Source organism: Argentina silus, assembly GCF_951799395.1.
Source record: "Argentina silus genome assembly, chromosome: Y".
In the NCBI taxonomy this organism is placed as follows: domain Eukaryota; kingdom Metazoa; phylum Chordata; class Actinopteri; order Argentiniformes; family Argentinidae; genus Argentina; species Argentina silus.
Window position 1 is genome coordinate 40541177 of NC_139654.1, and position 144179 is coordinate 40685355.

The 144179-nt window shown below is 43.0% G+C and overlaps 1 protein-coding gene and 2 pseudogenes across 3 annotated transcripts; all 3 read left to right on the top strand.

Moving 5' to 3' along the window:
• Nucleotides 1-24367: 24367 nt before the first annotated feature.
• LOC310824118 (cytochrome P450 3A40-like) lies at nt 24368-46280 on the top strand (the record flags this gene model as incomplete). The annotated part of the gene is made up of 6 exons (XM_083696968.1): nt 24368-24394; nt 44605-44703; nt 44834-44947; nt 45466-45554; nt 45665-45813; nt 46135-46280. The coding sequence occupies 6 exons, from the start codon at nt 24368-24370 to the stop codon at nt 46278-46280; spliced, it is 624 nt and encodes a 207-aa protein (XP_083553094.1).
• Nucleotides 46281-46656: 376 nt separating this feature from the next.
• LOC310824119 lies at nt 46657-109499 on the top strand (annotated as a pseudogene). The gene is made up of 15 exons: nt 46657-46728; nt 49175-49263; nt 49556-49732; nt 73642-73691; nt 79275-79374; nt 79508-79621; nt 80100-80188; nt 80299-80447; nt 80769-80896; nt 81019-81094; nt 81307-81467; nt 84210-84429; nt 84633-84795; nt 106766-107556; nt 109211-109499. The product of its transcript is annotated as an uncharacterized misc_RNA (transcript).
• Nucleotides 109500-110490: 991 nt separating this feature from the next.
• LOC310824120 (polyadenylate-binding protein 1A-like) lies at nt 110491-112685 on the top strand (annotated as a pseudogene). Its single transcript has 4 exons — nt 110491-111366; nt 111500-112073; nt 112174-112401; nt 112477-112685. The product of its transcript is annotated as a polyadenylate-binding protein 1A-like (transcript).
• Nucleotides 112686-144179: the final 31494 nt, after the last annotated feature.

Here is a 144179-nt window from a genome sequence, read left to right on the forward strand (position 1 = left end):
CGGTTTTTATTTGGTGATGATGAGGGAAGGGTGGTGGGTGTGGGATTTGAGCACCAAGCAATTGCATATACACTGTACACTATTTATGCTCCAAACGAGGAGGTGGAGAGGAACGTTTTTTTTGAGACCATTAAGCAACACTGTGTGGGGAATTGCATTATGTTGGGTGATTACAATGTTAAGCTAGATAGATTAGACGTGTCAAGGGGGATGAATTTTAGGGCGGATACATCCAGGACAGAACTGATGGACTTGATGGATAGTAGTGGAATGGTGGACGTGTGGAGGGAGGGGAATCCAGGGGTTCAAGGGTTCTCCAGACGGCAGAGTGTGATGGGGGTGTTAAAACAGTCACGGATTGATCTATGTTTGGTGAAGAGGGAGGTAGTGCACCTGGTGGGAGAGGCGGGATATCGTTTGGTGGCATTTAGCGACCATGATGCGCTGTCTTTCCGGCTGGGGGCAGTACAGACAGGGGGAAGAGGGGGGTCATGGTGTTTTAATGCGAGTTTACTTAAGGAGGAGGGGTTTGGGGAGGGGGTGAGGGAATGTGTGAGGTTGGCAATGTTAGATAGGGCATATGAGAGTGATGTGTGTGAGTGGTGGGAGGGACTGAAGGATAAATTGAAATTGGTTGCTGTGGCCTATGCAAAGCGGTTGGGGAGAGAGAGGGTGAGGGTGCAGAGGGAGTTGAGGATGAGGTTGGGGAGGGAACAGGAAAAGATTGATAACATACCTGGGCATGATATTTCTGAGTATCTGGGGGTGAGGGAGGAGTTCAGGGGTTTGGAGGGGGAAAGGTGTGAGGGGGCTGCGGTAAGGAGTAGAGCATGGTATGTGGTGGAGGGGGAAAGGAACACAACATATTTTTTGGGGTTAGAGAAGAGAAGGAAGGAGAAAAGTAGAATTGGGGAATTGATAAATGAGGAAGGGGTAATGGTGAATGATTTGGTGGGGATTATGGAAACGATGGAATCGTTTTATAGGGATTTATATACTTCAGAGGGAGTGGATCGGGACTGCATGGACCAGGTGTTGGGTGTGTTGGAAGCCAGGGTGTCAGCAGAAGATGCAGAGATGTGTAACTCAGGCTTGAGGGTGGAGGAGATAAAGATAGCGATAATGGGGCTGAATTTAGATAAGAGTCCAGGTTCGGATGGGCTGACAGCTGAGTTTTACAGGGGTTTTGTTGACATCCTGGCTCCAATACTGTATAAGGTTTATGTATGTATGGAGAGCACGAGGGTGATGCCGGATTCTATGGGCCTGGGGGTGCTTACGTTGCTATATAAAGGTAAGGGAGAGAAAACCAGGTTACAGAATTATAGGGCACTGTCTGTGATGAACAGTGATTATAAGGTATTAGCAAAAGTTTTGGCAAATAGATTGAATAAGGTTATGGCGAGCATAATAGCACCTACACAGGCCGATGGAGTCCCGGGGAGGGATGTGGTGGATACATTGGCTACACTGAGAGATGTGTTAAAGGATATGAGGGGGAGGGGGGGAGTGGTGTTATGTTTAGACTTTAATAAAGCCTTTGATAGGGTGGAGCATTCTTTTTTGTTGAGAGCAATGGAGAGGTTTGGGATTGGGGTTGGTATGAGGGAATGGATACGTCTGTTATATGGAAATGCTAGGAGCAGGGTAAAATGTGGGGGGTTGCTCACTGACTCCTTCCCCCTGGGCAGATCTATACGGCAGGGTTGTCCTTTATCAGCTCTGTTGTACAGTATGTCAGTGGAACCCTTGTCGGCTTATATCAAGGCACAGAAGGATATTAGGGGTGTGGATATGCCGGGGGGAGGAGTCAGTGTAATTCACCAGTATGCGGATGATACAACTTGTACGGTGCTTGATATGGGGAGTGTAAATGGAATTATGGGGTGTGTGAATGTGTTTGGGAGGGCCTCAGGGGCCAAGGTAAATGTGGAAAAGTCGGAAATGATGGTGTTGGGTCGGGTGGAGGTTGGGAATTGCACTTTTGATTTGAAAACTGTCAACGACAGGATGAAGGTTTTGGGGGTTTATTTTGGGAGGGATGAGCGGGAGGCGTGTGTGTTTACATGGGCTGAGGTGATGAATAAAATCAAAACCACTTTGAATTTTTGGAAGATGAGAGCTTTGAAACTGAGGGGAAAAGTGGTGGTGGTGAATGCTTTGTTGATGTCAAAGTTTGTGTATGTGTTAAGTGTTTTGAATGTGCCAGAGTGGGTATTAAAGGAATGTAGGAGGTTAGTGTGAGCTAGCCTGATATAAGTCATGTTCATGACGATGCAAATGTAACAAGATTTCGAACTGTTCTGTTGCACACGTTGGGACTCATTTTATTTTTCTACAAAAAAAATTTGCCATGACGGGAATCGAACGCGGGCCGCCCTGCGTTACAAGGCAGATTCCTATCCGCTAGACCATTTGGGAAGACGTGATATGTGCACCCTAAGATATCTAAGTGTCATTTCGGTGAGGTCTGTAGCAGAGGCCATAGAGCACACCAAACAAATAATCATGTGTTTAAATATCCTTGTCGTTTTGAAAAAAACCCATCGTCACCTGCACAGGAATGCCATGCGGCCAACATTGAAGAAATGTGCTTCTCAAATCTGTCATTAACACTGTTTTCCACACGCTTTTTTCATTGCATTGCCATATAATCAATTGGTCATTGATGCGTCACGAATAACGACAATGCGTCGAAAATTAAAGAAATGTAAACATGAATTATGTTATTACTGTCTAAGCATCGCAAAGCTGTATGCGTAAAGGCGTCTGACGTCACTGTGGCTTGCCTGAAACAAAGGAATTAGAGAAACATGTGCTTACAGGGGCATCGAACCGGCTTCTCCCCATGATGGAGCAAAGTTGCTACAGTGACAAAGACAAGCTCCGCGCTCATGGGCAATTTATATGGGGCAACTGTGCTGCGAGTATCTAAGCAGTCGTCGTGCATGGATAAAATGCAATGTTTCAAACAGATCTGATGAATTCACCTACTTTGAAAAAGTGTGCGTTAGGGAGTCCTTTTGACACAAAGCGAAAATCTACAGTCAAGCGTCAATCAGCAGACAGCCGTGTGTTCTTTAGTCATGAGCCTGTTGTCAAAACGGCAGAAAAAAATGGTCACAAACGAAATATTGTTTCTACACTTAAAATGAACAAAGAAAAAATGAGTTAGCCTGATGTAAGTCATGTTCATGACGATGCAAATGTAACGAGATTTCAAACTGTTCTGTTGCACACGTCGGGACTCATTTTATTTTTCTACAAAAATCATTTGCCATGACGGGAATCGAACCCGGGCCGCCCTGCGTTACAAAGCAGATGCCTATCCGCTAGACCATTTGGGAAGACTTGATATGTACACCCTAAGATATCTAAGTGTCATTTCGATGAGGTCTGTCGCAGAGGCCAAACAAATAATCATGTGTTTAAATATCCTTGTCGTTTTGAAAAATTACCATTGTCACCTGCACAGGAATGCCATGCGGCCAACATTGAATTTACAAGAAGGGACAGAGCCTGCTGTACTTCCTGAGGAGGCTGCGGTCCTTCAATGTCTGCAGCAAACTCCTAGGGATGTTTTACCAGTCTGTGGTCGCCAGCGTTCTCTTCTATGCAGTGGTGTGCTGGGGAGGAAGCACTAAGAAGAGGGATGCCGAGCGACTGGACAGGCTGGTAAGGAAAGCTGGCTCTGTTGTGGGAGCTGAACTGGAGAGCATCACTTCAGTAATGGAAAAAAGAACTCTGAGCAAACTGCTCACCATCATGGACAATGAAGGTCACCCACTGTACCACACCATCATCCAGCAGAAGAGCTTGATCAGCTGGAGGCTACGAGCACTGACAAGCAAAACTGACAGACTGACTAAATCATTTGTCCCCAGAGCCATACAACTCTACAATAGGTCAATCAAGGGCAAAGAGATGGACTTCTCTGCATAACCTCCACCCTCTGTATCATATCACTATCATGTCACTGTTTCACCTCATTATCTACAATGTTTACTAGCTATGCTAGGTCTCATACACAGCCCCTACCTCCCTCCACCAGCCTGGACTAAATGCACTTTAAAATAGTCCATATTTATGTAGCCCGTATTTAGTTTTTAGTATTTAATGCTATAATTGCACTGTCTGCCTTACCTTTTTGCACCTCACCTAACTGCAAAGACATTTACAACTGCACCTCGCCTGTATAAAATGCTGCTAATGTTGTATGTTGTATGTGTATATTATGTGTGATACCCCTATGTCTGTATGCTACTTGGAACCTGAATTTCCCATTGGGATAAATAAAGTTTCTATCTATCTATCTATCTATCTATCAATGTGTCCCGGCTGTAAACACATGCGACACACTTTCACTTGTCTGTCATGTGTCACCCGAAAATATTCGGCACCCTTCTCTGTTTCAAATCTCGTTGAATACGGTAAGGACTTAACAGTTTCCGTGAACTTTACCTTGACAAAACGAGTGCCTTCACACATCCTCCTCTAAATAGGCGAAATTGCCTTCACTCCCCAGTCCAAAAGTTTTTTAAAAATGTCCCAGTCCGTGATATAAACCGGCAGTCCCAAGAACGAAACCACCATCTCATCAGTGGTTAAATCTTTCGCCATAATCCTTGTGTTCTTCATTTTGAAACCATCCATCAGTCTCTTATTCCCGTTGGGGTGACTCCTCGTCAGTTCATATTTATTAACTCCGGTAAATCGACATCCCAAGACCAGTCCACAGATATCTTTAGTCGTTTTCAGTAATTCCATCATCGTTATCCTGTCCTCTCCCACCAGCTCGACTGACACTGTCAAGTCTTTGCTGTAGCTCGGCCCCTCCGTCGCTGTCTCCTTCTCTCCACCTGTCTCGTCTTCCTCCGCATTCACTGCTTATTTTCCGCTCTCCCCTCCAAACGCACACCCTCCTTCAATTGACCATTTTCCGTGCCTTATTGTCAGCCGTTCCGTGTTCAAAAACCATGTCATCCGCCCGTGAAACAAAACCGTCGACAAATACCCCCCCAAACAGCACAAGCTGTTGGAATACACAAAAAACTGAACTAACTTTCACTCAAACAAACAAACTCCAATGCTTCCGCTCGCTGCAGGCTTCCCGGACTCCTTTGCACTAAGGGCGTGTTCAGGGTGGTTTGGCCGTAAATAAAGTTCGCAGCGGACCGTACTGCATATAAAGTTAAGGAAAGGAGGCATCCGCCACTTTACAATAAAAACAATACAATAGTTGATACACAGAAGGCAGGGAATTATCTCGGAAAACTGCAATTAAGATTGCTTTACCGCTATACAGCTGAAAAAGATTCATCTTACAGAAGACAATTGCTTGCAAACATTTGATTCTAAACTGAGAAGTGGGTGTGCCGTCAAGACATCATGCACCACTTTACTAAAAGGAGATCAATAGTATATACACTATCTTTAAACACAGTATTTGTCGACGGTTTTGTTTCACGGGCGGATGACATGGTTTTTGAACACGGAACGGCAGATCATTATAAAAAATAAAAAAAGCATCAAAATGCAATCACTCAATCTCCCCCTTGCACATAGGCCTAACCTATAATTGCCGTAATCACATAGAATTAGACAAAGATCTATCTTTCAGTGTCTTAAAAGAGCTGACAGACATTTTCTTGATCACCAGACCAAACATGTGGGGTAGATGGTAGGATGATTCATTGTTGTCAGTCTAGAATCTAGATCAAGAGAAGGCTGAGTGAGTCTCCAATTCTTATTCAGAATTATTAGCAGGTGGTTTTGGAGCAAATTTGGAGCAAACCAGAGTTTGCGAATTAGTGGTTATTTGCTTGTTTATGTCAAGTATTCTCGCTAAAAACAGTTTAGCGTACATATCATACAGCCGACGAGAACTTTTGGACATCGGTTCCTGCATTCCAGACATCTTTATCAACGTAATACCTGAGATTGCCAAAACAGCGGGAGCAGCTACCTCCGCTACACCGACCGGGAGTAACCCCAGACCGGCTAGGAAACGTAAACACAGGCGTGGTAGCCGAGGTGTGCTGAGAGCTAGGCTCAAGCTAACTCCACATCGACTCTCACTACCAAGGCTTTTCCTCGGCGAACAAAATGGATTAACTGCGGCTGCGGATCACCACACACAAATAGATTATGGACTGTAACATGATGGTTTTCACGGAAACCTGGCTCAACAGCGAGGTACCCGACAATGCTATTAAGCTAGCAGGGTGCTACGTCCTCCGAGCAGACAGAACAGCGGGGGACTCCGGTCAGACCAGAGGTGGAGGTTTGTGCATTGATGTGAACAAGACGTGGTGCACGGTCACTACCATCACCGAGAGTCACTGCTCAGCTAACCTCGAGTTTCTCATGGTTCAGTGGAGACCTTTCTATCTGCCCAGAGAGTTCACATCCACTGTTATCACGGCAGCCTATATCCCCCCGGATGCTAATGCTAAGATTGCCATGAAAGAACTGCATACTGCCACTATTGACAGGGCCTACACACACCTGTATAACTATTGACAGGGCCTACACACATCTGTATAACTATTGCGAGATATACTGTATTGTATGGATTGTGAGTTAAATAAATATCTACTATTAATAGCTTCTATAGCGTATTTTATTTTCTAAATGAAATGAAATGATTTCTCCAACATAAGCCTCCACATGTTTCCATTAACATTGACACCAAAACCCTTGTGATGCATCTGATCCCCGTCATTTGCAGCTACGACAGGTCTAAACTACAACAGGCAAGTCTAAACTACAACAGGCCTTATGGGTAGTGAAGTCTCAACTACGACAGGCCTTATGGGTAGTGAAGTCGAAACTACGACAGGCCTTATGGGTATTAAAGTCTAAACTACAACCGGCCTTATGGGTAATGAAGTGGCGTCGTCAGTGGATCTGTTTTGCCTGTAGGCAAATTGGTGAGGATCCAGGGTGCAAGGGAGCATGCTGCAGATCTGGGCCTTGACATGCCTCTCAAAGCAATTGCTCACGATGGGAGTGAGAGCGACAGGGCGCCAGTCGTTTAGGCATGCTACCTTGTTCTTCTTCGGCACTGCGACAATGGTGGATGACTTGGAGGGGACTGTTCCTGTAAAGAGGGAGAGGTTGAATATGTCCGTGAACACACCAACCAGTTGCGCTGCGCACACAATGATCACCCGGTCTAGGAAGCCGTCTTGTCCGGCCGCTTTGCGGATGTTGACGCGCCCGAACTGCCTGCGCACCTCTGCTTCGGTGATGACCAGAGCGCTGGCAGCGCTGACCGCGGTGTGTGTCCTCTCTGGTGGAATGGCGTTGGAGTTCTCGAAGCGGGCGTAGAAGCTATTCAGCTCGTCCGGGAGAGAGCTTTGAAGTCCGATGGTGTGTAGCCCTTACCACATGCTGCATGAGTTGTTGCTGCATAGTTGTGACTCTATCCTTTTGCTGTATTCCCGTTTGGGTACCTTGATCACTCTGCAGAGGTCGTAGCGGGCTTTCTTGTCGCTGGTGATGTCACCGGATCCACGGTTTCTGATTTGGAAACAGCTGGACAGTCTTTGTGGGGACAACTTCCTGAATTCCATGTTGTATGAATCCCATGACTCCTTGCGCGTACTCGTGGATGTCATCATTCATCTTGCGGTAGATGTCCCAGTCCGCGTCGTCCAGGTAGTGTTGTAGCCTCGGACTCCTTGGACCAAATCTGGATCGTTCTCATGGTGGATGTCGGGAGTTTCAGCTTGTGTCTGTAGGCGGGCAGGAGCAGGATGGAGGAGTGGTCTGATTTGCCGAACGGAGGTCGAAGGAGGGGTTTGTAGGCATGACGGAAGGGGGTGTAGCAGTGATCAAGAATACTTCCGGCATGCGTGTTTACGTCAATGGTGTTTGGGGAAGTTTGACTCTTTCCAGACATACATTGATACATCAAGTGCACTCCATGTAAACATTTATCCATTGAAGTTACATAATTGAATATTTCACCACTGGGGGTGCTCTTGAGCCAAAAGGGGTCCCCTAAATAGTCTGAACATATCCAAAGATTACCTCATTGGACAGAAAGGGGTGCCCGTCTCCATGTCTATGGGCATCAGCGAAGGATTGTCTGGTTCAATCAGGCAAGAAATTGATTGATAATCAGAGCAGTATGATAACTACACACTCAACACTCAAAACAAAACATGAGGTAAAGAATTTGTAATTAAAACTTCCATAGTGTACCTTTAAATAAGACACATTGTTAAATAAGACAGATTAAAGAAGTGACAGATGAACAGGTTTAAGTACAAGGCTTAGGAAGCTTTAGAGACGAACACTTTTTTTGGGCCATCCAAATAGAATAGGGGAATGGGCTGGGCCCTGTCTGGTTTGGGCCCTGTTTGGGCTGGGCCCTGTCTGGTTTGGGCCATGTCTGGTTTGAGCTGGGCCCTGTCTGGTTTGAGCCCTCTGGTTTGTGCCCTGTCTGGTTTGAGCTGGGCCCTGTCTGGTTTGAGCCATGTCTGGTTTGGGCCATGTCTGGTTTGAGCTGGGCCCTGTCTGGTTTGAGCCCTCTGGTTTGTGCCCTGTCTGGTTTGGGCTGGGCCCTGTCTGGTTTGGGCCATGTCTGGTTTGGGCCATGTCTGGTTTGAGCTGGGCCCTGTCTGGTTTGAGCCCTCTGGTTTGTGCCCTGTCTGGTTTGGGCTGGGCCTTGTCTGGTATGAGCTGGGCCCTGTCTGGTTTGGGCCCTGTCTGGTTTGGGCTGGGCCTTGTCTGGTTTGGGCCCTGTCTGGTTTGAGCCCTCTGGTTTGGGCCCTGTCTGATAGCTGATGGCATATCACAGATGGCATATTACTGGAGTGCTGCACATTTTCAAGAGTGTGGGCAGAACAAGTTTCACCCTTCCCCTCTTACTTTAGGGTTAAGTTTTGCAAACCCTCCTCTTGTATTAACACTGATCAAAGTTATACATCGAGATAATGATGAACTCACCTTCTTCAGTAGTCCTGTCTTCTAGTATCCTGTCTTCTGAAACTGAGCTGTGTATCCTTAAAATCAATGATATTCATTGAATACAACAATGTGCCTGTGTTGATTGAGCAAAGTCAACTGAGTAAACTTTATGTCTGCGTCCATAGCGTCCATAGCGTGCTTATGTCAGTGTTTGAATAATTCATCACACCCAGGGACGGACTGGGGGGCGATATGCTGCACGAAGCTCACATATCGCGTCGCTCACCGGCCCCGCAGTCCACAGGTAGACCAGCACATCCACCGACCCCAAACTTTTCAAGAAGAAGAAAAGTAACAAGAAGAGCAAGAGATGGGAATTAAATACTTGTGATGAAAGGTTTACTGCTGTCACTGTAGCTAAATCAAACATTAAACTGAAAGCTCATTGTCTACTGCGCTGCAGATTGTGCTGATCGTATGCGAAAGACCTAGCTCCAGTGAGTGCCTTACTGTAGTGAGAAGTAGTCTTTACTATCTACAGAACTATGAGTAGGAGGTATACATTCATTGCAGTACCCAAACAATAAAACATGAACATCTGCCTTTTAACTTACAGGTAATATTCACATCTACCTAAAGGAGGCATGTCCAAAGTCCGGCCCGCGGGCCAATCACGGCCCGCCGTCAGATTTCACACGGCCCGCAGCTTCGGTTTTATAATGTATTCTTTATGGCCCGCTAGGACTGTCAAACTGAATAAATAAATCATAAAAGGTTCAAAATGCAATTTCTCCTTTCACCGCATGGTGAACTCTAACTCTATATGGCTCTGTGACCTTGCTGTGAACACTTCTCGCTAGTTTCTGCCATGGCGCCTGTAAATAAAAAGAGGAAAGTTAACAGTGAGGGCCGACGCTTCCAGGAGAGATGGGAATTACAATATTTTTTCACTGAAAATCGGAGCAATTGTGTTTGTCTAATTTGTCAAGAGACTGTTACCATGTTTAAGGAATTCAATGTAAAGAGACACTACCAGACAAAACATGCTAACGCATACGACAAGGTAACAGGGAGTTAGCGCGCTGAAAAAGTGAAGCAACTCCAAGCTGCTTTGGCCTCACAACAGCGACTCTTCACGCGGGCCTGTGAGTCAAATGAAAACGTCACCAAAGCAAGCTACGAAGTGGCCATGTTAATCGCCAAATATGGCAAACCTTTCACAGAGGGTACGTTTATCAAAGACTGTCATGAAAATGGTGGAGAACATTTGCCCCGAGAAGAAGCAAGAATTTGCTAATGTTTGCCTGGCTCGTAACACTGTGGCACAGAGAATAGAGGACCTATCATCAGATATTCAGAGACAACAGGGGAGTGACTTTTGATTATTTTTCATTAGCCTGCGATGAAAGCACAGATGCATCTGACACTGCGCAGCTACTGATTTTTTTGAGAGGAGTTGACGATGACATGAACATAAAAGGAACGGATTTATTCGTTTCTGTTTGTACAGCTGTTGACGATATGGAACTACCATGGAGTAAAGTTAGTGGGATTATTACCGATGGTGCGCCTGCCATGGTTGGTGAACGAAGTGGATTGTCTACATTGATCTGCAACAAAGTCAGCGAAGAAGGAGGTAACGCTATTATACTCCACTGTATAATTCACCAGCAGGCTCTCTGCGCAAAACATCTCAAATTTGATCATGTTATGAAACCCGTGGTAAAGGCAATCAATTCTATTCGCTCTAAAGCCCTATACATATACATATTTGTGTGAGCAGACGTTATGTCATGAACTTAAACAAGAACTGCTTGAGGTCAAGACTAAGTGACTTCCACCTACGTGACTGTAACAAAGTCCGTTTATACACAGAGGCAGACGCAGTATCACGATAAGGGAATTGGTCCCGTTTATTCATAAAGTATTCCGTTGGAAGTGTTTGGGCTTTCCAGCCTCGTCAAAAAGTCTCTCGCTCTCGGCTCTCCTCGATCGCCTCGCCTTCTCCAGCTTAGCTCGCCTACTGAAATGGCAGAAGCACACACATCTTAAACATTCGCCGACGAGACTTAATTCGCAGCAGGTGTGCAACAAAAGTCTCGCCGACACAACCCCGGCCACGGTCCTGTAGCTCCCTCTACAGGCCGAACGCTGCATGTCCCCCCACAGTGACATTTTACACATCTCAACCACTGCCCTCAAACCAGACCTGGCCTGTCTACTGAAATCCAGATCTCATTGTCACCCTTCTCATTAGTGTCAGTAAGTTACCTGTTTCTTGGTCAATCTGAAATTCTGAGTGTTTTGAATGGTAACATCTGCCACTATTAACAGTGAAAAGCCAAAAGCACAGTTATAAATATATGCACTTGGACTTATAGTGCCATAAGTCCAAGTGCATATATTTATAACTGTATTAAACTTTTGAATAGGTTTGCCTGCTGATGTTATGTACCTGTAAAAATATTACTTTCTGAATGATCTTGTGAAAGACAAGAGCAAGTCATATGTTTTAAACTTAAATGTTAACAGACTTTGCATTACTCATAATAAGTCATGTTTAAAATGAACATGAGGTTAAGATTTTTATCAACTAAATGGAAGTTTAAGGTATTCCATACAGTTTGTTCTGTTATCTGACTCCAGATGTGAAAGAAAGGCAGAATTTTTTATTTCTTTTTTAGATTTGTTCACGCCTTGAGTGGCTTACATTTGGTTCCATTGCAATTTAAAAAAATGATAATTGTGACAATGAAAATAAAATAGTTATAGAACAGTGCATTTGTATGTAACTTTTATTGTTAAAAAAAATGTCAGAAGGGACCATTGGCCCCCGAGCATCTTCACATTATCAAATCTGGCCCTCTTTAAAAAAAGTTTGGACACCCCTGACCTAAAGGGAATAATGCTCAACCATCATCAGTGTTTCCAGCAAGCTTCTTTAATGATATTTCAACATTTTCAGTTTTGTGGTTTTGGCCAATATTCCCCAACTAATTTCAACACATTTTTAATCTTTCCCTTCATTTTAAACAGTAGATCAATCAAATTTAAATCTCTCATCTAAAAGAACTATCCATGTTTTCAACAGAGCCATATTTTCCTCTTAATAATATAATACAAATATAATGTCTAGACAAAAATAATAAAAATACAGATTACATAAATATTTTAGGGATACCTTGCAGTCTTTTATTTTTTCGTAGTTTCTGTTAATACATGATTGTATGATGTAGAAAGCAGGAGAAAAAAAACAAGGAAATGTGAAGATTGCTCTTACTTTAAGATGCAGTGTTGGTCATAATTGTACACATTTTTACATTTAAAATTGTCCATAGAAGTCCTTTTAAAAATAAATAAATACAAAAAACAATTATTTTCAGCTTTTGTTTTGTAGTTTACTTCTTTTTCCATCCAAGAATCCAAGCCACAACTTCATATGTGCACACAATCTTCTGGCTGGGCTAACGGAATAAAAGTAATATATTTTTTGTGCCTTGCAGTCTCTTCTCAATCCAACCATGAAATTGCTTATTTGTGAGTGAAGAGTTCCTCAGTAGCTTGTATCCATGTACAGTAACGTAGAGAGTTTGAGATCTAAAAACAGTAAAAAGGAAGGTTGGTACAGTTTACAGCAACTGGGCACAGAGCTGAGGGGACATGCCCCAGTGTAGGGGGGAGAGGAGGAGGGGGGTGTCCCTGTCATTAGGAATGAAATGAATACGACATGACTTCGGGGAAAGTTAATACCAGGAATGATACTGTCCTCTTGTAGTCTGCTATGTCACGCCACGTAGTCCCCAAGGACCACTAATGCAAGTCTGAGAAGATACAGTCACACCAAAAGGTGAAAAAATAGATCTCTTATCACCTCACCACTAGCAGCATATCACTGAAATATCTCTAGAGCCAAAAGGGATTTTATTTTCATATAGCGTCTTGTGGTCTCTCTCTCCTCTCATGGACATGTCAAAAAACATCAATGATCTCAACAGTAGCCCCCTTTTCCCTATCTGCTGTGAGCCAGACTCCACTTGGTAAATGGAGCTCATGCAAACACATGAGGATCAAACTCCTCCATGGATAGATATGGGGTGGATGAGTGGTAGGGGCATGGGGATGACTAGGACAGGAGGCTGTGTCTCCCCTCCTCCTCTGTCACTCCTCTGTCCTTTTGATGTGGAGGTGAAGGAGGACCTGTGTCATCATTAACTCTTATCTGGAGGAAAAGAGCAAGAGAGGGGGGGGGGGTCTTTGAGATTAGTGTATGTTGAAAGACTACTTTTTGAATTGTTGAGTGCATAGGAGAGAGCAAAATCAACAGCACTTGAAGTTGTTGACACCAATTTAGCTCTAGTTGAACAGATGAACGTACAGATGGATGGATGGGTAAAATTCGATGATGCATTCAATGGGTAAATGGCAGAAAATATGCAATGGATAAATGGACAGCCTTACAACCAGATGTCTTGATACCTTGTGTGAGACTTGATGAGGACAATTATTAGAGCTTTATTTACAGAGCGTAAGTAATGGGACAGTGAAGCATTGTTTTCCTTTCAGTTCCACACTCCAAAAGTTTGTATTTGAAATCAAACAATTACTGTGAGGTTAAAGTAGAGATTCTAGCTTTTATTTGATGGTATTTCTGTACATATTGTTTTTCGCCATTCAGAAATTACAACACATGCATAGTCACCCTATTTTAGGGTAACCTATATAGCTCATTGCAATGCATTTCATTCAAAATGTTTACAGACCTTCAGTTCCTGCAGGTTAGCCTGTTGGAGTCGTAGGTGGGTCATGATCTGCTGGCTGAGGTTGGGGCTGGCGCCCCCTGTCTGTGAGGAAGAGGACAGCAGCTTCTTCAGGTCGATGCCAGAGTCAGTCACATGATGAAAAGCAGAACTAGCCAATTGAGCATTCAGCAGTCAGCACGGCTTGCCAAAATAAATCTCTTACCATGAAGTATCAACTCAGTTAGTTTGCGATGAATAACTGAAATGAAATTTCACGAGTAACAATATATATTTAGTGTTAAAAATGTCCCAGCCCACTCACCGTACTCCTCTGATGTCTCGAAGAAACCCGTGTCACCAGAGGGCAGTTCGGGGGTGCCTTCCTCCCTCCTTCCCGCCTCTCCTGGCCTCTCTGGGCCGCCGTTCTCGGAGGAGACTGTAGAGGGCGCTGTGGTCCTGGAGCCAGAGTCACCGCTGTCCTCCGGGAACTGTAGGGAGGTAGTCCTCAGCAGGCGGCCCCCGGGGGCTCGGCCCTTCCTCTGCTCCTTCTCTCCCTCCTCTTCGGTCACCATGTGGTTGAGGAGGATCTGCCTCAGGGCTGCCACTGGGAGATGGGGGAGACATGGCTGTTACAGTGGAGATACAATCTCTAGCAGGGTTGAGGGTCGTCAGTTCACATTTTAAATTAACTTGGCTCACAAAGTGAATTGAAATTCAGTTTCTGAATTCACAATTCCTTGTGTAAATCAATGGGCCCAAGAATGGGTCGGTCTTGGACCAGGTCTCTCTTGAAAAATCGATTTTATCTCAATGAGACTCACCTGGATGAATAAAGGTTAACTCACCAACTGCCAAAGAGTTCCGGAACAGTCACCACCTAGACTGCCAAGTGTTTTATGTGGTATCTACCTATCAACAACACTTTGATTGGCCACAAAATGAAGCATCATACACGTTATTGCATTTTTGGTGAATAAAGTCACCCTGGGTAAATGAGTTAAATTAAAAAATCTAATTATGGATTGAATTTCAATTCACTGCTAATATGTAGTCATTAGTGTGGTGGGAATAACACAATTGAGGCAATGACAGCTGTCAAAATAGGTATGCACAGTCCTGTATGCAGAAGGTGTACAATGTAAGTGTTCTGCTTAACTCATTTAGTGCCGAGGATGAATAAAGTTGCCAAAATTGTCAACATTACAAGTGCCAAGAATGACTTTATTCACAAAAAATGCATAAATTATAATGCTTAATATTGTAGCCAATCAAAGTGTTGTTGCTCGGTAAAATACCACATAGAACACTTGGCACTCTAGGTGGTGAGTGTTCCGGAACTCTTTGGCAGTTGCTGTGGTTAAACCCTGCCGCTGGCCATGTCATACAACACTGGGTTTAATCGTATCATGATAATTCATTTATTAGATACACTGCAACACTCACAGTAAACAGAGGGTGTGAACGTATTCTGCTTAAAGGGATAGTTCACCCAAATTACAAAATCACAATCGGTTGGTCAAGGACAAACTTCAATCCAAAAAAAAAATGTCTCAGGGCCTCCTCGGCTTTAGACGGGGAGGATCCCAAAGGCGTCAGGTTCCTGGTGGTCGACGGCGATGCCCTGACGTGACCTCTCCTGGAGGAAGGGTAGTCTGTCTGCCAGCTCGCCCTCTAGGACGGCTCCTTCTTCCACCTCCTCCTCCTCCTCTTCCTCCACCACCACTTCCATCACCTCTTCCTCCTCTCCCCTATCTGGCAACGGCGACTCTTCCTCCTCCTCCTCCTCCGATTTGACACCCTCAAATGGATTGGACCCTGTGGGCGGGGCTTGCAGACCCGGGGAGGAAGTGACTTCTTTTTCTAGGGGACACAAAGATGTTGGTGGAATCTATGTTCTTTCAGTCAGGTTTCAGGTTCACAACTTTAAAAAAATGTCAAATTTAAAAATCAAAATGAGAAGTGAATGAATTAACTCAAATGCAGTATTCTCTCTTTGCGCTAAAACACATTTCATTCATGTCAACGTACTGATTGTCTTGTCTTTGTTGACCTTCCAGGAGAGAGGTCCCTCATGCACCATCTTCCTCTTGGTGAGATCCACATTCTACAGGAGAATGTGAATGTGAAGACAGGTCTAACCGTCTCTGGTAGTCCTCTCGTCTCTGTAAGGATAGGAACGCGCACACACACACACACACACACACACACACATTTATGAGCACTAAACAATCACACATGTTGTCCTGTGGTAAATTATTAATCATTATATTACGAACCAAAACAATGAACATACCACATAAGTAATGACACGTGCTTGCTAATATGCGTTCTGACCAACTTGCGCAGCTCAGTGGCATTCTAAACGACCTGCTCCATCATTTTAAGTATTTAAATCGCACTCCTGGTTGTCTGATCACAAATATCATCCGATTACCAGTATCAAGTCCGAATTTACAGAAACAAGTAATATGAGATCGGCACACCCCTCATCAGCATGTGACCACCAATGTTGGGTCTAATCAATGGCGTCTATTCACACGGTCCTTCTTACCTGTTTGTTCTCTGCCTCTTTGACGGCCTGGTTGACATAGTTGAGTATCTTCCTGCAGCAGTCTCCTGTCCTCTTCACCTTGTCCCTCTCCTCCATCTCCTCTAGGGGTCAAAAACAACAACCAAACGTCAACCGGTCATCCATCATCAACTCACCATCTCATTGTTAATGTGGGCCGATAAGTGCACTACACCAGAAAGTGAACAAGAGTTTTGAGCTGGAGGGGGTGGGTTGGGGGGTGTTAGGTAAAGGGGGCGGGGGTGCAAAAAAGAGAGGTGAAAGACAAAGCAGTTTTAAAAAGACAAGGTTTAAAAAGTGTGCAGGTGAGGCTAAAAACACGTAGGCTTGATACTATAAACCCAGACATTAAATATTAGTGAGGGGTGCTCAGTGGCGTAGCACACTAACGCGCATACCATATCATCGCAAGGTCCCTGGTTCGATTCCGGCCATCGACATATCCTGCATGTCATCCCTCCTCTCTCTCACCCATCCTTCCTGTCAATCTCTACTATCTCTATCCCAATAAAGCAGAAATGCCCTAAAACATATATTAAAAAAATATTTGTGAGAGAAGACATGAGAAGAAGGCCCTAAACAAGTGAGCAACCATGTTACTGCCGGGGGTGAAACAAGCAGAACAGTGTAACACATTTTAAATGGCTTTTTCAAGCTGTATTGCGTTGAAATATTTAAGAGATTTGTCAAGCTAGGCTTATTCAAAATGCCAAATGAGACAAGGTATTTGCAGTACGAAACGGCTCTATTGATGCTAATTTGTAACTGCGTGTGTGTGCGCGCACACGTACATGCCTGCGAGTGTGCGTGTGTGTGCATGTTTCAACGCATATGTGTTCTTATGTGCATCCATGTGTGTGTTCAGTGCTGAACCATGCCTTCATCTTGGGCAGGAAGTTGATGGGGACTCGTTTGGGTTCAAGGCTGCGAGGCTCCTTGACCTTCACCCCCAGGTGCTTCACATAGGTCAGGATCACATACTGCATGGTGGTGCTGAGACACAACATGTTACACAGCCAGTTAACCAGTAGCTAGTTAGCATACGGTACGGCTTGTTAACAGCAACTTGGGCATATTATTAGTTATACAGTATATCAATCAATGATATACCCTATTCCCAAAATAGCCTACCCTACCTTCTGTCTTGACCATCTCAAGTCTCCAAACATGCACTCACACACTCACACACACACATGTACACACACGCACACACGCCATCTGTCCTAGCACACTGTCTCTTAGCCTGCATGACGCTGCTGTAACCATATGGGTTATGGTCTATCATCATACCTACGATGACTCCACTCTATTATTCTGTAACTTCATAAATCTCTCCATTGGGCATACCAGTTCTAATCCATCTAATCTAACCCACATACGCACAGTACAGTATCCGCAACTGCTGCTTGAAAGTTAATTAACTTACTCTGTCATTAGCTTGGTCGTCCTGGCCTAGTTGGACTTTCTGCTTCTTTTTATTCCTCTTGGGAAGCTGAAATGTGAGATCAAATGAAACATAATATCTATCAATAGTCCCAGGTGAGAAAACATCAAGTCATTGAATTGTTAGAAATTATATCGGTGTGCTGCACAGAAGTTCAAACCGAGCATCAGAATGGGGAAGAAAGGTGATTTAAGTGACTTTGAACGTGGCATGGTTGTTGGTGCCAGACGGGCTGGTCTGAGTATTTCAGAAACTGCTGATCCACTGGGATTTTCACGCACAACCATCTCTAGGGTTTACAGAGAATGGTCCGAAAAAAAGAGAAAATATCCAGTGAGCGGCAGTTCTCTGGGCAAAAATGCCTTGTTGATGCCCGAGGTCAGAGGAGAATGGCCAGACTGGTTCGAGATGATAGACAGGCAACAGTAACTGAACTAACCACTCATTACAACCAAGGTATGCAGAAGACCATCTCTGAATGCACAACACTTCGAACCTTGAAGCAGATGGGCTACAGCAGAAGACCACACCGGGTGCCACTCCTGTCAGCTAAGAACAAGAAACTGAGGCGACAATCCGGACAGGCTCAGAAGAAGATTGGAATAGAAGATTGGAAAAACGTTGCCTGGTCTGATGAGTCTCGATTTCTGCTGCAACATTCAGATGGTACGCTCAGAATTTGGCGTAAACAACATGAAAGCATGGATCCATCCTGCCTTGTATCAACGGTTCAGACTGGTGGTGGTGGTGTAATGGTGTGGGGGATATTGTCTTGGCACACTTTGGGTCCCTTAGTAACAATTGAGCATTGTTTAAACGCCACAGCCTAGCTGAGTATTGTTGCTGACCATTGTCTCCCGGCAAAAGTTGAGTTCCAGTTTAAAATATAAAATTCACAAACCAGAACTCATAGCCCAGTACAGGGCTCCGGTACCAACCCTCTAGTAACAGGTTTGGACCATAGGGGTCCGGGGTAGGTTGGTGGTGGTGGTTAGATTAACTCCGCTGTTAACAGCCTAAAAATCCCATAGTTTCCCCAAATCTTCCTTCACTCCCTTCCAAATGCACTGAAAAGTCACCCCTATAAAACCGTGCATCGAAGCAAATGACCTCTATGGTTGACGGCTGCTCTAACCTTAATGAGTCCCCGCAGGGCTTCAGCCTTGCCCCTGACAGGCAAAATCCAGAAAAACTACTAAAATTATTTTCTTTTGGTATTGATTGAAGAATCCTGAATTCTAGACGATCCTGAACTCCCAATGATCCGGAACTCCAATTGATCCTGAAATCCAAATGATTCTGAAATCCTGTGTCCAATATTATCGGTGAAACTGATGAGAGCTCCTGTAACAATACTATATCCAAGGGGGTTCCTCTTAAAACAATAATACTTAGAAAACAACAAAACTGTAATAATTGTTCCTTCGTGTGAAAACCTATGATAAATGCTCCTCAGAGTGAAAACCTATGATAAATGCTCCTCAGAGTGAAAACCTGTGATAATAGTTCCTTGGTATTACCTAAAGCCACAGCCCCAACAGCTAAGGGTTAAGCCCCGTGCTGAAAGAGAAGCTGTGGAGTTCTCAAATTTTGGTCTATTCCCTAAACTGAATTCCAAATACTTATCAAGAAAACTCGTCTCCAAAAGTTGTTCAGCGGTGGCAATCCGTAAGTCAGAATATAATCAGAGTATGAGCTCCGGGCTTGGTCTCCAACACACTCAATCCTGCTCCAATGCCTCAAGTATTACGCTCTGCAGCGGGGGTGCGCGCGCCCAGCGAAATGCCCCAAGAAGCATGTTTTATACCCCGGCTAAGGTACCTCCCTGTCTGGGACATTGTCTGGGACATTGTATTCGTATCATAGATGTGCAGCCGACAAATCTGCAGCAACTGCGTGATGCTATCATGTCAATATGGACCAAAATCTCTGAGGAATGTTTCCAGCACCTTGTTGAATCTATGCCACAAAGAATTAAGGCAGTTCTGAAGGCAAAAGGGGGTCCAACCCGGTACTAGCAAGATGTACCTAATAAAGTGGCCGGTGAGTGTATATATATCTTTAAAAATGGATGAGGGTGGAGGATTAGACTGAGGATTTAACCCGTTAGACGGAGGGCTGGACCGGGACTCCTGTATAGGGTCTAATACCGGGAGACATAAGGCATATATGTTGGTGATGTTAACCATTGAATGTTATTGCTGAATTGAAAACACTGACTCACCAAGGGAAATATTTCCAAGGTTACAGCAGCTTGGAATAGGAACTGTGGAAGGGTGATTCGGAGATTGTGGGTTCGTGGAAGGCTCGTATGTCTTTGAAAACTGAACAACGCCATAGATAACTTTGTTCTGCTAGCAGAACTATGCTACTCCACACTCAAGTTCACTCGAGGCTTGTCAAAGTAACCCTTGTCTTTTATATTCGCAATAATGGAAATAAGCAATTCTAAGCAGATCTTTCAAAGGAAAATTACTTTTAAAGCATTTCTTCACACGTGGCAGGAATCTTCAGCGCATAGTACATACAGGTCTGATCAGTACGAGCTAACACGGAAAAGACAGAGCGCTATGATTTTTCCTTGATCCAAAGAAGCGTAGGGCGGATCTACACTTCTGATTGGTTAACTCACAACGAGACTAGGGTTCTCATTGGTTGATTGAATAGTTTCTCAATTATGCAAAAAGTAATGAAATATTGTGAAATAATAATGATGTCATCCACAAATCACCTTTCCAAGTTCATGAAATACCATTTCCAGTTTTTAACCATGAATATATCCCATATCAACTTATCTTTTATACATTTCCTGTGCACAGGTTAAGCGGTTTAGAATGTGTACGCGGTATAGGATTTCATTTATTCTATTTTTTATGCTCAATGAGTAAAAATGGTATGAAAAAGAGAGAAGGTTATGTTTGTATGGGTTAGAAGGTTAGTTAGAATGTTGTATGGATGGGTAGTTCAGTGGAGTGTGTAGAGGTTGGTTAACCGGATGAGATCTTACAAAAAGCTTAATAGTTTTAAAAGTTTAATAGATATCAGAAAGCTTTGGTTGGTTGGTTGGATGCATGGATAAATGAAAGCGGATGGATAAATGAGAGAGGGGACATATAGATAGATCAATACAATTAAGAAGTTAATCAGTATGGATTATACTGAGTGAAGCAGTAGTGACTGGTGAAAGGAAAAAAAGGATGATGTTAGGTTAGAGAGACTTACGGTTGGAAAGATAGAAGGTTAGATATATAGTATGTTAGAAGATCATAGATAGATAAATAGATTGAGCTTGGGGTAGTTCAGTGGAGTCGGTAGAGGATGGTTGAGTGGTTGAGAGTGGTAGAGTTGGTTGGTTAAGTGGTTGCGAGTGGTTTCAGCGGGGTAGAATTTCTAGCCAAGAGCTAGTGCATTGTTGTGTAATAATTCTAAGAATATTTACATTTACATTGATGGCATTTAGCAGACGCCAAAGCGACTTAAAACAAATACATTTGTCTAAGTAAGTGAATCATCTCTCCATCAGCCATCAAAAGAAAAAGTAATCTATGGTAGGACCAGGGGCTATTGGCAGTTACGATGCTAGAAGAAGGAAGAATTACTTATTTTCTTTTTTCTTTTTTTACAGGAGAGAAACTTGTAAAGGGGGTAGTGGGGATGAAGAGGTCTTTAGGAGGGACAGTTCAGATGCAGCCTGAAGAGATGGGTCTTGTGGTGGAAGTCTAGGATTTACCACTCTGTACTTCAGCTCTTCGGAGGTAAGTATCAAGAAACAAGTCCTGAGTAGCCACAATATCTGAGTCCGGTATTTATTGCTTGCAAACAAGAGACAAGAGCGTAACAGCAGCCCAGCGTAGATCCGGGGGCCTGTTCAGCACGAGTCTGAAGATGCGATTATCAAGGTTGTCTTTTATACAGTTTAAACATAATGGTAGGCGCCGCCAAGGCTATCGGCTGATGGGCCTGTGCTTACGCAGGGAGGGGTCGAGAGAGCAAAAACAATGGGGAGACTGTCTCACTGATCAATCGGCGTTCAACATTTCACAACTATCGGCAAGATATATCTGTTCTCCCATTACTGCGCTCCCTCACCACTCACTCCGAAATCACCGCTGTTCATATGGTAAATTATACAGTGCTTCTCAGAACAATGGCTATAGAACTTTAGAGGCGTGGCAAGAGAAAATGTAATCACAGTATTTACACAAGTTGTATCAGTCATATGAAAGTGTATAACCTGAAAACAGTTCTATCAATGTATTTTCCATAACAGTCTTCAATCTACGGCGGAAGATTGGTAGTGACTCTGCAGTCATGACAGCAGTGGGAAGCTCATTCCACCAGCGGGGTGCCAGGACAGTGAAAAGCCGTGACTGAGTAGCACGGCTGCTGCATCCACGTAGAGGCGGCGGTGTCAGGCGGCCAGCCGAGGTGGAAGAGCGGAGTGATTGGGCAGGGGTTTGGGGGCTAACCATTGCTTGCAAATAGAGAGGGGCTGTTCTGCTTGCCACCCGGTAGGTGAGCATCAGGGTCTTGAATCTGATGCAAGCTGCTACTGAGAGCCAATGAAGGATGCGAAGGAGGGGAGTGACATGGGAGAATTTGGGGAGATTGAACACCAGACGGGTGGCAGCATTCTGGATGAGCTGCAAAGGCCTAATGGTGGAGGCGGGGAGACCGGCCAAGAATGTGTTGCAGTAGTCGAGCCGAGAAATCACAAGTGTTTGGGCCAAAAGTTATGCTGCTTCTCTGGTGAGGAATGGATGTATCCTTCTGATGTTGTAGAGGAAGAATCTACAGGAGCGTGCTGTTGCTGTGATGTTCGCCACACAGGATAAGTGGTTGTCAAGGATCACCCCAAGGTTCTTGGCTGTATGGGAGGAGGTCACATTAGAGTCTTGTTAAGGTTGAGCTTGAGGTGGTGGGCTGACATCCAAGCAGAAATGTCTGCGAGACACGCAGAGACATGTGTTGCCACCTGTGGGTCAGAAGGGGGGAAAGAGAGAAAGAGTTGAGTGTCATCTGCTTAGCAGTGGCAGGAGAAACCATGTGAGGAAATTACCGAGCCAAGAGATTTGGAATAGAGGGAGGACAGTAAGGGCCCAAGGACAAAGCCCTGGAGGACCCCAGTGGTGAGGGCTCGTAGAGAGGACAGTGATTCTCTCCACGTCACCTGGTAAGAGCGATTGGCTAGGTAGGCTGCAAACCAGGAGAGGGCAGAGCTGATGCCTAATTCTGAGAGGGTGGAGAGAAGGATCGGGTGGTTTACTGTGTCGGATGAAGCAGACAGGTCCAGAAGAATGAGAACAGAAGAGAGGAAGGAAGCTCAAGAAGGGTGGAGGGCCTCCGTGACAGCAAGGAGAGCAGTCTCAGTAGTAGCCTTAAAATACCCAGTGGTGAGCGTCAAGGAGGTTGTTCTGAAGGAGGTAGTGATACAGTCGGTTAGAGGCAGCACGTTCAAGGGTTTTAGATAAGAAGGAGAGAAGGGATACCGGTCTGTAGTTATGGACAGCAGACGGGTCAAGAGTTGGTTTCTTGAGAAGAGGTTTGACTCTGGCTGTCTTGAAGGCCCCTGGGACAGATCCTGTGGATAGAGAAGAATTGATTAAGGTGGTAAGGAACAGAAGGAAGTCTTTGGAGATGGATTGGAGAAAGGGGGAGGGGATAGGATCAAGGGGGCAGGTGGTTGCCCGCTTGGATGTGACCAGTTTTAGAATATCTTCAGGGGAAAGGGGGGGAAAAGCTGAAAAACCAGAGACTGCGTGTAGCGCAGTGGGTTTGGGAGGAGAGGTAGCAGTGTTGGTGAGAGGTAGAGAGAAAGGGCTGCTAATGTCATCAACCTTCTTTTCAAAGTAGGTGACAAAGTCATCCGCAGACAGGGAGGAGGGGGAGGAGGTGGTTTGAGGAGTGAGGAAAATGTGGAGAACAGTTTCCTTGGGTCAGAGGCAGAAGATTGAATTTTGGAATGGTAGTAAGAAGCTTTAGCAGCTGATGCAGATGAGGTGTCGTTGAGGAGGAGAGAGATAAAGTTCTAGGTCATCAGGGAGGCCAGTTTTTCTCCATTTCCTCTCAGCTGCCCGGAGCCTTATTCTACAAGCTTGCAGGGTTTCAGACAGCCAAGGAGCGCGTGGAGAGGATCGTGCCGGCCTTGAGGTCTGTGGACAGAGAGATTCTAAGGATGAGGAAAGAGTGGACATGAGGGTGGAGGAGGCTGCATCAGTGGATAGAAGGGAGAAGGATTCAACAGAGGGTAGGGAAGATAACACGGAGGAAGAGAGAGCGGTGAGTGAGAGGGTACGCAGGTTGCGACGAGAGGATACAGTGTGGGTAGAAACTGACTGAGAGGAGGAGGATTTGAGAGGAACGGAGAAGGATACAAAATGATGATCAGAAACCAAAAGGGGGGTAACAGTAAGGTTGGAGGTATGGGAGGATCTGGTGAAGACAAGGTCAAGCTGACTGCCTGCCTTATGAGTCGGAGGACAGTGGGACAGGGCGAAGAAGAGTAAGGTCAAGTACTCCAGACGAGTGAAGCTTCTCTGACTGGATGTTGAAGTCACCCAGTAGTGTGAGCGGTGTGCCGTCCTCAGGGAAGAAGCCGAGAAGGACATCCATCTCATCTAAGAAGTGGCCAAGCTGACCTGGTGGACGATAAATAACGACAATGTGAAGTTTGACAGGGGAGGTGACAGAAACAGCATGGAATACAAAGGTGGATATGTACAGGTGTGACAGGGGAAGGACATTATGTGACCACTTTGGTGAGATGAGGAGTCCTGTTCCTCCCCCTCAACCAGAGAGTCGAGGGGAATGAGAAAACAAGGAGGCATCAGACAGGGCTGCAGGTTTCCTGTTGTTTTTATTCAAGAGTTCTGACAGTTCCATAGCAGTTGTAGAAACAATGGTGGCTCTCAGAATGTTGGCCGAAATCAACATTTCATCATGTTAACTGGATGAGAGTTTTTGGAGTTACAAAAAGCTTAATAGTTCAAAAAGTTTAATAGGTATCAGAAAGCTTTTATCAGGGTTGATGAATATGTTTTCGGTAGTTGAAAGAAAGTGAGATAGGTTGGTTGGTTGATTGGAAGGATGAATAGATAGATGAAAGAGAATGAATAGATGAGAGAGAGTATAGGTAAATCTAACAATTAAGAGGGTAATCAGTATGGGGTATACTCAGTGAAGCAGTAGTGACCAGTGAAAGGAAGAAAGGATGATGCCAGGTAGTTGAAAGCTTAGATAGATATAAGGTTGGAAAGACAGATAGCAGTTTAAAAGGTCATAGAGTCACAGATAGACAGGATGAGCCTGGGGTAGTTCAGCGGAGTGGGTAGAGGGTTAGTTGGTTGGTTAAATAGTGGTTTTAGTGGGGTAGAACTGGTAGCCAAGAGAGTGCATTGTTGCGTAATCATTCTAAGAATGTGTTTTGCATAACAGTTGCAGTAACAATGGGGATCTCAGAATGTTCGCCTACATCAACACCATGATGTACGTTAAAAAACCACCATGTTAAAAAAATAGGACTTTTTGAGTTACAAAGAGCTGAATAAATATAATGAGTTTAAAATATATTAATCAAGTTAGACCTCTCTGCACGTTTTAAAGTTTGATTAGTGTAAACAGCCTAAAAGCTGGAAGAGGAGTAGCATACCAAAAAATCGGAAGAATTGGAATAATAATGATAAGAAAAAGAAGTATGAGCAATAACAATTAGACTCTCTCTGAACGACAGTTAGAGAACCACTCAATATTTGTTGTGAAACAACACACCACAAACCCAAAATGTAGGTGACTAGCAAGCTAGCTAGTTCAAGCTAAAGCTAACAATGCTACCATTGCTACCAACTGACAAAGTGTCATGCCATTACCCAGATACATTTGTTGACTGTGTCTACTACTGTAAAATGTAATTAAACGTCACATACCCGCTTCGCTGTCCTCACAACTGGAGCCCTGCAAAAAAGAAAACAAGAACAACAACCTGTCATAGAAACGGCTGCCCCCAGTCCACGCACAGCCAATCCTGAAAAACACGAAGGCATTTTTCAGTCCTTCTTTGCTAATGCTAATGGCTGAGTAATGCTCGCTGTCAGAAAACCAGCTGGGTCTCAATGTAAACATCAATATCAAGTGTATTGCTGTGTAGCGCTGGATGAAACATTCCATAGAATGCTGTTCAAGTCTTTATGATACATGTCATCTATGATTATTATGAATTGTTTTCAAAATTGTGTGTTGCTATGTAACCTTTCAATATAGAACATTAGCAACATTCTATGGAATGTTCAATCCGCTCCAGATAACAACAAACTTCAGTTGATGTTTACATCGACACAAACCAGCTGATTTTCGGAGCAAAACGGGCTGAAAAATGCCTCAGTGTTTTTCAGGTTTTGACTGCGGCCTGCCGTTTTTACTTCCGTGTTTTCTTTTTTGCTGGGTCCGCGATCGTGAAGAGGGAAGCGACGGCAGCGACTTCGGAGAGGGTATGTGACGATAGTTAGACAACCACTCGATACGTGTTGCTAAAACAACACGGCACAAGTCGAACATGCATGTTGGTGACGAGCAAGCGAGCTAGTTCAAGCTAAAGCTAACAATGCTACCACCGTTGCTACTGACGGACTAACAGTCATGCCATTACACAGATGCATTTGTTTACCACGTGTCTACTGTAAAATGTAATTAAACGTGACATACCTGCTTCGAAGTCGCTGTACTCTCAAAAAGAAAACAGGAACAACAACCTGTCGTAGAAATGGCAGTCCGCTATCCATGCACTCCCGCAGCCAAACCTGCGTTTCTCAGTACCTTTCGTTGCTAATGCTAGTGGCGTAGTAATGCTAGCGCTCAGAAGACTAGCTGGGTCTCGTCAATGTCAACATCATCAGAGGTGTGTTGCTGCGTAGCGCTGGATCAAACATAGAAGGCTGCTCATGTTCTATTTCTAGAGGTCACATGGTAACGCATTTTTGAAAAGTGTTGATGATACATGTCATGCATCATTATTACTCATTATTTTCAAAACGGTGTGTTGCTATGCAACCTTTCAATATAGAACATTAGCAACATTCTATGGAATGTTCAGTCCGCTCCAGATAACAACAGACTTCAGTTGATGTTCACATCGACACAAACCTGCTGATTTTCTGAGCAAAACGGACTGAAAAATGCCTCGGTGATATTCAGGATTGGCTGCGCGAGTGCGTGGACTGCGGTCTGCCGTCTCTACGACGGGTTGTTCGTGTTTTCTTTTTTGCAAGGTTCGCGATCGTGAAGAGGAAAGCGACAGCGACTTTGAAGAGGGTATGTGACATTTAATTACATTTTACAGGAGACACATATCTCACAAATTGTGTGTGCAATGATTATTTTGCCAGTTAGAAGCAATGATAGCATTGTTAGCTGCTAGGTGGCTAAGTAACCCGTTGACAGTGTCTAAGGGCGTTGCTAAGAGTTACCTTTAGCTTGAACTAGCTAGCTTGCTAGCCACCTCCATGCATTTTAGCTAAAGAGATGTGTGTATGTGTGTGTGTTGTGAGTAGCAGACAGACATCTCTGTGGTGAATACCGTCCTGCGTATGGGACCGGATGGGCAGCTGTCCTCCACTGCGTGGTCGGGGGCTGACTCTTTCTCCACACCCGCTCAGCAGCAGTACACTGATCCTGAGCCACAGGGCCAGAACTGCTATGAGGTCAAACTTAACACTTAAGCCTTTACCATATTATCAAGCCTTTACCATATTATCACTTAGTAACTCCACCGGTTTACATGCGTCATTCTCTCCCATAGCCTCTATTTGACCACCAAGAGGACTGAGGACATTGCCCTGAGGGTCACCACCCTACGCCAGGCCTTCACAGTGAGTCAACCACCCTTTCTCTGTGCTTTCTCTCTTCTGTCTTCTGTCAGATGGTGTCTCACTATTTTTTCCCCCTTTACCAGACCCTGCGCAGTTCCACCCAGAGCAAGAACCAGCTGTACGTGGCTGGGAAGGTCCTGCTGGGAGCACTGGTTCAGGCCAATCACAAGGTAAGACATTGGCTTCCTCCAACAGAGTGAATTATCAAGAGAAAATGTAACAACCGTTTACTGACATTGTCTCTCTTGTTCTGTATAGGACGAGGCACAGTTCATCCGTGCCTATGATGACCTTGTTGGGTACCTGAGTGATCCCTCCAAACAGGGTGACATTGAGATGGAGCTGGCAGAACATCAGGTTAGTTCATTCACTTCAGTAGTCTCACATTGATTACCTGTGCCTGTATTGGGTCCTTCTTTTTAATATCATTGCTATTTTGTTGTAAACGTTTTTGTCTTTTGTTAGATTAGCCATGTCAACCTCATAGGCATCCTCTATGAGCTGGTTCTGTTTGGGGTGATGGTGGGGAGGCCCCTGGTGGTGGTGAGTACTGTTCTTATACTGAAGACTGTTACAGGGTGACTTTGTTGACAAGTTCATATGACTCTCTGCTCTCTCCTCCTATGTTTGCTGTTAGCAACCTGGTGGTTTTGTGGAGCGTCTGTACTCTCTCCTACACTCCTGCCTGCCTGCCAGCAACATGAAACCAGAGGCTGAGCGATGCCTGCTGCACCTGAAGGTACAGACAAGTTCTGATGTTGTTACTGTTCCTTCTCTCTAGTATTTAGCATCCAATCTATTGTTCAGTTTAAATGAGTACTGTGAACTAGCAGTAACTCAGAGCCTTACCTCAGGGCGGGCTGATGATGCTTCTGGACGACATGTTTGGTCAGGAGGTTCCCAGGTACTTCAACACGGAGTCTCTGGTCGTTGGAGTCTCGAGCCTCCTGGAGCACCACCTTCAGCTTCTCATGGCGTCCTTCTGAGGGGGCACGCACACACACACACACACACACACACACACACACACACACACACACACTTGCTATTAAGTAATCGGAATAAGTCATTTTAAATGATTGGAAGTAATTTTATTCTTACCACTAAAGTTGCACTCCCCCTCCCCCTCTCTTTCTCTTTTTTTCTTTCTTTCTTTTTTAGGAATTCCACAGGGTCAGACTCATTGTCTTTACTTACAGACACTTATTACATATATTTGCAAATAAATGAGTGATAGAGTATCTCAAATTGATTTAATGTCTATGTGTTTTCTTTTCTTTTGGTGACACTTAACACTAAGGTTTCCTTTTATAATGGGTTTATAATTCAGTTTGCACATTATAAGCATGTGTTGCATTTATAGCATTAGTAACAGTGCAGCCACATATTTTCAAATTATTTGAATTGTCACTATCTATGAATGAATCATTAAAGAGAAGCTACGGGATATGGCAATAACTATTTCTGTATTATTTAACCTCTTATTTTGTGTCTGAATTATCAATGCATAGTTTGTACAAATATAATCAATTGAATCACTGTTTTATCTCATTCAGCCACAGACTCCCTAGTTTATCATCGCCAACTTTAGAAGCAGCATTACTGTTAAGTGTGTCGATGTCATTGGTCTACGTGGAATCCACACACATACGCACCACACTGAGGGCATGTAACAGGGACCCGTTTCCAACTCATTAGCGCTACGTTGAGAACTGTAGGCTGAGATTATAGAAATTATCTCGTAGAATCACTTTAATAGTCAAGAAACTACTCAGAAATCATACCACAATTAAACTTGAAAAAGTTCCAGAAGAAACATTGTTTCTCTTTAACAGAGCAATATCCAAGACTGCGTAAAGAGGGAGAAAAATATCTTTCTTAAAGATCAGATTTTAGTAAATAGATATTATTGCACAAAATTGGGCTATAAGAATCTCAAAGACAGAATCAAACATTTCACTCTCTATAGTAGTGATTTTGGTGTCTAGTGTCAGAGGAACATATTTCATCCCCACATTAAGTAAACACAAATAAACTAATTCATATGTAATGTCCTCCAACTTTCCATCAAGAATAAAGACACACTGTGTACTGTGTACCAGTATAGTAACACTACTACTAGAATATATAGACTTGCAATGGAATTTGGCCTTGGAGGGCTACAGGTCCTAGGCCCCCCATTCCCCAGCATCTGATTTCATGTCTCTGCATTGTGTACTGGTTATGGCATGGTACCACTAGGTGAAAGGTCGAGAGGCACATAGAATATTGTACAATTCCAACAGTCCCCTCTTTGATTATTTTAAACAAAGTATAATAATCAAGAATTACCAAAATGAATAATAAAAACATGAAAAAATATAAAAGTAACAACAGGAAATATAAAAGAACCACTTTCCTCATCTTACTAGTGAGTGAGATCTGCTTGTCCTATTTCACACATACAATACGTTGAGTTGACACCATGAGCATGCATGATGTACAGGACTGAGTGAGCGCTGCAAAACATGTTTGTCTACTGATGCTGTATCTTGAACCGTCATCTGCGTTTAACTCACTCACCGCCAAAGAATTCCGGTACACTCACCACCTGGAGTGCCAAGTGTTTTATGTGGTATAGGGAAGCCAATAGGGAAAGCCCTTATTAATACATTGGAAACACAAAGTTGTAATAATGCCAATACATTACATTACCCCATTCCCTAGCATAAGATTTCATGTCTCTGCATTGTGTACTGGTTATGGCATGGTACCACTAGGACCTGGTGGTAGAGATCAGTGTGTCTGTCCTTACCCCAGACGGACTGTGTCTAAGTGGGATGAGCTCTGTGCTGTGTCCCTCTGCTCCTATGCTGACAGGTCCACAAAGGAGGAGCAGGAAAAATCCAGCCTGTGCTGCAGAGCCCTGAGCTGCTCTGCTGCTGCCCCCTGCTGGATGTGTGAGGCAGTGCAGCAGTGGAGGAACCTCAGCAGCAGCCTCCTGTCAACACTGCAGCAAGGGATACAGGGTCAGCTGTACCTGGTGGAAGACCTCGTTGATGAAGATGATGTTGTCCCGCCAGCCGGACAGCGTGCTGCTGTTGGAGTGGCTCTTCTCTGGCTCGGCAGGCCCGTTGGGCTCCCCCTCCTCTCCAGTCCTTCTCCTTCCCCTGGAGAATTGCACAACTTTTTTTATAGATTGGTGTTACAAATTCTTTAGCTGAGTAGTTTTACTGAGTTAATACCTATGTCTGATCTAAATTTCATGTGAATGGCTGCAATGGAAATATGTTGAATTAAACATTTGTTGATGTGTTGAATACTTATTTTCCCCCACTGTATATACACACTCACTGAGCACGTTATTAGGAACACTATACTATACTCGGTAGGGCCTCCCTTTGCTCTGAAAACAGCCTCAATTCTTTGTGGCATTGATTCCACAAGATGTTTATAACATTTCTTTGACTTTCTGGTCCATGATGACATGATTGCATCACGCGATTGCTGTAGATTTTTCAGGTGCACTTCCAAGCTGTGAATCTCCCGTTCTACCACATCCCAAAGGTGTTCTATTTGATTCAGATCTGGTGGCTGGGAAGGCCGCTGAAGAACACAGAACTCATTGTTATGTTTCTGAAACCAGTTTGAGACGACTTTTGCTTTGCGACATGGTGCATTATCATGCTGGAAGTAGCCATTAGAAGATGGGTAAATTGTGGGCATGAAGGCATGCACATGGTCAGCAACAATACTCAAATAACCTTTACTAATCTTTACTTTGCTACAGCCATCGCTGGCTGACATTGTCATTCACTGCCATCAACGGAAATCAATGTTTCCCACATTATATTTCATGCCAACGTCAATCAAAAGTAACCTCAAACCAAGTACTGTAACAAAGTGATGAAGGCTTATCAAAGGTTACAGATGCATAGTCTTGAACCAAAATAAGAAAAACATACAATAATGATTGAATGGGTGGACTATGGCTTTAAAAGACCCAGAAAACAACCAAAATATCGTATGATGAAAAGAAAGAGATTCCCCAGACTGATGAAGAATAATGGACAGATGCCAAAAATAGAAATGAGACATTTTTTTTAATATACTGTGAAGAGGAGGTGAAAGTAATAAAGGGAGTGGAGAAAACAAGGGAACAAAGCTTTAGTCATAGTGAAAAGGTAATTAGTGAACAGGAGAGAAGTGCCATCACACTTACTTGAGATTTTTTGATCATTTTGAGTTATAATTGTAGTGTTTCTTTTTTGTTCATCTGGTTCACTTTCTTACCTCTGTATCTATCTACAGTTTTCCCGTCTTTTCCAAGGGTAAACAGACCCGAGTTCAATACCCAACAGCCACACTTGGCAGAGTAGACAGCGAACACAATGCAAAGGTGGGCTAATGGAAAACTGTTTTGATAGATTCAACAGTTTAGATTGTAGATTCATTGATAGGTTGGTTGATTGATTTACATTGAGCAGGACCTCTCTCTTTATGTTCCTTCCTCAGATGTCTATCCACAGCTGGACAATGGTAATTTGCTGAAATGAACTGTGTATTAACAGTCAGGAGAATTCAAAAGGTAAGAGGAGACTAACAGCAAAAATATGTATAAAAAGTAGCTTGAGTAGAAAAAATGTGAAACAATAAGCCTACAACAAAAACCAAGTCACCAGCGTGGCTGAAGCCATATTTATTTTGAATGGCCATACCTGAATAAAGTATTCATGCAGTAAGTTATGGTTTATAATGTTTGTAGAGCGCACACATACACTCACCGGCTTCTTTATTAGGTACACCTTGCTAGTACCGGGTTGGAATCCCTTTTGCCTTCAGAACTGCCTTAATTCTTTGTGGTATAGATTCAACAAGGTGCTGGAAACATTCCTCAGAGATTTTGGTCCATATTGACATGATAGCATCACGCAGTTGCTGCAGATTTGTAGGCTGCACCTCCATGATGTGAATCTCCCGTTTCACCACATCCCAAAGGTGCTCGATTGAATTGAGATCTGGTGGCTGTGGAGGCCATTGGAGTACAGTGTCACTCATTGTCATGTTCAAGAAACCAGTTTGAGATGATTTGAGCTTTGTGACATGGCACGTTATCCTGCTGGAAGTAGCCATCAGAAGATGGGTACACTGTGGTCATAAAGGGATGGACATGGTCAGCAGCAATACTCAGGTAGGCTGTGGCGACAAAGAAAGAAACAAACTTGTTCTGTCCTCATACATAGCTGAACACCTCTAAACACCTCCCAAGAGTCTGGAGACAGAATGTCAGTCTGACTTCAGGTTTATTGACTTAGAAAGAGTGAAACTGAGAAAGAGAAACAATAATCAATGATATGGTTTCACATCCACACATTGCCTTGCCATACATCACAGAGATGATCTAACAAAGAAATAGCGACATATAGCTACAATGTGTTGTATTAACATTGAAATATAGTATCCTCTCTTAGCTAACATAACCAAGAATACCCAATGTGTTCTTATATAATGCTAGTATGGTCTCACATGAAGAAATAAAAGGTAAGTTTACATAATCACCATGAAAGCCAATAGTACAAGCTAAACTAGCATCTTCCACAACACAAACACTTGTCTACAGTGGGATATTACTGATAGTCCTTTCGGTCCCTGCACTGATGGACACTATAAAGAATTATGGAGAACTCTCTGGTTATCAAATCAACCAATCAAAATCAGAGGCAATGATGTTAGTTGGACAATGGCCAATTCAAATGTCAGGAAGGCTTGATTTCCACTGGTCTCAAGGATTTAGATACTTGGGAATTACTATAACAACTGACCTATCAAAATTGTTTAAAGCCAACTATGGGAAATTGATGGGCCACATAAAAGGGGACCTTACAAGATGGGAAATTCTACCACTCAAGAATAGAAACGATAAGAATGAAGATTTTGCCAAGATTGCTTTTTCTCTTCCAATCACTACCTATCTATGTTCCTGCTTCCACCTTTACTATATTGGATAAATGGCTGTCCAAGTTTATTTGGCAAAGCAAGCGACCCAGACTTAAATTTAAAAGACTACTCTGCCCAAAAGACAGGGGAGGCCTGGACTTACCTAGCCTGAAAAAATATTATTGGGCAGCCCAACTCAGATCAATGATTGCTTGGATATCCCAAGACACTGACACTATATGGGTGGGAATGGAACAGAGTGAATGCCCAAATTTGCCTTTAGATTCAAAACCATTCTTAAACCAAGACATATGGGGGAAAAAGAAAATTGCTAATGTATGGAGCAAGAACACCTTAAAAATATGGTCAATCTTGAGGAAAAAACTACAACTTCCCATGACCATTTCCAGAGCTATAATGATAGCAAACAACTGTGAGTTCTCTCCATCTAGGCTGGACAAGGGATTCCTAAAATGGAAGGAAAGGGGTTTAGTGGTTTTGGACCAGCTGTTTGACGGAGCAGTCCTAAAATCATTTGAACAGCTCAAAGAGGAATATGATTTACCAAACCAAGACTTCTTTAGGTACTTACAAATTAGACACTATCTACAAAGTCATAAAGAATGGGAACAGCTCTGTTCCTTACCAACAAAATTGGAACACCTCTTCATATCAACAACTAAAGGAATAGTGAAGACAAAGTTCATATCACATATTTACAAGATATTGCAGGAAGAGTTAAAAGAAGATAACTTAGATATTAAAGAAAAATGGGAACTAGAAATGAACACAATAATCCCAGATGAGCAATGGGAGACTTCATGCAGACAGGGACATAGGATATCCAGTAGTCCAAACTGGAAGGAATTTGGATGGAAAATGAAAATGAGATACTTTAGAACTCCACTTATAACATCAAAATGGAGCAACACCTCAGATCATTGCTGGAGGGGTTGTGACTTGGTGGGAGATCACACACATATATTTTGGGACTGCCCAAAGATATCAGAATACTGGCAAAATGTACAAAAAGAAATAAAAAAATGTCTCCATATAGATTTACCTCTTAAACCATTACACTTTATACTAGGGGTACTGCCAACTGATCTTGAAGAGAACAGTCAAACATACTTGCTGAGAATCCTCTTTTTAATAGCGAATAAGGTAATCACAGCCTCCTGGCTGAGGCCACACCCTCCAACAATTACACAATGGAGGGAAAGAATCCAAAACGTTTACAACATGGAATATACAACAGCATTATTACAACTGAAAGTAGATGTATTCCTAAATAAATGGTCATCCATTGCCCTACATTTTCATTTGATATGATTGAAATGCAGATTATTATAATATTTTTTTTTAAAGATTATTGTTACTGTTATTATTATTGTTGTTATTGTTATTATTATTGTTGTTGTTATTGTTATTGTTGATGATGATAATGGTGATAATGTTGTTGAACATTACCTTATAATTTACCAAATGTAATCTATACTGTATGTATGTGGTATTGCTGAGATAATGATCATACCTCACATATATATTGGTTAAGATGAAAGATATCCATGGACTGTTAACCTTTCTGTGGACTTACCCGCGGCACCTTACTGTACCATCAAAAAGATTTGTTGTGACATACTGTATGACTGCAATTTATAAAAGGAAATGATAATAAAAAGTTTAAAAAAAAAAGAAAAAAAGAAAAGTGTACTGTAGTAGTATTGTTGTAGTTGGCTACACCTCAGCCAATGATTCTCATGGGGCGTTAGATTGTCTCTGATAGAATCCTACGGTTCAGCTCGACATTCAACGACGATTTTCACCTTCTGAGCTAGCAGGCTAACCTGTGAGCTCTCAATTCTTTGTTATTGTTGAACCCTAGCTCAACAATAATTCCTCAGGTTATTATTATAACTTGCTAGGTCACATGTGTAGGCTACAGCTAGCACTTGGGACAGTCGGCTAACTAAGTTACTTGTTGTTTCCGGACAGCTGAGAACCTTGGCTAGCTTTGACAAGCTAATATTGAGAAATATTAGCACCCTGTTTGCAGGAGGGTTGGCCACCTTGTGTTTGTAGCCCTAGGACTACTGAGCACTTTCTAGTTTGACATAATTCCTAGCTAGTTACCTCGTATAATGATCTAGAACATGCCAGTTCTCTCTAGTGTGGGACCAGTGCCATATCTAACTATGCGGGTACCAGTTCCCTGTGGTAGCACGATGGTATAGCAATGCTGAGGTGTATTGTAACTGCTTGTTGCATCGTGCGCTGTATCTAAACTAACCCCACAACTAAGTCAACTAATAAACATGGGCTACGCATATCTTAAACATGCCTGTGTGTGTGTGTGTTTGTGTGTGTGTGTGTGTGTGTGTGTGTTTGCATACATGTGTTTTTTCGGGGATGCAGAGAAAGTCTTCCAGCTGTTCCAATGAGAACATCCATCCATCCATCCATACATAGACCTATGCATTTAATTCTGGTTTGTTTATAACTAAGAGGAAGACACAGTTATCATCAAAAACCACTAGTTATCATCAAAAATGATGGTCACAGTTTGCTAAAAAAAGTACCTAAAAAGCCTGCAGAGGTCTGCCTAAGTTTGGGGGAAAAAGGATCTGCCCAAGATTTACAGCATACCACCTCATCTGTGAAACATGGTGCAGGGGGTGTTAGGTTTGGGCATGTATAGTTGCCATTAGAACTTGTTAACTTGTCTTAATTGATGATTGTACCTGCTGACGGCAGCAGCAGAATGTATTCTGTCTACTTGAGTGCAAGCAAATGCGTCCAAATGCATTGGATGGCGCCACACCATACAATAAAACAATGCCATAGCCAAAACACTGCCATAGCAACGAGTGGAAAGATCTTGATTGGCCAAGTCAATCTTCAGATTAAAATTCAATTGAACATGCATAACATTTCCCTAATGATAAGAATTTAGGCAAAAAGACCTCAAAACAAACAACAACTGAAGATGGCTGCAGTACAGGCCTAGCAGAGCATCACCAAAGAAGATGCTCAGCGTCTGGTAGGGTTAGTGGGTTGCAGACTTCAGGCAGTTATTGTCCACTAAATACTAGTGGATTGTCCACTAAATACTAAACATGACTGCTTCATTTGGACATTTGATAAGTCTGTACCATTACTTTTGGGTACACTGAAATAGGGGGACTATGCATAAAAAGTGAGGTAATTTTTGAATGGTGAAACCAATGTGTACACAAATACCATCAAATAAAAGCTAAAAATCTCTACTTTAACCTTGTAGTAATTGTTTAATTTCAAATCCAAACGTTTGGAGTATAGAGCCGAAAGAAAAAAAAAAAATTTGTTGTCTCATTACTTACACAGGCAGGGGTTTGGGAAAGTGAACAACATTTGACGGTGAATACATACTGTATGTCAAACCCCAGCCTGACCACTCCGTTCTTCCACCTCGGCTGGCCGCCTCTAAGAGGATGCAGTGGTCGCGCTCGTTGGTCACGGCTTTTCACTGTCTTGGCGCCCCGGTGGTGGAACGAGCTTCCCAGTGCGGTCAGGACTGCAGAGTCACTACCTATCTTCTGCCGTAGATAGAAGACCCATCTCTTCAGGCTACATCTGGACTGTCCCTCCTAAAGACCTCTTCACCTTCCACTACCCACCTGTACAGTTCCTCTACTGTAAAGCATTTTTAAAAAGCATTGTGACTGCCAATGGCCCCTGGTCCTAGCATAGTTTTGTTTTTCTTATTGTAGTGGTGTCCGTGTACACAGAGGCAGACGCAGCGGTGTAGTGAGGGAAAGGTCCCGTTTATTCATACAGTCAGTAATCGTTCAATCAGAGTTCGTCATAGCGTCTCTCTCTCTCCACTGTCCGCTCTCCTCGCCTTTCTCGCCGTTTCCAGCCTAGCTACCGAAATGGCAGAAGCACACACATCTTAAACATTCGCAGACGAGACTTAATTCGCAGCAGGTGTGCAACAAAAGTCTCGCCGACACAACCCCGGCCACGGTCCTGTAGCTCCCTCTACAGGCCGAACGCTGCATGTCCCCCCACATACCCCCACCGCCCGACACAGGCCGACGACCCGACGGCCGACGACCTACTCCCCCCCCCCTGCACGGGAGAGGAAGTCTGCCACGACCATCTGCGCCCCCGGTCTGTGCACGACGGAAAAGTTGAAGGGCTGCAACGCGAGGTACCACCGGGTGATCCTCGCGTTTACATCCTTCATGCGGTGGAGCCACTGGAGGGGGGCATGGTCGGAGTAGAGGGTGAAGGCGCGACCCAGAAGGTAGTAGCGGAGGGTGCCGACCGCCCACTTGATGGCCAGGCACTCCTTCTCCACGGTGCTGTACCGGCCCTCCCTCTCCGACAGCTTGCAGCTCAGGTACAGCACCGGCCGGTCGGCCCCCTCCACGCGCTGGGTCAGCACTGCTCCCAGCCCTCTATCCGACGCGTCCATCTGTAGGGAGAAAGGGAGGTTAAAATCAGGCGCATACAGGACCGTTTCTCCACAAAGAGCCCCCTTAAGGGCCTCGAACGACCCCTGGCACTGGCCCGACCATTGGACCGGATCCGGGGCACCCTTCCGGGTGAGGTCCGTCAAGGGACTGGCCAGCTCTGAAAACCCTGGTACGAACTGGCGGTAATATCCCGGGCCCTCACCTCCTTCTTTGTCTTGGGCCGGGGAGAGGCGGCGATGGCCGCAGTCTTTTCAATCTGCGGTCGCACCTCCCCCCGTCCCAAGTGGTACCCCAGATACCGGATCTCCCTCCGCCCGATCACGCACTTTTTCGGGTTGGCCGTCAGCCCCGCCTGCCTCAGGGACCGCAGAACAGCAGCCACACTCCGCACATGCTGCGGCCAGGTGTCACTGTGAATGACAATGTCATCTAGGTAGGCCGCAGCATAGGCGGCGTGCGGCCGCAGAATACGGTCCATGAGGCGCTGAAAAGTGGCTGGGGCTCCGAACAACCCGAAAGGGAGCACGGTGAACTGGAATAACCCGAGCGGAGTGGAGAATGCCGTTTTCTCCCGGGACACCGGCGAGAGTGGAATCTGCCAGTATCCCTTCGTGCAATCCAATGTCGTGAAGTACCTGGCCGTACCAAGCCGGTCCAAGAGCTCGTCGACCCGGGGCATCGGATATGCATCGAACTTGGATTATTAACCCGTCTATAATCCACACAGAACCGTATAGCCCCATCTGGCTTGTTGACAAGCACGATGGGGCTACACCAATCACTGCAGGACTCCTCGACCACACCCAGCTCCAGCATAGCTTCCAACTCCGTGCACACAACGTTTCGTTTGTGCACCGGCAACCTATAGGGACGCGTTCGCACCGTTAAACCCGGCTGCGTTTCTATATGGTGGTCGATGAGCGTAGTCCGACCGGGCAGGGGAGAGAACACGTCAGCGAACTTAAGCTGCAAATCTGCAACGTCCGCGGCCTGGCTAGCAGAGAGATGGTTATCAATATCGACCGGAGTGCTAACTTTCGATTTTGGGACTTCCGGACCGAACTCCTCTCTCTCCGGAATTACCGTAGCCAGAGCAACCGTGACCACGTCGTTCAATTTTTTTAGGAGATTGACGTGATACACCTGCAAGCTATCCCCCCGGTCCGAGCGTACAACCTCATAATCCACGTCCCCCATGCGACGTGTGACCACAAACGGCCCTTGCCACTTCGCGAGTAATTTCGTGCTGGAGGTGGGTAACAGTACGAGCACCTTGTCTCCCGGTGTAAACTCTCGTAGGGTAGACCCCCTGTCATACAGGCGTTTCTGACGCTCCTGGGCTTGCAGCAAATGCTCACGTGAGATAGCCCCTAGGGCGTGGAGCTTTGTGTGCAAGTCGAGGACGTACTGGATCTCACTCTTACTGTCGCTAGACCCTTCCTCCCAATTTTCTTTAAGCAGGTCTAGGACACCCCAGGGCTTACGCCCGTAGAGTAATTCAAACGGGGAAAACCCGGTGGAAGCTTGGGGAACTTCCCGCACCGCAAACAACAGGGGATCTAGCCATTTATGCCAATTCCGACTATCCTCGTGGACAAACTTCCGGATCATTGACTTCAAGGTCCGATTGAACCGCTCACAAAGGCCGTCAGTGGCCGGGTGGTAAACACTGGTTCGAATCGCCTTGATGTTCAACAAGCCATACAGTTCTTTGAGGGTGCGTGACATAAAATTAGTGCCCTGATCGGTGATAATCTCTTTCGGGATTCCCACGCGGGAGATGACTTGAAACAATGCTTGCGCTACACTCCTGGCAGAGATATTGCGCAGAGGTATTGCCTCGGGGTATCGGGTGGCGTAATCTATCAAGACCAACACAAATCGATAACCCTGTGTGCTCCGGTCAAATGGCCCGATAATATCCATCGCAATGCGGTCGAACGGGTTCTCGACCAATGGTAAGGGCCGCAAGGGGGCCCGTGGAATGGCCGGGGGATTTACTAACTGACATTCCCGACAGGAAGCGCACCACCTCTGCCCGAATCCCCGGCCAATAAAATCGAGCCATTATACGGTGCAGTGTTTTGTCATACCCTAGATGGCCCGCCATGGGGTTGAAATGAGCCGCCTGGAAGACCATTTCGCGGCGGCTGCGGGGAACCAACAACTGGGTTACTTCCTCCTGACTATGTGAGTCACGACTTACTCGATATAACCTGTCGCTGATAATCGCGAAATAGGGGTAGGCGCGCACCGTGTCTGGCCGTATCAAAGTACCATCAATTGCTATCACTTGGTCAAAGGCTGATCTTAGGGTCTCGTCACGAGACTGCTCGAGGGGGAAGTCGCCTAGCAGCGGATAGTTCGGCGGGGAAGTCTCGGGGTGAGGCGCCCCCGCCGGCTCCGGCTCCCCGGCAGTGTCGCGAGGCGCCGCCTCGGCACAGAGCACATTACACGCCACACACCTCCCTAGCTGTCGTGCACGCATCCCGGTAGCCCTCTTTACCGCTTGAGGAAACCCCTCCCAATCCACGCCTAGAATCAGGGGATGCGTGAGGCGTGGGCTAACCGCCGCCTGTACACTATGGTTTTTCCCCTCAAAATGAATTTCGATAGCGACCACCGGATATTCGTGAATGTCCCCATGCACACACCTCACCCGCACCCTCGATGCCTTCAACAATGCCCCCGGCCGAACCAGGCGCTCCTGGATCATGGACTGCATGCAGCCCGAATCCAAGAATGCCTGGTGCGTATCATGTTGTATCCTTACCGGAATACGATACGCCGCTCCTGGTCCGGGGGGAGGGCCCGGTATGTCGCCGATGCGGACGACCTGTCCCACGTCCATCGCCTGACACTCGGCCTGCACGTGGCCCGGCCGTCCGCACCACCAACACACCCCCCCTGTCGCTCGAGGTGCTCCCTGTGGGGCCGGGGTCGGTTCTGGATAGGTGCGCCCCTGCCATCTCGACCTTGGGGCGGGCGCCGGCCTCTCTCCTTCCGCTCCCTCGGTTCCTCCTGGGCGTCGCCCCCCCCCCCCCCCCCCTTGCCGCGGGGCCGGGGTTGGTCGTTGTGGCCCCCGCGGTGGGAGGGAGAGATGGTCCTCAGCCAGTCCCACGGCGGTCTTGAGGTTCTGGGGGCGGTGGTACTGGACCTTGGGGGGACCTGGTGCCGCTCCGGTCCCCGGCGCCGGCCCGCCGACCCTGGTGAAGTCCTGGAGGAGGGCGCTGTCCGTGATCCTCGCCGCCGTTAACTCCTCCAGCGTTGCCTGCTGGGTCTGCTGCAGGGCCGTCTGCTGCTCGAGGACAAGCGCTATCCTCGACATCGCCGCTGCTAGCGCCTCCATTCCGCCTTCCCTCTGTGTCCCAGGTTGGGCGCCAAATGTAGTGGTGTCCGTGTACACAGAGGCAGACGCAGCGGTGTAGTGAGGGAAAGGTCCCGTTTATTCATACAGTCAGTAATCGTTCAATCAGAGTTCGTTGGCTTTCCAGCCTCGTCATAGCGTCTCTCTCTCTCCACTGTCCGCTCTCCTCGCCTTTCTCTCCGTTTCCAGCCTAGCTACCGAAATGGCAGAAGCACACACATCTTAAACATTCGCCGACGAGACTTAATTCGCAGCAGGTGTGCAACAAAAGTCTCGCCGACACAACCCCGGCCACGGTCCTGTAGCTCCCTCTACAGGCCGAACGCTGCATGTCCCCCCACACTTATGATGACTGATGTATAGATGATTCACTTACTTGAGACAAATGTACTTGTTGTAAGTTGCTTTGGATAAAAACATCTACTAAATGTCAAAAATGTAAATGTAAATGTGATGAAAATGGGTGAAGTGTCTAGCCCCAAATTTACAAAAAATGGTTAGGGCATAAACCCAATATTTTCATGTTTTATTAATTTTTCCAGAGAACAGATTGGTGTTGAATTGTGGGATATATGAAGGATTGCCCCTTTTAAAAGGCTACCCATTTTTAATTGGCAATTATGGCACTTGAAAGTAGCCAAATATCCCTCTGATAAAAAAAACAACCTAAAAACTTGACATCAAAGATGAGCATGGAAATTAACAGGCCATGTAGCAATTAAGTTTGTTTTATTTTCTAGTGCATGAGGTTATTCGCAGGTTACCTAAATGTTAACCTCGTCCCCAGGCTATTGCTCACAGCGCATATAAGTCTGGAATAACGACGACTCAAACCTGGCCGTAGGGTGGTTACTGATTAAAGTATTTGTTATTATTTGATTTCAGCTAATCACACGGCTGCAAGGTGTAGCTTTTTATCAGAAATGTGTGGAATGTGCTGTGGAAGATGATTGATGCGAGGTAAAGCCCATGGCTATGCCCCGTCCCCATTTTTGACGCTCTTGCCCTTGGCTTAATGAAGGCCAATGAAGTTTAACGCATTGGTCCAACAGACCTTTTGGGCATTTGGGCAGAAGTGTCTGGGAACGAGACTACTTAAATCTTAACATAATATTAACATAATCTTCAGCAGTACATGCTAAGCACAGTGTATCTATGAGAAGATATTCAGCACTTTGCTCGTACAAAAGTCCTACAATTCCGAAGCGAGTATAAACCAAGGCAATAATTAATATTAAATACATTTAACTACATTCATAAAGTTCTTCATAACCAACATCAGGGAGATGTGACCAGAGAGGTGGTGAGTGGATCCTGGCTATAAGGGCACACTCTTGCCAACACACATTCTGGTGTGACATGTGCGATGTCTTATTGATCTATGTTGCTTTGGCTGTCTCCACGTGTGGATCATTGTAATCAGGGGTGGGGCTGGCCTTTTAAACACCTGTGCTTTGTTTCATTCAGGGAAAACAAAGAGATTTTTAACATTTCTTTTAAAGAGACAACACACATTTTCTGCCATGCCTCTATCAATTGATTTGGCTTTAATCAATGGTTTCTTCTTGATGTTGTGTACATGTTTTCATGCCTATGTCACCTTTCAGAGGAAATCAAGGAACCTATCCAGATCTGATGTCGTATTAGATGAGTCAAACCCTGTCAGAACATAGTTTGCTTTTGCTAGATTATTTTCTTTTCTTTTGTCTAGTATTGGTATACATGGTCGAAATTATGCACTCATATTTAGTATTTGGTTGACACTACTTTGTATGCAAACCGTCTGGGACCCATTGACCCCACCAGGTGCTGGGTATTTTTTCTGGTGATATTCTGCCAGGCCAGCCATCTTCAGTTTTTGAGGTCTTTTTGCCCATAATCTTACCATCAGAAAATGAAATGCATGTTCAATAGGATTTAAATCCAAAGATTGACATGGCCAGTCAAGAACTTTCCACTTTTTCGCCCTGAAAATCTCCCTAGCTCCAATGGTAGTATGTTTTGGGTCATTGTCTTACTGTTTGATGAAGCGCCATCCAATGAATTTGGAAGCATTGCTTTTACTCGACCAGACAAGATGTTTCTGTACACTTCAGAATACATTCTGCTGCTGCTGTCAGCAGTAACATCATCAATTATGATAAGTTAGCAAGTTCTAGTGGCAGCTATACATGCCCAAACCATAGCATCCCCTCCACCATGTTTCACAGATGAGATGGTATGCTGTAAACCTTGGGCAGATCCTTTTTTCTCCAAACATTCCTCTAGCAATCACTCTGATAATATTCACCTTATCTGTCCACAAGACTTTTTTCCACACCTCTGCAGGCTTTTTAGGTACTTCTTAGCAAACTCTAACCTGACTATCCTTTTTAAGGATAACTAGTGGTTTGCATCTTGCAGTAAAGCCTCAGCCATTTGCGATTGCTGAGCTCATCAGTGCTTGATTTTGGCAAGCCTAAGGTTTTGACTATGTTTCAGATTTTTCAGCTTTCACCATTTGTCAATTGCTTTGCTATTGTAATGTATCTCACACCTTGTCCTTTGTTGGGAATGATATTTAAGGAGAGGGACAGCGAGATATTCTTTGAGTTTTGGGTTAGGCCCATCACGGGCATCATTCTCCCGCGTTGGGGAAAAATAAAAAAGTTTTTATTTCAAATCCAAAAAGAAGAAAAAATGCTTCACTGTCCCATTACTTACGCACGGTACTGTATAACGTTTTGTGGAAAGGGTTCTACATGGAACCCAAAAGGTTTCTTCAAAGGGACAGTGGAAGAAGAACCCTTTTTGGTTCTAGGTAGCACTTTTTTTCTAAGAGTGCAGGATCTGTGATGGGTCTGTCTGTCTCTATCCACGGTATATTTGCTTGAATGCCACAGCCTATTTAAGTATTGTTGCTGACCATGTGCATCCCTTCATGGCCACAATTGACCCATCTTCTAATGGCTACTGCCAGCATGATAATGCACCATGTCACAAAGCAAAAGTCATCTTAAACTGGTTTCATGAACATGACAATGAGTTCAGTGTTCTTCAGTGGCCTTCCCAGGATCTGAATCCAATAGAACACCTTTGGGATGTGGTAGAACAGGAGATTCACATCTTGAAAGTGAACCTGAAAAATCTGCAGGAATTGAGTAATGCAATCATGTCATCATGGACTAGATTCTCAAAGGAATGTTTCCAACATCTTGTGGAATCAATGCCATGAAGAATTTAGGCTGTTTTGAGAGCAAAGGGAGGCCCTACCCAGTATTAGTATAGTGTTCCTCATAAAGTGCTCTGTGAGTGTATATCTAACTATCTTTGTTTTTGCTGGTCTGTAAGATCTATGATGGCCGTCAGCCCATCCTGTGTATCATGGACACAGCCATGATCAAAACCATCCTCATCAAGGAATGCTACTCCCTTTTCACTAACAGGAGGGTAATACGCTAAATTGAAGTTGTATGGGAAAAAAAACATAAGGGCTCCTTAAATAGATAATATCATTGTTATTATAGCATTATTAATATTAGGTTAATCTTGCATTATATAATAATTATTATTTTTCTAGAATTTCTATCTCAACGGGCCTCTGTATGACGCCGTGTTTATCGCTGAGGATGATGCATGGAGACGGATCCACAGTGTCCTGTCTCCCTCCTTCACCAGTGGGCGGATCAAAGAGGTACAGTCCCATCTCTCCTCTCCTTCTTTCATTCATTCCTTTATACAACACAAATAAATGAATGACTAACAACTCTGACGCGTGTGTGTGTGTGTGTGTGTGTGTGTGTGTGTGTGTGTGTGTGTGTGTGTGTGTGTGTGTGTGTGTGTGTGTGTGTGAGAGAGTGTGTGTGTGATTTGTACTATGTGTATAGTGTGTATTCATTGTTGTTTGTTGTTGTGTGAAGCAGCAACTTTAATTAATTAATCCAAGACAAATTTTCATCCGGGACAATAAAGTATATTTGATCTTATCTTCGATAAGTTCAATGGTCAGATGACAGAGTATAGAATAATAGTTCATCTTTGGAGTCACTTATTCCTTGACTATATACATAATGTATCCTGTATGAATGTATATTCTCAGGCTATATAAACATTTAAATAATTCCTGTTTCAAACATGATATTAACCCATGTTTTGCACATATTAATCCATGTATCAATCATGATATTTTTCCATGTATCCTTCCCAACTCAGATGTTCGGGATCATGAAGCAGCACTCTGGTAATTTGGTCAGCAATCTGAAGAAGACGACCGATAACGATGAGCCCATTGAACTAAAAGAGTGAGTATTTATCTCCGAGACGATAAGGTGAATTTGTCATTTCAGTGAACTCCCCCTTTAATTTTGTGGTTGTGGTTCTGGTGGTCAGAGATTGTGTGGTTGTGTTCCAGGTTCTTTGGACCATACAGTTTGGATGTGGTCGTCAGCACTTCATTCAGTGTTGACATCGACTCCCTCCACAACCCCTCCTACCCCTTTGTGACCAACATCAAGAAAATGCTCAAGTTTGACATCTTCAGCCCACTGTTCCTCACAGTTGGTACAACTGCCCCCATATAGCTTTCAGTCATTTTGTGCTTAATAAATGAAGCTATTGATTTCATTGATTAGACTGACATAAACCCCACTGCCAATGGTTTGCGCTCTACTCATTTGACAAACACATGGGCCCTGTCCAGAACCAAGCTCTAGTTCCTAAATGCTGGACACTTGGAGATCTGAGTGGATTGGATACAGAAGTGTCTAGGGATAGAGCCTAGGAGTTCTTTCTGGACAGGGCTGTGCATTGAATAGGATTGGAGTCACGTATCATGGTATTTCCTGTTCCTGTTTGGAACTGTGGCATTTCCTGTCCGTCCAGCATTCTTCCCCTTCATGGGTCCTGTTATGGCAAACATGGAGGTATCCCTATTCCCTGCCTCAGTCACAGATTTCTTCTACGCTGTCTTTCAGAGGATCAAGTCCAATCGCGTGGCTAGCACCAGGAAGGTATGTAAATATAACTGATCAAATATACGATCTTCAGCCAGTATTGTGTAATACAATTGTAGAGATTTGGTAGCATCTGGTAGTTCTCATGTGATTTTGATCTGACGTAAGCCTGCTTCCAGAGTCGGGTAGATTTCCTGCAGCTGATGATAGACTCGCAGAAAGACAGCAACTCAAAGGGAGAGGAGCAGAGTAAAGGTGCCTGCCTTAAACACACACACACACACACACACACACACACACACACACACACACACACACACACACTGTATACTAGCATCTAACACACACACATACAGTACCTGCCTCAAACACCTATACCTACAAACACACCTACCACCCCATTTCTCCCATCATCATAGGATTGAGTGACCATGAGATCTTGTCCGAGGCAATGATGTTCATCTTTGCTGGCTATGAGACCACCAGTAGCTCTCTGTCCTTCCTGGCCTACAATCTGGCAACCAACCCTCACATCATGACCAAGCTGCAGGAGGAGATAGACACTGTGTTTCCCAACAAGGTAACCGCTCTGCAGACTCCTATATAGTACTATTCATGTGGAACAGGTGATAGTGACAGTGACAGTGTGATAGTGACATGATAGTGACAGTGTTTTAGAGGGTACTGATGAGTGTGTAACTGCTGTGCACTGCAGACTCCTACAGATGGTTAGATAGGTGACAGTATTTTGCAGTGTGCTAATGTGTCTGTAGCATCCCTGTGCAGACTTCTGCCCAGTATTATTCATTTGAAACAGGAAGTAGATAGGTGTTGTTGGAATCTTCAGAATAGTTAAAAGGCCAGTACCTGAGGACCTGAGAGATCTACAGGGTATATACCTTAAAAGCATGTCTGACATGCAGTGGTGTGCATGACCATAGAGTGATTTCTAAACTAATACAATTATCTTAAAATAAATTATAAAACTAACAGGTAATCAGTGCAGAGATTTGTGTGATATGTGCTCTCCATCTGACTCGTGCTGCTGCATTTTGTATCATTTGCCAAGAGCTTTCTTTGGTCGACCAGGCAGGAGAGTGTTACAGTAATCAAGGCTGCTAGTAATACAAGCATGCATTCGTCCCTCAGTGTCAGCCTGGGAGAGGAAAGGTTGCACCTTTACAGCTGTGTTCTGGGAACAAGATCCCTTATAATAAATCCCTTATGAATAAATATTTCATTTACGAACGCTGTTTTGGTTCGGAAAACACGCTTTTTAAAATGCAGTGTCCTACCTGACATTCGGTTTGCATATAAACATGTTGTGAGTGCCAGGGGTGTTCTAGGGGAGTAGACTGACCTTTCTCTGGTGGCTGCCTCTCCCAATCGTGTGTGCATGCAGAAACACAACAGCTAATGTCCAACACTGCAAGTTCATTTCGGGGGGATATATTATTATTAGGGAGGATGTTGTTGTTTGGACAACGTCAGACAGAATTTCTCCACGATGGCAGATTTCACGATGGGTTTCAAAATTAAGATCTGAGTCAATGGTAACACCTTGTTTTTTTGCCTGGTGCTTAGTGTTACTGTAAGTAGTGTCTTTAAGTGTGCAGACAGTTTGACCAGGACAAGGACAAAGAGCATTTTGGCATCAGCATTAATTAATTAATTCTAAGGTCATTAAGAACCTAGTTAATAACTTAACAAAATAGTGCTATCTCAGTGCTATGATCGGCACAAAAGCCAGATTGGAACATGTCAAAGGTACAGTTGGGAATAAGGAGATTATTTAACAGTTTGAACACCTTTTTTTCAAGAATTATTATTTTTTTGCTTAAAAAGGGAAGGTTGTAGATTGGCCTAAAATCGCTAAGGACTGAAGTGTCTAAGTTACTTTTCTTCAGGAGGGGTTTCACCATGGTAGTTTTAGGTGCAGATGAACAGACCCCCACTTTGCTGAGCATTTCTGTATGACCACTGCAAAAGAGTTCATAGTGCTTCCATGTGGTGGAAGGTGGGGTAACAAGTCATCAAACACATCTTCAGGTCTTGCCTGAGTGATCCTCCTCACCTAATATTGGTTCTCTTATCTCAGAAGTATGTTGCAAATTCCTCACATTTGTAGGTGGAGAGCAGATCACCAGGTGTCTTGTGGGCGGGATTTATAAGGCTGTCAATCGTTGAAAAGAGCACTGTTTGAGTTGTTATGATTCATTATCAATTTTGAGAAATGATCCCGTCTTGGCGTTTTTTTATTGCCTTATTAAAAGCAGAAAGATGCTCTCGAAGAATATCAAGGTGGACCTGCAGTTTTTGTCAGCTCAGACTTTCTGCAAATTCTTTTAAATTTGGCCACAGCCTTTTTCAGTTTGACTGGTGCTACAGAGTCGATAGTTGCCCTTAGTTGAAGCTGGTTACTAAATCATTATCACAGAAGGAAGCTGTTGATGGTGTACTATTCATATTCATATTCATCATGAAATTCTCATCTGCTCAGCGACATGGCTAGATAAATAATAGAGTGAAAATATTTTTTTCCCCACTTCTAATAGACTGACATGCATTCATGTTTAGCCAGGTTTCAGATAAAAACATTACAGTGCAGCTTTCGCTCTGAGATAAGATCAATAAAGGTTTTGCCAGATAGGGACCTAATATTCAAAAGCACCATGGTAATGTTCTCTGGGCTGTTCGGTGCTGCCCGGCCACAGTTAATGGAATGGATACCAAGTTATTCACATTTGAACCACCTGACAGTTTTCTTGTAGTCTGTCGACTGTGATAGGAAATAATAGACTATAGCACATTCAGTATTCCAAGCAGTCAATCCACTAAAAGCAGCGCAGTTTAGTGGCATTTTGACTTCTGATTGATCCTTGTGTACATCTATCATTGGTGTCATGAAATTAGGCTATGCAGATTAGAATAAGTACAGTACTGTGTTCATTTCCGACGCAGACTATCTAGACAGCGTGATCAACGAGTCTCTCAGGTTGTACCCCATCGACTTGAAAGAGTCGCCAAGAAATCTGTTGAGATCAGCGGCATCACCATCCCCAAGGGTATGGTTGTCATGATACCCATCTGGACCTTGCACCGTGACCCCGATGTGTGGGAAGACCCAGAGGAGTTCAAACCAGAGAGGTAATGGGCCACATCTTAACCACAACCACAATATCAATCACAACAGCAACGATAAGAGCAGTGTTCCACAAACAACCATAAAACAAACCTAAATGCGACGACCAAACACAAACAGGTTTCTTCAACCATGTATAACCATCATATTACTGTGATTTAATTGATATGTTCTTTAACCCCTCCTCCTCTGAACTCTCCGTGTGTAGGTGAGTGTATATCCGTGTGTAGGTGAGAACAAGGAGAGCATCGACCCATACACCTACATGCCGTTCGGGTTGGGCCCACGGAACTGTATCGGGATGCGATTCGCTCTGGTATTGTTGAAACTGGCGATGGTGGAGATTCTACAGAGGTTCAACTTCACCGTCTGCAAAGAGACAGAGGTGAGACAAAATAATGATAGAATGATTGTAAATATAATTTTGTACCTATGACTTTGTTGCGTTTCTATATGTAGCAGAGGTGATTTTGGAATCACACTCGCGTGATGAGGTAGCCCTGCCTGAGACATGTAAACTGAAGTGTCGCCCTCAGACCTTGAGGATGTCCTCTTGGCTTAATAGTAGCGTTTGTGTCTTCCACATGGGAGACCCGGGTTTGAACCCCCATACTACAATTCTGTACTTGCGTACTGCATGAGTATGTACTCCCCATTTAATTTCCCAGATTGCATTTTTCAGTACTAGGCGCCAATCATCCTCAGTATAGGCTACCTACTAAATGATGGAAGTGTGAGATTTTAAAAAAAGCTATTTGTATTTCTGCAAAACTCCCTCAAGACTTCATAGGGCCATTTTAATGTATGTCGACCCAAGAGAGGTTGTCCAGGAGTTTGAGTTTATTTGAATTTATAGTGCAATGCTACCCGAACGTAACAGTGACACTGTATTAGGTAACATTCATAGTGTAACGCTGACATCTGTTTTACTCGTTCCTTCATACTTTAACTGTGTGTCAACTCTCACCAGATCCCCATTGAGATGGACCTACAGAACACTCTGATGCCCATACGGCCCATCAAACTCAAGCTGCTGTCCCGCTGCCAGGAGTCCAACGACAACCAGCTCAAAGCAGACAGCCAGTGATGAGGACCTGCCCTGCTGCAGGTCTCTCAGTTATTATGTTACACATAGATCTAGGATCAGCCCCAACACTGGCTACTTTCAAAAATGGGCTTAAAAAAAAAAAAGGGCTTCGCTTTTGCCTTAAATTGAAACTAAATTGGCGCTAATAATTGCACTGTGACCCTAAAATGCACTGTGACTTTTATTCTTTTTTTATGTCTTTTATGCGTTTTTATTCTAATTTTTCTTTCATGCTCTTTCCTTTTTATCTATTTTACGTAAAGCACTTTGAATTGCCTCTGTGTATGAAATGTGCTATATAAATAAACTTGCCTTGCCTTGCCTTGCCTCGCCTCGCCTCTGGGCTCTGCTGCTACTGTATGCTGCTCTCTTTGTATCTGTCTATTAGTGGAGGTCCAGGACTAGTTGTACAGAGACAGTTGTTGTCTGTCGTCTGCAGTGCAGGGATTTGCATGTGACTTGTGTATGTTTTGTACTCGTCTGGTAGTGGGTCTCTATCATCACGCTAAAAACGTGTGTATAATCACAAACTAAATCATAACATGAGAATGAACAACATGCCATCAAAACATGACAATAAATAGGTGTTAGATTAGATTCAACTTTATTGTCATTGTGCAGAGTACAAGTACAGAGACAACGAAATGCAGTTAGCGTCTAACCAGAAGTGCAAAAAAGCAGAAAAGTGCAATGTGAACAATATATACAGGTAGAGCAGTATAAGCAATATATGAGCAGTATAAGTAGTGCAGTATAAGCAGTATATGAGCAGTATAAGCAGTATATGAGCAGTATAAGTAGTGCAGTATAAGCAATATATGGATTAACAGTAACATTATAAGCAGAATAAATATAGAATGCAGTATGAACAGTATAAGCAGTATATGAGCTGTATAAGTAGTGCAGTTACCAATGTATTGGGTCTATCTATGGGTATCGTAGTGCAGCAGTAGTCAAAATGTACCTGCATTTTATCGGTTGAAGTGCCATCTCATCTGTCATAAGATTTGACTTGTAAAACTGAAAAGTAGGATACAACTAATAGCCTAAATGTATAAACACAGACCACAACCAAAAAACAACATGGGAAAATCGTTTACGCATCCTCTGCAGCAGGAACAGTGCAGAGAAAAAGTATGTACAGTAAACCCCATAACTGAATACACTTCATACGCTTCAGCGCGACACAGAACGCCTATACTGCAACAAAGTAAAAAGATGAGACAGACACGTGTCTTCAATAACTTGCATGTTTAATTAAAATACAAGCATTCGGCACATCGTTAACTTGTAGGAAAGTTTAATCAGGTTTTATCAATTGTATTATTTTAAATGTGAAATAAATAGCATCAGTGCAGAGTCTATAACACACTACAAAAGTCACATTAAATCACGGAAAGTAGGCTAGGCTAATTAACGGAACTATATGATTATACAGCCCGAGCCCAGTCCAGGGTTCTGAAAGCGACAAGTAACAAGTGTGCCCATCAACGGTCTAGATATTAGGCCTATACGTAACATTTAGTCCTCCACTTTATATCACAGCCAGTATAACGTTTAAAATGACTACAAAACAAAAGCAATATAGTCTACAGTGAACGGCGCATTGTCCATTTGTCATACATGTCCAAACAGACCCGCTCACTTGAATAGGAAAGTAGCGCGGCGGTTCGTTGCTTCAGCAAACCTCTCGATGACTTTACTGTTGAAATCCGTCTGTCCCTGGATCAATGCATTTTCAATGGAAATCATGTCACGGCCGTTCAGTCGCTGGTGTCTGTTCTGTTCTGACAGATGTATAATGTCTTTGAATCCAGCCGATGCCCAAATAGTCTCCACCAAAAATCATACATGGGAAACAGAACAGCGCATGTTTCGAGGTGGTAGCGGTTAGCCATCTCTTTTTGTCAAACCATTCCTGTTGGCCCTAAACGTTTTATCTCCAACTTCTCTTCCAAAGGCAATGTACTAAACCGCATGGTCAACAAATAATCTACACGATTCATTGTGAAAACTTTAGCTAGCTAGCATTAGCGATAGACGTACAGTAGATGAACTGAATTGCTTTGTGATTATTTCCTGTCATGTCAGACCACGTTAACGACATTAGCGTTTAATAGTTTTTCGCCACCTGTTGCTAGGCAGAATTCATACCCAATATAATTTGCGTGAGGTTTTCCCTGCTTACGCCAATCACGCTCACGTTGTTCCCCTCGCAACGATGGGGCAGAGTGCTCCGCTGCCCCACAGCAGAAAGACGGGACAGGGAGCGCAGTCCGCACACACTAGTAATTACTAGTAATTAGTAATTACTCCAAAAACAGCACTATACGGATTATGAGTCAAGTTTATTATATTTATACACACCAATTTCACCATTTAATCTATTTTGTATTAAATATAAAATACTTATTATTATTACTAATAAAAAATAGGACTAATAATTGTTTCGTATTTGTAATGTACTTTATGAGACTTTATGTTTGTAATGTACTTTATAAAGAAAAAAACCCTGTATATCCCCAAATTTGATTCTATGCAATATGTTTTTTCAAATGTTGTATTTGTCTTGTAGGCTACTTTTGTGTAAGCCGTATATTGTGGGTAAAATGCACTATAAATTCAAATGAACTTAAACTTAAATGTGTATTGCAGTGGAATCCTAACTCGAGATCCGCATGTAAATCGAATCAATTTCCCATTGACATGAATGCAAGATTTACGCGCGCGGATTTGGAGTTAGGATTCCACCCAAAATGCGTTGCTATTGGTATCATTATGACGTTGATATGTACACAGAATTGAGAATGTTCTGCAATAATACACAAAGTTCTTGAACTTTTAGTTCAGTGGCATAACGAGCTAAGACGCAACCTGAACCTGTGCAATCAGTATTACCAGAGTGAGATATAAAGAGATTATAACCGGAAGATTCGGCGCTTATACACAGCCTACTGACTGAGGTAGGCTAATGTAGGCCAGAGATGTAGTATAGTTGACATATAGTATAGTTTTATAACACTTGTATTTGTAAATACTTGAGACGGCATAGGCCGACTACCTTTACAGCATTTGGACAAGGGACACGTAAAAATGTCACTGAGAGATATCTGTCACTAGGAGATTCAGCGTTGGATATTTCTATATGCCTAAAAACTCACATCTTTAGAAAGGCCTTCCTTTAGGTCCTGTCCTCTTGTTGTTGTTAGTGTTTTCTTTGTGTTTTTGTTTGTGTGTCTATTGCACTCAACTGCACAGGCTTTGAAATTGTCGGCTACAAATGAAAAACACATTCCAAATAAAATATATTTTTTATTATTATTATGAATGCATGAATTGAATTAGGGCTATTTTAATTTTGCGGAGGTCTTCTGCTTATTAGCCTATAGGCTCCTACCTATACCAGGCCGATTCCAGTTAATAAAATGTGCCCATTATATGGCCACTGATATTTGACCTGTTGACCACAATTGTAGGCTATATTTCAAGGCGTGTCAACAAACATAGCCAGCCAACCCACACTGGAAGCTTTTGCTGACTCTAACATAGGCCTCTGACAAGGACCAAGTCACTTCGAACCATTGCATCGAACGCTGATAAGAGTTGTTAGGCAGTGAATTACCATGATAGTCATTCCAAACCCATTATGACGCCAGCCGAACGCACATTATAGATAATAACATTTCTTTGCTGCCAATCGGTGTACTGGTATTTGTTGACTGATTCAGAAGGGCAAACTCAAAGATTGTTATCCCTTTCTCATTTGGGGAATCTTTCTGACATTCCTGTTGCATTATAGTATGGGTGTGTGGAGATTATTTCAATCATTTTTGTTTGTGTTCTATCTACTGTAGGTGCATAAAAACAATGGAGGTGAAAATATATATGAGTATTGAGGATATTAGGAAGGAGCATGAGAGGATTAAGACAGAGAAGGCAGAGTTTGAGAAAAAGATAGAGGAATATGAGAAACAAAAGAGAAGGGACCAAAAAGTTAGGCAGAGGGAGGAGGAGATCCTGGCCAGAAAGGCAGAAAGACTGCAGGAGGACAGGAATGAGTTCAATAGGGAGAGGGAGGAGATGGACAGTGGGATCAAGATCCTCATGATGGAGATTGAGAAAGAGAAGGAGTCCTCAAAGGAGATACTTAGAAAGGCTGAGAAGGCAGAGGCAGAGTTAAATATGATGAGGAAGGAGAGTGTGAAAATCCAAAGAGACTGACAGAAGGTGGAGCAAGAAATGCTCAGGATGTGGAAGGAGAAGGAGACATTTCTCAAGGCCAAGAAACAGATGGAGAAAGAGATGGAGAAAAATATGGTGGCAGTCAAGAGGAGAGAGGCCCTGGTGATGGAGGCCGAAGAAAGACTTAAGCTGAGCAAGGAAAAAGAGAAGGAAGAGCAGGAGATGGAGACCTCAAAGGAGATGCTTAGAAAGACAGAGAAGGTCGGAGCAGAGTTGCAAATGATAAAGAAGGAGTGGATGAAAATCAAAAGAGACGGGCAGAAGGTGGAGCAAGAAATGCTCGGGATGTGGAAGGAGAAGGAGACATTTCTCAAGGCCAAGAAACAGATGGAAAAAGAAATGGAGGCAGTCAAGAGGAGAGAGGCCCTGGTGATGGAGGCCGAAGAAAGACTTAAACTGAGCCAGGAAAAGGAGACGCTAGAGGAGGAAAAGGAGACCTCAATGGAGATGCTTAGAAAGACAGAGAAGGTCGGAGCAGAGTTGCAAATGATAAAGAAGGAGTGGATGAAAATCAAAAGAGACGGGCAGGATGTGGAGCGAGAAATGCTCAAGATGTGGAAGGAGAAGGAGACATTTAAAAAGGATAAGAAACAGATGGAGAAAGAGATAGAGGCCATCAAGAGGAGAGAGGCCCTGGTGATGGTGGCTGAAGAAAGAGCGAAACAGAGTCTGGAAAAAGAGAAGCTAGAACAGGAGAGGGAGACATTGAAGAAGGTGAGCATAGTGACGATTAGAGAGATGGTAGAGAACCTATAGACTAAGTAGATGAAGGTGATTGTTGCTAGTTTTACTGTTGCATTTAGTCCATGACCTTCAACTCTCAGTTGAATTTGTCCAATTCTTGTCTCACCTTGCACTCCCCTCTGATGTTACTTTTTTAATTTCAGATGAACGATGGCCCCAGATATGCCCCAACCCTCATGTTCTCGTTGAAAGCGACTCCTCTGATGGCTCAGCTGGTACACAATCAGGCAAACCAGGGGACGAGCCTTTCTGTCAAAAGCCTTGTTGATGTGGCCCTGGCTGAGAGCGTGTGGGGGTGCAGAGATAAGACAGGGGACTGCACATGCCGACACCGTTAGCCTGGAAACCTCAACACAATTGGCCGCTATTTAGGGATACATAGCAAATCAATTTATATAGTTGTCTTAAGTTCAATAAATTAAGTTGAACATTAAATTAAATTGACTTACTTTCTCTACCACTGTGACTGCTTGTGGCATTTATTATTATAGTAAGTCTTACTTGTGATGACCGTGATGTATGTAGCTGAAGATGAATGTAGCTATTTATTTTAAGTCGCTCTGGATAAGAGCTTCTGCTAAATTACTCAAACGTAGGCCTAAAGTACATCCGTAAAATAATGTATCCATTTCCTGTTAACCATCTCTAAACCCTAGATGGCAGTATTTACTCTTACACCAGAAACGTGACCAGTTGCACGTGTGGATGCAGAAGAAATAGCCTCCCAGTCTGTTTCTGCAAGGAACTTCTAATTTATGGATTCTGTACATTGTTTTATGTTGAGAGCCTTGTCAAGTCTGAATATGTTAGAGTTGGGGTTTGTCCTCTACCTCCAAATATAAACGAGGACAATCACTTTGTTTTTCATACAGGTACCACTATTGTATGTATTTCTATAATCTATGTTTCTATTACTTTACCATACTATGAAACTAATTGAATATGTTTTTAAGCGTCCAAAAAGCATTGATACCATTTCCAAGCACTCCAAGAATCATTTTGCGTTGCTGCTGCAGCAGCCACGCAATGTCAACACTTTACACACGCACTGGTGTAGCATGTAACATTAAAATCCATCAACTTCATATCACACCATTGATGATTGGTGAACTTGTTGGATCAGTTAAGGCCTGTGCCAGAAAACAGTACACACACCAATCACACAATGGGACTATAACAGGCACATACAGTGCATTCTGAAAGTATTCAGACCCCTTCACTTTTTCCGTATTATGTTATGTTACAGCCTTATTCAAAAATAGATGAAATTATTTTTTTTCCTCATTAATCTACACACAATACGCAATAATGACAAAGGTGCTTCAACAAAAAACGTAAAGGGTCTGAATACTTATGTAAAGGTGATATTTCAGTTTTTTATTTTGAATAAATTAGCAACAATTTCTAAAAACCTGTTTTTGCTTTGTCATTATGGGGTATTGTGTGTAGATTGATGAGGAAAAAGGCTGTAACATCACAAAATGTGGAAAAAGTGAAGGGGTCTGAATACTTTCAGAGAGCACTGTATTTACATCTTGATTCACAGAATCACACCTCGTACACACTTGCAAGTGATAGCAACGCCTATCACCTGTCCCAATAAAGGGATGCTACAAGCGCACCATTTCATCCTTTCCACTCTTCACTCTCTGACTGTCTGAAGTGTACTGTAGTTGTGTTGTTGTAGCTGGGTACACCTCAGCCTATGATTCTCACGGGGCGTTAGGTTGAAAAGTGTACTGTAGTTGTGTTGTTGTAGCTGGCTACACCTCAGCCTATGATTCTCATGAGGCATTAGGTTGAAAAGTGTACTGTAGTTGTGTTGTTGTAGCTGGCTACACCTCAGCCTATGATTCTCACGGGGCGTTAGATTGTCTCTGATAGAATCCTACGGTTCAGCTCAACGACGATTTTCATCTTCTGAGCACCTGTTAACTCTCTGAGCTAGCAAGCTAACCTGTGAGCTCTCAATTCTTTGTTATTGTTGGACCCCAGCTCGACGATAATTCCTCAGGTTATTATTAGAACTTGCAAGGTCACATGTGTAGGCTACAGCTAGCACTTGGGACGGACGGCTAACTAAGTTACTTGTTGTTTCCGGACAGCTGAGAACCTTGGCGAGCTTTGACAAGGTAATATTGAGAAATATTAGCACCCTGTTTGCAGGAGGGTTGGTCAGCTTGTGTTTGTAGCCCTAGGACTACTGAGCACTTTCTAGTAATTAATAATTTACTAGCTAGTTACCTCGTATAATGAATTGGAACATACCAGTTCTCTCTGGTGTGGGACTAGCACCATATCTAACTATGCGGGTACCAGTTCCCTGTGGTAGCACGTGGGTGTAGCAATGCTGAGGTGTGCTGATATTGTACCTGTTTGTTGCATCGTGCACTGTATCTAAACTAACCCCACAACTAAGTCAACTAATAAACATGGGCTACGCATAACTTAAACATGCATGTGTGTGTGTGTGTGTGTGTGTGTGTGTGTGTGTGTGTGTGTGTGCGTGCGTGTTTGTGCGTGCTTGCGTACATGTGTTTTTTAGGGGATGCAGAGAAAGTCTTCCAGCTGTTCCAATGAGAACATCCATCCATCCATCCATACATAGACCTATGCATTTAATTCTGGTTTGTTTATAACTAAGAGGAAGACACATTTATCATCAAAAACCACTAGTTATCATCAAAAAGGATGGTCACAGTTTGCTAAAAAAGAGTACCTAAAAAGCCTGCAGAGGTCTCGTAAAAGGTATTGTGGACAGATAAGATGAATATTATCATGGACTAGAGTGACAAAAGTTTGGAGAAAAAAGGATCTGCCCAAGATTTACAGCATACCACCTCATCTGTGAAACATGGTGCAGGGGGTGTTAGGTGTGGGCATGTATAGTTGCCATTAGAACTTGCTAACTTGTCTTAATTGATGATTGTACCTGCTGACGGCAGCAGCAGAATGTATTCTGAAGTGCACAGAAACATCTTGTCTGCTTGAGTGCAAGCAAATGCCTCCAAATGCATTGGATGGAGCCACACCATACAATAAAACAATGACCCAAAACACTGCCATAGCAATAAGTGGAAAGATCTTGATTGGCCAAGTCAATCTTCAGATTAAAATTCAATTGAACATGCATTACATTTCCCTAATGATAAGAATTTAGGCAAAAAGACCTCAAAACAAACAACAACTAAAGATGGCTGCAGTACAGGCCTAGCAGAGCATCACCAAAGAAGATGCCCAGCGTCTGGTGAGGTTAGTGGGTTGCAGACTTCAGGCAGTTATTGTCCACTAAATACTAGTGGATTGTCCACTAAATACTAAACATGACTGCTTCATTTGGACATTTGATAAGTCTGTCCCATTACTTTTGGGTACACTGAAATAGGGGGATTATGCATAAAAAGTGGGGTAATTTCTAAATGGTGAAACCAATGTGTATACAAATACCATCAAATAAAAGCTGAGAATCTCTACTTTAACCTTGTAGTAATTGTTTAATTTCAAATCCAAACGTTTGATAAAGTTCTTCATAACCAACATCAGGGAGATGTGACCAGAGAGTGGATCCTGGCTATAAGGGCACACACTTGCCAACACACATTCTGGTGTGACATGTGCGATGTCTTATTGATCTATGTTGCTTTGGCTGTCTCCATGTGTGGATCATTGTAATCAGGGGTGGGGCTGGCCTTTTAAACACCTGTGCTTTGTTTCATTCAGGGAAAACAAAGAGATTTTTAACATTTCTTTTAAAGAGACAACACACATTTTCTGCCATGCCTCTGTCAATTGATTTGGCTTTAATCAATGGTTTCTTCTTGATGTTGTGTACATGTTTTCATGCCTATGTCACCTTTCAGAGGAAATCAAGGAACCTATCCAGATCTGATGTCGTATTAGATGAGTCAAACCCTGTCAGAACATAGTTTGCTTTTGCTAGATTCTTTTCTTTTCTTTTGTCTAGTATTGGTATACATGGTCGAAATGATGCACTCATGTTTAGTATTTGGTCGACAATACTTTGTATGCAATAACCGTCTGGGACCCATTGACCCCACCAGGTGCTGGGTATCTTCTCTGGTGATATTCTGCCAGGCCAGCCATCTTTTTGCCAGGTCTTTTTGCCCAAAATCTTACCATCAGAAAATGAAATGTATGTTCAATAGGATTTAAATCCAAACATTGACATGGCCAGTCAAGGACTTTCCACTTTTTCGCCCTGAAAATCTCCCTAGCTCCAATGGCAGTATGTTTTGGGTCATTGTCTTACTGTATGATGAAGCGCCATCCAATGAATTTGGAAGCATTGCTTTTACTCGACCAGACAAGATATTTCTGTACACTTCAGAATACATTGTGCTGCTGCTGTCAGCAGTAACATCATCAATTATGATAAGTTAGCAAGTTCTAGTGGCAGCTATACATGCCCAAACCATAGCATCCCCTCCACCATGTTTCACAGATGAGATGGTATGCTGTAAACCTTGGGCAGATCCTTTTTTCTCCAAACTTTCCTCTTGCAATCACTCTGATAATATTCATCTTATCTGTCCACAAGACTTTTTTCCACACCTCTGCAGGCTTTTTAGGTACTTCTTAGCAAACTGTAACCTGACTATCCTTTTTAAGAATAACTAGTGGTTTGCATCTTGCAGTGAAGCCTCAGCCATTTGCGATTGCTGAGCTCATCAGTGCTTGATTCTGGCAAGTCTAAGGTTTTGACTATGTTTCAGAATTTTCAGCTTTCACCATTTGTCAATTCCTTTGCTATTGTAATGTATCTAACACCTTGTCCTTTGTTGGGAATGATATTTAAGGAGAGGGACAGCGAGATATTCTTTGAGTTTTGGCTTAGGCCCATCACGGGCATCATTCTCCCGCGTTGTCCTTGACGCACGTTAACGTATGGTTAAAACTTACAGACGTATGTTGTTTTAAATTGTGTTAAATTGGTTATTTTGTTGATACTCTATTCTCATTCTTCCTATGGGCATTAATGTGATGTTGTGCGCTCGATAAAGGTTCTGTTAATCAGGGCTGGCTCTAGCCATTTTGGTGCCCAAGCATTTTTCCTTCTTTTGCATTATCAAATGTCTAAATTAAGCACTCATGTTTAGTATTTGGTCCCCAATCCTTTGTATGCAAAAGTGCAAAAGTCTGTGACCCATTGACCCAACCAGACGCTGGGTATCTTCTCTGGTAATGCTATGTTGCAGCGACTGTTGTTGTTTTTTTAGGATGTTTTGCCCTAAGTCTCCTCTTGAGCAAATGAAATGCATGTTCTATAGGATTTAAATCTGGAGACTGACTTGGCCAGTCAACAACTTTCCACTTTTTGGCCCTGAAAAATTCCCTAGTTCCTATGGCAGTATGTTTTGGGTCATTGTCCTGCTGTATGATGAAATGCTGTCCAATGAGTTTGGAGCCATTTACTTGTACTTGGACTGACAAGATGTAAATAAATGATTCTCAATTATGGTGAGCATTCTTTGGTTATCCACTGGAAGTCTTCCTTGGCCTACTAGGTAATTTGCGATTTCTGAGCTCACCAGTGCTTTCTTTCCTTTTAATGAAGTTAAATGAAGTTCCAAACTGTTGATTTTGGTAGGTTTAAGGTTTTGGCTATGTTTATTTTTTTTCTGATATTTCAGCATCATAATGGCTTCCCTGACTTTCAATAACATCTCTTTGGTCCTCATGTTGACAAGACACCAATAGCAGACTGCACAAATTATGTGACGGAACACACCTGACGAACACACTTGTCAAGCCAATTGTCCTATCACTTTTGTGTAGCCTGAAATAGGGGGATTATGCATAAAAGTGTTGGAATTTCTGAATGATAAACCAATATGTACATTATATAAAAAATAAAAATCTCTACGTTTTTATTTCAAATCCAAACAGAAGAAAAAATGCTTCACTGTCCCATTACTTACGCACGGTACTGTATAACCTTCTGTGGAAAGGGTTTTACATGGAACCCAAAAGGTTTCTTCAAAGGGACAGTGGAAGAAGAACCCTTTTTGGTTCTAGGTAGCACTTTTTCAAAGAGTGCAGGATCTGTGATGGGTCTGTCTGTCTCTATCTACGGTATATTTGCTTGAATGCCACAGCCTATTTAAGTATTGTTGCTGACCATGTGCATCCCTTCATGGCCACAATTTACCCACCTTCTAATGGCTACTTCCAGCATGATAATGCACCATGTCACAAAGCAAAAGTCGTCTTAAACTGGTTTCATGAACATGACAATGAGTTCAGTGTTCTTCAGTGGCCTTCCTTGTCACCGGATCTGAATCCAATAGAACATCTTTGGGATGTGGCACAACGGGAGATTCACATCTTGAAAGTGCACCTGAAAAATGTGCAGGAATTGCGTGATGCAATCATGTCATCATTGACCAGAATCTCAAAGGAATCAATGTCACGAAGAATTGAGGCTGTTTTGAGAGCAAAGGGAGGCTCTACCTAGTATTAGTATAGTGTTCCTAATAAAGTGTTGGGTGAGTGTATATCTAACTATCTTTGTTTTTGCTGGTCTGTAGGATCTATGATGGCCGTCAGCCCGTCCTGTGTATCATGGACACAGCCATGATCAAAACCATCCTCATCAAGGAATGCTACTCCCTTTTCACTAACAGGAGGGTAATACGCTAAATTGAAGTTGTTGTATGGGGAAAAAAACATAAGGGCTCATTAAATAGATAATATCATTGTTATTATAGCATTATTAATATTCGGTTAATTTTGCAGTATATAATCATTGTTATTTTTCTAGAATTTCTATCTCAACGGGCCTCTGTATGACGCCGTGTTTATCGCTGAGGATGATGCATGGAGACGGATCCGCAGTGTCCTGTCTCCCTCCTTCACCAGTGGGCGGATCAAAGAGGTACAGTCCCATCTCTCCTCTCCTTCTTTTATTCATTCCAACAACACAAATAAATGAATGACTAACAACTCTGACGTGTGTGTGTGTGTTTATGTGATTTGTACTATGTGTATAGTGTGTATTCATTGTTGTTTGTTGTTGTGTGAAGCAGCAACTTTAATTGTCCAAGACAAATTTCCATCCGGGACAACAAAGTATATTTAATCTTATCTTAGATAAGTTCAGTGGTCAGATGACAGAGTTTAGAATAATAGTTCATCTTTGGAGTCACTTATTCCTTGACTATATACATAATGTATCCTGTATGAATGTATATTCTCAGGCTATATAAACATTAAAATAATTCCTGTTTCAAACATGATATTAACCCATGTTTTGCACATATTAATCCATGTATCAATCATCATATTTTTCCATGTATCCTTCCCAACTCAGATGTTCGGGATCATGAAGCAGCACTCTGGTAATTTGGTCAGCAATCTGAAGAAGACGGCCGATAACGAAGAGCCCATTGAACTAAAAGAGTGAGTATTTCTCTCCGAGAAGATAAGGTGAATTTGTAATTTCAGTGAACTCCCCCTTTAATTTTGTGGTTGTGGTTCTGGTGGTCAAAGATTTTGTGGTTGTGTTCCAGGTTCTTTGGACCATACAGTATGGATGTGGTCGTCAGCACTTCATTCAGTGTCGACATCGACTCCCTCCACAACCCCTCTGACACCTTTGTGACCAACATCAAGAAAATGCTCAAGTTTGACATCTTCAGCTCACTGTTCCTCACAGTCGGTACAACTGCCTCCATATAGCTTTTAGTCTCAATCATTTTGTGCTTAATAAATGAAGCTATCGATTTCATTGATTAGACTGACATACACTGTGGAAACACTCTATGAGACCACCAGTAGCTCTCTGTCCTTCCTGGCCTACAATCTGGCAACCAGCCCTCACATTATGACCAAGCTGCAGGAGGAGATAGACACTGTTTCCCAACAAGGTAACCCCTCTGCAGACTCCTATATAGTACTATTCATGTGGAACAGGAAATATGATAGTGACAGTATTTTAGAGGGTACTGATGAGTGTGTAACCCCTGTGCACTGCAGACTCCTACAGTATCTATTACTATTGCTTTGGAACAGATGGTTAGATAGGTGACAGTATTTTGCAGTGTGCTAATGTGTCTGTAGCATCCCTGTGCAGACTTCTGCCCAGTATTATTCATGTGAAACAGGAAGTAGATAGGTGTTGTTGGAATCTTCAGAATAGTTAAAAGGCCAGTACCTGAGGACCTGAGGGATCTACAGGGTATATACCTTAAAAGCATGTCTGACATGCAGTGGTGTGCGTGACCATAGAGTGATTTCTAAACTAATACAATTATCTTAAAATAAATTATAAAACGAACAGGTTATCAGTGCAGAGACTTGTATGATATGTGCTCTCCATCTGACTCGTGCTGCTGCATTCTGTATCATTTGCCAATAGCTTTCTTTGGTCGACCAGACAGGAGAGTGTTACAGTAATCAAGGCTGCTAGTAATACAAGCATGCATTTGTCATTCAGTGTCAGCCTGGGAGAGGAAAGGTTGCACCTTTACAGCTGTGTTCTGTAAAGGTCCATGTAATATTCAACCTTTTTAAAAGCTTCCTAAAGGTTGTAATGACTATCTTTAATCGGTAGCGATCAGGGAACGAGATCCCTTGAAATAAATATGTCATTTACAAACGCTGTTTTGGTTCGGAAAACACGCTTTTTAAAATGGAGTGTCCTACCTGGTTTTTGCTCGAATGACTAGTTCTGTGACATCCATATGTCCGCAATGCATTTCACCAGGAAATCAATCAAACTGTTTGACTGGTGCTACAGAGTCGATAGTTGCCCTTAGTTTGGTGTTGAAGCTGGTTAATAAATCATTATCACAGGAGGAAGCTGTTGATGGTGTACTATTCATATTCATCATCATGAATCTCATCTGCTCAGCGACATGGCTAGATAAATAATAGAGGATGCAACAGGAGTAAGACCCTTTGTAATCACTAGGTCCAGGGTGTGGCAGTGGTTATGGGTGAGCCCAGTAACTCGCTGAATAAAGTCCGTAGAATTCAAGAGATTCATCAAATCCATGGCTGTCGAGTCAGTCTTATTGTCCACATGTAGGTTAAAATCACCAATGATAATAATCTTAGCATAATTTGAATGAAAGGTAGATGGGCCTTGGATGAAACCGTGATCTTTATATTTCTCATCCTTGTCATCAGGTGTCTTTATCACTCATTACTGTGCAACAGGAGGCTGATGGAGGTAGAAATGGGAGGACAGCTCATTGTAATTAGAGCTTGACAGACATATCTGATATTGGCCTTAAAGAAATATCGGGGAGTTATTCACCATGTTATATATAATATAGAGGAAACTGGACAGCACTTATTATGGATCATTTAACACAATTACACATGACACAACTGTGTTAACAGAGACACAATACGTCCTGCTCCTGTACATGTTTGTATATACTGTACATTTTCCCCTATGTCTGCTAAGGGCTTCACTGCTTTTTCCACTGTTTATGTGGCACATAATATATTTATATGTAATTGGCCACTTACGTAAATGTGTTATTTTATATGTATGCACTTTATCTTGCATGTTTACAGACTCCCCCCATTCAATTTCACGCATTTCTATTTGGAGTATAAAAGGCACTAGATCACCTGCGGGTATATAAGCTGTGGCTTGCGCTGCGTTCTTCAGTTGGCAGTTAATACCTGAACCAGTAAAGACTGAGGACCAGACGACTCACTAGTGTGTTTTCCATTTATTCTTAAGCATAAGCATTAATACAGTTTGTCATTAATGTAGGCTTTCTATTTAGTGTACCGTTAGGCATAGTAGCATATGAAGTTTGTAGTCTGTTAGCGGTAATTGCGCTAGCTTGGTATCCTAAACGAGGACGAGTTAGCACTAGTTTGCCGTTTACGATGAGTGGTTGTTGTCAAATGACACCTGACAAAACATGTCGAAGGGAGTCTGGTGTAACGTTTGCCTGACTCCACTGATACAGATGTATGTGTAGGATTTAATGTTAGAGTGTTTTGTAGTTTACATTTTCTTTGTTTTTCTTCGTTTTCTCCTAACGGTTAAGAGAAGGTAGACGGTTAGAGCCAGAGTCTGAACCGCTGATGAACAGCGCTGTAGTTTACCGTTGCCAAGGCAACCAGGCAGCTCACAGGTTGTACCATATTTCTAAATCATTATTTTGATATAATACTGAAATGTTGATATTATATTGTTATTGTTTTACATTGTAATTTGTATTGTTCCAACTAAGTTCATTGGCAGTTAATACCTGAACCACGAGTATGTTTTCCATTTATCCCCCCCCCTATACTAACCCTAACCCCAACCCCACCCAGAGACCTCTTCATCCCCGCTACCCCCCTTGTACAAGTTCTCTCCTGCTAATACAAATAAAATGAAATAGCCGACTGCCTATGGCCCCTGGTGTGAGCATTGATTACTTTGTCTTATGATGACTGTTGGATAGATGATTCAATTACTTAAACAAATGTATTGTTGTAAGTCGCTTTGGATAAAGGCGTCTGCTAAATGCCATGAATGTAAATGTAAATTACAATGGAGGGCCATGTCCAGAAACGACCCCGAGCCCCTACCACTGATCTATATACCTATATCTATGTCTGTGTTTTGTCTATTAATTAATAATATGATGATGATTAATCCCAACGACGTATATTTTCCAAGAAATAACATGAGCATATCTGTAATCAAATAAATATCTCCTGCGTCATAATGCTGTTGTCTTGATGACGCTGCTAGCAATGACGTAAATTTATGTAAAAGTCACTTTGGTCACTTGAACCTCCAGTTGTTGTCAAATAGCCTTTGCTGGTTGTCATTTGTAATGTGTTACGCTCATTAGTGGAAATAGATTCAATTACATTTCAACACAATGGAGAAAAACTGGTGGGACCCGCCGCAGGTAAGTTTGCCTTGCTCTATTTTAGTTTAAATAAACTGGAATACTTTATATTAAATTAAATGTCCAAGGACGTAGGATGTATCTTTCGAGAGGGGGTGCTGCCTAAATGTTGTGTAAAGGGCTGTGCCATGGCTGCTGGTGGGCCGGTCGATCTGTGGGCTGCGGGGCCGGTGAGCGACACGATGTGTGGGCTTCGCGCAGATCCACCCTACCTTCATCGAATAAGCACTAGGCCTACAAGCTCCTGTATATTTTCAGCCTACCTCAAGTCCGTGAACTGCCTTCAAGTAAACGCAAAGCTGTAAGAAGCAGGGCTGAAAATTAATCAAATTTAATCAAATCAAGCTCTATCATCCGTGGTGACAACATGTTACTGTACACTTGTTTGTATTCGTATGTTATCGTCCAGTCAAAGTAGCCTACAATTCAAAGCAACATTTCCCCCACAATCAGGACCTAGACCTACTGCAAAGAAATACTCTTAATTGGCTACACTTTGTTGTTAGATCGCTGTGAAGTAATTCATCCGACTCGGCAGACAGTTTGATCCCAACATCAAGTCAAATCGCGGTAATTTCGGTGAGCGCGCAATTCCAAAAACAGCTGTTTGTCAGTGAAAGAGCAGCGTAACAGCCTAAAAAGTGAAACGGGACGAGCTCAATCGTTGTTACAGAGAGAAATGTGGCTGCAAAATCAACCATTTTAAAGATTAACATTAAAACGAGACAGCTTTATAAATAACCTATAGAGGATGGACTATCGAAGAAAGATGATTGACAGAACAATATCAAAATGGTTAATTTGATGTTTTCAGGTAGGCCCTATCTAAAATATAACCAAACATAGTTGGCACTAATAGGTCTTAATCGACAGGACCTTTCCTTAAGTAAGTCGTAAGTTGACTTTGCAAAGGGCCTACAATTACTTACTGTACAGGCCTACATGATTTGCAATATAAATTGTGTCGGATATGTTGAATAAAAGGTAGATGTAGGCCTTTTTTAAAGGCAAAACTAGAGAGCCCCTTTTGGGGAATTGGGAACGCAACAGCCTATTCTTGAGAACATTGTGAGGTACCGCAACCTCTTTGCGAGGGAAGCCTGTTATCTAACGCAATCATATTTCTTGACGTTTCCCTGTCATTGTGTCTGTCATCTCCATCAGGAAGTTTCAAAGCCCTATGCTACTGTATTTGATAACTACCCACTCACCCCATTCAGGATGGCTAAACATAGACAATATGTAAAGATCACTGGAGACAATTGAATGGTTTTATACTCAGAAAAGACAAATACATTCATAGAGACATTCTCGAGACTGCACCTGTAGTGTGTTCACTGTATGTCCACAGGAGTGTAAAGAGGATCAGGCTGCCCTGATGATGGAGGCAGCAGGACCGGCAGCTTTCGCAGCCTACACCCCACTCCCACAGAGGACATCAAGACGGGCCAGGCACACGAGAGAGAGGGCCAGAGTGGCTAAAGAAAGAAAGGAAGAGAAGGAGGGTTGGAGGAGGGAGATGGAGGAGAGAGCGGAAGAGGTGGAGGGAGCCCAAAACCTTCTGCATAAGGTGAAGGAGCACACCGATGCAGAGAAGGAGAGGCTGAAGGAGGAGAGAGAGAGGGTGGACAAGGACAGAGAAATGGTGGACAAGGACAGAGAAATGGTGGAGAGGAAGAGGAAGATAGTCAACCATCTTAAAGATAATATGGAGAGGAAGAGGAAAGTGTTGGATAGAGACACTGAGAAAGTGAATGAATGCAATGCAATACTCAGTCGCATTCAAAAGACGCAGGAAAATAACAAAAAGGATTTGGAGGAGAGGATTGTCCAGTTGGAAATAAAGGCGAAAGAGGTGGAGGAGGTGGAGAAAGTGACAAAGGAGATGGAGGAGACTTTCCAGAGGGAGATGGAAAAAACAAGAAATGAGATGAAGAGGAGAGAGAAGGAGGTGGAGGAGAGAGAGAGGGTGGTGCAGGAGAGAGAGAAGGAGGTAAAGAAGAGCGAAGAGAGATTAAAGATGAGTGAGAAGGAGACCGAAACAATGGAGGTGATGAAGAGAAGGGTAGAAGAGGTTGACAGAGAGATGGAGAGAATCCTAGAGGAGAAAGAAATGGAGGTGAAACAAGTGAAAGAGAGGATGGAGGTGATGAAATGGGCAGAGGAGGAGAGAGAAAAAGACAGGAATGAGAAGAAGAAAGAAAAGGATATTGAATGGATGAGAAAGGAGTTGGAGGTGATGAAGAGAGTAGAGGAGGTGGAGAGAGAGAAGGAGAAAATCCTGGAGGAGAAAGAATGCGACGTTAAACGTGTGAGAGAAGAGATGGATGTGATGATAAAGAATATGGTGGAAAGGAGGGAGAGGGAAGTGAAAGAGGAGATGAGGATGAAGACAGAGATGGAGAGAGAGAGGGAGAAGATTGAAAAGGAGAAAGAAAAGGTTATTGAATGGATGAGAAAGGAGATGGAGGCGGGTATGAAGACAGTAGAAGAGATGGAGAGAATCCTGGAGGAGAAAGAAATGGAGGTGAAACAAGTGAAAGAGAGGATGGAGGTGATGAAATGGGCAGAGGAGGAGAGAGAGAGAAACAGGAGTGAGAAGGAGAAAGAAAAGGATTTTGAATGGATGAGAAAGGAGTTGGAGGCGGGTATGAAGACAGTAGAAGAGATGGAGAGAATCCTGGAGGAGAAAGAAATGGAGGTGAAACAAGTGAAAGAGAGGATGGAGGTGATGAAATGGGCAGAGGAGGAGAGAGAGAGAAACAGGAGTGAGAAGGAGAAAGAAAAGGATTTTGAATGGATGAGAAAGGAGTTGGAGGCGATGAAGAGAGTAGAGGAGGCCGAGAAAGAGATGGAGAGAATCCTGGAGGAGAAAGAAATGGAGGTGAAACAAGTGAAAGAGAGGATGGAGGTGATGAAATGGGCAGAGGAGGAGAGACAGAGAAACAGGAATGAACAGGAGAAAGAAAAGGATATTGAATGGGTGAAAAAGGAGTTGGAGGCAATGAAGAGAGTAGAAGTGGTCGAGAAAGAGATGGAGAAAATCCTGAAGGAGAAAGAAGATGACGTTAAACGCATGAGAGAAGAGATGGATGGGATGATAAATAATATGGTGGAAAGGAGGGAGAGGGAAGTGAAAGAGTTGATGACAAAGATTACAGAAGATGTCGTGAAGAGGATGAAGACAGAAATGGAGAGAGAGAAGGAGAAGACTGAAAAGAAAAGAGTAATGGCGGCGAACCTGGAGTTTGCCAGAGAGAGCATGGAGAGGGCTTTCCATAAAGGGAAACAAAATACAGGTATGCCCTCCATTATCTGCTTACAGTGCATTCTAAGCATGATCCTTTTGGCTTCTCAAATCACCTCAAAATAATTTAGATTTTATCTATACAAATGATAAGACAATTTTTCTCTTTCAGATATTTCAACACAGAGACAATTCTGGAAATCCACAACTATCTCGAACTTACTACCACAATAACTACCCTGCATACTACCACTATAACTACACTTGCCGTTTCAATTCTCTTTCATTAAAGTCATATTCAAAGGCAAACTGTGTGTCATGTTTGAAATGCTGTATTTTACAAGTTGCATAGCTGTAAACTATGTTGAGTGATGATGAGTTTAGGAAGAAAAGGTATGTAAAAAATGAATACTCCTGCACACACGATTGTTACCTCTGCTTATTTATTGTGTCGACGTTTCGGTTTATGACCTTTATCAAAACATTTTTATCTGTGAGGTCTGTATTCCTAACACCACAAAAAGACAAAGTGGTGGTGTTTGTGTTTTTTACATTTACAAGTTGAGGAAGAAAAAACATGGCACATGTATGCACATGGGTTAGATTAGAAACAATCTGGGTAAACCTTAATTTGAAGAGGTATGCATGAGGTCTGTTATGTTTTTCTCTATATGCCATAATATTGATTACAATGATCAACATATTTGTACCCTGAAAAGAACCCAAACTGAACAAGTTCCCCATTATAAGTACCTGGGCATTTACATAGATGATACACTTTTAAAATACATGTTGAAAAAGTGATCAAGAGTTTGTGAGTTAGACTTGTACTTGTTTTGTAAAGAAATGTCTTGCTTCACCTTTGATAATAGGAGATAGATTGTCTTGGCAACGCTCCTCCCTGTCCGTGATTATGGTGACACAATTTAAAATCACACGACAGCCTCAATTCTTAAACCACTAGACCCGATTTATCACTCTGCTCTGCAGTTCATTTGTAGGCATGTTTTCTGTACCCACCATTGTCTTTTGTATCAGTCTGTGGGTTGGGATTCTTTGACGTTGAGAAGGGCTTATCATTGGATTTCATCTGTATATGAAGCAGTTCTTTTAAAACTCCCATTTTACCTCACATCATTGCTTTTATGGCGACTTAGTGGCGATCAAACTTGCAGCTTGTTACTATTTAATGTGCTACAAGTGATTACAGAATTGAGAAGAACTTTTTGGCTGCTGTGCTCCTCAGATATGGAATGATCTTCAGGCTAGACTGAGGTTGGAGCACTTGGTCCCTTACACTTGTACCATCATCTGCTTTTTAGTGGACAATATATGCAATAAATACCTTTTTTACACAAACATCTTGAATCAGAATGGGTCAGCCCTAGCCTCTTACACAAACAGGGTCACAGTCAATGGGTACAAAACTGGAGCAAACGTGTGTATACCAAGATACTGTACCTCGACTCCTTTCCATTCCAAAAGAAATGTGTCCCTTTCCCTTCACTCAAATGTTGTGGATGACATGTACATAAAGCTACACACTGGTGCAGGTGTGATGTTATGAGAGCTTTAGCATTTAGCATTTCCTGTGTCCAGGCGTTCTATTCACTTCTAATAGGAGAAATGAAGGTACACTTGCCTCATAAGGCTCATTCTTGTTTCATTTGTCCTATTAGCTCCTACTGACCTCACTTTACACAGACACAGAGGAGGAGAGACTCAGACTCATTAGAAGTTTATTACTGGATCAGTTTACAAAACAAAACAAAACTGCATGGAGCGTACAGTACAGCAGAGCTTGGAGTACCAGACATGAACACACACCTCACATGCACACACACATCGGAGCTGTCACAGTGGTATACCTTGGATCACACACAGACACACACACACACACACACACACACACACACACACTCACTCTCTCTCAGGGCTGCATGCGGATAGCTCCATCCAGTTTGATGACCTCTCCATTGATCATGGGGTTCTCAGCCAGTGATGTCACCAGGTGGGCAAACTCTGCAGGGTCTCCCAGGCGCGAGGGGAAGAGCACTTGGCGGGCCAGGAATGAACGCACCTTCTCAGGTTAACCCGCCAGGAGAGGAGTGGAGAACAGACCTAAGGAGAGGGAGAGAGAGGTTGTCTGATATGGAGAGGAAGGGGGGGGGGGAGGAGTGTGTGAAAGAGTGCGTATGTATGTGTGTGTGTTTACTGACTGGGTGCGATGGTGACCACACAGATGTCCATGGGTGCCAGGTCTCGGGCGATGGGTAGAGTCATCCCAACAATACCCCCCTTAGAGGCTGAATACGCAGCCTGACCCACCTACAGAGAGAGAGAGTGAGAGTGAAGGAAGGAGCTGTTGAGACAGTGTTTGTGTGTGTGTGTGTGTGTGTGTGTGTGTGTGTGTGTGTGTGTGTGTGTGTGTGCGTGCGTGCATGGTACAATGGAGGTCTTGGCGATCTGTTGGTTCTTGTGTGTGATTGGCTGACGGTACTGCAGCATGTTGACCTCTTCCTCACTGCAGGGTCTACTACAGTTGGAGCAGTCAGAGAGCACAGCCTGGGCCCCTGCAACCAAACATACACCCTGAAATATGGTTTGGACAAAGGATCCCAATGTCAAGATAATATTGCTGTAGGGAAGCTACTCTATGACACAATACCATGTGGAAATGTCAATGATTTTCTAAAGATGAGTGGATAGTGGATAGTGGATAGTGGATAGTGGATAGTGGATAGTGCCTGGTGGGGTCGCAGACTTCAGGCAGATTGTTGACCTAATACGAAACATTAGTACTTTATTTGGACATTATATGATACTTTTGAAGCCCTGAAATAGTGGGAGTATGTTTACAAATGTTTTTTTAAAAACCCATTGAATTAAAGTTGAGAATCTCTACTTTGACCCCATAATATTTGTTTGATTTCAAATCCAAGTGTAGAGCTAAAAGAACAGAAAATGCTTCCTCTTTCCAATACTTATGAAGAGCACTGTATTCATGTTAATCAGTTGCTTCATTACTGTAATATGTGATGTGTTTTGAACTAGTATTTTGAAATACTGTTTTTAGGAGCCAATGATATAAAACAAGTGCATACATGTAAAGAACATAACACATTTTTAGAGGAGTTCAAATATGTAAAATTCAGTATTACTCGAAAGAAAATATTTGCCCAAAAATATTTGCCCCATAGTCCTTCTTGATTCAATGGGTCTGCAAACTATTAAAACCCGATAGGGATCAAACAGGCAGCAACTATTAGCAGGATGTTAAGATAAAGGCCGACAATAACATCACTGAGTGTTGCCCTCTGCGCAGGGATCCTTTCAATCATTCACTAGCCATGGCTTCAACTTCACCTCTCACATACTCTTTCGCCTGTGTTTCATGATCTGAAACACAGGTGTCATGACGGGATAAAATAATCACTTCAGCAGACGTGTCCGGGGTTACTCAGAAGAAGCGATTGAACCTGTAAAGATGGGTTACCTTCCGTACTTCTCCACCGAGACATGAACTCTCCTTGCCTTACTCATCACTCTGATCGTAGTGTAAGAAGTTTTAATAAAAAATATTATTTGTTAGTTAGTTAGTTGTGATAATACATACAAATGATAGTATTGATAATTACAGTTATCTAACAGTTTCAATGATACCTATGACTTGATCGTTTTGCTTTTGTTTCAAGTCAGATTGTTGATTTATATTTGTTCTGACCAGGTATGGATACTGGCCATATGGAATATTAAAAAAACGAGGCATTCCTTGTCTCAAACCCATCCCTTTCCTCGGGACGATGATGGGATATAAGAAGGTTTACCCAGGAGATTAAGCCCATAAACAACAACATTGTAGACTCATCCATGATGTGTGTTGTTGTGGTGAAAGCCATGGGAGCTGAATATGAATTGTTTTACCCAGAAAAATGGGCAATAAAGCTTTTGAACGAAAACGAAAAGAGAGGAGTGGGAGCCGGTCTGTAGTGGAAAAGGGCCATCATAAACTAAGCCACAGTTCAGGTTTATGACAAGCATTTATGATCTGGCTATTTCTTTGTTTTGTTTTTTGTTCCCAGGGTGGTTTCACCAATTTTGACACAGAGAGCTTCCAGAAATATGGGAAACTGTGGGGCTGAGTCTGCTAAACTGATCCTGGTTATTGTTAACTATGATGGATATATGTATCTCTCAGTGTCTACAGTATACACTCTTAAACCAGGCGGACACCGTGAGATTTTCACAAACACAGACGATCCAACCGACGAAATGGTCTCGTACACCAAGACAAATGATCTGTCTTGATGCAATGTACACTGCCCAAGCAACAATTTCATGCTTCCACATTAATAATTTGAATCTGTTATTGAGCGATTTAAGTTTTAAGCTTTTAAGTATTCTGTAGTATGGTCCCTGTGGGGGGACATGCAGCGTTCGGCCTGTAGAGGGAGCTACAGGACCGTGGCCAGGGTGACGTCGGCGAGGCTCCGTTGCACACCTGTTGCAAATGAAGCCTCGTTGACTAGATGGTTTAAGATGTGTGTGCCTCGGCGTTCGAGGGAGAAGGAGGGCGACTGGAAAGTCGCCGAGTGGCGTGTTACGAACATTGAAATTATTACGAACATTGGAATTATTACTAACATTTTATGAAAATAAACGGGATACTCCCAGAAAACAGTACCTCGACTCCGTCTCTGTGTCACAGACTTGTTACAGTGGCGCCCAACATGGGGCACAGCGAAGGCGGAGAAAAAAAGGGAATGGAGGCGTTAAGCGCGGCTATCGGAAGGATGGCCCTTATACTGGAGCAGCAGGCCCACCTCCAGCAGGAGCACCAGACCGCGGTGAGGGAGATGGTGACGGCAAGGGCTGAGGACCGTACCCTCCTCCTGGAGCTCGTCAGGGCCCTGATGATGGAGGAGGGGAGCCGGCCCTTTGCCTACGCCCAGCAGCTGCGGGACAGCGCGCGGCGGTGGCTGGACCCAGGGAACAGCTCGTCGGAGGAGGTCGGGGACCGGGTGGTGTTGGAGCAATTCCCCACGGGGCTCCCGGCCCGGACCGCCGCCTGGGTCCAGTACCACCGGCCCCAGGATCTCGCGGCCGCCGTTACCTTGGTGGAGGACGATATCTCCTTCCCGCCGCAGGAGCCCCGATGACCAACCCCGGCCCCGCGCCAGGGGGCGGGGGTCCGGCGCCCGGAAGGAGCCATGGTGACGGAGGAGGAGAGACCGGCGCCCGCCCCGAGGACGAGATGGCAGGGGCAGGCATGTCGAGAACCAGCCCTGGCCCCACAGGAAGCACCCCGAGCGACAGGGGGGGTGTGTTGGCGATGCGGACGGCCGGGCCATGTACAGGCGGAGTGCCCAGTGAGGGAGGTGGGGCAGGTCGTCCGCATCGGCGACATTCCGGGCCCTCCCCCCGGACCAGGAGCGGCGTATCGTGTTCCGGTAAGGATACAACATGATATGCACCAGGCCTTCTTGGATTCGGGCTGCATGCAGTCCATGATCCAGGAGCGCCTGGTTCGACCGGGGGCATTGTTAAAGGCATCGAGGGTGTTGGTGAAGTGTGTGCATGGGGACATTCACGAATATCCCGTGGTCACGATCAAGATTCATTTTGAAGGGAAAAAGCATAGTGTACAGGCGGCGGTTAGCCCGCGCCTCACGCATCCCCTTATTCTGGGTGTAGATTGGGAGGGGTTTCCTCAAGTGGTAAGCAGGGCTACCGGGGTGCGTGCACGACAGAGAGGGAGGTGTGAGGCGGGTAATGTGTTCTGTGCTGAGGCGGCGCCTCGCGACACTGCCGAGGAGCCGGAGCCGGCGGGGGGGTCTCAACCCGAGATTCCCCCGCCGAACTATCCGTTGCTAGGTGACTTCCCCCTCGAGCAGTCTCGTGACGAGACCCTACGATCGGCCTATGACCAAGTGATAGCGATTGATGGTACTTTGGTACGGCCAGACGCAGTACGCGCCCACCCCTATTTCGCGATTATCAGCGACAGGTTGTACCGAGTAAGTCGTGACTCACATAGCCAGGAGGAAGTAACCCAGTTGTTGGTTCCCCGTAGCCGCCGGGAAATGGTCTTCCAGGCGGCTCATTTCAACCCCATGGCGGGCCATTTAGGTTATGATAAGACACTAAACCGTATAATGGCTCGATTTTATTGGCCGGGAATTCGGGCAGAGGTGCCTAGGTGGTGCGCGAATGTCAGTTGGTAAATCCCATTCCACGGGCCCCCTTGCGGCCCTTACCATTGGTCGAGAACCCATTCGACCGCATTGCGATGGATATTATCGGGCCATTTGATCGGTGTACACAGGGATATCGATTTGTGTTGGTCTTGATAGATTACGCAACCCAATACCCCGAGGCAATACCGCTGCGCAATATCTCTGCCAGGAGTGTAGCGCAGGCATTGTTTCAAGTAATCCAAGTTCGATGCCTACCCGATGCCCCGGGTTGACGAGCTCTTGGACCGGCTTGGCACGGCCAAGTATTTCACGACATTGGATTTCACGAAGGGATACTGGCAGATTCCACTCTCGCTGGTATCCCGGGAGAAAACTGCATTCTCCACTCCGCTCGGGCTATTCCAGTTCACGGTGCTCCCTTTCGGGTTGTTCGGAGCCCCAGCCACTTTTCAGCGCCTCATGGACCCTGAGGTCCCTGAGGCAGGCGGGGCTGACGGCCAACCCGAAGAAGTGCGTGATCGGGCGGAGGGAGATCCGGTATCTGGGGTACCACTTGGGTCGGGGGGAGGTGCGGCCACAGATTGAAAAGACTGCGGCCATCGCAGCCACTCCGCGGCCCAAGACAAAGAAGGAGGTGAGGGCCTTCCTGGGGCTGGCTGGCTATTACCGGCAGTTCGTGCCGGGGTTTTCAGAGCTGGCCAGTCCCTTGACGGACCTCACCCGGAAGGGTGCCCCGGATCCGGTCCAATGGTCGGGCCAGTGCCAGGGGTCGTTCGAGGCCCTTAAGGGAGCTCTTTGTGGAGAAACGGTCCTGTATGCGCCTGATTTTAACCTCCCTTTCTCCCTACAGACGGACGCGTCGGATAGAGGCCTGGGAGCAGTGCTGACCCAGCGGGTGGAGGGGGCTGACCGGCCGGTGCTGTACCTGAGCCGCAAACTATCGGAGAGGGAGGGCCGGTACAGCACGGTGGAGAAGGAGTGCCTGGCCATCAAGTGGGCGGTCGGCGCCCTCCGCTACTATCTGCTGGGTCGCGCTTTCACCCTCTACTCCGACCATGCTCCCCTCCAGTGGCTCCACCGGTGGTATCTCGCCTTCAACTTTTCGGTCGTGCACAGACCGGGGGCGCAGATGGTCGTGGCAGACTTCCTCTCCCGTGCAGGGGGGGGGGGGGGGAGTAGGTTGTCAGCCGTCGTGTCCCCGGCCTGTGTCGGGTGGTGGGGGTATGTGGGGGGACATGCAGCGTTCGGCCTGTAGAGGGAGCTACAGGACCGTGGCCAGGGTGACGTCGGCGAGGCTCCGTTGCACACCTGTTGCAAATGAAGCCTCGTTGACTAGATGGTTTAATATGTGTGTGCCTCGGCGTTCGAGGGAGAAGGAGGGCGACTGGAAAGTCGCCGAGTGGCGTTGTGTTACGAACATTGAAATTATTACGAACATTGGAATTATTACTAACATTTTATGAAAATAAACGGGATACTCCCAGAAAACAGTACCTCGACTCCGCCTCTGTGTCACGGACTTGTTACAGTCCCAAACACAACTTGTGCGTTGCCAATGTTTGACAACATCCTGGATTCTCATTGGTTGAGGCTCCTATATTGCCTCTGAGCACGAGTCTTCCCTCCATGTCATTGAAAGGGCAAAAATGTAATTAAAAAAATAAAGAAAAAAAGGGTTCTAAAAGGATTCTTTGGTTGAATAACTCTTATGGGTTCCATTTGCAGTGCCCTGCGTAAGTAATGGGACAAGCATTTTTTCTTCTTTTGCATTATGCAAATGTCCAAATTAAGCACTCATGTTCAGTATTTGGTCCCCAATCCTTTGTATGCAAAAGTGCAAAAGTCTGTGACCCATTGACCCAACCAGACGCTGGGTATCTTCTCTGGTAATGCTCTGCCAGACCTATATTGTAGCGATTGTTGTTTGTTTTTTTAGGATGTTTTGTCCTCCTCTTCAGCAAATTAAATGCATGTTCTATAGGATTCTATAGGATTCACTTTTTGGCCCTGAATAATTTCCTAGTTGCTATGGCAGTATGTTTTGGGTCATTGTCCTGCTGTATGGTGAAATGCCGTCCAATGAGTTTGGAGCAATTAACTTGTACTTGGACTGACAAGATGTTTCTGAACACTTCCGAATTCATCCTCATCAAAGGAGACGTGAGCCAGTTCCAGTGGAAGCCATACATGCCCAAGGCATAACACCCCCTCCCCCATATTTCACAGATGATGTGGTATGCTGTGAATATTGGGCAGTTCCTTTTTTTCTCCACACTTTCTCCGGTACATGTTTTTCCAGAACTCTGCAGGCTCTTTTAGGTACTTTTTAGCAAACCGTAACCTGGCCAGCCTGTTTTTATGGCTGAGTAGTGGTTTGCACCTTGCAGTGTAGCCTCTGTAGTTCTGCTGGTGAAGTCTTCTGCGGATGGTAGTCTCTGACTCATTGACGCCTACCTCCTGGAGAGTGTTCCTAATCTATGGGGCAGATGTTGTTGTTTTTTTTATTTTTTATTATGGTGAGCATTCTTTGGTTATCCACTGGAAGTCTTCCTTGCCATTTGCGATTTCTTAGCTCACCAGTGCTTTCTTTCCTTTTAATGAAGTTCCAAACTGTTGATGTTGGTAGGTTTAAGGTTTTAATGTTTCATTTTTTTCTGATATTTCAGCATCATAATGGCTTCCCTGACTTTCAATAACATCTCTTTGGTCCTCATGTTGACAAGACACCAATAGCAGACTGCACAAATTATGTGACGGAACACACCTGACGAACACACCTGTCAAGCCAATTGTCCCATCACTTTTGTGTAGCCTGAAATAGGGGGATTATGCATAAAAGTGTTGTAATTTCTGAATGATAAACCAATATGTACACAAATAACATCAAATAAAAGATGAGAATCTCTACGTTCTCATTTCAACTCCAAAAAGAAGAAAAAATGCTTCACTGTCCCATTACTTTCGCACGGTACTGTATAACCTTCTGTGGAAAAGGGTTCTACATGGAACCCAAAAGGTTTCTTCAAAGGGAGAGTGGAAGAAGAACCCTTTTTGGTTCTAGGTAGCACTTTTTTTCTAAGAGTGCAGGATCTGTGATGGGTCTGTCTGTCTCTATCTACGGTATATTCGCTTGAATGCCACAGCCTATTTGAGTATTGTTGCTGACCATGTGCATCCCTTCATGGCCACAATTGACCCATCTTCTAATGGCTACTTCCAGTATGATAATGTCAGCATGATAATGTCACAAAGCAAAAGTTGTCTTAAACTGGTTTCATGAACATGACAATGAGTTCAGTGTTCTTCAGTGGCCTTCCCAGGATCTGAATCCAATAGAACACCTTTGGGATGTGGTAGAACGGGAGATTCACATCTTGAAAGTGAACCTGAAAAATCTGCAGGAATTGAGTGATGCAATCATGTCATCATGGAACAGAATCTCAAAGGAATGTTTCCAACATCTTGTGGAATAAATGCCACGAAGAATTGAGGCTATCTTTGTTTTTGCTGGTCTGTAGGATCTATGATGGCCGTCAGCCCATCCTGTGTATCATGGACACAGCCATGATCAAAACCATCCTCATCAAGGAATGCAACTCCCTTTTCACTAACAGGAGGGTAATACGCTAAATTGAAGTTGTTGTATGGGGAAAAAAACATAAGGGCTCCTTAAATAGATAATATCATTGTTATTATAGCATTATTAATAGTAGGTTAATCTTGCAGTTTATAATTATTATTATTTTTCTAGAATATCTATCTCAACGGGCCTCTGTATGACGCCGTGTTTATCGCTGAGGATGATGCATGGAGACGGATCCGCAGTGTCCTGTCTCCCTCCTTCACCAGTGGGCGGATCAAAGAGGTACAGTCCCATCTCTCCTCTCCTTCTTTCATTCATTCCTTTATACAACACAAATAAATGAATGACTGACAACTCTGACGCGCGCGCGCGCGCGTGTGTGTGTGTGTGTGTGTGTGTGTGAGAGTGTGTGTGTGATTTGTACTATGTGTATAGTGTGTATTCATTGTTGTTTGTTGTTGTGTGAAGCAGCAACTTTAATTAATTAATCCAAGACAAATTTTCATCCGGGACAATAAAGTATATTTGATCTTATCTTCGATAAGTTCAGTGGTCAGATGACAGAGTATAGAATAATAGTTCATCTTTGGAGTCACTTATTTTTTGACTATATACATAATGTATCCTGTATGGATGTATATTCTCAGGCTATATAAACATTAAAATAATTCCTGTTTCAAACATGATATTAATATATGTTTTGCACATATTAATCCACGTATCAATCATGATATTTTTCCATGTATCCTTCCCAACTCAGATGCTCAGGATCATGAAGCAGCACTCTGGTAACTTGGTCAGCAATCTGAAGAAGACGGCTGATAACGATGAGCCCATTGAACTAAAGGAGTGAGTATTTATCTCCGAGACGATAAGGTGAATTTGTAATTTCAGTGAACTCCCCCTTTAATTTTGTGGTTGTGATTCTGGTGGTCAGAGATTGTGTGGTTGTGTTCCAGGTTCTTTGGACCATACAGTATGGATGTGGTCGTCAGTACTTCATTCAGTGTCGACATCGACTCCCTCCACAACCCCTCCGACCCCTTTGTGACCAACATCAAGAAAATGCTCAAGTTTGACATCTTCAGCCCACTGTTCCTCACAGTCGGTACAACTGCCCCCATATAGCTTTCAGTCATTTTGTGCTTAATAAATGAAGCTATCGATTTTATTGATTAGACTGACATAAACCACACTGCCAATGGTTTGAGCTCTACTCATTTGACAAACACATGGGCCCTGTCCAGAACCAACCTCTAGTTCCTAAATGCTGGACACTTGGAGATCTGAGTGGACTGGATACAGAAGTGTCTAGGGATAGAGCCTAGGAGTTGTTTCTGGACAGGGCTGTGCATTGAATAGGATTGGAGTCACGTATCATGGTATTTCCTGTTCCTGTTTGTAACCGTGGCATTTCCTGTCCGTCCAGCATTCTTCCCCTTCATGGGTCCTGTTATGGCAAACATGGAGGTATCCCTATTCCCTGCCTCGGTCACAGATTTCTTCTACGCTGTCTTTCAGAAGATCAAGTCCAATCGCGTGGCTAGCACCAGGAAGGTATGTAAATATAACTGATCAAATATACGATCTTCAGCCAGTATTGTGTAATACAATTGTAGAGATTTGGTAGCATCTGGTAGTTCTCATGTGATTTTGATCTGACGTAAGCCTGCTTCCAGAGTCGGGTAGATTTCCTGCAGCTGATGATAGACTCACAGAAAGACAGCAACTCAAAGGGAGAGGAGCAGAGTAAAGGTGCCTGCCTTAAACACACACACACACACACACACACACACACACACACACACACACACACACACACACACACACATACACACTGTATACTAGCATCTAACACACACACATACAGTACCTGCCTCAAACACCTATACCTACAAACACACCGTGGAAATACTCTACTTCGTCCCTTTCTCACACCTACCACCCCATTTCTCCCATCATCATAGGATTGAGTGACCATGAGATCTTATCCCAGGCAATGATGTTCATCTTTGCTGGCTATGAGACCACCAGTAGCTCTCTGTCCTTCCTGGCCTACAATCTGGCAACCAACCCTCACATCATGACCAAGCTGCAGGAGGAGATAGACACTGTGTTTCCCAACAAGGTAACCCCTCTGCAGACTCCTATATAGTACTATTCATGTGGAACAGGAAATATGATAGTGACAGTGTTTTAGAGGGTACTGATGAGTGTGTAACCCCTGACTTCTACAGATGGTTAGATAGGTGACAGTATTTTGCAGTGTGCTAATGTGTCTGTAGCATCCCTGTGCAGACTTCTGCCCAGTATTATTCATTTGAAACAGGAAGTAGATAGGTGTTGTTGGAATCTTCAGAATAGTTAAAAGGCCAGTACCTGAGGACCTGAGGGATCTACAGGGTATATACCTTAAAAGCATGTCTGACATGCAGTGGTGTGCATGACCATAGAGTGATTTCTAAACTAATACAATTATCTTAAAATAAATTATAAAACTAACAGGTAATCAGTGCAGAGACTTGTGTGATATGTGCTCTCCATCTGACTCGTGCTGCTGCATTTTGTATCATTTGCCAAGAGCTTTCTTTGGTCGACCAGACAGGAGAGTGTTACAGTAATCAAAGTTGCTAGTAATACAAGCATGCATTCGTCTCTCAGTGTCAGCCTGGGAGAGGAAAGGTTGCACCTTTACACCTGTGTTCTGTAAAGGTCCATGTAATATTCAAGCGTTCTAAAAGCTTCCTAACGGTTGTAATGACTATCTTTAATCGGTAGCGATCAGGGAACAAGATCCCTTATAATAAATCCCTTATGAATAAATATTTCATTTACGAACGCTGTTTTGGTTCGGAAAACACGCTTTTTAAAATGCAGTGTCCTACCTGACATTCGGTTTGCATATAAACATGTTGTGAGTGCCAGGGGTGTTCTAGGGGAGTAGACTGACCTTTCTCTGGTGGCTGCCTCTCCCAATCGTGTGCGCATGTAGAAACACAACAGCTAATGTCCAACACTGCAAGTTCATTTCGGGGGGATATATTATTATTAGGGAGGATGTTGTTGTTTGGACAACTTCAGACAGAATTTCTCCACGATGGCAGATTTCCGGCAAACTTACTTACTCTTCTTTAAGTGATACAAATATGTTTTAGTCACATTCTTGATATGGGTTTCAAAATTAAGATCTGAGTCAATGGTAACACCTTGTTTTTTTGCCTGGTGCTTAGTGTTACTGTAAGTAGTGTCTTTAAGTGTGCAGACAGTTTGACCAGGACAAGGACAAAGAGCATTTTGGCATCAGCATTAATTAATTAATTCTAAGGTCATTAAGAACCTAGTTAATAACTTAACAACATAGTGCTATCTCAGTGCTATGATCGGCACAAAAGCCAGATTGGAACATGTCAAATGGGAATAAGGAGATCATTTAACAGTTTGAACACCTTTTTTTCAAGAATTATTATTTTTTTGCTTAAAAAGGGAAGGTTGGAGATTGGCCTAAAATCGCAAAGGACTGAAGAGTCTAAGTTACTTTTCTTCAGGAGGGGTTTCACCATGGTAGTTTTAGGTGCAGATGAACAGACCCCCACTTTGCTGAGCATTTCTGTATGACCACTGCAAAAGAGTTCATAGTGCTTCCGTGTGGTGGAAGGTGGGGTAACAAGTCATCAAACACATCTTCAGGTCTTGCCTGAGTGATCCTCCTCACCTAATATTGGTTCTCTTATCTCAGAAGTATGTTGCAAATTCCTCACATTTGTAGGTGGAGAGCAGATCACCAGGTGTCTTGTGGGCGGGATTTATAAGGCTGTCAATCGTTGAAAAGAGCACTGTTTGAGTTGTTATGATTCATTATCAATTTTGAGAAATGATCCCGTCTGTCTTGGCGTTTTTTTATTGCCTTATTAAAAGCAGAAAGATGCTCTCGAAGAATATCAAGGTGGACCTGCAGTTTTTGTCCGCTCAGACTTTCTGCAAATTCTTTTAAATTTGGCCACAGCCTTTTTCAGTTTGACTGGTGCTACAGAGTCGATAGTTGCCCTTAGTTTGGTGTTGAAGCTGGTTGCTAAATCATTATCACAGGAGGAAGCTGTTGATGGTGTACTATTCATATTCATATTCATCATGAAATTCTCATCTGCTCAGCGACATGGCTAGATAAATAATAGAGTGAAAATATATTTTTTCCCCACTTCTAATAGACTGACATGCATTCATGTTTAGCCAGGTTTCAGATAAAAACATTACAGTGCAGCTTTCGCTCTGAGATAAGATCAATAAAGGTTTTGCCAGATAGGGACCTAATATTCAAAAGCACCATGGTAATGTTCTCTGGGCTGTTCGGTGCTGCCCGGCCACAGTTAATGGAATGGATACCAAGTTATTCACATTTGAACCACCTGACAGTTTTCTTGTAGTCTGTCGACTGTGATAGGAAATAATAGACTATAGCACATTCAGTATTCCAAGCAGTCAATCCACTAAAAGCAGCCCAGTTTAGTGGCATTTTGACTTCTGATTGATCCTTGTGTACATCTATCATTTACATTGTTCAGTGGAATCTAAATGTATTTTCTTCTAACTATCAAGATAACATTATTTAGCGATTTTTTTGTTTATTCATGTATAACAAAAAAGCAAGACACTATTACACATGTACATTGAAAGTAATGGCGTTCTGTATGCGGGTGTCATGAAATTAGGCTATGCAGATTAGAATAAGTATAGTACTGTGTTCATTTCCCCCCAAAAAAACACAAAAAACTAACAGCTCTTCAGATTTGCGACGAAAAAGAGTTAGTTCTGGGCTACGGCTACGTGAACGACCAATCACTAGTGCTCATGTGAGTGTAATATCCCTGTGCAGGCTCCTATCCAGTACGAGGCTCTGATGCAGATGGACTATCTAGACAGCGTTATCAACGAGTCTCTCAGGTTGTACCCCATCGACTTGAAAGAGTCGCCAAGAAATCTGTTGAGATCTGCGGCATCACCATCCCCAAGGGTATGGTCATCATGATACCCATCTGGACCTTGCACCGTGACCCCGATGTGTGGGAAGACCCAGAGGAGTTCAAACCAGAGAGGTAATGGGCCACATCTTAACCACAACCACAATATCAATCACAACAGCAACGATAAGAGCAGTGTTCCACAAACAACCATAAAACAAACCTAAATGCGACGACCAAACACAAACAGGTTTCTTCAACCATGTATAACCATCATATTACTGTGATTTAATTGATATGTTCTTTAACCCCTCCTCCTCTGAACTCTCCGTGTGTAGGTTCAGTAAGGAGAACAAGGAGAGCATCGACCCATACACCTACATGCCGTTCGGGTTGGGCCCACGGAACTGTATCGGGATGCGATTCGCTCTGGTATTGATGAAACTGGCGATGGTGGAGATTCTACAGAGGTTCAACTTCACCGTCTGCAAAGAGACAGAGGTGAGACAAAATAATGATACAATGATTGTAAATATAATTTTGTACCTATGACTTTGTTGCGTTTCTATATGTAGCAGAGGTGATTTTGGAATCACACTCGGGTGATGAGGTAGCCCTGCCTGAGACATGTAAACTGAAGTGTCGCCCTCAGACCTTGAGGATGTCCTCTTGGCTTAATAGTAGCGTTTGTGTCTTCCACATGGGAGACCCGGGTTTGAACCCCCATACTACAATTCTGTACTTGCGTACTGCATGAGTATGTACTCCCCATTTAATTTCCCAGATTGCATTTTTCAGTACTAGGCGCCAATCATCCTCAGTATAGGCTACCTACTAAATGATGGAAGTGTGAGATTTAAAAAAAAAGCTATTTGTATTTCTGCAAAACTCCCTCGAGACTTCATAGGGCCATTTTAATGTATGTCGACCCAAGAGAGGTTGTCCAGGAGTTTGAGTTTATTTGAATTTATAGTGCAATGCTACCCGAACGTAACAGTGACACTGTATTAGGTAACATTCATAGTGTAACGCTGACATCTGTTTTACTCGTTCCTTCATACTTTAACTGTGTGTCAACTCTCACCAGATCCCCATTGAGATGGACCTGTCCCGCTGCCAGGAGTCCAACGACAACCAGCTCAAAGCAGACAGCCAGTGATGAGGACCTGCCCTGCTGCAGGTCTCTCAGTTATTATGTTACACATAGATCTAGGATCAGCCCCAACACTGGCTACTTTCAAAAATGGGCTTAAAAAAAAAAAGGGCTTCGCTTTTGCCTTAAATTGAAACTAAATTGGTGCTAATAATTGCACTGTGACCCTAAAATGCACTGTGACTTTTATTCTTTTTTTATGTCTTTTATGCGTTTTTATTCAAAAAAAAATGTCATGCTGTTTCCTTTTTATCTATTTTACGTAAAGCACTTTGAATTGCCTCTGTGTATGAAATGTGCTATATAAATAAACTTGCCTTGCCTTGCCTTGCCTCGCCTTGCCTCTGGGCTCTGCTGCTACTGTATGCTGCTCTCTTTGTATCTGTCTAATAGTGGAGGTCCAGGACTAGTTGTACAGAGACAGTTGTTGTCTGTCGTCTGCAGGGCAGGGATTTGCATGTGACTTGTGCATGTTTTGTACTCGTCTGGTAGTGGGTCTCTATCATCACGCTAAAAACGTGTGTATAATCACAAACTAAATCATAACATGAGAATGAACAACATGCCATCAAAACATGACAATAAATAGGTGTTAGATTAGATTCAACTTTATTGTCATTGTGCAGAGTACAAGTACAGAGACAACGAAATGCAGTTAGCGTCTAACCAGAAGTGCAAAAAAGCAGAAAAGTGCAATGTGAACAATGTATACCGGTAGAGCAGTATAAGCAATATATGAGCAGTATAAGTAGTGCAGTATAAGGAGTATATGAGCAGTATAAGCAGTATATGAGCAGTATAAGTAGTGCAGTATAAGCAATATATGTGTTAACAGTAACATTATAAGCAGAATAAATATAGAATGCAGTATGAACAGTATAAGCAGTATATGAGCTGTATAAGTAGTGCAGTTACCAATGTATTGGGTCTATCTATGGGTATCGTAGTGCAGCAGTAGTCAAAATGTACCTGCATTTTATCGGTTGAAGTGCCATCTCATCTGTCATAAGATTTGACTTGTAAAACTGAAAAGTAGGATACAACTAATAGCCTAAATGTATAAACACAGACCACAACCAAAAAACAACATGGGAAAATCGTTTACGCATCCTCTGCAGCAGGAACAGTGCAGAGAAAAAGTATGTACAGTAAACCCCATAACTGAATACACTTCATACGCTTCAGCGCGACACAGAACGCCTATACTGCAACAAAGTAAAAAGATGAGACAGACACGTGTCTTCAATAACTTGCATGTTTAATCAAAATACAAGCATTCGGCACATCGTTAACTTGTAGGAAAGTTTAATCAGGTTTTATCAATTGTATTATTTTAAATGTGAAATAAATATCATCAGTGCAGAGGCTATAACACACTACAAAAGTCACATTAAATCACGGAAAGTAGGCTAGACTAATTAACGGAACTATATGAATATACAGCCCGAGCCCAGTCCAGGGTTCTGAAAGCGACAAGTAACAAGTGTGCCCATCAACGGTCTAGATATTAGGCCTATACGTAACATTTAGTCCTCCACTTTATATCACAGGTAGTATAACGTTTAAAATGACTACAAAACAAAAGCAATATAGTCTACAGTGAACGGCGCATTGTCCATTTGTCATACATGTCCAAACAGACCTGCTCACTTGAATAGGAAAGTAGCGCGGCGGTTCGTTGCTTCAGCAAACCTCTCGATGACTTTACTGTTGAAATCCATCTGTCCCTGGATCAATGCATTTTCAATGGAAATCATGTCAAGGCCGTTCAGTCGCTGGTGTCTGTTCTGTTCTGACAGATGTATAATGTCTTTGAATCCAGCCGATGCCCAAATAGTCTCCACCAAAAATCATACATGGGAAACAGAACAGCGCATGTTTCGAGGTGGTAGCGGTTAGCCATCTCTTTTTGTCAAACCATTCCTGTTGGCCCGAAACGTTTTATCTCCAACTTCTCTTCCAAAGGCAATATACTAAACCGCATGGTCAACAAATAATCTACACGATTCATTGTGAAAACTTTAGCTAGCTAGCATTAGCGATAGATGTACAGTAGATGAACTGAATTGCTTTATGATTATTTCCTGTCATGTCAGACCACGTTAACGACATTAGCGTTTAATAGTTTTTCGCCACCTGTTGCTAGGCAGAATTCATACCCAATATAATTTGCGTGAGGTTTTTCCTGCTTACGCCAAACACGCTCACGTTGTTCCCCTCGCAACGATGGGGCAGAGTGCTCCGCTGCCCCACAGCAGAAAGACGGGACAGGGAGCTCAGTCCGCACACACTAGTAATTACTAGTAATTAGTAATTACTCCAAAAACAGCACTATACGGATTATGAGTCAAGTTTTATATATTTATACACACCAATTTCACCATTTAATCTATTTTGTATTAAATATAAAATACTTATTATTATTACTAATAAAAAATATGACTAATAATTGTTTCGTATTTGTAATGTACTTTATGAGACTTTATGTTTGTAATGTACTTTATAAAGAAAAAAAACCTGTATATCCCCAAATTTGATTCTATGCAATATGTTTTTTCAAATGTTGTATTTGTCTTGTAGGCTACTTTTGTGTAAGCCGTATATTGTGGGTAAAATGCACTATAAATTCAAATGAACTTAAACTTAAATGTGTATTGCAGTGGAATCCGATCCGCGTGTAAATCGAATCAATTTCCCATTGACATGAATGCAAGATTTACGCGCGCGGATTTGGAGTTAGGATTCCACCCAAAATGCGTTGCTATTGGTATCATTATGACGTTGATATGTACACAGAATTGAGAATGTTCTGCAATAATACACAAAGTTCTTGAACTTTTAGTTCAGTGGCATAACGAGCTAAGACGCAACCTGAACCTGTGCAATCAGTATTACCAGAGTGAGATATAAAGAGATTATAACCGGAAGATTCGGCGCTTATACACAGCCTACTGACTGAGGTAGGCTAATGTAGGCCAGAGATGTAGTATAGTTGACATATAGTATAGTTTTATAACACTTGTATTTGTAAATACTTGAGACGGCATAGGCCGACTACCTTTACAGCATTTGGACAAGGGACGCGTAAAAATGTCACTGAGAGATATCTGTCACTAGGAGATGATATTCCCATTAAGTCGAATTCAGCGTTGGATATTTCTATATGCCTAAAAACTCACATCTTTAGAAAGGCCTTCCTTTAGGTCCTGTCCTCTTGTTGTTGTTAGTGTTTTGTTTGTGTTTTTGTTCGTGTGTCTATTGCACTCAACTGCACAGGCTTTGAAATTGTCAGCTACAAATGAAAAACACATTCCAAATAAAATATATTTTTTATTATTATTATGAGAGACCTAAATGACCTAACCCAGACCTAACCCATGAATTGAATTAGGGCTATTTTAATTTTGCCGAGGTCTTCTGCTTATTAGCCTATAGGCTCCTACCTGTACCAGGCCGATTCCAGTTAATAAAATGTGCCCATTATATGGCCACTGATATTTGACCTGTTGGCCACAATTGTAGGCTATATTTCAAGGCGTGTCAACAAACATAGCCAGCCAACCCACACTGGAAGCTTTTGCTGACTCTAACATAGGCCTCTGACAGGACCAAGTCACTTCGAACCATTGCATCGAACGCTGATAAGAGTTGTTAGGCAGTGAATTACCATGATAGTCATTCCAAACCCATTATGACGCCAGCCGAACGCACATTATAGATAATAACATTTCTTTGCTGCCAATCGGTGTATTGGTATTTGTTGACTGATTCAGGAGGGCAAACTCAAAGATTGTTATCCCATTCTCATTTGGGGAATCTTTCTGACATTCCTGTTGCATTATAGTATGGGTGTGTGGAGATTATTTCAATAATTTTTGTTTGTGTTCTATCTACTGTAGGTGCATAAAAACAATGGAGGTGAAAATATATATGAGTATTGAGGATATCAGGAAGGAGCATGAGAGGATTAAGACAGAGAAGGCAGAGTTTGAGAAAAAGATAGAGGAATATGAGAAACAAAAGAGAAGGGACCAGAAAGTTAGGCAGAGGGAGGAGGAGATCCTGGCCAGAAAGGCAGAAAGACTGCAGGAGGACAGGAATGAGTTCAATAGGGAGAGGGAGGAGATGGACAGTGGGATCAAGATCCTCATGAAAGAGAAGGAAGAGCAGGAGAAGGAGTCCTCAAAGGAGATACTTAGAAAGGCTGAGAAGGCAGAGGCAGAGTTAAATATGATGAGGAAGGAGAGCGTGAAAATCCAAAGAGACGGGCAGAAGGTGGAGCAAGAAATGCTCAGGATGTGGAAGGAGAAGGAGACATTTCTCAAGGCCAAGAAACAGATGGAGAAAGAGATGGAGAAAAATATGGTGGCAGTCAAGAGAAGAGAGGCCCTGGTGATGGAGGCCGAAGAAAGACTTAAACTGAGCAAGGAAAAAGAGAAGGAAGAGCAGGAGAAGGAGACCTCAAAGGAGATGCTTAGAAAGACAGAGAAGGTCGGAGCAGAGTTGCAAATGATAAAGAAGGAGTGGATGAAAATCAAAAGAGACGGGCAGAAGGTGGAGCAAGAAATGCTCGGGATGTGGAAGGAGAAGGAGACATTTCTCAAGGCCAAGAAACAGATGGAAAAAGAAATGGAGGCAGTCAAGAGGAGAGAGGCCCTGGTGATGGAGGCCGAAGAAAGACTTAAACTGAGCCAGGAAAAGGAGACGCTAGAGCAGGAAAAGGAGACCTCAATAGAGATGCTTAGAAAGACAGAGAAGGTCGGAGCAGAGTTGCAAATGATAAAGAAGGAGTGGATGAAAATCAAAAGAGACGGGCAGGATGTGGAGCGAGAAATGCTCAAGATGTGGAAGGAGAAGGAGACATTTAAAAAGGTTAAGAAACAGATGGAGAAAGAGATAGAGGCCATCAAGAGGAGAGAGGCCCTGGTGATGGTGGCTGAAGAAAGAGCGAAACAGAGTCTGGAAAAAGAGAAGCTAGAACAGGAGAGGGAGACATTGAAGAAGGTGAGCATGGTGACGATTAGAGAGATGGTAGAGAACCTATAGACTAAGTAGATGAAGGTGATTGTTGCTAGTTTTACTATAGCATTTAGTCCATGACCTTCAACTCTCAGTTGAATTTGTCCAATTCTTGTCTCACCTTGCACTCCCCTCTGATGTTACTTTTTTAATTTCAGATGAACGATGGCTCCAGATATGCCCTAACCCTCATGTTCTCGTTGAGAGCGACTCCTCTGATGGCTCAGCTGGTACACAATCAGGCAAACCAGGGGACGAGCCTTTCTGTCAAAAGCCTTGTTGATGTGGCCCTGGCTGAGAGCGTGTGGGGGTGCAGAGATAAGACAGGGGACTGCACATGCCGACACCGTTAGCCTGGAACCCTCAACACAATTGGCCGCTATTTAGGGATACATAGCAAATCAAGTTATATAGTTGTCTTAAGTTCAATAAATTAAGTTGAACATTAAATTAAATTGACTTCCTTTCTCTACCACTGTGACTGCTTGTGGCATTTATTATTATAGAAAGTCTTACTTGTGATGACCGTGATGTATGTAGCTGAAGATGAATGTAGCTATTTATTTTAAGTCGCTCTGGATAAGAGCTTCTGCTAAATTACTCAAACGTAGGCCTAAAGTACATCCGTAAAATAATGTATCCATTTCCTGTTAACCATCTCTAAACCCTAGATGGCAGTATTTACTCTTACACCAGAAACGTGACCAGTTTCACGTGTGGATGCAGAAGAAATAGCCTCCCAATCTGTTTCTGCAAGGAACTTCTAATTTATGGATTCTGTACATGGATTCTGTCTTGTCAAGTCTGAATATCTTAGAGTTGGGGTTTGTCCTCTACCTCCAAATATAAATGAGGACAATCACTTTGTTTTTCATACAGGTACCACTATTGTATGTATTTCTATAATCTATGTTTCTATTACTTTACCATACTATGAAACTAATTGAATATGTTTTTAAGCGTCCAAAAAGCATTGATACCATTTCCAAGCACTCCAAGAATCATTTTGCGTTGCTGCTGCAGCAGCCGCGCAATGTCAACACTTTAGACACGCACTGGTGTAGCATGTAACATTAAAATCCATCAACTTCATATCACACCATTGATGATTGGTGAACTTGTTGGATCAGTTAAGGCCTGTGCCAGAAATCAGTACACACACCAATCACACAATGGGACTATAACAGGCACATACAGTGCATTCTGAAAGTATTCAGACCCCTTCACTTTTTCCGTATTATGTTATGTTACAGCCTTATTCAAAAATAGATGAAATTATTTTTTTTCCTCATTAATCTACACACAATACGCAATAAGGTGCTTCAACAAAAAACGTAAAGGGTCTGAATACGTATGTAAAGGTGATATTTCAGTTTTTTATTTTGAATAAATTAGCAACAATTTCTAAAAACCTGTTTTTGCTTTGTCATTATGGGGTATTGTGTGTAGATTGATGAGGAAAAAGGCTGTAACATCACAAAATGTGGAAAAAGTGAAGGGGTATGAATACTTTCCGAGAGCACTGTATTTACATCTTGATTCACATAATCACACCTCGTACACACTTGCAAGTGATAGCAACGCCTATCACCTGTCCCAATAAAGGGATGCTACAAGCGCGCCATTTCATCCTTTCCACTCTTCACTCTCTGACTGTCTGAAGTGTACTGTAGTTGTGTTGTTGTAGCTGGGTACACCTCAGCCTATGATTCTCATGGGGCGTTAGTTTGAAAAGTGTACTGTAGTTGTGTTGTTGTAGCTGGCTACACCTCAGCCTATGATTCTCACGGGGCGTTAGGTTGAAAAGTGTACTGTAGTTGTGTTGTTGTAGCTGGCTACACCTCAGCCCATGATTCTCATGGGGCATTAGGTTGAAAAGTGTACTGTAGTTGTATTGTTGTAGCTGGCTACACCTCAGCCTATGATTCTCACGGGGCGTTAGATTGTCTCTGATAGAATCTTACGGTTCAGCTCAACGACGATTTTCACCTTCTGAGCACCTGTTAACTCTCTGAGCTAGCAGGCTAACCTGTGAGCTCTCAATTCTTTGTTATTGTTGAACCCTAGCTCGACGATAATTCCTCAGGTTATTATTAGAACTTGCAAGGTCACATGTGTAGGCTACAGCTAGCACTTGGGACGGACGGCTAACTAAGTTACTTGTTGTTTCCGGACAGCTGAGAACCTTGGCTAGCTTTGACAAGGTAATATTGAGAAATATTAGCACCCTGTTTGCAGGAGGGTTGGTCAGCTTGTGTTTGTAGCCCTAGGACTACTGAGCACTTTCTAGTAATTAATAATTTACTAGCTAGTTACCTCGTATAATGATCTGGAACATACCAGTTCTCTCTGGTGTGGGACCAGCACCATATCTAACTATGCGGGTACCAGTTCCCTGTGGTAGCACGTGGGTGTAGCAATGCTGAGGTGTGCTGATATTGTACCTGTTTGTTGCATCGTGCGCTGTATCTAAACTAACCCCACAACTAAGTCAACTAATAAACATGGGTTACGCATATCTTAAACATGCCTGTGTGTGTGTGTGTGTGTGTGTGTGTGTGTGTGTGTGTGTGTGTGTGCGTGCGTGCGTGCGTGCGTGCGTGTGTGCTTGCGTACATGTGTTTTTTCGGGGATGCAGAGAAAGTCTTCCAGCTGTTCCAATGAGTACATCCATCCATCCATCCATCCATACATAGACCTATGCATTTAATTCTGGTTTGTTTATAACTAAGAGGAAGACACATTTATCATCTGATAGAAATTATTTTTATAAAAACAGTTTATTATTGCTATAATAAAAATACATTACTGCAGTGTGCTAAATTTACTAATGTGATGGCCTGTTGACAAATGAGCGATGGATCAAGCATTAGTCCCATAGTACGTTGAATTAATACATGGAGAGGTTAAGCCAGGTCATCAAGAAAGATGTTGCAACACACGCTTACACAAAGAGCTATAGTGGAATAGTACCAGGCTAGGGAGGATAGGCTAGGGAGGACATACCAGAGTAGGTGTCTTATCTCTTACAGAGTGCTGACTCCGCAGCTGGGATGAATGGTGTGATCAGCCCGTGAACAACAAGGGATGCCAAGTCTAAACCATGGTTCCTCCCCAACCAAATAGCCAATCACAATCATTTTGTATACTGTAAATACTTTGTTTGACTGTTTGAATGCATCCATTTTTGGAGGGTTGGTTACAGATTAACAGCTTGCTGACTGTGATTTTCATCGCCAAAAGTGGTCCTTGTACAAGCCTAGAATTCTGACATGTAAATAAATAGCTAAAAGTAAGAAGTAGTTTGTCTTCTCTTCAAATAAAGAACACGTTTTCTCACACATCAAAAACCACTAGTTATCATCAAAAAGGATGGTCACAGTTTGCTAAAAAAGAGTACCTAAAAAGCCTGCAGAGGTCTCGTAAAAGGTATTGTGGACAGATAAGATGAATATTATCATGGACTAGAGTGACAAAAGTTTGGAGAAAAAAGGATCTGCCCAAGATTTACAGCATACCACCTCATCTGTGAAACATGGTGCAGGGGGTGTTAGGTGTGGGCATGTATAGTTGCCATTAGAACTTGCTAACTTGTCTTAATTGATGATTGTACCTGCTGACGGCAGCAGCAGAATGTATTCTGAAGTGCACAGAAACATCTTGTCTGCTTGAGTGCAAGCAAATGCCTCCAAATGCATTGGATGGAGCCACACCATACAATAAAACAATGACCCAAAACACTGCCATAGCAACTAGTGGAAAGATCTTGATTGGCCAAGTCAACCTTCAGATTAAAATTCAATTGAACATGCATTACATTTCCCTAATGATAAGAATTTAGGCAAAAAGACCTCAAAACAAACAACAACTAAAGATGGCTGCAGTACAGGCCTAGCAGAGCATCACCAAAGAAGATGCCCAGCGTCTGGTGGGGTTAGTGGTTTGCAGACTTCAGGCAGTTATTGTCCACTAAATACTAGTGGATTGTCCACTAAATACTAAACATGACTGCTTCATTTGGACATTTGATAAGTCTGTCCCATTACTTTTGGGTACACTGAAATAGGGGGATTATGCATAAAAAGTGGGGTAATTTCTAAATGGTGAAACCAATGTGTATACAAATACCATCAAATAAAAGCTGAGAATCTCTACTTTAACCTTGTAGTAATTGTTTAATTTCAAATCCAAATGTTTGATAAAGTTCTTCATAACCAACATCAGGGAGATGTGACCAGAGAGTGGATCCTGGCTATAAGGGCACACTCTTGCCAACACACATTCTGGTGTGACATGTGGGATGTCTTATTGATCTATGTTGCTTTGGCTGTCTCCATGTGTGGATCATTGTAATCAGGGGTGGGGCTGGCCTGTTAAACACCTGTGCTTTGTTTCATTCAGGGAAAACAAAGAGATTTTTAACATTTCTTTTAAAGAGACAACACACATTTTCTGCCATGCCTGTCAATTGATTTGGCTTTAATCAATGGTTTCTTCTTGATGTTGTGTACATGTTTTCATGCCTATGTCACCTTTCAGAGGAAATCAAGGAACCTATCCAGATCTGATGTCGTATTAGATGAGTCAAACCCTGTCAGAACATAGTTTGCTTTTGCTAGATTCTTTTCTTTTCTTTTGTCTAGTATTGGTATACATGGTCGAAATGATGCACTCATATTTAGTATTTGGTCGACAATACTTTGTATGCACTAACCGTCTGGGACCCATTGACCCCACCAGGTGCTGGGTATTTTCTCTGGTGATATTCTGCCAGGCCAGCCATCTTCAGTTTTTTAGGTCTTTTTGCCCATAATCTTACCATCAGAAAATGAAATGCATGTTCAATAGGATTTAAATCCAAAGATTGACATGGCCAGTCAAGAACTTTCCACTTTTTCGCCCTGAAAATCTCCCTAGTTCCAATGGCAGTATGTTTTGGGTCATTGTCTTACTGTATGACGAAGCGCCATCCAATGAATTTGGAAGCATTGCTTTTACTCGACCAGACAAGATATTTCTGTACACTTCAGAATACATTCTGCTGCTGCTGTCAGCAGTAACATCATCAATTATGATACGTTAGCAAGTTCTAGTGGCAGCTATACATGCCCAAACCATAGCATCCCCTCCACCATGTTTCACAGATGAGATGGTATGCTGTAAACCTTGGGCAGATCCTTTTTTCTCCAAACTTTCCTCTTGCAATCACTCTGATAATATTCATCTTATCTGTCCACAAGACTTTTTTCCACACCTCTGCAGGCTTTTTAGGTACTTCTTAGCAAACTGTAACCTGACTATCCTTTTTAAGGATAACTAGTGGTTTGCATCTTGCAGTAAAGCCTCAGCCATTTGCGATTGCTGAGCTCATCAGTGCTTGATTTTGGCAAGCCTAAGGTTTTGACTATGTTTCAGATTTTTCAGCTTTCACCATTTGTCAATTGCTTTGCTATTGTAATGTATCTCACACCTTGTCCTTTGTTGGGAATGATATTTAAGGAGAGGGACAGCGAGATATTCTTTGAGTTTTGGGTTAGGCCTATCACGGGCATCAAAAAATAAATCTCTACGTTTTTATTTCAAATCCAAAAAGAAGAAAAAATGCTTCACTGTCCCATTACTTACGCACGGTACTGTATAACCTTTTGTGGAAAGGGTTCTACATGGAACCCAAAAGGTTTCTTCAAAGGGACAGTGGAAGAAGAACCCTTTTTGGTTCTAGGTAGCACTTTTTTTCTAAGAGTGCAGGATCTGTGATGGGTCTGTCTGTCTCTATCCACGGTATATTTGCTTGAATGCCACAGCCTATTTAAGTATTGTTGCTGACCATGTGCATCCCTTCATGGCCACAATTTACCCACCTTCTAATGGCTACTTCCAGAATGATAATGCACCATGTCACAAAGCAAAAGTCGTCTTAAACTGGTTTCATGAACATGACAATGAGTTCAGTGTTCTTCAGTGGCCTTCCCAGTCACCGGACCTGAATCCAATAGAACACCTTTGGGATGTGGCAGAACGGGAGATTCACATCTTGAAAGTGCACCTGAAAAATGTACAGGAATTGCGTGATGCAATCATGTCATCATGGACCAGAATCTCAAAGGAATCAATGTCACAAAGAATTGAGGCTGTTTTGAGAGCAAAGGGAGGCTCTACCCAGTATTAGTATAGTGTTCCTAATAAAGTGTTGGGTGAGTGTGTATCTAACTATCTTTGTTTTTGCTGGTCTGTAGGATCTATGATGGCTGTCAGCCCGTCCTGTGTATCATGGACACAGCCATGATCTAAACCATCCTCATCAAGGAATGCTACCATCTTTTCACTAACAGGAGGGTAATACGCTAAATTGAAGTTGTTGTATGGGGAAAAAAACATAAGGGCTTCTTAAATAGATAATATCCTTGTTATTATAGCATTATTAATATTAGGTTAATCTTGCAGTATATAATAATTATTATTTTTCTAGAATTTCTATCTCAACGGGCCTCTGTATGACGCCGTGTTTATCGCTGAGGATGATACATGGAGACGGATCCGCAGTGTCCTGTCTCCCTCCTTCACCAGTGGGCGGATCAAAGAGGTACAGTCCCATCTCTCCTCTCCTTCTTTTATTCATTCCAACAACACAAATAAATGAATGACTAACAACTCTGACGTGTGTGTGTGTTTATGTGATTTGTACTATGTGTATAGTGTGCATTCATTGTTGTTTGTTGTTGTGTGAAGCAGCAACTTTAATTGTCCAAGACAAATTTCTATCCGGGACAATAAAGCATATTTAATCTTATCTTAGATAAGTTCAGTGGTCAGATGACAGAGTATAGAATAATAGTTCATCTTTGGAGTCACTTATTCCTTGACTATATACATAATGTATCCTGTATGAATGTATATTCTCAGGCTATATAAATATTAAAATAATTCCTGTTTCAAACATGATATTAACCCATGTTTTGCACATATTAATCCATGTATCAATCATCATGTTTTTCCATGTATCCTTCCCAACTCAGATGTTCGGGATCATGAAGCAGCACTCTGGTAATTTGGTCAGCAATCTGAAGAAGACGTCCGATAACGAAGAGCCCATTGAACTAAAAGAGTGAGTATTTCTCTCCGAGAAGATAAGGTGAATTTGTAATTTCAGTGAACTCCCCCTTTAATTTTGTGCTCAAGTTTGACATCTTCAGCCCACTGTTCCTCACAGTCGGTAAAACTGCCCCCATATAGCTTTCAGTCTAAATCATTTTGTGCTTAATAAATGAAGCTATCGATTTCATTGATTAGACTGACATACACTGTGGAAACACTCTAATAAGTCCCTTTCTCACACCTACCACCCCATTTCTCCCACTCTCTCCATCGTCATAGGATTGAGCGATCATGAGATCTTGTCCCAGGCGATGATTTTCATCTTTGCTGGCTATGAGACCACCAGTAGCTCTCTGTCCTTCCTGGCCTACAATCTGGCAACCAGCCCTCACATTATGACCAAGCTGCAGGAGGAGATAGACACTGTTTCCCAACAAGGTAACCCCTCTGCAGACTCCTATATAGTACTATTCATGTGGAACAGGAAATATGATAGTGACAGTATTTTAGAGGGTACTGATGAGTGTGTAACCCCTGTGCACTGCAGACTCCTACAGTATATATTACTGTTGCTTTGGAACAGATGGTTAGATAGGTGACAGTATTTTGCAGTGTGCTAATGTGTCTGTAGCATCCCTGTGCAGACTTCTGCCCAGTGCTATTCATTTGAAACACGAAGTAGATAGGTGTTGTTGGAATCTTCAGAATAGTTAAAAGGCCAGTACCTGAGGACCTGAGGGATCTACAGGGTATATACCTTAAAAGCATGTCTGACATGCAGTGGTGTGCGTGACCATAGACTCTAGAATCTAGATCAAGAGAAGGCTGAGTGAGTCACCAATTCTTAGCAGGTGGATTTGGAGCAAATTGGATAAACTGTTCAAAACAGCAATATGAAACTGGAGCTGTGTTCACACTACAGCACTGTTATAACTACAGTGGTGATACAATAGTACACCCTACTGGTCGAAATGAGGAAAAGCTTACGGCACCGGATCCTCAACCGACCAATGGTTGAGCGCTAACCCACCAATGACTTTGTCTTTTCTATTCCTAAATGAACCAGCTGATCAGGTTTTTTTGTTGAATTGAAAGATGTTTTAATATTTTGTTGCGCTCAACTCACCAATCATTGAGCGAGGAATTTCAAACGTCATCTAATTTATACGGCTCCGGAGGCCACTATCGGTGAATCTCATGTACGACGTTACTGTTACTCAGGTAAGTTTTATCCTCTTCATCCTTCGCTAGTTAGACATTTGTTAGGCATGTATAAAGCTGTGCCGATTTTGTCAAAAGATAAAAGATTGTCTGGAAATCAGCAACTGACCATACCATCGTTTGCGGGATTTGGCTTGTTAATGTGTAATGACAACGTATTGACAACCTGTCAGTAGGCTAGCTGGCTAGCGCTAGCAGCTAACGGGTCTGGTGACACGGAGTTGAGAACGAACAAACATCCCATAAAAAGTGTACCCACACACTTAGAACAAGCGCATGGCGAGAGGTCTCATTGCCCGGTTTCGACGTGCCAATGCTCCTGCGCCAAAAGTCTTATATGCAGACAACAACTGCTGTCGGTAAGTTTAATAACAATTCCATTGAAACCTATGATGAAATTGATAATCCAAGTGATGTACATATCAGTTAACTTCATATAATTTTTTTGCAAGACACACATGGATAACACAGTTATAAAAACATGTAACACACGTACACAAAATGTTGACATAATTTCAGCGGTTCATCCTTCCTGGAGAATCTGTTTGGTGACTGGGTGCAGAGGGGTACTGTGGTCAGACTGGACATCCGACCCTGGCTGCACCGCTGGGATGCTGTTGTCATCAAACAGAGCCACGCCAAGTACGGGGTGTTCATGAGTGCCTTGGCAGGTGCGGTGCTCGCCTACAACAAGGCGGACATGATGCTCCTAGTCCAGGCGGTCAGGAGCGGCAACCAAGAGCTGTACGCCAGGTATTCGGACGAGGAGATGATGGCCTTCCTCAAGCCTCACCAGGTCAGGTCGTATGTCAGGCGCATTACCTGTGGGGTTGTGGTAAGTGTGATATTGATCCATGTATGAATTTCATGAATAAGAAGCAAACATACTTGCTTATTTGTCAATATGGATTCAACTGTACTGGACTAAGGTGTCACTCAGATCTAGTTTTGAAAATAAATGTAAGATCATTAGGAGTAACGACTGATTTAACACTGTGACGGCCCGCTGGCCTGTGCCTTTCCCTTCACCATATTTAACCCTCTGTTTGTCCTCGTTGTTTCTGTGAGTGTTCCAGGTGTGCAGTTTGCCTGATTGGAGGTGACAAGCCTTAATTGGGTGCACCCGGCGCGCAGGTTCACCTGACTGTTTAAAAGCTCTGGCTCCTCCTCCTCCTTCGGCAGACTCTACCTGCAGCAGACACTGCCTACGCCGCTGGTCTTGGCCCAGCATTGGCGTGTCATGCTGTTTCCTTTGTTTTGCCTTTGCTATCTTTTGTCTTTGTCATTTGGATTTGGTGCAGACGTTTTGTGCATTTGTTTGTTTGATAATTGCACCATATGGGAAAATAAAGCCAGTTTTGTTATTGGTAAAACCTACTCCGTCCATCAGTTGTGTTACACTCATTCTAGTTGTGACAACACTCAAAGCTGAGAATATATATGTTACAGGAGACCGCTTTGGTGATTGAGTCCATCATTGCCGAGTTCAGGGGACCAGCAGGCCTTGACATTGACGGAATCCACCTGTTCAAGTCGACAGAGGCAGTTGATGCTCACTGGGCAACTGTAAGCAAGCATCTCAGTTGCATGCAGGTGGGTTAATGTCTTTGCAGTCATCTTGTGTCATTATAAAACCATTCAAACTTGTATGGCAACATTTCAAAGGACACCAGAATAAATAAGGAACTTGCAATTCGTTGTGCTTTACAGGATCCCCCTGGCATACAGCTGTATGTTTCTGTGAAGGTGGTGGTGCTGAATGGCGTTCGGCTGAACAAGCACAGGTGCCGGCGAGGCAGTAACTCTTTGGAGGGGTTGCACGCACACCTGTACAATGACATTCCTTCACAGAGATGTGGGATTATGCCATTCCAAGTGAGTAATTTAAAAAAAAAAAAACACTTCGATATAGCGTAGTTTCAATGATGCATTTTATTTCACAGCTTTAGTCATCACTTCTAAGCATATCCAATAACAGTCAAAATGGTCATGTGTTTCAGGTATACCTGATGGCCTTTGCTGTGCAGTGGAACAACCACCCGCTGTGTCGGCAGCACCCGTACTCCTGGTTCTTCCTGCACAGCCACAGGCTCCCTCCATCATATTTCGTGGGCCATCATGCAGTCAGAGCTTTGTACCTGTGGCACAGCCCCCTGCACCAACAACCAAGCCATACATGCCTAATAAGTCCTTGCGGCCATGTGGGGCTTGCCAAGTGCCTCAGTGTGGTGGGCAGCGTAAGAGGTACACACCCTCCAAAGACAAAGCAGCTGGAAGCTTCCAGAAAATCTTCTCCTATTGCCCGGCAACTAGAAAATCCACTACCTCTGGTTTTGAAGATGTTGTGTACGATAGTTTTGAACACTTCAAAAGTGTGGTGGATGAAGCATGCCGAGTTAGAAAAGAGGAAAAACTATTTAAAAATACCTGTGACTTACCTGTGTGATGCCACTTCTCCTATGCCATCTTTAAGAGAGAGAAAGAAAGAGAAAAAAAGCTTGTTTTTGTTTGTTTGTTTGAGTCAAAGTGTTTCAAAGTGTTTTAGCAAGTAGAGCAATACAGTCAGCCTATTTATTTATATTGTAGTTAAAATGCACTTTGTAGTTTAATTAAAGAATGTTCTTGTCTTTTTTTATTATTTATATTGTAGTTAAAAATGCACTTTGTAGTATCTTTTTTATACAAACATGTTCTGGTCTATGTCCAATATCCGGTCCAATCTAACCTCTGTTTCAATCTAACACAATTAATTTACATACCCTTTATTGTTAGTTTATGTTCAATTAACCTGTGTTTTTGTCATGCGTGTCCTCGTGCTGTTTGTATGTCTTTGTCAGCTTCATGTCTTTGTGATGTTTGTATGTCTTTGTCCGCTTCATGTTTAACAAAAGTTTGCCAAAAAAACACACACAAAAAATGTAACAGAGAGGAATGGCTTGAGCATTTGTTGCTTGGTGACCTGTGTCTTTGGATAATCTTGTAGTTCTTTATTGGGCTTTGGCCTGTACAAAGCTATTGTGAATTTGTATCTTATGTGTTCTCAATTATTAATGTTTTTGTGTGCATGTCCTTGTGATGTTTGTATGTCTTTGTCAGCTCCATGTTTAACTAAATGTTTACAAATGTTTGTAAATGTTTGTCTCTCGTCATCTCACTCATGGCCTGTACCTTGACGTGGTGAGTGGGCTTTCAACTAAACAGGTCTGCCTACTTATGTTTGTGTGTCATAAAAATAATATATCTGTGCCCCATACATGGAATCTGAGTGCATATGTAGTAAATGGAAAAATGTGCATGTTGAAACCTTTACATTGGGTTCTTTGTAAATTTTGAATGCATTTTCGTTTCACAAAATGCACTGTTCTCATGTCTTATTCAGTAACTGTTGGTGACCATCTGCGGCATTTTAGCAACCACACTCTCGCAGTTCGTTGGGACGAAACACATTCTAGTTAAAGAATAAAACTGTAATACTATTTGGTAATTTGTGAATAACATTTTTAAGTAAAAATATAAATAAAAGTATTATGAAAGTATTTAAACTATTTTGGAATCTCTGTATGCTTGGGTTTCAGAAAAAAAGAGGAGGGTGGGACATGTCAAAAATGATTGTAGGTCAAACACCTAGAGTATAAGCTCTAAGAAAATACTTTTACCAACACCCAGTTTATTAATTATGGGCTGCATGGTAAGTAGGATGGTGGGGCATATCTCATGTCACACATCATAACACGAGGTGCAAGCATTCAGAAATGGTATGGTTTGTATGATCAGTTTCCCCTTATAAAGGGGAAATACACTATGGTATTTTTTGGTCAAAGCAATGCATCAATGGTGATCAAGTATTATAGACTACAATTTACTCTGACTCCTGTGAGAAAATGTGTTCTTTATTTGAAGAGAAGACAAACTACTTCTTACTTTTAGCTATTTAATTATATGTCAGAATTCTAGGCTTGTACAAGGACCACTTTTGGCGAAGAAAATCACAGTCAGCAAGCTGTTAATCTGTAACCAACCCTCCAAAAATGGATGCATTCAAACAGTCAAACAAAGTATTTACAGTATACAAAATGATTGTGATTGGCTATTTGGTTGGGGAGGAACCGCGGTTTAGACTTGGCATCCCTTGTTGTTCACGGGCTGGTCACACCATTGTCCTATCTGCGGAGTCAGCACCCTGTAAGAGATAAGATACCTACTCTGGTATGTCCTCCCTAGCCTGTCCTCCCTAGCCTGGTATTATTCCACTATAGCTCTTTGTGTAAGCGTGTGTTGCAACATCTTTCTTGATGACCTGGCTCAACCTCTCCATGTATTAATCCAACTTACTATGGGACTAATGCTTGATCCATCGCTCATTTATCAACAGGCCATCACATTAGTAAATTTAGCACACTGCAGTAATGTATTTTTATTATAGCAATAATAAACTGTTTTTATAAAAATAATTTCTAACACTCCAATAAGATTAGTAGGTTGACCTCGAATGTAGTTTATCAACTAATAACACATGAGTAAGGCTAAGAAGGGCTACGGAGGAAAGAGATATGAATGGTGGTTTATTTAACAGTTACCAATAACCTTAAATGTGACCAAGTAAACCAAATGAAAGAAATCAAGTTACATAGGTTAAAACCAGATAAAACAGAGAAGTTGTCTTTGTGTCTTCTCCCAGACTCAGAGGTGTCAATATGCATTGCTAATTAGATTGTGCTGGCTGCACCCCCTGGGTGGTCATTACAATGAGTCGTGTGAATGGCTCAAATGTCATCCAGACAAAGTGAGAGTGCATTAAATACATTCTTACACCCTTTATGTACACTTTTCCACCTAAATATATCAATCTCATCAATCTACATCAACTCAAACTATGCAAATAATGCAAACAACATTCAGCAGCCAAGTGGATTTCAATCAATTCTTATACATGACATTTCTGTAAATAAAACTTGAGGCCAGTGAACACCAGGGGGCGTCCTTCTTTCTGATCAATTTTCGTCCGATCCCAGGTTGAGCAATAGGGACTTGGGGGGGTCATGAGCCGTTCCCAGGCGGTCTCCCATCCAAGTACTAACCCGGCGCGACCCTGCTTAGCTTCCGAAATCAGACGAGATCGGGTGTGTTCAGGGTGGTGTGGCCGTAAACGGAAGCTACAGCCCTCTATACTGTATATAAAGTCAAGGAAAGGAGACGCCCGCCACTTTACAACACAAACAATACTGTAGTTGATACGCAGAAGGCAGGGAGTTATCACGGAAAACACCAAAACTGCAATTAACATTGCTTTACCACTCGACAGCTCATAGTTCATAGTTGTCAGTCTAGAACAGGGGTGTCAAACTCATTTTCACCCCCGGCAACATCAGCATCATGGTTGCCCTCAAAGGGCCGGTTGTAACTGTAAGACTGTATACATGTTACTTCTCCTTAACATATTGTAACAAATAACTCTGCATTTGATTATTATTTATTCAAGTGTACAAATATTGTACATGCATTTACATAAATGTAAAAATATATGTAAGCACATTGCACTGTTATTATAACATAAAACCCTTTAATTTATCAGGTTAAGAAACCCACATTACTCCATCAATCAAAGATCAAACTTTTCAAGTGAATAACAAAGACAAATATGATTAAACAAGTTATTACAAATCAACTTTTTAAAAAACTTTTTTTGTCACAGTTGAGAAGGGCAGAACTATGGTAGAACAAATAATTGTGAGCTGCTAAAACATGTGGCACATGTGTGGCATTTAACAAAAACAAATAGCTGTAGACAGCCTTACAGAGGGCATACCTCCAACTAATGAGTGTACTCCTTCATCACTGACACTGCCTGTAACACAGAAGACATCGGTTTTTCTCCTTGAAGCAAAAACATGTATTCGCCTTCCCACCTTTCATTAAATTGCCTTCCCTCTGCATCGACTTTTCTCTTCTTGGACATTTTGGGATTATTTGTAGATCTTTTTCATATCCATCACCGGTTTAGTCAAACGCTGATATGCGATCTAGCGGCAGGATCCCGTCATTTCGCGGGTCGCAAATTTCACATGCATTGTGGGAGATGGAGTTCATGGTCACTGTACGCTATAAAGCAGCGTAGACTTTTATTTTAAGACAATTATGTACTTTTTAAGCTCTCGCGGGCCACATAAAATGACGTGGCGGGCCGTATTCGACCCGCGGGCCTTGAGTTTGACACATGTGCGTTAAACCGATCAAATACCTGCTTGAGTGGAGCTCCAAAAAGTTTTCTTCAATATTGCAAGCTGGCATAGTCAACAACTCTCTGAAAAATAGTCCTACCAACCCCCAAGAACTACTGGCAACAACACTTGATTGATAACGAATAGTCTGTCCCGTACCCATGCACGTACACACTCACTCCTACACACACACACACACACACACACACACACACACACACACACACACACACACACACACACACACACACACACACACACACACACACACACACACACACACACACACACACACACACACACACACACACACACACACACACACACACACACACACACTCCTATTACACAGTCAGGCTCTGTGGAAAGTTGAAGTAAAAATAGGCTCCTTATTCTCCCCTCACAGCTGCTAAGATGATGTTCCACCTGGAATCCACCCTCCCGGGGGGGGCGCGAGTAGGCTACAGGATGGCAGGGGAAAAAAACACGAAAAAACACGGACTCACTGGCTATTAGTAGACATACAAAGGAGATGCAACAGATTCCCCCCATGTCGAAATGCAAGTGGTTGGACTATTATAACACACAAACAAATCAACCACACAGTTTCATTTCAAATCTACCAATACAGGGGGTAGTATTTTGAGCCTGTGACGCGACGTCACGTAAGTGCTACTATATAAGCGTCCGCACACGCGTCGTAGCTCCATTCACTCTAGTCTAGTCTCTTGCCAAGTTCGCTTGTGCCAGCTCTCGCTAGTCTATCTGTTATCGATATCGATTTACTTAGGCCTATACTTCAAAACCCAAACAGTCTTTTTAAAGACTAACCCCACAAACAGTCTTTTTAAAGATTATCCCCATCTCAGCCATAGCCAAATTAACTGCTAGGCGTGCACTTAGCTAACTAGCTAGCAACTTTTTCACCGTGTTGCAACACAACTATACGACCCACGCGACTAAGACACACACACACTCACCCACTCACTCACTCACAAAGGACTACAATTGTTAAGTCTTAAAATAAAATCTGCATTGCCTGCAAAATCGTTATTGTGTACTGTTGTATTAAAGATCGTGCCTAAGTCCCGACTGATTAGCCCCCGATACTAGTCTCTCAACATAGCCACACACACGCACACATCGTTACATCATAGCATAAACTTTATTGAAAACACAACTAATCCACATCCAAATTATTTCAAAACCAAACAAAAATGGGGAGATTTCTTGTGAGGACCAACAAGGCAACCGACGCACCACCAGCTGCAAAAAAGCTTTGAAGGTACGATGAAGCATACCTGCAGTTTGGGTTTACAGTCACGGCTGATCTGAGACCTCAGTGTGTCGTGTGTGCCGAGGTGCTGGCAAACGACAGCATGAAGCCATGCAAACTAAAAAGGCACCTCGAAACAAAGCATGCTGGCATTAAGGATAAACCGGCTGAATATTTTAAAAGAAAGCTTGATGGCCTCCATCAGCAACAGGCAACCATTTCAATGCACAGCACTGTGTCTAAACAGTGTTTGGAGGCATCGTATGCAGTGGCCAAAAGAATAGGTAAACTGGGTAAACCGCATACAATTGCCGAGACTCTCATTTTGCCGGCCGCGCAAGACATGTGCAGAATAATGATAGGAGAAGCCAAACTCGGTACAGTACCACTGTCCAATGACACAGTCGCTAGGAGAATTTCAGACATGATAATGATATCAGAGAGCAACTGATAGAGTTCATAAAAAAGAGTCCTTACTACGCGCTGCAGCTGGACGAATCCACTGATATTGCTGGGCAGGCCCAGCTCCTCACCTATGTCAGGTATCTGCGGGACAAGGCGATTGAGGAGGATGTCCTGTTTTGCCGGCCTCTTCAGTCGCACACTACAGGAGAAGCCATCTTCAATGTCCTCGATATATTTATCAATGAAAATGGTTTGGCTTGGGACCGATGCGTTGGCCTATGCACGGATGGTGCGCGGGCAATGACGGGCCGTGAGCGTGGCCTAGCTGCTCGCGTTCAGCAAGTAGCTCCACTTGTGAAATGGACACATTGCATGGTCCATCGCGAAGCACTAGCTGCTAAAAAAATGCCGGTTCTCTTTGACTCCGTGCTGAACCAATCCGTGAAAATGATGAATCTCATCAAATCACGGCCGTTAAACTCTCGCTTGTTTGGGGTCCTCTGCCAGGAGATGGGGTCAGGGCACGAACAGCTGCTTCTGCACACTGAAGTTCGCTGGCTCTCCAGGGGGCGGGTGTTACAGCAGTTGTATGAGCTGCGAGAGGAGGTGAAGTGGTTTTTGACAGAAATCAAATCAGATCTGGCGAAGCATCTGGATGACACTATGTGGCTTGCGTCTCTGTCCTATTTGGTCGATATATTTGACCGCTTGAATGGCCTCAACCTGTCTTTGCAAGGCCGCGAAACTCATATTTTGCTCCTCGCAGACAGAGTGGACGCCTTCACACAAAAACTTGACCTCTGGCGTGGCCGCATCAGTCGAGGGAACTGCGACATGTTCCCCAGCCTTGCAGACTTTATCACTGATGCAGGCACGTCACACGATTTCTCCTCTCTATTTCAATCAGCGTCTGAGCACCTGTCAGCAATGAGAAAACAATATGCGACGTACTTTAAAGAGGATTATCGCTCTTTTGCGTGGGTTCGAGATCCATTTGTGTGCACAGCAAACGAGCTGTCAATTGATATGCAGGAACAGCTTATTGAGCTGAAGAGTGACAGTAGGCTGAAGGAACTCTTTACCTCCTGCCCTCTTTCGTCATTCTGGGCAGCATTGATGCAGGAATACCCTCAACTCTGTGACGTCGCCTTGAAGATTCTCCTCCCTTTCGCGTCGACATATTTGTGTGAGGCAAGATTCTCAAAAATTACTGCACTCAAAATGAAATACCGCAATCGTGCACAAATCGAGGATGATTTGAGGCTATGTTTATCAGACATTGCGCCAAGAATTGAGGATCTTTGCAAGGCAAAGCAGGCTCAGGTCTCACATTAAAATCGCCTACCTGCAAGCTTCTGTAAAAAATGCAGATGATATGCCTACTAATAGGCCTAGTAATAATAACAATAATAAAGCATGAATTCATATCAGAGGTCTGGTGCCAATTCCCAATTATAGCAATAGCCTAGTAATGATAATAGGCCTACTGATGATGATAATAATAATAACAACAACAACAATAAAGCATGTAACCTCATATAATTATATAGCAATAGCCTAGTAATGATAATAGGCCTACCACTACTCATAATAATAATAATAATAATGCCTGCAAGCTCACATTAGAAATCTATCTATCTATGCAAGGTGGTGTAGTGGGGGTGGCGCCGGGAAGGGGGGGGGGTGGCGCCGGGAGGAGGGGGGGCCCCAACTGCAATGAACCAGCTTTAGGGGGGCCCAGCTTGCAAAAGGTTGAGAACCCCTGGTGTAGACTACTGCAATAGCCTTCTCTCTGGTCTCCCCCAGAAAAGTATTAAACACCAACAGTTAGTTCAGAATGCGGCTGCAAGGGTATTGACTCACACAAAAAAGAGAGACTACATTATCCCAGCACTCCGTACACTACACTGGCTGCCTGTGAGCTTTAGAATAGATTTTAAGGTTCTTCTTCTGGTTTTCAAAATGGTGAAAGGTTTAGCACCAAGATACTTGGGTGATTGCATTCAGGAATATGTCCCTAATAGAACCCTTAAATCCTCCACTGCCTCTCTCTTAGTGACTCCAAACCATAAGAGAAGCGGTGAGGCGGCTTTTAGCTGCTATGCCCCTAAGCTTTGGAACGCCCTACCAGGCCATATCAGAGAGGTAGAAACTCTTAACACCTTTAAGAAACAAAACACACTAATTTAAACTTGCCTTCTGTAACAATGTCCGTGATACACAGAGGCAGACGCAGTGGTGTAGTGAGGGAAAGGTCCCGTTTATTCATAAAGTCAGTTCGTTGGCTTTCCAGCCTCCTCAAAACACTCGGCGACTTCCCAGTCGCCGTTCTCCTGCCAAACAGAGGCACACACATCTTAAACCATTTAGTCAACGAGGCTTCATTTGCAACAGGTGTGCAACGGAGCCTCGCCGACATAACCCTGGCCACGGTCCTGTAGCTCCCTCTACAGGCCGAACGCTGCATGTCCCCCCACACCTTCACACACATCACATCGCCCACCCTCGATGATCTACACTCTCCGCCAGCAACAGCACCATCAGTATCAGTACCAGCAACACCACCAGCACCAGTACCAGCACAAGCCCTGGCCAACAACTCCAACACCAGCACCAGCACAAGGACCAGGAGAGGAGCAACACCCCGCCCCAACAGGGAAGTTCACTGCACCTTCCCTCACACACACACTGCCTTACTAACCCCTTGCCTACACCACCAGAGCAGCAGTGCACACACTCCACGACCCAACCCATCGACTCCAGATCAAGCCCCGGTCCCAGCCAGCATCACCAGCACCAGCCAAGGACCCTGAGTTGATCAACACTTCCTTTCTACCCTGCACCATTCTACACCTTCCCTACACAAGTTCCCTAAACCAGACCCCCCTCCCACAGGGCGGCACTGACTGAGTTGCTGTCTGCTGTGATGTCACGTCAGATCGGGATGTCCCACACTCATCATGACAATTTGTATTTTGTACTTTTTGCCTGCCCAAACTCGACATCTATTGCACGCCTGACCGTCCTGGTAGGGGGATCCCACTCTGAGTAGCCCCTCCCAAGGTTTCTTCCATTTTCTTTTTTTTCTTTGGGAGTTTTTCCTCGTCCTCTGCGAGGGTCTAAAGTTGGGGGGTGTTGTGTCTTCTATTGTACTATTGTTTCTCTGACTTTTTATGTACAGCACTTTGAGTTGCAGTCTCTGTACGAAAATGTGCTCTATAAATAAATGTATTATTATTATTACAAACCATAAAAGAGTAAAAGAAAAAGGGAAACAGCTAGAAGAAATATCTGAATGTTTGTCAATCCTACATCTGAAGCTCGATGTCTATACAGTGTTTGCAAAGTGTAGGAAAAAGTTATTTAAACATTTTACAATGTGCTGTATGTGTCTATGTTGAACAGTTGTTTAGAGAATCAACAAACAAATGTCTGTTAGTTCAATTAATAGTGTTGTTATGTTTTAAATGTTTCAACTTCTATCAAAGCTTCCTATGAAATGATACTTTCAAAGAAGGCCCTGCCACCATGGTTGGACCCAGGGCCGTAGCTACAAAATGGACCCTGGCTGTGGTCTGTGAGGTAACAATGACTGGAGTTTGAATTTTTCAAAAACATTACACACAACACATACAGTCGTCAAGGATGTCACAATGTGATGACATAACGCAGCTGGGGTTCTAAAATCCAGCTACAGTACTCCTGACATTCATTTACCTGCAATTCCTCTGTGTAGAGCAAGATAGGTAGATGTTATTTGTTCTTTTCACAGTTTTTTAAACTTTTGCTGTCTGAAAGGGCCATCAGACATGAATCCTAGTGCGCCCATTCAATCAATGGCCTCCTTGTATGTAGGAGATCTCCACAGGGACACCACTGAGGGAATGCTGCATGTGAAATTCAGCCCTTGTGGTCCAATCATCTCTATAAGAGTGTGCAGGGACATGATAACACACCAATCTCTTGGGTATGCCTATGTCAACTTTCAACAGCAAGCTGACACAGAGCGTGCCCTGGACACCATGAACTTTGATGATGTCAATGGAAGACCTATACGCATCATGTGGTCTCAGCGTGACCCTTCTCTGAGGAATAGTGGGGTAGGCAACATCTTCATTAAGAATTTAGTGGAGACTTTTGACAGCAAGGACCTCTACGACAGGTTCTCTGAGTTTGGGGACATCCTTTCCTGCAAGGTAGTATCTGATGAGAATGGCTCTAAAGGCTATGGCTTTGTGCAGTATAATAGACAGGAGGCTGCTGAGAGAGCTATTAAGAGACTCAATGGAACGTTATTGAATGACAGAAAAGTGTTTATTGGACACTTCAAATCTTGCAAAGAACGAGAGGCTGAACTTGGATGCAGGGTCTGAGAGTTCACTAACGTGTACATCAAAAACTTTGGAGAGGATATGGATGACCAGCGCCTTAAGGAGAGGTTTGAGAGATTTGGACCAGCCCTGAGCATCCGTGTCATGACTGATGACACTGGTAAGTCCATTGGTTTTGGATTTGTCAACTTCCAAAGGCATGAGAATGCCAAGAGGGCCATTGATGAGATGAATGGCCGGGAGATAAATGGGGGGCGGGTCTATGTGGGCCGCGCCCAGAAGAGAGGAGAGCGCCAGACTGTGCTGAAGCGCCAGTTTGAGCAAATGAAGCAGGGCCGCAGGACCAGATACCAGGTGTGTGTATAAGAAAAAAAGATTTAAAAAAAAAAAGACTATATAAGAAAAAGAAGTTGATAGTCTTGGTAAACATTGTTGATGTATTTGAGACATGAAAAATATCTCACTAAACAGGGTTTCTCTCTAGCAGGGTGTCAATCTGTATGTGAAGAACTTGCATGATCGCCTGGATGATGAGCAGCTGCACAAAGAGTTCTCCCACTTTGGAACAATCACCAGTGCAAAGGTGATGATGGAGGGTGGACGCAGCAAGGGATTTGGCTTTGTGTGCTTCTCCTCCCCTGAGGCAGCCACCAAGGCTGTGACTGAGATGAACGGCCGTATCGTGGCCACCAAGCCCCTGTATGTGGCCCTGGCCAAGCGCAAGGAGGAGCGCCAGGCTCACAGAACCAACCAGCACATGCAGAGGATGGCCAGCGTCTGTGCCGTTCCCAAACCAGGCATCAACCTCTACCAGGTTGCTCCCCCACCTGGATTCTTCATGGCAGCCATTCCACAGGCCCAGAACTGTGCTGCCCCTTACTTCACCAACCAGCTGGCTCAGCTGAGACCCACTCCTTGCTTGGCTACCCAGAGTGTGAAACCTCAACACTTCCAAAACATGCCCAACACCATGTGTCTATCGGCTCCCAGGCCTCAGATCTTCAATGCTATGAAGGCCACACTCTCCCAGGTGCCCCGTATGATGACCTCTCAGCGCATAGGTCAGTATATTTAGTGAAGCAACGCTGCTCATAGACACAATACCAATATGCCAGTATTTGCCATGAATATCCCTTTGATTATGATGATCTTCCCTCTCAGCTACCCAGGCCTTAAGACAGCGCCCTGCCAGTGCAGATGCAGCTACAGCCAGGATCCGCGTCGTGCCCCAGAACAAGTACACAGCTGGTGTACACTACTCCCAGCAGCACATGGCTCCCCAGCCACAGGTCCTCATGCAGCAGCCTGCTGTCCATGTCCAGGACCTGGAGCCTCTGATTGCCTCCATACTGGCTGCCATTCCCCATGAGGACCAGAAACAGACGATAGGTGAGTCTGCTTGTTTGTTTCTATGGATCCCCATTAGCTGTTACTGTTACTGATATTTATTCTCCCTGCCTCCAGGTGAGCGTCTCTTCCCATCTGTCCACAACATGCACCCCAGCATCGCTCCCAAGATCACCGGCATGCTGCTGGAGATGGACAACTGTGATCTTCTCCACATGCTGGAGTCTCCAGAGTCCCTGCACTCCAAGGTGGATGAAGCTGTCGCTGTGCTGAAGGCCCACTGGGCTGAGGAGGCTGCACAGAAATCTGGCCACATCCCAGCTTGAGGTCCAAGCGGCTAACACAAAAAATCATATCCGGACTTTGAAACCTACTTCACCAATAAAAGTATTCTTGCATTGAAAAAATATTGAAAAATTAAAAAATGATTTCATTACAAAATGAAAATGATTGACTCAGCGATGTCTAGAAAAGGTTAAGCTGTACCTCAATGATAAAAGTAAAAGCCCTGGTTGGACCAGATAGACCAACAACGCACATCCCAGTTGGGCATGAAACAGTGGATGTGAATGAACAACTAGATCATTAAACAGTTGTACTTTTACTTTTATGGCCCAGCTAGCCACATTCCATCAATTCCAATGTCATGATTTTGTCTTCACAGAATAATGTGAAAAGTATTTAGATAAATGTTCATAACTGTTAATGCATTAGTGAGGATATTGCGCCAAAGCTCCTTTGTTTCTTGGTGACTGATTGACTTGGGACAAAAGTCCAGTTTTAATGACCAAGACTTTCAGGAAGTGAAAGTCAATATCGAGTCAAGGATAACTCTAATGCTATTGCGTGCGTGCGTGCGTGCGTGCGTGCGTGCGGGCGGACATGCGGGTATGAGCATGTGTGGGTATATTTTCTACATTGACAGGAAGAGGACAGATGTTAAGGTCCTGGCTCCTGCTGATAACCTGTACTACCACTGGTTGGTGATCATCGCCACGGCCCTGCTGTACAACTGGTACCTCTTGGTGGTCAGGTACGGTATCACACACCTATATCCCCCCAACCAGTGAATGAAATTATTTGTCTCCTTTTATGACATGTGTCTTCTGATCTAGAGAAAACCATGTAGTATTATCAGTAACCCTTACATGACATGTCTTCTCGACAAAGTACCTCCATTACCCATAACCCATGACAAACAGCAGTAACCATAATCCATGGTAACCTAAAGTGAATCCTCAATGGATACTTTTTCCGATTGAAAATGGCTTAATCTGTGTTGGGGAAACTGGCCTAGGGTGTACAGAACAGCATTCCAAAGGGAATTTTAACATGTCCCTTTCTAACACAACATGGCTTGGGTAGTTACCATGTTGTGGATGAACCCCTGAATTTCTTTAGCATTGACATCTGACTCAGTGAGGGCTCACCAAACTTGTTGACGAAGGAGGCAGAGTAGTCCCAGATGCCACAGTTGAGGCCTGCCGAGTGATCTCAGAAAGTAGCTACAATGGGGTGGAAACCCGTTTTGAAAAGACAGACTCCTTGGAACACGTTAAAGTTTTGGAAGAATCTACAGGAGCGTGCTGTCGCTGTGATTTTCGCCACACAGTATAAGTGGTTGTCAAGGATCACCCCATGGTTCTTGGCTGTATGGGAGGAGGTCACAGAAGAGTTCTCTACTGTGATGGAGAAGTCTTGGAGAGGGCAGGCTTTCCCTGGGAGGAAGAGCAGCTCAGTCTTGTCAAGGTTGAGCTTGAGGTGGTGGGCTGACATCCAAGCAGAAATGTCTGCAAGACATGCCGAGACACGTGTTGCCACCTGTGACTCAGAAGGGGGGAAAGAGAGAAAATGTTGACTATCATCTGCGTAGGTGTGGTAGGAGAAACCATGTGAAGAAATTACAGAGCCGAGAGATTTGATATAGAGAGAGAACAGTAAAGGCCCCAGGACAGAGCCCTGGGGGACCCCAGTGGTGAGGGCTCGTGGAAAGGCCAGCGATCCTCTCCATGTCACCTGGTAGGACCAACCGGCCAGGTAGGATGCAAACCAGGACAGTGCAGAGCCAGAGATGCCCAATTCTGAGGGCATCTCTGGGTGGAGAGAAGGATAGGGTGGTTTACTGTGTTGAATGCAGCGGACTGATCCAGAAGAATGAGAACAGAGGAGAGGGAGGAAGTTCGAGCAGAGTGGAGGGCCTCCATGACAGCGAGGAGAGCAGTTTCAGTAGAGTGCCCAGCTTTAAAGCCGGATTGATGAGGGTCAAGGAAGTTGTTCTGAAGGAGGTAGTTAGACAGTTGCTTAGAGACAGCACGTTCAAGGGTTTTAGATAAGAAGGAGAAGAGATACCGGTCTGAAGTTATGGATAGCAGACGGGTCAAGAGTTGGTTTCTTGAGAAGAGGCTTGACTCTGGCTGTCTTGAAGGCAGCTGGGACAGATCCTGTGGATAGAGAGGAATTGATTAAGGTGGTAAGGAACGGAAGGAGGTCTTTGGAGATGGATTGGAGAAAAGGGGAGGGGATAGGATCGAGGGGGCAGGTGGTTGCCCGCTTGGATGTGACCAGTTGTACAACATCATCAGGGGAGAGGGGGGAGAAATCTGATAAACCAACTGGGTGTTGCACAGTGGGTTAGGGAGGAAAGGTAGCATTGTTGGTGAGAGGTAGAGGGAGGGGGGTTAATGTCATCAACCTTCTTTTCAAAGTAGGTGACAAAGTCATCGGCAGACAGAGAGGAGGGGGGAGGAGGAGGGTTGAGGAGTGAGGAAAACGTGGAGAACAGTTTCCTTGGGTCAGAGACAGAGGATTGAATGTTGGAATGGTAGTATAAAGCTTTAGCAGCTGATGCAGATGAGGTGTAGTTGGGGAGGAGAGAGAGATAAGGGTCTAGATCATCAGGAAGGCCAGATTTTCTCCATTTCCTCTCAGCTGCTCAGAGCCCAATTCTACAAACTTGCAGGGTTTCAGACAGCCAGGGAGCGCGTGGAGTGGATAGTGCTGGCCTTGAGATCTGTGGGCAGAGAGAGTCGAAGGATGAGGAAAGAGAGGACAGGAGGGTGGAGGAAGCTGCATCAGTGGATAGAAGACAGAAGGATTCAACAGAGGGTAGGGTGGATAAGACAGAGGAAGAGAGAGCGGTGAGTGAGAGGGTGCGCAGGTTGCAACGAGAGGATACAGTGTGGGTAGAGACTGCTTGGGGGGGTTGAGCATTTGAGAGGGAGGGAGAAGGATATGAAATGATGATCAGAAACCGGAAGAGGGGTAACAGTGAGGTTTGAGGTATGGGAGGATCTTGTGAAGAAAGGTCGAGCTGATTGCCCGCCTTATGAGTGGGAGGAGAGTGGGACAGGGTAAGGCCGAAGGAGGAGAGAAGGTCAAGTGCTCCAGACGAGTGAAGCTTCTCCGATTGGATGTTGAAGTCACCCAGTATTGTGAGCGGTGTGCAGTCCTCAGGGAAGAAGCTGAGAAGGACATCCATCTCATCTAAGAAGTGGCCAAGCTGACCTGGTGGACGATAGATAACAACAATGTGAAGTTTGAGTTTGGGGAGGTGATAGAAACAGCATGGAAATCAAAGGTGGATATATGACAGGGGAAGGACATTATGTGACTGTGGGGGGACATGCAGCGTTTGGCCTGTAAAGGGAGCTACAGGACCGTGGCCAGGGTTACGGAAGCGAGGCTTCGTTGTGCACCTGTTGCGAATGAAGCCTCGTTGACGAAAAGGTTTAAGATGTGTGTGCCTCTGCTTTCGGGAGGGAAGGCTGGAAAGCCAGGACTGGAAAGTCAACGTGGGAATTACAATTATTATCTTAAATAAACGGGACCATTCCCTCATCACCACACTGCGTCCGCCTCTCTGTACAAGGGACTCGTTACAGTGACCACTTTAGGTGAGATGAGGAGTCCTGTTCCTCCTCCTCAACCAGAGAATCTAGGGGAATGAGAAAAGGAGTAGGCATCAGAGAGGGCTGCCGGAGTAGCTGTGTTATCCGGTGTAATCCATGTCTCTGTGAGAGCAAGGAAGTGGAGAGACATGAAGCAGGCTTCTGATAGCTTCTGCTTTCTGGACCGCTGATTGGCAGTTCCAAAGTCCTCCCATGACAGTGAGGTCGTGGTCAGTTGAGCATGGTGGGTAGATTAGATTGGAAGGGTTGCAGGTGGAGGTGTAGCTTCGATGTGTCCTCCTGATGGATGAAATAACAGGAATGGGGAGAAAGCACATTGTGATTTTTTGCCGGTATAGAGGGAGAGGGTTAGTGGGAAATGTAGGATATAGGTAGGCTCAATACACTCAAGGTAATGAAAAAATTATCAAAATAGAATAAAAAATACTTATTTGTATGGCCTTCCTCTCAGGCCTTCCCCAGTGGACTCCACAGATAGACTCCTTCGTCTTTGTGTCAGGAGGCTGTCGCAGAGGCTGTCGCTCTGCAATCATCACAATATAAATGTAGATTCTGTGATTGCTGATGACTAGCAGGGTAGCAACCCCTCCCCTTTATTTACGATCAGTTAACGACCAGACAGGTTTTATCACTCACTCAATCCCAAATGTATTAGTCCTGGTCCAGGGTGAGGAGGAGTTAACTACCTGGCAGAATAGTGTTTAGGCCCTCCCACTGGAGATTGACAGCACGTCACAGCAATTGACTTCAAACAGATAGCCACAGCAAAACAAACAACTCCTAACAGCATTTTGACTAGAAACAAGATTAAACTAACTTACTCAGACTCAAGAACAGGCTTAAGGAAGGATAGCCACAGCAAAACAAACTAGTACTAAGAGCACTCTGACTAGAAACAAGATTAAACTAATTTACTCAGACTGGAGAACAGGCTTCACCACTCACTCAATCCCAAATGTATTCGATTAATCTCCAATGAGGATGAGTCCGCCTACAGAGAGGAAGATGACAGCCTGGCTTTCTGGTGAAGCCAGAACAACTTGGAGCTGAACGCCCCAAAAACTGTAGAGATGGTAGTAGACTTCAGGAGAAGCCCAGCCCCAACCGCCCCTCCTCATTTAGCCTCATTGCCATTTAACTTCGCACAGCCTACAAAATGTAATGTTTTATTGTTCTATTTTGTAAATTTGTTATTGCTATTTTGTTAATATTTTGCTATTTTGTAAATCTTTTGTCAATATTTGCTATTGTTTTTGCTATTGTTCCCATGCACCAACCTCACCAAGTTAATTTCCTGTATGTGCAAATATACTTGGTCAAATAAAAGAATTCTGAATCTGATTCTGATTCTGATTCTGATTCTATAAAGAGATTGACCAAGGGCTTTGCTTGATGAGTGATGACCACAACTTATTAGTGCAGTAGTGAAGCACTCTTAATTCTTGGCTAACTGTCAATCTCTCTCTATAGGAACTTAAGTTGTGCAATTTGGATGTCACTCATCCAATCCAGGGTCAAAGGGACCTTCTCAGCTGAAACTTGGTTTGTGAAACTATGAAGCCAAAAGAGGCTTTGCAGGTACTGAGTGCATTGGAAATCCTTGTGCAACATCTCACTACATTGGTTACATTATGTTATAATCTCAGTACAGTTGTTTTTCCAACAAAAATATGTTAATTTCTTCGTGAATACAGTCAAGAATACAGCCCGTACAGACAAGAAGAAGCAATGGCAGAGGCTCCAGAAGGGGGAAGAAATGTTCCAGTGGGGAAAGCAAGGGCTCTTCTACTGGGTTTGCCACTCTTACTGGGAGTCTTGGCTCTCTCTGTGCCTCTTCTCCTGGGCGTGGCTCTCTTGACGCCTATCATTTTTTTCATTGTATATGAAAAAGGTATTAGAAAGGTGGACTCAGTAGACATTTTTAAACGACAGCTGAAAACATATCTTTTTAACCTGGCATACATAAATATTAATACTTTTTTCCTACTCTTCTTATTTTTAAAAGAAATATTTTATTGTTTTTTTCTTTTTATTAATGTTGGTCTATTCATTACTGTGATGTGGTTTTGCTGAACTATTCATTATTATGATTGTGATATGGTCGTGCTGAACTGTCAAAGCACTTTGAGCTGCATAGTCTGTATGAAAGGTGCTATACAAATAAAGCTATTATTATAATTATTCTGGAAACAGTGGCATTAGAAAGAACAGAGCACCTTCTGTCAGAGAATCAGTGGAGGAGCGTGTTGATATAATCTCTCCAACCTATTCTACTATGTTGCTGTTTGCTTTTTTTGTCATACACTTTTTCACCAAAGAAAGATCTGTGTGTTTGCAATTTGTTTTATTGAAAACTGGGTTGATGTACCTATTGTTTAGAGTGGCAAGATAACTTTTGAACTGTCTTCAATTAATGGCATTCTCATGGCAGTGTACTCCGTTTGTAAAACAATCTGTGAAATAAGTGCCACTGTGAACAATATCAAGAAAAAATACATCTTAGGACACACTTCAATGATTAAAACACACAAAATAAAATGTATTTTCCTCAAACAAATACACTGTGTATTGTAAAGTTGGCTCAAAACTAATATGAAATATTACTGGGGCACTATTCTGGCAGTGCATACCATTATATCTGTATGATCCAGGAATACTCATACGCTCAATAACTAATACAAACCGGGTGTATCCCTGGACATAAGGCCGAATAAAAACAGGTACTGTATATACTATGCCCTCCTTATGTCTTGGAAAGAGGAAGCATTTTGACTTTCTTTTAGCTCTATGCTCCAACAGTTTGGATTTGAAATCAAACAATTACTATGGGGTCAAAGTAGAGATTCTCAGTTTTAATTCAATGTTTTTTTTTCAGATTGGCTTCATCATTTAGTATCAAGTACAACCTTTTTGAAACATACTCCCCCTATTTCAGGGCTCTGAACGAAATGGGAAAAAATTGATGATATCCAAATGAAGTACTGATGTTTAGTATTTGGTCGACAATCCTTTGCATGCAATAACTGCCTGAAGTCTGCAACCCACTGACCCCACCAGACACTTGGTATATTTTCTCTGGTGATCCTCTGCCAGGCCTGTACTGCAGCCATCTTCAGTAGTTGTTTGTTTTTTGGTCTTTTTGCCTTAAGTTCCCTCTTTAGCGAATTAAATGCATGTTTAATTGGATTTAAATCTGAAGATTGACTTAGCCAGTCAGAAACTTTCCACTTTTTGGTAGCACCCCCTCCACCGTGTTTCACAGATGAGGTGGTATGCTGTAAATCTTGGGCAGATCCTTTTTTCTCCAAACATTCCTCTTGCAATCACTTTGGTACATGATAATATTCGTCTTATCTGTCCGTTTTCCAGACCTCTGCAGGCTTTTTAGGTACTTTTTAGCAAACTGTATCATCCTCTTTGAGGATTTAGTGGTTTGCACCTTGCAGTGAAGTGTCTGTAGTTTGGCTGGTGATGTATTTTGGGGATGGTAGTCTCTGACACATTCACAACTACCTCCTGGAGAGTGTTCCTGATCTGTGTGACAGTTGTTTTGGGTTTTTTCTTAATTATGGTGAGTATTCTTCAGTCATCCACTGTGGAAGTCATCCATGGCTTACCAGCATGTTTGTGGTTGCTAAGTTCACCAGTGTTTTTTTTTCGAAGGAGAGCAGCTCTTGCTTAAACATGCACCTCTGATGAGAGCAGGAAAGAAATGCTGACTCTAGCACAGAAAGCAAACGTACAAAGGATGAAAACACATTGCAGGAGAGGTTCCACAGAAGCCTGTGATTGCTCAACACTGGCACTTGACAAAGGACTATAAAAAAAACTTGAGACTCTCAGTGTTGGACACACAGACTTGGAAGATGAAGGCGCAGATGAAATCATTTCTCCTGCTCACGGTGGCTATCTTGCTGGTCAAGGGTAAGATGCGGCTGCAGCAGAACTATGTGTGACCAACTGGTAGTTTATAAGGTCTTGGCTCTAGAGTGCACGACAACGCCACCTGGGGCCTTTCCCACCAGGATATTACAGAGGTAAGCTGTTACACACCTTGCTTGAGACAAGCGGGTTCCCACACAGATACGAAACAAAGTAAGGACAGAGACGTGATCTCAATTATAAAAATAAACAAGATTTATTTATAAATAACAGTAAAAGGCCACTCTGTCATTCGTTTAGTTATGCCTTAGCAAAGAGAGGGGGGTAATGGCTGCCACCAGATAGGTAACTGTTACAACACAGCAAAGATATAGTAGAGCTGTTGGGGAAGGGGCGGTTACCTGTCCATGAGAAGTGGGCGACACACCACTCGTGCTCTCGTTTCCAGTGCCTATCCACACAAACACACACAGGCACAAGACACTGCAAAATGTAGGTGATCACAGATATGGTGAATAAGTGCAGATTACCACTACAAAAACACGGTGCGCAGTGCAGGGGGAAGACTTGACTCCGGCGACCTGTCCCATGAACAGCTTCACTAGCTCTGGAAGGGAGAAGGGACAAGGAAAGCTGGACATTAGATGGTGTCTTAAATGCAGCAGACTACCGGGACAGCCAATACCCCATGTATCTCAATGCCGTGGGGGAGGGAGCCAAAAAGAGGCAACTAAGTAGAAGGCCGATTCAGATAATACAAAATTAAACAACAAGAGAAAGAAACCAAACCAAAAGGGGCAAAAGCTACCATTACATCGTGAACTTATGGTAGGCAAAACAGCAGTGGCAACTGCTACCTGAGGACACAAACAGACAGAGTAAGCCATACATAAATACACAGCAAGAACATAATTAACAATATTAATTACAATGTGCACTAGGCATTATCCTACTATACACTTAAATAACAGACTAATGACATGGTAAGCTCACAAGAGCTGTTCAATAACCAAAAGGCCGTGCTTCAGCTTAAGACAGAATACCAATTCCGTAGTTAACAGACAACATTTGTATGGATAATTTTACCTTTGTTGACTGTCTCCAAGGCAACACTGCAGTACGGTCGCTGAGCGTCTTTTCACTCGAGACCTACGTTAAGACATGCTATTAAATGTACGCAGAAACCTCTGAACAAGGCAGCCTGATGTTAACCAACCAGTAATACAAATGGGCTGTAAATACCTTCAGTAGTGCTAACGTAGCCGACTACTCGGAAGCGTCTGGTGACAGTAGAACGCCTGTAGCCCACAATTTAGCATTTAGACAGAACATTAAACATATGCAGTGGTACAGCGTAACAGAGGAGGCAGTGGCACATATCTGTTTTCACAGCGCTCGTCAGTAAAAAGGTAAGAGCTGCAAAGTAATAGTAATAAAAAGTAGTTTTGTTTACAAAAAAGTTGTTTAATTTCATCCTGATAACAGCCGAGGACTCGGACAAGAAGAAGCAAGTCTGACTCCAAGTGTGAGAAGAAATGTTCCTGTGGGGGGAAAAGGGGCCCTTGTCCTAGGCCCCACCCTCTTATTGGGGGTGGATCTGTCCTTGCCTCTCCTCTTAGAAAGAAAAGAGTGGAATGAGAAACAACACAGCACCTGCTATCAGAGACTGAGTGGAGGAGCATGTTGATATAAACTCACCAGCCTATTCTACTACAGTATGTTGCTTTTTTCATACACTTTCCCATCAAACAAACAAAGATATGTCTGTTTGCAATTTGTTTAATTGAAAACAGGGTTGATGATGTACCTATTGTTTAGAGTGGCAAGATAACTTTTGAACTGTTTTCAATGAATGTTAAAAACTATTAAACTATAAATTAAAGGAAAATACTTTCAGTGCAATCTATTATTCATCTAATGGCATTCTCCTGGCAGTGTACTCCGTTTGTAAAAAAAAAAATCTGTTAAAGTATTGTCACTGCAAACAATATCATGAAAATAAACATCTTAGGACACATTTCAATGATTTAAACACACACAAAATAAAACATATTTGCCTCAAACAAATCAAATGTGTATCGTAAAGCTGGCTCACAAACCATTCAAGACTAATAACAAAACTTAGTAACTTGTACCAGTCAAAATGTTACCCTATTTGTTCCCATTTTTTATCCAGACATGAAACTATGCAAATCATATGCTGTTAGTAACTCTTTAACATCATTTTTTAAGAAATCAATGAAATAGTATGTGAAAAAGTAGCTTTTGTTGGTGGTCACAATTGTGATCGGTGTAAATAAGCATTGTCCCTACCATTCATTAAATAAGTATTAATTTACCCTTATTACCTAACCTAAATATCCATATAACCCTGCCCACTTACTCACACACCTAAACCCACTAACTAACACCCTAACCTTGTTACCCTATTGCCCTATCCCTAATACCTACATGTCAAAACCCTAATATTGATATAATCATGTCTTGATTTTTTATACTGTACCATGTCTAATATATTGTATAGAGCCCCAGCTCATTTCCAAATACATCTCAACTGAAAGATACTCTGCAGGCAACCATGTTAAACACTTTTTCTATCCTTCATTCCATATATTGTACCTGTTAGTAGTTACCTGTAACTGAACCGTCGCCTGCACACTCCAACTCTGCTATACAGATATACCTTGTGACCAATGAACCCTAACCATAAAATAGATACATACTCCAAACTAAATACTACTGTGTTCAAGTCCCATTCACTAATCCACCACAAATGTATAACCACAAAGGGTAAAAGGAGGGACACTATTCAGGCAGTGCATACCATTATACCTGTATGATCCAGGAATACCCATACGCTCAATAACTAATACAAACCAGGTGTATCTCTGAACATAAGGTCTAATACTCATTAAAAACAGGCATTTTGACTTTCTTTTAGCTCTATACTCCAACAGTTTGGATGTGAAATCAAACAATTACTATGGGGTCAAAGTAGAGATTCTCAGCTTTAATTCAATGGGTTTTATTTTCAGATTAGGTTCATCATTTAGAAAGTATATCCTTTTTTAAACATACTCCCCCTATTTCAGGGCTCCGAACGAATTGGAAAAAAATCATATAATGTCTAAATAAAGTATGGGGTCATAGAAGAGCCATCCAAAGAATTTGGAGGCATTTGCTTGTACTCAAACAGACAAGGTGTTTCTGTACAGTTCAGAATACTTTTTTTTTCTTCTTAATAATTATGTTAGAAACTGTTGATTTTTGCAAGCCTAAGGTTTTCGATATGTTACTGGTAGTTCTTTCAAAATTTTCAGCCACAAAACGGCTTCCTTGACTTTCAATGACAACGCGTAAAAAGTACATTATTCATGGTTGTTATCCATTGGTTGTAGGCCATGTTTCACTGATGTAGTTGTGGAGACATCGCAGCTCGATCATGTTTTGCCAGGTTCCATATTTAAATCTCACTGCCTCTCATCTCTTTTTGTTTGTGTTTTACTTTAAGCAGTGCCTTAGAATTAGCATTAGTTCCTTGGAAACCATTGTATGCAAAACTTCACATCTTCACATCTTAATTTTAGAAGCACATACAGTATATGTACTGTATTTATTTTGGCATGTTGGTCTTGTATAAGCATCAAGTATATAGAGGGAATTGCATTCTAATATTGTGGATGAGGCTCGTGAAAAATATGTACTTCAACAGTCAAGAGGTTTGACATCTCGTTTGACATCTCGTTTGACTGAGTCTCTGGTGTTTCATAATCTGTTCCCTCAGGAAAAGTTGAGCAATCAAGGATTTTTGGGAAACCTCTGCCTGGAGGTAATTCATGTTTATTGTGCTAGAGTAAATAGTTTAAAAGTGGGTCAACGGTCAGCATTCATAAGATTGTTTCCCGGCTGTTATTAGAGGTTTTAGCAAAGGGTCACTTACAGTAGCCTACTGTTTATCATGCTAATTAATCAAATGGTGGCTCCATACCAAGTGGATGACAATATACCCATTTAGAGTGACAGACAAAAACTATTGTTCTTTTTAGGCTCTTTAGAGATTATCAACACATTTGTCATGTACTATGTATAAATCAATGTGTCTAGGATCATTTGGATAACTTTCATATCTTTTCTCAAAGTGGTCACAATAATAAAATGCATTGTCTCTTTTAAGGAGGGATTTGTCATCAGGTCTCTTAATTTAACTCTTTCAACAAATACATCTATGAAATAGAATGACATTTTATTTGTAGATATACTGTTATACAATTGTGACCCATGGGATAGTACAAACCTGTTATTTCCTTTAACAGAATTTTTAGATTAGGACATGTTATGGATATACATTATCTAAATGATTCTACACATGATTTTACAATTACCTGAGTACAAAATGTGCTTAAATCTTTTGGGGAAACTCTTTTTGGGTTGAAGGGTTTGGGTTGAGGTGTGAGTGAAGAGCCGTTATATCACATACAGTGAGAGAGGCCATTCAGGATGGAGTTGTGGAGTTTACATGATTCATGTTGTAATAGTCTCTTTTCAAAATTAGGCCCAAAAATCCTGGATTGCTTAACTCCAGCTTTTCCTGAGGAAACAGACTATAAAACATCAGAGACTCAGTGTTCGACACGCACACTTGGAAGATGAAGGCTCCGGTGAATTTGTTCCTCTTACTCACGGTGGCTTCCCTGCTGGTCAAGGCTCAGACACCGGCTGAGAACTATGGAGACTTCATCACAGGTCTGTTTGCTAAGAGACATGGGGATGACAGGACTTTCCATCCACTTCTGGACCAAGTCCAAGTCCATGCTGTGAGTATGACAGGAGGCTGAACGTTGCCCTCTCAGTAAGGATACACATAGGGCTCATGGAAGGAAAGGATCATTTCTTAATTATAATTAAGCATGTTCCACATTTAACAAAATGAATTGTTTCTATTTATATGAATTATATCACATGATATTCGGAACAGTGATACAAACTTCTACAACACATTGAATTAACTATATTTATTGAAATGACTAAGCTTTTGCTGTTTGTTGTCTCTGATCCTAGATGTACCCGAAGGATGTGGACCTCTCTACTATGTCTGTGAGAAGCCTGACCTTCCCTGTCCAGGAAACCCTGTGTGATATGGAACAGGGGCAGCAAGACAAACCATGCCCTCCCAAGACAAATGGGGTAAGAGCAAGTCAAAGTTTTGATAGGTTGATACAAAAACCATTGCCAACGGCAATTGTTATTTTATTTGTTCACTTGTCTGTCAAACACAAAACTACAGCAAAATACTATTTTCCAACTGTGCTCACAGTATGCATCCTGGCTGGTCATCGCACACACTTCTATCGAAAGACATAGACCAAGGGCTTCGCTTGGTGCATGAGGAACAGAATGTATTAGTGAGATAATACACCTTTGTCATTCTTGGCTAACTGCAGACACCTCTCTCTTTAGGAACTATCCTTGTGCAAGGTAAAGGTCACTCATCCAATCCAGGAGGTCAGCAACATCCTCACATGGACTCTGGATTGTGAACCCTGGAGACCAGATGAGGCTTTGCAGGTACTGAGAGCATTGGACATCCTTTCTCTAAGTCACTCTAAATTGGTCAGAAAATGGAATAGTGTGAATAGAACTGACCTTACACCAATAGGATTTGGCTGATCTTACACTGACTGTAAATGTTTTATATATTTATATATTTACTTGATATAGTTTCTCTGTTACAACGGAACCATGGAAAAGTCCAACAAGTGCAAACTTTATGATAAATTCAATAAGATTAAATAAGTACATACCAAGTACTTCAAAAGTTCCTGACACAGGGCAAATTGTCAAATACAATGAATTTTTACACCATCTTTTTTTTTTCTCTTGATTACAGCAGAGGATTCGAATAAGAAGAAGCAAGGGCGGGAAAAAGGGAAGGAAGCCAAAGACACGTCCTGGGAGTGGGTCCTCCACCAGCCACCATGGGTAACAAAGGATAACTCCAAGATAGCCCAACTATGAAACTAAATGCATTAGATCTTAAAGTGATGGCTAGCAGGTTATTGTATGCATTAATTCAGATAACGGAGAAGGTCAGAGGACAGCGGGACATGGGCTCTAAATGTTACCTTTAACTTATTTTCCCAAAAGTTGAACTTTGTTTACAATTAGTTTTATACCTTTTCTTCATGCCATTTGTTGCAGTTTAATGCTGAGTATGTTTTTGTGTGAAATGTTTGTTAAACAATGTAATAAATGGCACAATAGGTAAAAATAGTCTCAGTGCATTATGGAATATCTTTCATATCTTGGCAGTGGATGAACTGCTTTGGAAAACAATCTGTGAAAGTAGTGCCAGGACAAAGAATGTCAAGAGAACTGAAAAATGTAAAGCAAATTCACCTTTTTAGAATGTATATTAAATTTTTATTTAAAATGAAGTACATTACATCTTGGGACAAACTTCAATTAATAAATACACACAAGATAAGATTGTTTTGCCTGTATTGAATTACAGAAAAACAAATCAAATGTGTATGGAACTATTACTGAGCAGAGGTAACAACAAGCAGGTCTGTGATTGGCCACAGTGCCTCAGAGGGTCTGGTGTGGACATTAACAATACTACACATGGTCATGCTATGCACATATATTACATACAGTGAGAGAGGCCATTTTCCATCCTAAATTGGACTCTCTGTCCCTTAGCAAGAAAACAGAATATGCAAAGCTATGCAACCTTATTAGAATGTACCGTATATTACACCTGTAAATTTGATTTTAATTTCAAATCAAGCACATCACATCTTGGGACACTGTGATTAGATATACACACATTTAGATTAATTTGTCTCTACTCTGTAACACAAACTAAATGTGCAGAGTAAAGCTGTGTTGAAAAAAAATTAGTGTGAGTTCATTTTCAGCGAGTGTTCTTTCAAAATCAACATAGCAAAAGTTGCAAAAGTGAATTTTGTCTAACCTCAGACAGGATTCAACACTACTATGAAGACGTAGCACCTTATACCAGTCAAATTGTTCATGCTTTTTCATTAGCTTGGTATAGCGCCACCATGTGGCCAATTTACATGGTCTTCTATACGTACGTGCAAAGTTACCATGTAAAAGCTTAAGATATTTTTCATAACACCAACAGAAGGAGGATAACTGGCAAAACAAAATTGAACTGCCATGTCTCGACACCTAGAACTCAGATCAGTGAAACATGTCGTGACAACAAATTAATGACAATAGCAATACCAACGTAGCATTTTGTTGAATACGGCCCTAATTCAATCATGATAGCGGGTTTCCAGGATTATGCAAAAACATATGATTTGCAATAATACATGTGTGGGGGGACATGCAGCTTTCGGCCTGTAGAGGGAGCTACAGGACCGTGGCCAGGGTGACGTCGGCGAGGCTCCGTTGCACACCTGTTGCAAATGAAGCCTCGTTGACTAGATGGTTTAAGATGTGTGTGCCTCTGCGTTCGAGGAGGAAGGAGGGCGACTGGAAAGTCGCCGAGTGTTTGGGTTTTACGAACTTTATGAAAACATTACGTTTATTTTATAAAATGTTCGTAATGTTTTCATAAAGTTCGGCGACTTTCCAGTCGCCCTCCTTCCTCCTCGAATGCAGAGATGTTTCTATAAAAGACAAGAAATCCAACATCATAGACACTTAGTTGAACACAAGAAAATGATCAATAATGGAAGGTTTAAGAAATATGATAAAAGAGAAACTGTGGGGTTTATTCAACATGATTCCTGCTGTAAGAGATCAAATAACATAATTTGAGAAGATGTCATTGCGTTACATTTAAACAACAGGTATGCCCATATTTTGTTGCTTTTACTTTTACTTTGAACTGTAGCACAGTGAATACAGGCAGAGGTTTCCCAAAATTACTCCCAAAAGTCTGTGGTTGCTCAACCAATTGTTTCTGATTGGATCGTCTTTCAAACAATCACTTCAAATTAGTTTTGCGTCATACCACCAGACTCAAGGGGGAAGGTCAGAATGATTATGGGAAGTGAAACAGAGTGAATATACCAATCAGGCTCATTCCACCAAGCTACAAACCACTGACAATACTACACACAGGACTTTAATGAAATGACTGAATAAAAGTACTGTAATGTTTTTGAATCTGTTCCCAGCTGGACACCAAGGATCCGGACCTCTCTTCTATGTCAGAGAGAACTCTCACCTTCCCTATTCAGGAGACCCTGTGTAATATGGAACAGGGGCAGCAAGACAAACCATACCCTCTGAATAAAATGGAGTAAGAGACAGTAAAAGCCAATACAAAAAGTAATAAAGAACCAATAATGTTGGTTCTGGATTTTCACTTCCCTGTCAAACAAAAAATCATAGCATTTGCCTCGAACTGTGTTAACCATCTGCATCTTCGTTGGTCATAACCCTTCATAACCCATAACTTGTTCTCCTGACCTGGAATCATTTTTCATCACCTGTAGACCGTTTTATTCTCCACGTGAATTCACTTCTTTTATATTGGCTGGCATCTACATCCCTCCGCAAGCTGATGTGAAAGTGGCTCAATGTCAACTCGCCGACCAAATATTAGGAGTGGAGAGAAGGAGAGAGAACATGTATTCCCCAGTTATTGTCATTGGGGACTTTAACAAGGGCAACTTAACTCACAAACTCCCTAAATATAAGCAGTTAATCAAATGCCCGACCAGGGAGGAGAAGATTTTGTATCATTGTTACAGCACCATCAGCAGAGCTTATCACGCAGTTCCCCGCTCGGCTCTGGGACTATCTGACCACGCTCTTATTAATCTGATCCCGGCATACAGGCAGAAACTAAAACTTTCTAAACCTGCTGTGCTGAGACCTAAGAATTGGAGCAGCAGAGAAGTAGTGGAGGAGCTGCGTGACTGCCTAGATACCACAGACTGGGACATTTTTAAGACTGCTTCCAACAGCCTGGACGAATAGAGTCTGTGACGTCATACATCAGCTTCTGTGAGGACAGATGTATTCCAACACGCACCAGGGTGAGTTACATCAATGACAAGCCCTGGTTCACAGCAAGACTCAAACAGCTTCGTTTGGAGAAGGAGAGGGCTTTCAGGAGAGGAGACAAGGAAAGATTTAGACTGGCTAAGTACACGTTTGGCAAGGAGATTAAGGAGGCCAGACAACAGTACTCAAAGAAGCTGGAACAACAATTTGCAGCCAACGACTCCTCATCAGTCTGGAAAGGCCTTCGAGAGATCACAGACTGCAAAACCAAATCCCCCCACTCTATGGATGACCTCAGACTTGCAAACGACCTGAATGACTTCTACTGTAGATTGACAGACAATGGAACAGTCCTGACTCTGACCCACACAACCAACCCCCCTCCACAGCTACTACCCCCCCTACACGATGGACCCAGACAGCTCCCTCCCCCCCCCCCCCCCCATCACACTTCTCTCCATCCAGGAGAGAGATATCAACAAACTGTTAAAGAATCTGAACCCCTGCAAGGCAGCTGGACCAGACGCTGTCTCCCCCTCCACACTAAAGCACTGTGTGGTGTTTACAGACATCTTTAACACCTCACTGGTCAAATGCATGGTACTTGCCTGCTTCAAAACATCCACCATCATCCCAGTTCCCAAAAAGCAGAGGATCACAGGCCTTAATGACTACTGACTAGTCGTCCTGATCTCTGGGGTAATGAAGACCTTTGAGCACCTCGTTCTCACCCACCTCAAGGCCATCCCCAACCCCCTTCCTTGACCCACTGCAGTTTGTCTACAGAGCCAACAGGTGACGACGCAGTCAACATGGGACTCCACTTCATTCTCCAGCACCTAGATTCCCCCGGCACCTACACCAGGATCCTGTTTGTGGACTTCAGCTCCGCAGGACAAGCTATCCCAGCTGAGTGTGCCTGAGCCCACCTGCAGGTGGATCGCTGACTTCCTGACACACAGGAAGCAACACGTGTGGCTGGGCAAGACCATCAGCACTGGAGCCCCACAAGGCTGTGTGCTCTCTCCTCTACTCTTCTCCCTCTACACCAACAGCTGCACCTTTCCACCCTTCTGTCAAACTCCTGAAGTTTGCGGATGACACAAGCCATTTACATTTGTTTACATTTATGGCATTTAGCAGACGCCTTTATCCAAAGCGACTTACAACAAATACACTTGTTTAAGTAAGTGAATCATCTATCCAACAGTCATCATAAGACAAAGTAATCAATGCTCACGCCAGGGGCCATTGGCAGTCGTAATGCCAGAAGCCTTTTTTTTTTTATTAAGAGGAGAGAACTTGTACAGGGGGGTAGTGGGGGTGAAGAGGTCTTTAGGAGGGACTGTTAAGATGTAGCCTGAAGAGATGGGTTTTCAATCTACAGCGGAAGATCGGTAGTGACTCTGCAGTCCTGACAGTAGTGGGAAGCTCATTCCACCAGCGGGGCGCCAGGACAGTGAAAAGCTGTGACCAAGTGGCGCGGCCGCTGCATCCACATAGACCCAGCGGTGCCAGGCGGACAGCCGAGGTGGAAGAGCGGAGTGATCGTGCAGGAGTTTGGGGGCTAACCATTGCTTGCAAGTAGGGAGGGGCTGTTAGGTAGGCGAGCACCAGGGTCTTGAATCTGATGCGAGCTGCTACCGGGAGCCAGTGGAGGGTGCAGAGGAGGGGCGTGACATGGGAGAATTTGGGGAGATTGAACACCAGATGAGCAGCAGAAGCCTGATGGCGGAGGTGGGGAGTCTGGTCAAGAGTGTGTTGTAGTAGTCAAGGCGAGAGAAAGTGTTTGGACCAAAAGCTGTGCTGCTTCTCTGGTGAGGAATGGACGTATCCTTCTGATGTTGTAGCAGGGGTGTCAAACTCATTTTCACCCCAGGCCACATCAGCATCATGGTTGCCCTCAAAGGGCTGGTTGTAACTGTAAGTCTGTGTAGCCCTATGGAAAATTAGGCCTAACTATTAAAAGTTCATTGATTAATAAATAGGAATTAATAAATAGTATAAATAGAATAAGTTCATTAATAGAATACATAGGACTTAAAAATGGTAAATCTATTACTATGTTTGATATTGAATAGAGTTTCATGGGTTAAGTCCATGTATTGAATTATTTACATGATGTAAAATGTATTTTGTTTTCTTAAATACTATGTTCACAATGCTGGCAATATTGTAAAGGAATTTACTTTTGATTTCTGTGAGAAAAGATTCAAATGTAAAGTTTGTGCATTTTGTTTATTTTCATGAGCCAATGAAAATGTGAGTTGAAGGTCAGGTGTCAGGTGGATGAGAAGGAGAAGTTAGATTCGGGATGGCGAACAAAGAGAACGCATGGAATGTGCTGCTGTGCTGAGTAAGGTTAATAGTGTGGAAATAGGTAGCCCACTTATTTCTGTGTTCAGAACAAGGTAATAATGCGAGTGCACAACCCATGAACTTTATAAGTTATTACGTTCGGCGTATGACCTGTTTTGGAACAATTTCTCTGCAGAGGAGTAACCGTTCAGACGGTCAGCCACCTTGCTTAGCCTAGCCTAGCTCAACAGTGAGATAGCTAGCTTTCTTCGGAGTGCGTATGGACTGTGATCGACCAACACGGGAGTTCAAGACGTCTATAGCAACCGGGAGAGACAGTGGCACAAAAGATTCCTGCCGTTCGAGAAAACTGCACCAGTTGCCGAGAGAGGAGCTTCGCGCGGCTGCCTGCTCAAGGAACTGGGAGTTTCCGGTTTTGTCTTCTCGCTCGTGAGAGTGAAGGAGCCGCCATTTTAGGTGAGCTACAACGCACGCAAGCTACACGCGCCAGGCCTGCAACGCACTGGACTTTGGTATAGTTATCATAGCCGGCTTTAGAATAGGTTTTATTTCTTTTCATTGAGGTTTACAGTGTTTACCATTTACATTTGGATATTTGTATGTGCACGTTAAGTGTTATTGTATTTCATTTCATGCAATCTATTTTGGGGATTTAATATCAGTGAAAGAAGACTGATTTGAATAAAATAACAAAAGACATGGAATTGGTGGGACTGTGTTAATGTGAATAGGTAGATGACTTATGGACTGTAAGTTATAAAAGTAGTGCAACCTAGTTATTAATTATACCTGTAGTGAACAGACAAAGTAAAAATACAATAATAGTTAGAGATAACATTTTATTTAAAGAATTCAGGTTAGCCACCCCTATTAATTGCCCAGACCAGCAAAGGGGCGCTACAACTGTATACATGTTACTTCTCCTTAACATATTGTAACAAATAACTGTCAGCATTTGATTATTGTTTATTCAAGTATACAAATATAGTACATACATTTACATAAATGTAAAAATATATCTAAGCACATTGCACTATTATAACATAAATCCCTTTAATTTATCAGGTTAAGAAACCCACATTACTCCATCAATCAAAGATCAAACTTTTCAAGTGAATAACAAAGACAAATATGATTAAACAAGTTATTACAAATCAACTTTTTTTTAAACTTTTTTTGCCACAGTTGAGAAGGGCAGAACTATGGTAGAACAAATAATTGTGAGCTGCTAAAACATGTGGGACATGTGTGGCATTTAACAAAAACAAATAGCTGTAGACAGCCTTACAGAGGGCATACATCCAACTAATGAGTGTACTCCTCCATCACCGACACTGCCTCGTAACACAGAAGACACATCGGTTTTTCTCCTTGAAGCAAAAACATGTATTCGCCTTCCCACCTTTCATTAAATTGCCTTCCCTCTGCATCACATGTCAAACTCAAGGCCCGCGGGCCGAATCCGGCCCGCCACGTCATTTTATGTGGCCCGCGAGAGCTTAAAAATTATATAATTGTCTTAAAATAAAAGTCTACGCAGCTTTACAGCATACAGTGACCATAAACTACATCTCCCACAATGCATGTGAAATTTGTGACGCGCGAAATGACGGGATCCTGCCGCTAGATCGCATATCGGCGTTTGACTAAACCGGTGATGGATATGAAAAAGATCTACAAATAATCCCAAAATGTCCAAGAAGAGAAAAGTCGACCACGCGCCTGGAACATGGTGGAACACAATTTGATGATAGTTGGAGTTCCAACTCTGATGACCTCTAACCCGAAGTCCTCAGCATCTGCTATACATATTGACTGGCTTGAAATATAGACTCAAATGATGTCCTAGTCATCAACTTGTTTTTAATGGATGATGCGTGTGTGATGCTTTTGTGTGTGTGCAGGTGAATAGAAAAGAGGTTAAAGGCCCTCTGTTTGATTTCGGTCTCCTCATGTTCCACTGAGGAAAGCTGCCTCCTTTTCTCATTCCCATTGCTGCATGACAGGTTGAGGTTTACCTGGAGGCAAGACTATGGAAAAACTAAATATTCGTCTGGACGGACAGGCAGATTCCTATCCGCTAGACCATTTAGGAAGACGTGATATTGGTACCCTAAGATCTAAGTGTAATTTCGATGAGGTCTATAGCCGAGGCCATAGAGCACACCAAACAAATAATCAGGTGTTTAAATATCCTTGTCGTTTTGAAAAATGACCATTGTCACCTGCACAGGAATGCCATGCGGCCACCATTGAAGAAATGTGCTTCTCGAATCTATCATTAACGACTGTTTCCACACGCTTTTTTCATTGCATTGCCACATAATCAGTTGGTCATTGATGCGTCACGAATAACGACAATGCGTCGAAAATTAAAGAAATGTAAACATGAATTATGTCATTACTGTCTAAGCATCGCAAAGCTGTATGCGTAAAGGCGTCTGACGTCACAGTGGCTTGCCTGAAACAAAGGAATTGGAGAAACATGTGCTTACAGGGGCGTCGAAGCGGCGGCTGTTACGGTTGTTACATTGACAAAGACAAGCTCCGCGCTCATGGGCAATTCATATGGGGCAACTGTGCTGCGAGTATCTAAGCAGTCGTATTGACTGGATAAAATGCAATGTTTCAAACAGATCTGATGAATTCACCTGCTTTGAAAAAGTGTGCGTCAGGGAGTGCTTTTGACACGAAGCAAAAATCTACAGTCAAGCGTCCTTCAGCAGACAGCCTTGTGTTCTTTAGCCATGAGACTGTTGTCAAAACGGCAGAAAAAAATGGTCACAAACGAAATATTGTTTCTACACTTAAAATGAACAAAGAAAAAATGAGCTAGCCTGATATAACTCATGTTCATGACGATTGTTATTTATTAACAGGGAAATTGAAATGTCTTTAGATCCCCAAACTACAACAAAAAGGAGGCAAATTCCCTATGGGCGCAGGGGAAATCAAAGAAACAAATAAACAATAATCACAAAAGAAAACTGGACTCCAAAAAGAGTGAGTCCCTGCTCCTATATGAGCTAAAATAAAAGTAAATACCAATAAACCAAAACCTCACTAACTAAACAACAATCTCAAACAAAAGTACATAAACCCACAGTCGCCCTAGTGTTTCTAACATTAACAAACTACGTTACAAGGTGAAGTTATGTGAATCAGTGACTAATAATAATAAAGTGAAATACTGTTACCTGTTCCTCAATCTAAACCTCCTCAGAATCACACACACACAGCAACCAATATCCCTAAATGGATAATCACTAAGTACACTACACAAGATGCAAATCGAACAAATACACGCAAAGTGGTGAGCTAGCACAGCTCCAGAACAGTGACTCAGTAGGCTTTTTATAGTTCATGTGGCTTGGGCTGATTGGTGGAATGGATTGATCAACCAGGAAGTGGGCGGAGCCTTCGGACCATGGACCATATGGAGCCTGCTGCACAACATTCAGGAAACAAACACAGAACACACACAACAACAAACACAGACCCGGGCGGAGTGTAGCTGCGACCGTCACAACGATGCAAATATAAAGAGATTTCGAACTGGTCTGTTGCACACGTTGGGACTCATTTTATTTTTCTACGAGAATCATTGTCTGTAGCCGAGGCCATAGAGCACACCAAACAAATAATCAGGTGTTTAAATATCTTTTTACAATTTAGTGAAGCCCAATTGCCAGATGCACGAAAACCACGATTTGACTACCACTGCACTATGCAGTTTGACTCAAATTGCGACTCCTACCAAGAACAAATTTGGCAGGAGCAAACTAAAAATGTGGTTGTCCCATTAATGTCACAATACATCATAGTGGGAAAACAGGGAGCAGCTATGCAAATAGATGAGTCAGAATTTGTACAAAAATGGTATAATATACCTAATGCTGCTCCTCATGTGTCATTAATGGTAAATAAAGGGTATAGAGCAAGAGACTTGGGACCAATGATGAGAACCGCATTCAAAAGTGATTGGAAAAAAACAAGTAACCCATTGGTAAAACATTCTGCAGACAAGGAATTCATAAAAATAATATGTGCCACGCCTATGAATGGTATACCACAGGAAGTAGCCATATTGGTTAAACAACAAGTTCAGATGAAAGAAAAATCAGATAATCAATTGAGAGATGACATGGAAAAACAGATTCCAGAAAGTCTCTGGTCAAAACATGACACTGACGTGGGCTTAGTAAAATCAGCAAGCCCTATAATTATAAGAACAAAACAGGGCAGTGTATTACCAAGAAAAGCCCAATATCCTATGAAACCTGAAGCTGAGGAAGGAATAAGCAAAACAATAGAGGGTTTGATAGCAGCTGGAGTTTTAGAAAGAATAAACAGCCCATGCAATACCCCCCTTCTTCCAATTCTAAAAGCAGATAAGTAAAAAATGGAGATTGGTGCATGACTTAAGAGCAGTAAATGAGGTGGTGCAGGATTGGCCAGCAGAAGTACCAAATCCTCATACACTGTTAACAAATGTTCCTCCGACAGCCAAATACTATACAGTGATAGATTTATGCTCAGCTTTTTTCAGTGTACCGTTAGCAGAAGAAAGTCGGTACTTGTTTGCATTTACCTACAGAGGACAACAATACACATACACTAGAATACCTCAAGGGTTCAAACATTCGCCTCATGTGTTCAACCAGGTGCTAAAAGCAGATCTAGAAGACCTGGAGATAAACAGCACAGTAATCCAATACGTGGAAGATTTGATTGGAACAATGTCATGAGGACTCCATAAGAGTTCTCCAAAAATTGGCAAAGGGGGGACACAAAGTGTCAAAAACTAAATTGCAGTATTGCTTACCTCAGGTTGACTATCTGGGAAGAACTATAGCGCATGGGTCAAAAGCAATGTCACCAGGACAATTAGAAGGCATAAGTAAAACACCAAAACCAGTAAATGTGGGCCAAATGATGACATTCTTGGGAATGACAGGATTCAGCGGAGATTGGATAGAGGACTATGCGATAAAAACAGCAGCTCTGAGGGTGCTGATGAAAACAGCGGGTCAGCAGAACTTAAGAGCCCCTTTAATATGGACAACAGAAGCTACAATGGCATTTGAAATGTTGAAAAAAGAAATGCAACGGGCACCAGCATTGGCTGTGCCCGATTATAACAAACCATTCCTATTGTATGTGGCAAACAGAAGGAGTGGGTATGCTTCAGCAGTGTTAGTACAGGAAACGTGTAGTGGTAGGAAAAAGCAAGCGTTAGCCTACTATAGCACCAAACTAGACAGTGTTGCCCAGGGGTACCTGCCCTGTTTTCAGCAGCTATGCACTATGCCTATGAGAAGGCCTCGTCAATCACAACGGGCTACCCAATAACAATATACACACACATCACAAGACAGTGGAACTGTTAGAACAGGGAAGGTTTGTTCTAACACAAGCTAGGAACCTGTCATATTTGTCGTTATTAACATACCCAGACATCACTATCAAGAGATGTAGCACAGTAAATCCAGCTGAGTTAATACCACTGGCAGATGAAGGGGAAGAACATGATTGTATAGCACACTCGCTAACATTCACCAGGTTAAGACCAGATTTAGAATCAACACCCTTACTATATGCAGAAGAGACATATTTTGTAGATGGTTCATGTTATAGAGATCATTTAGGAAATCATGCAGGGTACGGCATAGTCAAACAAATAGGGCAGACATTCAGCTGTCCACAACCGTGTTCTGCCCAGTTGGCAGAACTAAGGGCACTGACAGAAGCCTGTAAAATGGGGGAAGGCAAATCAGTGAACATTTTTAATGACTCAGCGTATGCGCATGGAGTCTGTCATCTGTTTGGGGCAGTATGGAAACAGAGAGGCTTTTTGAAAAGTGATGGGTCACCCATACAGCATTGTGAGCAAATTAAGGAACTGATGTCGACTATGATGAAACCAAAACGGTTAGCGATCATCAAATGTCAGGCGCACCAGAAAGGCAATGATTACATTATTCAGGGCAATAATGCTGCTGATGAAGCGGCAAAGCGAGCCTCGAAGTGTGAGGTGGCCGTGTTGGCCCCAATGGTTTTAATAGAACCAATAACGCAGCTAGAGGATATAATACGCATGCAACAGATTGCAGGGCCGTATGAGCAATCCATGTGGCTCCAAAAGGAGGGCAAAAGGAGACTCTACAGCAGGGGTGGGCAATTAATTTTTACAAGGGGCCACATGAGAAACCTGAATTGTGTCAGAGGGCCACACCAACGATAACTTGAACTTAATTCTGCTCAACTTTCTTCCATTGTAAAATGCACTAAATTATATATTTTGAATAGCTTTACCTTTAATTTCTGTAAAGAAATACTTGGCAGTCCATGTCTTGTTGAAAACACGGCATTCGTTATCAACTTTTCTTTTCTTAGCGTGAGCCGACATCTTGAGGGTAAACCTGGCTAGCGTCACTTGTCGCTGTTCACCTTCACTCACAGCTCACGCACGCACATACGTCCATACGTAAGTAATACAAACGTAACGCTTTTCAAAATAAAATTTCAAATTTCAAAATAAAAACAAAATAAAACACGACACATATTTGTTTAATTTATGCACCGAAATGAAAATTCTTGGCCGAAACCGAAAACCAAAAATGAGGAAACCAAGGCCGAAAACCGAAACACCGAAAGAAAAGATTATGTCAATTATTACAACCATTGCATTTATGGCTATGACTGTGTACTAACCTCACTAAAATCAATGCATTGCAATTCAAAGAATAAATCAATTACAAAAAAAAGTTACAAAAGTTTTTTATTTATTATTATAAATTTAAATTATTATTATTTATTATAAATAATAATTAAAATTTAAAATATTATTATTTATTTGTTACCATTCATAGTATTGACAGACAGACAGCGGTCAATTATTATTAGCAACGGTCTGTTATACGAAAATAATTGACCGCCGAACGTTTGGAAGGCCCATTCAAGTGAATGGAACGTTCTAATCTACAGCATTAAGGAGAGCCGTGTAATAAATAATATTATATTATAATTATTTTTATTTTCGGCATCTACAGGGAATGTTTCAAAGATCAACCCGTCGATCGCGATTGACGGGTAGGCGACCACTGATCTAAGGCAATGAATTCCATAATCTTTTGTGTTATGCCTTTTGCCTTGGCACCATCACTGGAAAACTTTCTTGCCTTTTCAAAAACGTCTGCTACAGACGGAGTGGGCGTGCTCGGATTGACTTTTCTTTTCTGCGCCGCATTCTTCTCATATTTAGAATGGCAATCGGGATGTTTGGATTTCAGGTGATAAATTAAACCCGACGTGGAGAAACTCTTTGCAGATACACCCCCTCTTGAAATTTCAGCATTGCATGTTTTGCAAATCGCTATCCGTGGGTCTTTCTCCGAGATATTGAAATAAGTCCACACCGCAGACATGTTGGCTCTTCTCCAGATAACCGTGTGCTGGCTGCGCTTTTTAATTGCGTCATTACAATTGTGTTTCGGCCGTGTTGTTTCGGTGATTTAGGTATTTCGGTGGCCGAATTTTCGGTGCATCCCTATAATTTATGATTGGCCTCACGCGGCCCGGACAGGACGTACAAAGGGCCGGATGTGGCCCGCGGGCCGTAGTTTGCCCAGGTCTGCTCTACAGGATTGTGGAGATCGCATGAGGGTACTATAGTGGCACCTACGGTGCTACTGGGGATTTTGATCGCTGATGCGCATGGTTTTGACCATTGGGCAAGGGGGGAAGTTGTGAGAAAGATAAAACTCCAAGGGTATTGGTCACCCTATTTACAGGCAATGGTAGAAAATGCATTGGCAGAATGCACAGTATGCGCACAAAACAATGTGAGAAAGGGAATCAAAACACCCTTAGGACACATACCGGTTCCAGACGGACCTTTTAAACATTTGGTAATGGACTATGTAGACAGGATAAAAAAGGTCAATGGAAAAGATATATGCTTGTTGTCATAGATAGATTTAGCAGATGGGTAGAAGCAACGCCATCGGCAGAATTAGGGGCAGGAACAGTGGTTAAATTTCTAACAAGAGAAGTAATACCCAGATTTGGAATACCTAATGAGATTAGCTCAGATAATGGTGCAGCATTTATTCAGAAAACTGTGAAACAAGCCATACAGCACTTAAGGATAAAGCAAAGATTGAGTTGTGTCTACCATCCACAATCACAAGGAATGGTAGAAAGAATAAATGGTACCCTCAAAACAAAGCTGAATAAGATATGTGCCTTATAATATATACCTTACAAAGGACCACCACTGGAACAACTCCAGATGGAACTAAAGCAGTACATGAAACAACCAACTGAGATACATAAAGTTATATATTCACAGGAAAAAGACAAGCAGCCGGAGCCGGAGCAACCCCTGCCCAATCCGATAACTCCAGGAGACCAGGTGTACATCAAAGTCTTCCGGAGGAAGTGGAACGAGCCAAGGAGGGAGGGACCGTACGAGGTAGTGCGAGCCACCCCCACTGCAATACAAGTCCGAGGGAGTCTAACCTGGTACCACTTGAACCACTGCACCAGGGTCCCGAGGCAAGAAGAAAAAGCAAACCAGAGAAGAAGACGAAGGAACGGGTAAGATCGTACAGGAGCACAGAGGAAATGAAGGAACAGGTACAGAGGCTGAACAGGGGCCGGAAATCCAGCCCCCAGCCGAACGGGAAGGACAGTAGAGCCTGGGGGATCCTGGGGAAGTGACTAGTGATATATAAAGTAATAATACTAATCTATATGCTGTCCCAAATAGAACAGGCCCTGCCTAGAGAATTGAGTCAGGAAGTGAAGCAAACACAGGTTGAAACCAAAAGAGATAGGGACAGAGAATATAAGGTAAATACATTATGGGAACAGGCAAAGCAAAATTATTGGTATAAATGGGTAGAGTTTACAGCCCAGTCAGTAACAGAAGGAGATTGCCTCATGTGTAGTCCATCACCACTTAAAAAACTACGAGTTGTACCTAACCCACACACATACCAGGCATGTGCACAGTTATATAAAAAGTCCTGTCCCATAGAAGAATCAAAACGACCATATTGTCCAGCCGAATGTTTGGGTATCTTTAAGCAACACCAGATACCATCCGTTTTATGATCAAACTTTTAGAGACCAATGCAGAAAAATAGATGTGAGAATAGATGAGAAAAAGAGGGAGATCCCCGGATTCAATTGATTGGAAGCAAAAGTTTGAATGCTTCGACAAACCACTTAACACAACATATGGCACCGCAAACCTGGGGAAATTTAAAGGGGACTGTCACGTCACGTGGCGTATTGTACCTTGGAATATGGAACAACCTAGGCCAAAAGTAGCTTATAACCAAGCAATATACCAATGCGACCCGTAAGGTAGTACTAAAGTAGCCCTAACATGTTTGAGACAGAAGAAGAAGTATCCAATGAGAGGCGCAGGATAAAACAAGATAGGCAAAGAAACTGTTCTGGACCACTGGTACTGAGATTAGGGGCTCCTGGGGCACCAGGAGGCATACCTCTAATCGATATATACCCAGATACATTTGTTGACTGTGTCTACTACTGTAAAATGTAATTAAACGTCACATACCCGCTTCGAAGTCCCTCTCGCTGTCCTCCCAACGGGAGCCCTGCAAAAAAGAAAACAACAACAACCTGTCGTAGAAACGGCTGCCCCAGTCCACGCACAGCCAATCCTGAAAAACACGAAGGCATTTTTCAGGCCTTCCTTGCTAATGTCGTAGAATTTAAATTATAATACTTTGAAATAAGCTGAGCTGTTGATTCATTCAAAAACTTTATTCCCGCAGCTGACCCCGTTATCTCCTCAGTCACCTGTCTTTATAGATTTCACACAGGTTAACGCCTTCTATTCAACGTGTTTCTGATTCCTGTCTACATACACCAATAACATTCAAGAACTACATTTCGTCATCAAGTTTTGTCTCATCAGGCCTTTTGTTCTGACTGTTTGACTTTGTTTATTACTTAATAGTCAGTCTTGAATGTTAGTCTTGGTTGCGATAAAAGTTTCCTCTGCACAGCCTCAGCTTTTAACCCACTAACAAAACGGTCACGGAGTGCATCATTAAGATGTGCACCAAACTCACAATGAGTTGAAAGTTGCTTCAAAGCTACTATGTAATCAGACATAGACACACCGTCTTGTTGATTTTTTTTTTTGGAAAACGGAAACGTTCCGCGATGACAAGCGGTTTCGACTTGTAATGCTCACTGAGCGACTCGCTTAGCTCCTCGCAGGTTTGTGTGCTAGGTTTTTCAGGACTGACTAAATTCTTTAAAAGTCTGTAGGCATCCGCTCCGATTACCGACAGGAACACGCTGACCTTTTTGTCAGTGTCCACCTCGTTTGCGATCATCCACTGTTCCAGTCTTTCCAAGTAAGATTCGAAATCTTCCTGTCCTTCTTTGTGTTCAGCTAACGCACCGATTTGGAAACTAATAGCCTTTAGCTACTTAGCTTCCGTTTGCTAGCCTCTTTCTTTCGAGCTACAAAGTTCGTTTATTGCGTTCTACTTGCTGCAAAGTTGTCTCTCGTCACTGGGATCATCTTTCATTAGATATCCCATCCTCGTCGCCAAATTGTAATATATTTAGAGTTATATATATTCACGGTTTCAATAATGGAGACCGAACATTACGTGGATGCTCGTTTACTGATCAATTTTAAGACAGAGTACAGCGCATGTGCACAACAGCTAAGGACTCTTACACAGCCAATAGGGAAAGCCCTTATTAATACATTGGAAACACAAAGTTGTAATAATGCCAATACATTACAGTGACGTATTTTTGAAAAGTGTTGAAAATACATGTCATGCAATTGTCGTTGCTAGGATTGCGTCTTTCTTGTGCCATTTCCCCAGCAACGTGTGTGTAAGACTAGAGTGGTAGGTTAGAACAGAGCCAAATAAGGTGTAATTAAGCCATTACAACAACAACAATCAAATGACCACACAAACCTGACATCACTGTCCTGCCCTCCCATCAGGCAGAATATCTAGCGTGTGTGTGAGTGTTGTACATAGTCAGAAGGTAGTCCTAGATGATGTACCAGGAAGAACGAAACCCAGATAACAATTCCCAAACCTATCACTAGGTAACATAGAGTAGGCCATTAGAACACAAATCCAATAAGTGTTGTTCAATATGCTTCAGCTGGGTAGTTGAGACCTAGTGACTTTGGAGTCTGCTATTGATGTCTGTCAACATGAAATCTGTCAAGAAATCTGCCCTATTTCACTCTATGAGAAATCCCATAGGAATGATTTTCGTCCTGTGGAGAGATAGAAATAGAAATGTAGTAAAGTGTCTTATTGGTCAATAATGGTCTGTAATGAGAGTTGGTGTCATTACAGATTCACACAAAACAAACTCAAGCAGTAGTCAGTCACCATTTCAAGTTATATTTAATAGACTAGGACAGTTCAGATTAAAATACATGTTCATCTGGGTTTAAAGATGAGAGCATAAAACCTCTTCTGATAGAGAGGGACTTCAAAAATGTAATTGGATATAGGGCCATCGCAGATTTTGTCCACAGCCACTCCCATGGCAGTCATTAAAAAACAATTTAAAAAAACATTGGTAATTATGTGAAACACCAAATTTCCTGATTCACGGCTCATTCTGAGAATTGGAATCATATACCAGCTATACACTAACTATGTATAACTTTGGTTTGTAGTCTCACTGAGGTCCAGCTCTCCACCAAGGGCACTGCAGAGGGACACAGCACGCCTCACCTCCCACAGGGACCAGGTACAGGAGCTGCAGGAGGAGGGCTTTGCTGGAGCTGAGGGGAGACAGAGGAGGGAGCGTACATTGTACAATGAGAAATCCTCCTCCCTCCTCCTCATCAGAGATCAGTGTGTCTGTCCTTACCCCAGACGGACTGTGTCTAAGTGGGATGAGCTCTGTGCTGTGTCCCTCTGCTGACAGGTCCACAAAGGAGGAGCAGGAAAAATCCAGCCTGTGCTGCAGAGCCCTGAGCTGCTCTGCTGCTGCCCCCTGCTGGATGTGTGAGGCAGTGCAGCAGTGGAGGAACCTTAGCAGCAGCCTCCTGTCAACACTGCAGCAAGGGATACAGGGTCAGCTGTACCTGGTGGAAGACCTCGTTGATGAAGATGATGTTGTCCCGCCAGCCGGACAGCGTGCTGCTGTTGGAGTGGCTCTTCTCTGGCTCGGCAGGCCCGTTGGGCTCCCCCTCCTCTCCAGTCCTTCTCCTTCCCCTGGAGAATTGCACAACTTTTTTTTATAGATTGGTGTTACAAATTCTTTAGCTGAGTAGTTGTACTGAGTTAATACCTATGTCTGATCTAAATTTCATGTGAATGGCTGCAATGGAAATATGTTGAATTAAACATTTGTTGATGTGTTGAATACTTATTTTCCCGCACTGTATATACACACTCACTGAGCACGTTATTAGGAACACTATACTATACTCGGTAGGGCCTCCCTTTGCTCTGAAAACAGCCTCAATTCTTTGTGGCATTGATTCCACAAGATGTTTATAACATTTCTTTGACATTCTGGTCCATGATGACATGATTGCATCACGCGATTGCTGTAGATTTTTCAGGTGCACTTCCAAGCTGTGAATCTCCCGTTCTACCACATCCCAAAGGTGTTCTATTTGATTCAGATCTGGTGGCTGGGAAGGCCACTGAAGAACACAGAACTCATTGTTATGTT